Source organism: Oryctolagus cuniculus, chromosome 2 (genome assembly GCF_051225735.1).
Source record: "Oryctolagus cuniculus isolate XC-2025 breed Fujian yellow rabbit chromosome 2, ASM5122573v1, whole genome shotgun sequence".
Lineage (NCBI taxonomy): Eukaryota > Metazoa > Chordata > Mammalia > Lagomorpha > Leporidae > Oryctolagus > Oryctolagus cuniculus.
In genome coordinates, this window is record NC_142868.1 from 70245453 (window position 1) to 70389631 (window position 144179).

Below are 144179 nucleotides of genomic sequence, written 5' to 3' on the forward strand. Positions count from 1 at the left end.
TGGCTACCTGCACAGTAGCTGCAAGTAAGCAAACCCAATTAAGCTAAGCGGGAATCAGGGCGTTCCCAAGGCTATGTCCCTAAGACTGCTCTGAGGCATCGGCACAGTGGTTTAAAGTCTTGGTCTGCAGTGCCGGCATCCCATATGGGCACCAGTTCAAGTTCCGGATGCTTCACTTCCAATCCAGCTCTCTGCTATGGCCTGGGAAAGCAGTGGAGGATGGCCCAAGTCCTTGGGCCCCTGTACCGGCGTGGGAGACCCAGAAGAAGCTCCTGGCTCCTGGCTTCAGATCCGTGCATCTCCCGCCATTCTCTCTCTCTCTGTCTTTGCAGGCTGCTCTGCAGGATTTAGCTGCAGCAGCCAGGCCACAGCCCGCCCCGTCGGGGGCCGGTGCCAGGATGCACCACAACCTGGCAGGTTGCGCAAGGAGCTGTGAGGTTAGAGAATTCCAAGGCAGCTACCTCTTTATTTCAGTTTTACAGCCTACCGCTCACGCTAGTCTAACCCCTCACCCCTACCCGGGCCTAGCAGTGGGGTCCCCTAACCCAAAACTCAGCCCACCCTGGCTGGCCGCAGGCAGTCTTAACTTCCTCTCCACTCCGAAGGTGCCCTACATGTAAACCTTCCTTTTCCCCCGTTTCGCCCCAAGCGTCTTCACACAGTTCAAAACAGGAGCCCAGAAACCGTGTTCCGGTCTTCGGCTTTCGGCCGGCGCCCCTCGGAGGCCGGCGACCATCACGGAGTCTTGGCCGCTCTCTCAACCCCCAAGGCGGCGCTTTCTCCCCAGGCGGCGGAGCCTGGAAACCTCTGCCCTGGGGCCGGGGAGGGGCAGGGGCGATGCCGTGGGCGTGCGGCCAGCTCTGCTTCCTCCTCCTGGGCACGCAGACACCCCACCCCCGGCCGCCATTCCTGCCTCCAGGCCTCCTCCCGGGACCCGCGCACTTGAACTTGGAGCCGGACTTCGCCGGCAGCTCCGCCCCGGCCGTGGCCCCCGCGGTCCCCGAGCCGCCGGCCGCGAGCGCCCTGAGGGAGGATGTGGCTCTGGCTGGGGCTCGTCGGGCAGAAGCTGCTCTTCTGGGGCGCGGCGAGCGCCGTGTCCCTAGCCGGCGCCTCGCTGTTCCTGAACCTCCTGCAGATGGTGGCGAGCTACGCGCGGAAATGGCAGCAGATGAGGCCCATCCCCACCATCGGCCGCCCCTACCCCTTGGTGGGACATGCGCTGTATATGAAACCGAGCGGGAAAGGTAAGGCTGCGGGGTTGCGCGCGCGCGCTCCCGGCACATGCAGCTGGAGCGCATCCCGGAGCCACGCCCGGGGGTCCGAGCGGCTCCTCCCCCCGCACCTTCGCCGTGGCCGGGACCCCGGAGCCTGAGACCCGGACTGCCAGATGAGAGGAATCCCGGTTGTATCCAGTGTTCCCTTGCCCACCTGTTAGAGTTGCTAGTGCCACCCCCCAGCACTGCCACTTCATCCCGCAATACACATGTTCTGTGTCTAACGTAGAATGAAGTATTTCCAAACATCTGCTCTCTTTTCTCTTTTTTGCCCTCTTACTAGTTGCTCAGAACTCTCGCACTAGGGAAAACAAGAGACTGGAGCTTTGCATGCCCCCTCTCAACCCTCCTCCTGCATCACAAGTCTGGGCCGCTACTTCCATTCCTTCTTGACCTTCATATTTCTGAGGAGGTGACATGATCGCAGGCGTTTGCATGGCAAATTTCCCAAGTCTTGTTTATTGAAGGGTGAATTAAGTTAGAATGTTCTCAAAAGCACCTGGCGTTTGCAGTCTTCCATCAGCAAGTGTGAGTTAAGCCTTAGCACTTCATTTTCATGAGAGTGTACGTTGGAACACCCAGAGTTGAAAAGATTGTCCCTAAAGCTCATGTGTTAAAATCTGGGGCCGGTGCCATGGCGCAGGTTAATCCTCCATCTGTGGTGCTGGCATCCCAAGTGGGCGCTGGTTCTAGTCCCAGCTGTTCCTCTTCCAGTCCATCTCTCTGCTATGGCCTGGGAAAGCAGTAGAAGATGGCCCAAGTCCTTGGGCCCCTGCAACCTCGTGGGAGATCAGGAAGAAGCTCCTGGCTCCTGGCTTCAGATCTGCGCAGCTCTGGCCATTGCGGCCATTTGGGGAGTGAACCAATGGAAGGAAGACCTCTCTCTCTGTCTCTTCTCACTATCTGTAACCCTACCTCTCAAATAAATAAATTCTTTAAAAAAAATCAATCCCATTCCTCTGCAGGTTAGTTGTTAACATTTTTACAGGCTGGGCATTAACTGCAAAGCTTAACAGACAGTTTCACTTTCACTTCTGTTTCCCCAAATAAAAACAACACTGTCATTCCAACTTCATGGGAACTCTCATGAGAGAATCTTTACCAGAATATTGGACTTATTTTCTGGCAGAAGAAATTCAAGTAAAATGTTTTGCCAACCAAATATCAACATGACTAATTTTACAAGCACTTCAACAACACATATATGGAGATGAAAATCACATTGGTAAAAATCAGCTTGATTCTCACTAAAAGAAGAACCAACTTCCTCTTCCGAGATTTATGACATTAAAAAAACTGTGTAGAAATATAAGCCCCCCTCTACCCCTTAAAACTGACGTCCTTAAGAAGTCTCATGGGCCGGGCATTGTGGCATAGCACATCGCCTGCTGTGATGCCAGCATCCCATATGGGCCCTGGTTTGAGTCCTGACTGCTCCACCTCCTATCCAGCTCCTTGCTGATGTGCCTGGAACGGGAGTAGAGGATGCCCCAAGTACTTGGGCCCCTGCACCCACATAGGATACCTGGGTGAAGCTCCTGGCTCCTTGTGTTGGCCTGCCCCAGCCCTGGCTGTTGTAGCCATTTGAGGGGTAAATCAGTGTATTGAAGATCAATTGATCTCTCTCTCTCTGTAATTCTGCCTTTTAAACAAATAAATCTTTCAAAAAGGAAATCATACAATATTTTTATGGGCATCCCAAGAATTAAAATTTCTAGTAAGACTTGTTTCAAAACAAACTGTGAACTGATTGGACTATTTAAAGTAATTCTCTTTGGAGTTACTTTCTCAAAGAGAATGACAATATACTACTATTTATAAAGTGACTTTTCATTCCATCAATAAGTACTGGATTTTGGCACCAGGAGAACAGTTGCTCATTTTCTAGCTTTGTAACCAAGTTGTTTGAGCAGTTGTTTAGCGCTGTTAGAGGTATTTCTGTCTTTATTTGTTAAGGTGGTTATATATTAAAGTTATTTTAAAGGTTAAGTTTAATGCATGCAAAGTGTTCAGATCACTTTGTTAGAATAAGTTCTTTGTCAATCAAGCATTTACTCAGGGTTGAGGGCTCTGCTTTGCGCTCAGCATTCAGCTCAGCCAAGCTGAGGGTGCTGAGAACATTCTAAGATGTAATCTCTGATCTCAGTTACACTGTTTCTTTCTTAAGAGGCAATCTTTTCAGTGGCTATGTCCCAATTCTGACCTCAGGAATCTCGAGTATGCAGTTGGCTACCAGCTGGCCTCTGAACTCTAGCCTCAGTGTCTGTTTTGTTCATGTCTGCCTGCCCCAGCGATTGGGCCTGGTAACTTAAACCGAAGATTCAGACTTCCCTGGCCCGAAGGCAGGCACATCAGAATGGAGCAGGACATTTGGATGGTGGTGATTTGACCCAGCCTTCTTTACAGCAACTTTGATAGCTCTTGAGGCACTGTCGCAAGGTACTGGTTATGGTGGTATGCTTGGTGTCCTGATACAGAGTCAGATTCCACCATTCACTAGCTCTGTGGTATCAGGCAACAATGAAAAGGAATGCACATTTTGGTACATCAAATCTTAAAAGTAATTATTCCCTAATAACTAACATTCATTATGTTGTACTTACTTGCTATGAAAAATATTATTTTGAAATCATTTTAGGCCTACAGAAAAGTTGCAAAACTAGTACAGAGTTCACATCTGTCCTCTACCCAGCTTACTGTAATGATACCATATTATATAATTTGTCTGTTTTTCAAAATGAGGAAATACACATTTGCACGATACTATTAGCAACATTTTTTTTCTTCTTGAATTGAAAATTAATTTTTTTCTTCCAGAATTTTTCCAGCAGTTAATTCAGTACACAGAAGAATATCGACACCTGCCACTGCTGAAACTCTGGCTTGGGCCACTACCAATTGTGGCTCTTTATAATGCAGAAAATGTGGAGGTGGGTATGTGGTAAATAAGACCAGTATTGCACTGTATATCGGGCAGTAGGAGAATCTCATCAGAATAAATATAAGAAATGTGTTCTTGTATTTCATTTAGTACAAAGAGCATCTCATTAAATATTTTAGGCTTTTAAAAATATTTATTTTCTTTATTTGAAAGGCAGAGTAATAGAGAGAGAGGGGGAGAGATAAAGAAAGAGAGAGAGTGAGAGAGAGATCCTCCTTCTGCTGATTCACTCCCCAAATGACTGCAATGGCTGGGGCTGGGCCAGGCTGAATCCGGGAGTCAGGAGCTCCATCTGTGTCTCCCACGTGAGTGGCAGGGACCCAGGCACTTAGGGCATCTTTAGTTGCTTTCTCATGCACAGCATCATGGAGCTGGAGTGGAAGCAGAGCAGCCAGGACTGATGCTCTGATATGGGATGTATGGGATACCAGCATAGCGTAGCAGGAGGTGGCTTAACCTGCTGTGTTGTAGCATAGGCCTCATACTTGAGGCTTTGTATGTACCATCCATTGTCTCTCAGGTGAACACTGGGGAGACCAACATTACTAAATTATCTATGCACATGCTTTATCAGGTAACAAAATATTTGTTCTCTTTTAGAGTTTGCAGAAAGATATATATTTTTTCCAAGTGGCCCTTGAATATGCAGGTAGAGATGTGTCCATAGCAGGACACTTGTGCAAAAAGCCTGGGGAGCATCCTGTGCCCATCCTCGATGCTCATCATTTCTCCTACCTGACTTTGAGTCCAGGTGATCCAATCACACTCGTGCCTTCCGATGTGACTTGAATGCTGGAGATAGCCAAATGTGTATTTCTAGCTCCAGGCTTTGACCCAAGTTTCACAAGTGCTTTCAGATCATGACAACTTGAATGCCTCAAACTCATGTACCTGAAAATGAACCCCAAATGTCCATCTCCTCAGGTGTAGTCCTCCTGCAGACTCACCTGCTGCCCGTCCCCTCCTCCCCACTCAGTAAGTGAGTCCTCTTGGTTTCTAGTTCATAGCAGGAACTGGAGAATTACCTTGGGCATTTTTCTTTCCCCCAACTCTGTTTAGTCCCCTAAATTGAATGAGTTATACTCTAATTGAATTTCATTGAGGCACAGGAATGGAAGTGAATGAGAGAGGAAATAAAAGTTGTGAATATTGCCTTAAAAGCAGTTGTGTTCTAGCCAGGTATTCCTGAAATTAAACTTGCTCTGATGTCTATATATGTTTCAAATATTTTTTTCTCTCTTCCAAAGGTAATTTTAAATAGTTCAAAGCAAATTAACAAATCCTCTATGTACCAGTTCCTAGAGCCATGGCTTGGCCTAGGACTCCTTACAAGGTATGTCAGTGTACATGTAAAAAGCAGTCTGATAGAAACAGTTGCTTCTATGTATAACTTGTTATTTCAGAATGTGACACAAAGTCGGTTTTCAGCAGCAATGCAGTACTGTTAGGAAGCAGAAGGAAGGCTGGTGGGAAAGGTTCTGCTAACTGACGGACAGGCTTCCTGGGTGGGCAGTCATCTCCAGCCATGCTGTGACTATCACAAGGTGCCAAGGAGAACTAGTGGGTCCCGATGCATGAATGGAGTAAAGCAAATGAGTGTCTGGAGCAGGAGAATCTAGAGAAGCCAATCAAAAAGGCAGTCAGCCCCAGAAAAGTACATGGAGCACAGTGACCTCAATCCTTGAATGGCGTCTGAGGAACTGTGACCATGACGTCATCCTCTGAGGGAGGGCCAAGCAAGAGAAAAACAACGCTTCTGTGGGGACTTTGGAGAGTTGGATCACAGTAAGGTCAGGGAAGGATCGTGGACATGTGGACATCTGAGGACTAAGGGACTGATACAGTGGCAAAGACATTATTTTTAGAAACTTGGAGCTTAGAAATTATGAAAAATTCTTAAATTTTTCAATTTTATGAATACCACTTTAAATATTATTATTATGGAACAATACCCACGATATTCATATTTTATAATAATATATGAAAATTATATAACCATCTTTGTCATGATGACCGAAGCATTTGAAGATCTATAGATTAAACTGCTTCAGAATTTTGTTGATTTGGCTATGTTCATGCTTTATCTGTTTCGGATGTCACTCTCTTTGATTTGTAACCATATATTGCATTTCTAGTACTGGATACAAATGGCGCTCCAGGAGAAAAATGTTAACACCCACTTTCCATTTTACAATTCTGGAAGATTTCTTAGATATCATGAATGAACAAGCAAATATATTGGTTCATAAACTTGAAAAACACGTTGACCAAGAAGCATTTAACTGCTTTTTTTACATCACTCTTTGTGCCTTAGATATAATCTGTGGTAAGTCTCACGGGTTTGTTTACAAAGTTATGGTGGAATGGCCCAAATAGAAAATAGCATTCCACTGGGAAGACAAGAAGGGGTTGGAAAGGACACTGGAATCCTCGGGATGGTGCTGCTGACTCAGCCTCCTGAGAAGCAGCAGCCACTCCCAGGGAATAAAGAAAAGAACAGGGAGGAGGAGAAGCAGGAGGTACGAGAAAAGAGCAATGGGGAAAGAACAATTCTGAACTATATAAGAACAGAACAAGACTTGCAAAATAAAGACAAGATGTATGCATGAATTCAATGTTTGCTTCTCACTCATCTTTTATAGAAACAGCAATGGGCAAGAATATTGGTGCTCAGAGTAATGAAGATTCTGAGTATGTCCGTGCTGTCTATAGGTAAACACAGTCCTTTTAATTATTTTTAAATTATTAGTGATTGAGGCTTAACACATCGCTAATAACTTTGCTGTTTTGTATCTCTTGTTATTTCAAAATTTTTGTTATTTCAAAATTTTGTTATTTCAAAAATTTAACTTGGTCTACCACTGTTGCTTAGTAGGTTAAACAGCTGCTTGAAATGTCAACATCTCACCTTACTGTGCAAGTTGGAGACTGGCTACTTTGCCTTCAATCCAGATCCCTGTTAAAGTGCTTGGGAAGGCAGTGGAAGATTGAATAAGGAGTTAGGCCCCCTACTGCCCACGTGGGAGAACAGGATGGAGTTCCTGACTCCTGGCTTTGGCCTGCTCAGCCCCAGCTGTTGTGGGCATTTAGGGAGTGAACTGGTGGGTGGAAGAGTCTCTCTTTCTCTTCTCTCTCCCCCTTTCTGTCTGTCACTCTGCCTTTCAAATCAATCAATAAGTAAATCTTAAAGAATAATAAATAAAAAGTAATAAAAATTTACCTCATTGTTTATTTATTTATTTTATTTTTTTGACAGGCAGAGTTAGAGAGAGAGAGAGAGAGAGAGAGAGAGAGAAAGAGAAAGGTCTTCCTTCCATTGGTTCACTCCCCAAATGGCCGCTACAGCCAGCGCTGCACCAATCCGAAGCCAGGAGCCAGGTGCTTCTCCTGGTCTCCCATGTGGGTGCAGGGCCCAAGCACTTGGGTCATCCTCCACTGCCTTCCTGGGCCACAGCAGAGAGCTGGACTGGAAGAGGAACAACTGGAACAGAACCAGCGCCCCAACCAGGACTAGAATCCAGTGTGCTGGCGTCGCAGGCGGAGGATTAGCCTAGTGAGCTGTGGTGCCGGCCACCTCATTGTTTAAGCACGTATAAGGGAGCTTCAAAACTTCGTGGAAAACTGGAATTAAAAGATAATGCTAGGGGCCAGTGCTGTGATGCAGTGGGTTAAACCTCTGCCTGCAGTGTCAGTATCCCATATGAGCACTGGTTTGGGTGCTGGTTGCTCTACTTCTGATCCAGCTTCCTGCTAATGTGCCTGGAAAAACACTGGATGAAGGCCCAAATCTGTGGGCTTCTGCTTCCCACTTGGGATACCCAGGTGAAGCTCCTGACTCTGGCTTCTGTCTGGCCCAGCCTCAGCCAGTGTGGCCATTTGGGGAGTGAACCAGCAAATGGAAGATCTTTCTTTACCTCTCTCTCTCTATTACTCTGCCTTTAAAATGCAAAAATACGTTTTAAATATAAAAAGATAATGCAAATTTTCCATGAACTCTTTGAAATTTCTTCATATTTTAACAGTAAAGAAGTGGTTATACAAATTATGGCATATCCAGATTATGCAGTAATTTAAAATGATTATTTTAATATAATTGAGGTTCCATTATGATGTGATGTGATACTTAGTGACAACAGAAATATAAAAATTTTTGGTAGTTATGATAATCACTATAGTATAAAGATTCATAGAAAAGAAAACTTAAATACTATACCAAAATGTTAGTTGTGGTTTTCATTATTTTGTGTATGTGCTTTTCTTACTGTGTTTTGTTTTGGTTTTAATCTTATATATTCTTTTCTGAATAGGCATTCTTTTTAAACTGGAATTATCATTTTTACATTAAAATTGCTTGCAATTCTTCAGCTATTAAGAGACAGGACCAAGATTTGATTTGATGTATCCTAAGTCCATTGCACATTTAATTGCTTCTTTAGAAAAGGTTTATTTATTTATTTGAAAGACAGAGTTACAGAGAGAAAGGGAGAGGCGCATTGAGAGAGAGATAGGAAAAAAGAGAGAGAGAGAGAGAGAGATCTTCCATCCACTGTTTCACTCCCCCCAGTGGCTGTAACAGCCAGCTCTGGGCCAGGTTGAAGCCAGGAGCCAGGAGCTTCATCTAGGTCTCCCACATGGGTACAGGGTCCCAAACACTTGGGTCAACCTCTGTTGCTTTCTCAGGCACGTTAGCAGGGAGTTGTATTGGAAAAGGAGCAGCCAGGAATTGAACAGGTGCCCATTTGGGAAGTGGGTGCTGCAGGTAGAGGCCTAACTCAGTGTGCCACAGCGCTAGCCCCAACATTTCATTTTAACAAACATTTTTTGAGAATGTATCATCTGCCAGCCCTTGCACAGGCACTGATTGGCTTTATGGTGGTACATGAAAAAGTACAGCATGGGGGACAGGCATAAACTTATGAATTACTGTAATTATTGTAAAACAATAAACCTGGTGTTGGAGAGGGAAGCAAGCACACATCCTCTGAGAGGAACTCCAAGCTGGTCCTGAAGGGACAACCATGCTATGGTCTTTCTGCTCTGTCACTGGAGACAAAGCAGGTGTTGGGGGCAGCACGTGCTAAACATGAATTTAATGTGCACTTCTTATAGAAGAGGGCAGTCAATTTTTGTTTTATTCCAGGGGAGTGATCAAATAAATAAATAGACTTCAACATGAGGTAGATATCATATTAGCCTTTGATACAAAAACCCCAGCTGGCCTTGGGATATTGGGAACTCTCCTGAAAAAACAGAAGTAGAGACCAGAAACTATTTGGTAGAGCTGATTTACAGAAGATTCTTCATTCCTCTAAAGAACTTCTAAAGTTTTATTTTATTTACTTGAATGGTAGAGTTACAAAGAGAGGGAGAGACAGAGATAGAAAGAGATGTTCCATTCCCTATTTCACTCCCCAAATGGCCACAGCATACAGGGTTGGGCCAGGCCAAAGCCAGGAGCCAGAAACTCCATCCTGGTCTCCCATGTGGGTGGCAGAGGCCCAAGTACTCATCTTCTGTTACTTTTCCAGGCACATTATCAAGGTGCTGGATTGGAAATGGAGCAGCCATGACTCAAACTGGCAGTCAATGGGATGCTGGCTTCTCAAATGCTGGCTTAACACATTGTGTTGTTGTTGTTGTTGTTGTTTTTTTTTTTTTTTTTTTTTTTTATCTTTAGGAGATGTGTAATATTCCAAGTCTTTGTTGTTGATCGTAGAATGTGGAGCTCTTAGCACTCTCTAGGACTAGTCATCATCATTCCCACCATTAATAGTTTCATCGAAGCCAGACTGCAAACATGTGCCTAAGAAACAAATATTTCCAACGGAATCACTGGTGCTGCCTTTGCCTTCTTTGTAGGATGAGTGACGTGATATTCCGAAGAATGAAAATGCCGTGGCTTTGGCTTGACCTTTGGTACCTTATGTTTAAAGAGGGATGGGAACACAAAAGGTGCCTTAAGATCCTACATAGGTTTACCAACAATGTAAGTTCTTGATGGTTTTTATTGTGGTAAGGCAAACATAACATAAAACTCCCCATTATAACCATGTTATAACTCAGTAGCATTCGGTGCATTCACAATGCTGTACAATCACTGCAACTATCCATTTCTAGAACTTTTTGGAAGTTTGTGATTTTTGTGTTTTATATATATACCAATGTAGAGCCATTTGTCTGTGCTTCATGAAATAAAAGTTGAACTAAATGATCATGGAAATGACTGGTCAGCATAATTGCCTTTAAATTATGTACTCAGCAAATACTAATTAAGCATGTGCTAAGTGCCAAATAATATACAATTGTTGGAAATATAATAAGGAGTAAAACTTGTGTGTTCCCTACCCTAAAGGAAGATGGCTTAGTAGCAGAGGGTATCTACAAACAAATAATTGCAAAGTGTGCTTTGATCTATTTTAGTAGCAGAGGTTATCCATAGTAAGTAATTGCAAAGTATGATAAGGGATATTAATATATATTAATACATAGGATGCTGTGCTAAAGGAATAAAGAGACAAAGATCTATGTATGAGTCTACTGGAAAATTTTGGATTAGACAGTGGTTTTGTTTTTCTTTTCTTTTTTTTTTTTTTTATTTGACAGGTAGAGTTATAGACAGTGAGAGAGAGACAGAGAGAAAGGTCTTCCTTCCATTGATTCACTCCCCAAATGGCCATTACAGCCGGCGCTGCACCGATCTGAAGCCAGGAACCAGGTGCTTCTTCCTGGTCTCCTATGCACGTGCAGGGCCCCAAGCACTCGGCCATCCTCCACTGCCCTCCCCGGCCACAGCAGATAGCTGGACTGGAAGAGGAGCAACTGTCTCTAGAACCGGTGCCCATATGGGATGCCAGTGCCGCAGGCGGAGGATTAACCAAGTGAGCCACGGCGTCGGCCCCAGACAGTGGTTTTCAAAGGCAAAGGACTTTAAAGCTGTGACTTGAACTTGGAAAAGATTAACAAGTAGATGCTACTATTTTATTTCCAATTCAAAAATAATAAGGAAATAGAAATCTTGTGAATATAAGATATCAATCTTTGTGTTTAAAGATATGCTTATCACAAAGAAAGATTTCTTAGAAAATATACACCAAATTATAATTTAAATGTACTGAAAAAAGAAGCTATTTTTTTGTTTGCCATAAATTTTGGTTAAAGATATTGAAATCACTTCCTAAACTTGAGCTAGGCTCTACCACAAACAAATTAGATGGCTAATAATTCTATAGGTGCTAGATGAATGAGGTGCTGGCTTGAGTTCTCACAGTGGATTATATAGTAATCACCTGGTAGTAGAAAAAAAGCCAGTAGGTCCTACTTTACAATTCTATTTCCCTTAAATCGCATGCATTAATATCAATGTTTACTGAGATTCAGACTACATAGACAATATTACTCATTTAATAAATCTTGAAAATTACATTCACAACTGAGCACTTGACACCTGGAATTTCATAATGAATAAAAGAAGGAATGTTGTTTTGTCCTCAAAGAGCTTAGAATATATTCATGCCAGTCACTAGAAGCAGCTTATGTTAAATATAACCAGATTAAGTTTATGGGCTTTGATTCTTTTATTCATCCATTCTTAAAATGCCAGGAAGGACTCTAGAGGCTGAAAATACATCATTGAACAAAGACAGATTCATTGCCACATGGCTGGAAGTGTTAGAGGAGAAGGACACTAAATAATATGTCGGGGGAACATGAAAGAGGGTTTGGAAGATAGAGAATGTTGGGGACTAAGGTAGCAACGATCAGGAAACCTGATTCTGACAATGTGACAATGGCTGAGAACTGAAAGTGGAGAGGGAGTAAAGCAGGCAGGCATCTGAGGAAAAAGCATTGCAGACAGGACGAGCAAGCACCAGAGTGAACTGACCAGGTCAACGCACCGTTTCTTTTCTCTAGTGCAAAATGAAATTAAGAGTGATAAGTGATTAGTCTATTATATAATGATTGCATTCTCTCTGCCACTTGCTTGAAATCTCTAGGGCATTAGTTAGCAGACTATGATGCCATCCCCTTGTCGCAAAGATAACAAAAATAACACTTGAAAATGAGGGATTTGACCAACATGAAGTTTAAAAGTTTCACTAAATAATGCTGTAAATGTTAACAGGAGACTTTACTCTGTTTTCAGAAGAGACTAAGTTGTTGTTGGGATGGAAACAGAAGGACAGGTTTAGAAAAATATAAGTTAAACTAAGCATATTTCCATGGACAAAATGTGCTAGGAGGCTTTCTCAAAGTGCAAACAGAAGCATGGCTGGCATTTAAATCTTACAGGTCATCGCCGAGCGGGTCAGTGAGATGAAGACAGATGAAGAACACAGAGATGCTGACAGCAACTGTGCCCCCTCCACCATGAAGCGCAAGGCTTTTCTTGACTTGCTTTTGACTGTGACTGATGAAGAAGGGAACAAGCTCAGTCATGAAGATATTCGAGAAGAAGTCGACACCTTCATGTTTGAGGTATTTTATCACTGTCTTAGTATTTTCAGATATCATTAACAACTTCTAGTTGGTTTTAATAAATTGGTCAAATGATAAAGTAGTTTAATATAGCTAAAGAATATTCATGTATTATCATTGGAAAGTACAAAATTTAAGAACTTCATTAAGTACCAGTCAACTTCCTTCTTCAGAAAATGATTTGACCAATGATTAATATTTTTTTTAAGAAAACCCAAGGTTAGTCAGACTTTTTCCCAGCAAGAGAGCAACCAGAAATTGCTCTCAGTTCTTTTTATTTCTCCTGCTTCCTCTTAACCTCCCAATCCTACAAGTCCATTTTTACGACCTCCTTTGTAAAGTTCTAACAAGTGAGCCCTTAGTGCCATGAGCTGTGTTAGCGAAACATAATAACAGCCCTCCTATAAAGACTTTAACAGGGTTGTGATTCTAAAGGGATTTCTGGTCTCTAATTTTAAAGAAAAAGTGCATTTTACAATTATAGTTTTAAATATTATATTAAGTATTACAAAGAGTGGCGTTCTCTATGTGTGGAATGCAAAATGAAGATAACAAAAATGGGTTTTGAAATATGCATATACTAATATCCCCCAAGGAAAGTGAAAGGTGTCAAGTTTTCAATGGCTCATTGCATGCTAATCTTTGTGTTGGCTGCTGCTACTGAAGCCACCTAGATAGAATGCAAATGTGAATGCATTCTTATTTTTTTCAAAAGAATTCTGTACTTATTTGAAAATCAGAGGGGAGAGAGAGAAGGAGAGAGAGAAAGAGAGAATCTCTTCCATCTACTGGTTTACTTCCCATATGGCTGCAACAGCTTGTGCTGTACTGGGCCAAGACCAAGAACCAGGTGCTTCATCTGGGTCACCCACGTGGGTGGCAGGGGCCCAAACACTTGGGCCATCTTCTGCTGCTTTTCTCAGGCCACTAGCAGGGAGGTGGATCAAAAGTAGAGCAGGCGGAACACAAACTGGCACCCATATGAGATGCCCACATTGCAGGTGGAAGCTTTGCCTGCTATGCCACAATGGCAGTCTTTCAGGCATTCTTTTTTAAAAAAATATTTTACTTGGAAAGTAATGATTGTATATGTTTATGGGATACATATATACATTGTGGAATGACCAAATCAGATTGAAATGCCTATATCACCTCACATGCTTACATCTGTGGTGACCATTGAAAATTCATTCTTTCAGCAATTTTGAAGTATGCATAATTATTTGTCACCAAGCTATGCAGCAGAACACCAGAACTTATTACTACTATCTAAATGGAACACTTTTCTTTAAAGATCTATGAGAGAGAGAGATAGAGTGAGAGAGAGAAGCAGTGACATGACAGTGGCATGAAAACAGACACATACACCAATGGAACAGAGTAGAGAGCCCAGAAACAAGTCCACAGCTTCATAGCCAACTGATTTTTGACAAAGATGCCAACAACAAAGAGGAGAAAGACAGTCTCTGCAATAAATGCTGCCGGGAAAATGCTGGATATCTACACACAGAATAAAGACATTTTCTCTCATCCCATATACAAGAATCAAGTCAAAATAGATTAATGACTTATATGTAAGACCTGGCACTGTAAACCTATTGGAAGAAGCTGGCACCACAGCTCACTAGGCTAATCCTCCACCTGCAGCGCCGGCACACTGGGTTCTAGTCCCGGTCAAGGCGCCAGATTCTGTCCCGGTTGCCCCTCTTCCAGGCCAGCTCTCTGCTATGGCCCAGGAGTGCAGTGGAGGATGGCCCAAGTGCTTGGGCCCTGCACCCCATGGGAGACCAGGAGAAGCACCCGGCTCCTGGCTTCGCATCAGCATGATGTGCTGACCATGGCGGCCATTGGAGGGTGAACCAACGGCAAAGGAAGACCTTTCTCTCTCTCTCTCTCTCTCTCTCTCTCACTGTCCACTCTACCTGTCAAAAAAAAAAAAAAAACTATTAGAAGAAAATAGGGGAAAACCTCAATGATAATGGTCTAGGCACTACTTTTTTGGATATGAACCCAAAAGCACAGGCACAAAAGCAAAAAGAGACAAATAAGATTGTATTATCATTCTTTGTGGAGTAAGGTTGTCCAACACAGTAGAAGAAAGCTGTTACGATTCTGAAAAGCCTAGTTCTAGTTCTGGCTCTGTAGTAATTAGCCATATGAGATAATTCTGATCAATTCAAATCTGTCACAATTTCTTTTTGTGTTAAAGAGAAGAATGGAATAAATCATTTTAAACTTCTTTTTCAAGAGAGTACTTTATTGAAAAGAAATCTTAAGCAGAAAACGGAAATTTGAACATGCTAAAAAGTAAAGAGATGTTAAGTATGTGTGCTCTGGAATCAAATCCTGGCTCCAGCATGTTCTAGAAGTATGACTTTGCTCACCTCACCTGGCCTTTCTGGCCTCAGTATTTTTTTAAAGTCTATCTAATTTTTTTTTTTTTAATTTATTTGCGAGAGAGAGAGAGAGAGAGAGAGAGAAATCATCTGGTGGTTCATTCTCCAAATGCCTGAAACAGACAGTTGGCCCAGACCAAAGCCAGGAGTCAGGAACTCCATCTGAGTCTCTCAGATGGGTGGCCAGGGACCCAAGCACTTGAGCCATCACCTGCTGCCTCCCAGGGTGGACAGTAGCAAGATTCTGGATCAGAAGCTGAGGCAGGTCTCAACTCCAGGCACTCCAATATGGGATGTGTGTGTCCTAAGGGACATCTAAACCCACTTTTCCACAACTCTCACCCATCAGTGTTTTTATTTTAATAGCACAAGCCTTATTTAATAGTCACAATGACTAGACTTTGAAAAGTGTACCAAGAACTGTGCCTGACACATAGAAAGCATACAACAGGTGCTAACGCATAGTATTTGATGTTGAAGTGAAAATACCTCACTTCTCCTCCCCGCTCATGGACACACACCAGCAAACACACACACATACTCAAGCACACTCATACACACATGTACACATATGTGCACATGCACACATAGACATACACACGACTCCCACCAGTAATCTCTGACTTATGGAAACATTGAACTAATGATCTCCTATGTCCTTGGTCCTTGAAATTCTAGTTCTTTTCTTCTTTGCATTGAATAGGTGGTATCCCATGAGTTACTATAACACTGTGACCACCATGGGGTATGTGCAGCCCCAGACTCCTTCCATTTCATCGCCCAGGGCCCAGCCATTAGATACTAAAGTGCTTGTCCCTCTCCTCTTCCACCATGTGCTTCAATAAACTGTGCTTTATGTCTTGCTTCCTCTTGCTTGGGGATAGCAGAAAAATGAAAAAGTAAATTAAGTCCAGTAGATGTGTTTTTTTACAATTTGATTTGGCCTTCCACTCACAAACTCAGGAAAATATATTGAAAATTATTTAATGAAGGCAAGAGAGTATTTCCAAAAGTTGTGGCAAAATGGAATTAAAAGAAATGCATTTGGGTGCAGAAGTTTTTGAAATCCATGCATAGTTTTTTTCATAACATGCATTTATCACAAACATTTTGAAGACCCCTTGTGTCTTCAAAAAATATGTTGCTCCAAAAATAAATGTCTTTTAATTTCATTTTCTGAGTCTTTTGAGATACACTGATACTTTTCATGTAACTCAGTAAACAACTGAGTGAAATGGGTCAGATCTCGTCTGAGAGTTTCAGAATTTATAAAGGTACTGCCAGTAAAAGAAAATGCAGTGAGGCTACACTATCAGAGACTTGTAAAATACATACTTAAATAAATCACAGAGGAAGCTTCAAACAATCCAATTTCATAGCTGATTTATAAAACAAGAACCTCAGCTGTTTCTGTTCAGAGAATGAAATACTACAACAATCACATCGGGAAAAGTAGAAAAGTCAGATCATCATAGAAGACATAATTTCTCTCTCTTTTTATTCTAGAAGTCTTAGTCACAGAGCTCTGCTACAACTACTGATTTTCCCAGTACTTCTTTTGTCCCTAAAGGCCTCAGCATTTTGAAGGCGATCAGAGGCTAATGCTAAAAAATGGAATGGGTGGTGGCTAGGGATGCAGTGTAGTCAACATCAGGCTTAACCAGGCCACACCATAGTTGTCCAGGGGTACAGCCTGGGCTCTGCCTTGTCATGGGAATCAGTTCCTGTCTCTGCCTCCTACTACACTCTCTGGACCCGAGAAAGTGATGTAAAAACCTTTTAATACAATTTTTGCCTCAGTTTTTAATCTCTAAAATGTGAATATCAGTAATGAGCATTTCTTGGGAGTTATCCTGAAGATACGTTGAGTTAGTTTCGGCACAGTTCTTAGCATTTCGCCTAAAAAGGAGCAAGTATTGAATGAGGCTGTTGATCAGCTTCTGAATGTGGAGCATGTAAGTGTTACCCAGGACACATGGTTGCCTGTGGTGACCTCCGTCAACAGGAAAATCCTGCCTTTCAAGTGAGGGAAGGTAGAGAAGTACGGACCTGCCAGGTCAGCTCATGAGAGACATGTTTTCTCATTAAAAAGGTCTAACGCCTCATTTCCTTGGAATGCCCCCTCTCAGAACAGCCCACCGCTTCCCTCTGGGTGGGCGACACCGTGAGGCAGGGAAATGGCATCTCCAAGCACAAACCTCCACTCTAGAGAGACTGCTTTGCTTGCTTGTTTGCTTCTCAGTGAGATGAGATCCTGTATGGAGTGACGTTCTGATGGTCTGAAGCCACATTGCAGCTGTCAAACCCAGAGACCTTCAGAACAGTGACTAAAGCCACTCCTAATGTTCTCAATGTAAGTCTGCTTTTAAAGCTACTCTTGTTTCCTTACATTTGTAGGGCCACGACACAACTGCAGCAGCAATAAACTGGTCCTTATACCTACTCGGTTCCCATCCGGAAGTCCAGAGAAAAGTGGACGATGAACTAGATGAAGTGTTTGGTATGTGTGGCCCCTCTGCGAGTTCGGTTGTGGGTGATCCACCTAAGAGAGGAGCGCTGTTTGCTCATTACGTGAGCAGGATGTGCAGGAGGATGTGTTCCTAAGGCACTGGCATGGGCAGGAGGGCTGATACCTTCCAGTTCCTGTCTCGGTTGCAGAACCTCCTCCGTTCACTCACAGTCATTCGGCAGTTGCCCGCCCTGTGCCTGCACTGCGAGAGATGCCAGAGATGCACAGAGAAATGTGATTGCCCTCCAAAGTCCCCTGTCTCATGGGCTCCACAACCCATGTGCATAAAGCATGGAGTCGTGGGCTGAGTGCTTGAGTGAAGTGAAGAAGGCACACAGGAATCAGGTGATGCTAAACACAGGGGTAAAGTAAAGTTGTTTCATACTGAACTGCCTGACTCCAAATGAGAGAGAAACTGTGTGAAGCTGGTAGGAGATAAAATTCTATTCTACAATGAGCAAAGGGCCTGAGGCTGAAGCCATGGGGCTATCCCAGGCTCTCAAACCTGCCTTTTCCCTCTGCTGTCCTTATCATCCTGAATTTTGTTTGCCTGATTGTTGCTCCAGGCTACGTGTACATGTTCAAAACAAGAAAAAGGGGCCGGTGGGAATGAAGGATGTGTGTGTATTACTTTCCTGCTGCTGTAACAAATTCCACAAACCAGGAGGCTTAAAAACACAGACATTTATTCTCTCAAAGTTCTTAATACGAAGCATCCAAAATCTGTATCACTGAGCCTTAATCAACTGATTGGTAAGGCTACACTCTTGGAAAAATTTATTCTTTGCATATGAAGAAATACTGACTGCTAGTCTTCCTTGGGTTATGGCCACATGATTAAAATCTCTGCCTCTGTTTCACATTGCCTTCTCGTCCATGTGTGTGCCTTTTTATTGTAAGGGCAGTTATTGTAGCATTCAGGGCCTATTTGGATAGTCCAGTGTCATCTCCCCATTTTAAGACTCTTGATTTAATCAAATTTGCAAAGATCTCCCCTGCTTTTTAATTCAAATAAGGTAACCTTTACATATTCCAAGGACTTTGACCTGATATTTTGGGAGGGCTGATTGTTCTGCCTACCACAAAGGGGCTACCCTCAGTTTTATCCTTTCTTTTTTTAAAAAAAATATTTATTCATTTATTTGAAAGGCGCAGTTACAGAGAAAGAGAGAGGGAGATACAGAGGGAAAGAGACACAGAGAATCTTCCATCTGCTGTTTCACTTTAACTCACCAAATGGCTGCAAGGGCCTGAAGCCATGAGCCAGGAGCTTCTTCTGGGTCTCCCACATGGGTGCAGGGGCCCAACGACTTGAGCCATCTTCTGCTGCTTTGTCAGGCTCGTTAACAGGAAGCTGGATTGGAAGTGGAGAAGCCGGGGCTTGAACTGGCATCACCAATGTCAAAGTGGTGACTTTACCCACAGCACCATAACGCCAGCCTGTTTTATCCTTTTTTTAAAAAAATCATTGGAAGGTTCCCAATCGTTGGAAGGTGAGAAAGAAACAATTTGGGTCATCCAGCCATCAGCGTGGTATCTGATGTCCTTTCATGGAGTAAAAAAAAATGGAGAAGGAAAAACAGCTGGAGAAGTAAGGCGTTTTAGAAAGAGGAACCAGATACACAGCCACACAGAATGGAGAGTTTGTGGCATGGAGGGTAATTGTGATGAATGAGGGGCAGCTGGAACTCAGGGCATGCGGTAGAACGCATTCAGGAGTGAGGGTGGAAATGCAGTTTTGTGTTCAGATTGTATTGGAATTGAGATTTCATTTCAAGAGGTGAGAATGCAGACAATTTAAGCTTGTTTCTATTCATGTAGTAGTGTAACATCTCTCGGATTGCCTCAGGGAGGTAAATTTGGTCTTGCAAAAGCTCACAAATTCTTTTGGAATAGGTTCATATTTTTTTTTTTGTATTCCCTGCAATTTCTAGCTCATTGCTCATTTCACAAGTGTTTTTTACTCTCACATAATCACCAGCACAAGATTTATTCCTGGAATCTGTTTAGCTGTTCCTCAGATTTTTCTCTGTATTGTGCCTCACTTTTTCTTTTATCCCAATATTAGTTCTAAAATTTTTGAGCAAATAATCTTTGGGTGCCAAATTGCAAGTATTGATTCCTTTTGCTATTTTATTTAAATGTATTTATTAGAGAGAGAAACAGAAAGATAGCATGCTCTCCATCCACTGGCTCATACCCCAAACTCCTGTAATAGTGGGGACTGGTCCAGCTGAACCATTACCACTGCCTCCGATGGTCTAGGTTAGCAGAAAGCTGGAGTCAAATCCTGGCCACTCCATTATGGGATACGGACAACCTAACTGGCATCTTAACTGCTAGGCCAAATACCCGCTCCACACAGTGATGTTCAGTACTTGCTGTGTGATTCTCACTACTGTCCAATTCCAAAACATTTTACCTTCAAAACAAAACAAAACACTGCACCATTAAGCATCATCCCTCACTCTCCTTTTCCTTAGCCCCTGGAAACCACTAATTTACTTTCCGCCTCTGTGGATTGGCCTCTACTGCGTCCTTATTGGAAATGGGGTCATGTATGGCCTTTTGTGTTTGGTTTCTGTGTGCTCAGCATACTGTCTCATTTCATTATGGTTGTGCATTATATTAGGAGTTCTGCTTTATCTGTGGGGATTTAACATTCATTGTGTTGATTCATATATTCTTCTTTGATGCCCCCTTCCTCCCAGCCCCCATAGTTCCTTCACTGTCATCTTATACATTTGCTTTGATCAGGGAAGTCCGATCGTCCTGCTACCTCAGAAGACCTGAAGAAACTTAAGTATCTGGAATGTGTTATTAAGGAGACCCTTCGCCTGTTTCCTTCTGTTCCCTTATTTGCCCGTAGCCTCAGTGACGACTGTGAAGTGGGTAAGTTTTCCACAGCAGGACTAGGAGGGCCAGTGGGTTTGTCTGCGGCGCCTGTCTCGCTCCAGTCTCACGGCATATTGACCACTTCTCGACAGCGGGTTTCAGAGTCGTCAAAGGCACGCAAGCAGTCATCGTTCCCTATGCATTGCACAGAGATCCAAAATACTTCCCCAATCCTGAGGAATTCCGGCCCGAGCGGTTCTTTCCCGAAAACGCACAAGGACGCCATCCTTACGCATACGTGCCTTTTTCTGCGGGACCCAGGAACTGCATAGGTTTGTATTCTCCAGGCTGCACCTGCCCCTTCCGGCCCACAAGAGAGGGTTTCTCACTCTAATTTCTCAAGCATGGTGTACCATTGCCCTTGTGCAACAGTCTTAAACTCTGGTTTCCTTTCCCCTCCACTTTATTCTGGCATGCATTATAGCTTTAAAACATTACTGTCAGTGCCAGTGGTTCGGCGAATGCAGGTAAAGTCGCTTCCTGTTACTCCAGCGTCCTTTTTGAGTGCTGCTTTGAGCCCCAGCTGCTCCACTTCAGGTGAGCTCCCTGCTAATGGGCCTAGGCAAGCAGCAGAAGATGGCCCACATGCTTGGGCCCAGCGCCCATGTGGGAAACCCCTAAGAGCTCCTTGAGGCCATTTGGGGAGTGAACCAGGGGATGGTAGATTCCCTCTCTCTCTCTCTAACTCTGCCTTTCAAATGAATAAAATAAATCTTAAAAAAAAAATTACTGTTAGTTTGCTAGGGCTGCCATAACAAATTAGCACAGACTGGGTATGTTATAAAGCAGAAATGTATGCTCTCACAGTTCTAGGGTCTGGAAGTCCAAGATCAAGGTGTTGGCAGAACTGGTGTCTTCTGAGGGCTCTCTCCTTGGCTTGCAGATATCATCAAAGGAAGAGATGATAACACCACAGGCACCCGGCAAGCACCACAGCTGCCTTCCCCTGTGGCTGCACTTGGTCTTGTCTGTGTGTGCCTGTATTCAAACTTCTCATATCAGATTCTATTAGGGCCCACCTTAATGACCTCATCTAAGTAAGGTGGATCGATTAGCCTGAATGATCTTTTTAAAAATTTATTCATTTACTTGAAAGGCAGAGCCAGAGAGAGAGAGAGAGAGAGAGAGAGAGAGAGAGATAGGTCTTCCGTCTGCTGGTTCACTCCCCAAATAGCTGCAATGTCCGGAGCTGAGCCAATCTGAAGCCAGGAACCAGGAGCTTCTTCCGGGTCTCCCATAAGGGTGCAGAGACCCAAGGACTTGGTCCATCTTCTACTTCTTTCCCAGGCCATAATAGAGAGCTGGATTGGAAGTGGAACAGCCAGGACTCAAACTGGCACCCATATAGGATGCTGGCACTGTAGGATGCTGGCACTGCAGGCAGTGGTTTTCCTGCTACACCACAGTGCCGGCCCCCTTGAATGACCTTTTTAAAGATCCTATCCCTAACTATAGTCATAATCTGAAGTAGTGGGGTCCAGACTTTTACAACTGAATTTTGTGGGGGACACAATCCAGCCCATAATCAATTTCATGGTGGAGTCTAAAAATATTGTGGATTTTAGATGAAAGTATAATTTATTATAATAGAAAATTCATTTATATTGTTTTTTTTAAAAGATTTATTTGAAAGGCAGAGTTAGAGGGAGAGATAATCTTCTATCCACTGGTTCACTGCCCAAATGGCCCCAACAGGTGGTGCTAAAGCTCCATTTAGGTTTCCCACATGGGTGGCAAGGGCCCAAGCACTTGAGCCATCTTTGGCTTTTTTCCCAGGCACATTATCAGGGAGCTGTATCAGAAGTGGAGCAGCCAGGACTTGAACCAGCACTCATATGGGATGCTGGCATCACAGGCAGTGGGTTACCCTGCGCCACAGGCCAGTCCTATATATGATTAGTTATGTTTAAACTGATTTTTGTCTTTGTTGCTTTTAAGACTTGTATTTTGCAAAACAAAGAATACTTACCTTATGTTAGCTGAAGTACCTAAGAGAAATGAATGCACACCACCGTGTATTATAAAAACTTGATTTTCTCCTTCTATCATTTATATAAATGCAGGCATGAGAAAAAGGGGCCAGATTTAAATGAGTGAATCAGAATCATGGTTGGTGACTCTCTTGCAAAATGAAGACTCAGTTTGGACACAATCTGAAGTAGTGCTTCTCCAGTCATCCTGACTGAGTCCAGGATGCTTCCAGGATACTGCTGAAATGCAGAGTCCCTGGTTGACCCCAGCTATTCAGGTGTACTGGGTGGGAACAGGAAAAGACACTAAAAACTTTCATTTTTGACTCCAAGTGATTTTGATTCTCCTTGCTTACTATGAAAATATAAAATTGCTAAAGGGCCTATTACTTCCTATCTGTTTAACATGTACCTGAAATTAAAGTAATGGTTTACATTAATTTGAAGGTCAAAAGTTTGCCATTATGGAAGAAAAAACAATTCTTTCCTGCATCCTGAGGAAGCTTTGGGTAGAATCCAACCAGAAAATGGAAGAACTTGGTCTGGCAGGAGAGTTGATTCTTCGTCCAACGAATGGCATCTGGATCAAGTTGAAGAGAAGAAATGCAGATAAAGCCTAACTATATTATTGGGCTGTTCCCTTATCATGGAAAAAGTCTTTCTGTAACTGAAACTTGGCATTACAATTTATAGAACAGAAGTTCTCTACTCCGAATCCCTATACCAAATTTTTCTTGTCATCTTGGGGTCAGGTCCACCAAAGAGAGAGTCTTTGTATTTTAATCACCATCATAGATGCAGAGCTACCTGAATCAGTCAGTATCCAAATAAAGATATACACATTTCTCAACAGAGGGATCCACAGACCAATTCCATTTCAACCGATGGATCCAAAAGATAGACTTTAGTTGAAGTTTCAGGATTTTTAAAAGGTGTTTGTTGACTCATATTTACACATATATGTATGTATGTATCTACATAAAATATCATTTGAAAGGATGAGGAATTAAGTGGTTTGATTTAAGGAGATTAGTTATTTGAATTTTATCAGTGATTCAGCTATGGTAAGAAAAATTATTATAGTACTTTTCAGATTTTACACTTAGTGCAGATTATTTATAAATAACTTCCAGTTTTCCTTTTGACTGTGCCCATATGGCCTTTATTTCATTCATAGAATCACGGTTGTCTTTATATGTAATATATTATGGGAAGAAATTCCTTTTGGTAGCCTTCAGTCTCTCACTGTGCCTCAAAGGGTGGGTTAATGACTTTTGCAGCTGGATTGACCTTAGGATACACCTGGCTTATTCTCCTGTATATTAGAAGGGAATGGAATCAACAGGCAGATAAGCTTCTGCCAGAGGTTGAGACAGGGTTGGAACTAGATAGAGATCTGTCCTTTATCATCCCCACCCCTACTCTGATACAGTTTCTTCTACAGTATACTGGTGCTATGTGGAGCTCAGGTCCATGACTAGATGTACTGTGAGAACGTAAGATTTCTGCCTCTGATTCAATCATATTTGTTCTGAAATTCTTCCCCGTTTAAAGTCAAAAGGAAGTCATTCATCTATAGTTAGTAACCTAGAAATATCTCACTTGGTGTAGGGTTAGACTTCTAGTTAATTCAGTCCTCGCAAACATGACTCTCAAGCTGATGACTAACACCCATTCCCTGAATTTCCGTTCCACCTCTACTCCTTCACTGATTTTTGAAGATTTCTTTTAAGAACTAATTTAGCAAGTTTCTTTCTCAACTTCTCGAAGGCAATAACAGAAACAGCAAATTGCTTGGAAGAATATCTGTTCTTCATAGGAATCAAAGGAAGAGATGCTAAAATCACAGCCATCTGGCAAGCGCTGCAGCCTGTGACATTTAGGGCAGGGCCAGAGCTCAGTCATTGCCAACAGCCACAGTGCCTGCTGATGAGAAGTCAAGGAAATGGGAGATACAATTGGAGAAGATGCCCATCAAATGCTGTTATCTAGAAAATGGATATATGCAGGAAGTCTCCCTCACAGATGATTTTGTATCATTAAAGTTTTAATTGTCATCAGTATTGTCATTGTCTCAATTTTGTCCACTTTCATTTAATCCATGTTTTTGAAAATTTGTAGTGAACCTACATTAGACATTGAATTACATTTAAAGTAAGACATTGCTTCATATTACCTTTTCATACAAGATTTTCATTTAGCCCCAGAGTAATTGGTTAATCATATTTTAATTGGTAATTCATTTAAAGCATGTCAGAATTGGAACTTATAAATTATGCCAAATTCTGTAATATCAAAATATGGTTGCTACAGCTCCCTGCTAATGCACTTGGGAAAACAGCAGAAGAGGGAGATCAGGATAGAATTCCTGGCCCGTCTTCAGTCAGGCCCGGCCTTGGTTCTTGTCATTTGGGGATTGGATCAGAGGATAGAATATCATTCTATCTTTCTTTCTCTCCTTCCTTCTCTCCTTCTATCCTACCCTCCCTCTCTCCCTCCCTCCCTCCCTCCCTTCTTTCTGCAAAAATGTTGATGCAAAAATTTTATTAAGAAGGTGATCAAATATCTGTCTGTTTCCCTATTACCTGTCATATTCCTGATTGAAAGAGGTAGCTCAAGGAAAATAAACTACATTTTAGTCATGGTTGCTACATTTTATTCTAAGAATTGATGCTGGTTTTACTCCAAAAAGTGAGTCAGTGTACAGCCAATTCATAATGGGTGATAAAACAAATGCCACATTTGAGTGGATGTCTGCCCTAACAAAGTATTCCTGGTGCTGTTGTCAGAGAGTGACTGTGAATTTCTCTAATCTGAAGAATAAACTGGAGGGGAAGAAGAAATAGCAGAATATGTTGCTCTATTAATAGCAGGAAATGAAAAGGCTACCTATGAATCAGCAATCCACAGTATCACTGGGGCCATGGAGGCAGATGGTGCACTTTGGAATTGGGACTTTATCGGTTGTCAGCCAGCTGAGGAATGTCAGTATCTAGACCAGCTGACTTATCTCATAGTTAAGAAATGATGATCACAAAAAGATAATCTTTATTTTTTCCTTACCATGGAATGTAACTGAAAGATCAAAATGTCTTTCTTTCCATCATCTAATGAGATGCCAGATAGGTGCATTTAGAATTTTTTAGTTTGGCTGGAAACTCCCCTTTTTATGGCAACAGCATCCTCCTTGTTTGGGGAATTACCCTTCAATAAATGCTGCCCTTCTTTCCCCTTGTCCCTTTGCTTCCTGACACCCTATGCATGTGATTTTACTTGGAGCAGGTGGTGCACTGACACCCTATGTATGTGGTTTTACTTAGAACTGTCGAGTCTTAGTTGGCTCCACTTTCGCAGTCTGAGTGGACTGACCCAAGCAAATTCAAACCTCCATGGGTATTCCCAGTTGGAAGTGAAGAAATGGAATTGTCTGTCTCCTTTGGAAGGAACTTCAGGTTGTGAGGGTCAGTGTGAATCAACCATGGAACCTCAGGAGCAGCTGCTGGAAGATGGAGTGAAGGTGATATGGAGAGAAGCAGAACAGAGAAGACATGGAATCCTGAAGAAGTCCAGATGTATTCCCTGTGATGCTGAGGCCCAGCTGCAGGTTTTCCCCGACCACTGTTCAGTGATTCGGCTCCACTGCTTTGCTGAAGGTGATTGTCTTTTTTTTTTTTTTTTTTTTAATTGACAGGCAGAGTGGACAGTGAAAGAGAGAGACAGAGAGAAAGGTCTTCCTTTTCCGCTGGTTCACCCCACAATGGCCACTGCAGCCAGCGCACCGCGCTGATCCGAAGGCAGGAGCCAGGTGCTTCTCCTGGTCTTCCATGCACTTGGGCCATCCTCCACTGCCTTCCCAGGCCACAGCAGAGAGCTGGACTGGAAGAGGAGCAACCGGGACAGAATCCGGCGCCCCAACCGGGACTAGAACCTGGTGTGCCAGCGCCGCAAGGCGGAGGATTAGCCTAGTGAGGCGCGGCGCCGGCCAAGATGATTGTCTTTTACTAACAACCTAAAGCAACTTAGTGTTTATAAGGTCAGCCGCAGGATGAAGAAAGGGGCCCCATTCTTTGAACATGATTTTAGCTCTTTACTCTATTTTACTTATAGCACCCAATAATTCACCTCTAGGCTGGATTAGCAGCACATGACATACATTTATCTGTGAAACTTGAGAAAACAAAGGGCTTTTGTTTCTTCTATCCAGTAGAAAAATTAAGGGCCCAGTCTTCATTTTAGAACACAACATAACAGTCTTGTTTCTTAGTTCTACCCTAATGAATCTCCAGAGTAATTACTCATCTTTTTCTTTCTCTAGCTAAATTGGTTCTATTCTAGCTAAACTGGTTCAGATTTTCTTTCTGGCTGGCTGTATTCTAAATTTCAGGGACAAATTTCTTATCATTCAAGGTATTTACTAACATTGGACTCATGGATCTTGCCCCTCATTTTCTTATCCAGAAGTTCAAAATATGGATACTTTTTTGGGACTCTTGGGCCCAATTCAGTTTCTAAATTAACTCCAGCCTTTAACTTCCCATGCCTGTCTTTTTGATTCTAGGAGATATATTTTGGCACTTTCTCACTTCTTCCATCATATTTTCTCTTTGTCTCTCTTTCTCTCTCTCTTTCCCTCTCTGTTTCTGCCTTTCAAATAAATAAATGTTAAAAAGCTTTATTTTATTTATTTGAGACAGAGATAGGGGGAGAAAGACAAAGAGAAAGGAGATGTCTTTCATGTACTGGTTCACTCCCCAAATGCCTTCAAAGCCAGGACAAAAGCAAAAGCCAGGAACTCCATCTGGATCTCCCATGTAGGTGACAGGAACCCAATTCCATCTTCTGCTGGCTCCCAGGTGCATTATTAGCAGGAAGGTGGGTGAAAAGCAGAGTAGCTAGACTTGAACTCGCACTCTGTTATGGGATGCAGGTGTCTGAAGCAATGGTCTGCTGTAATAACAGTTTTAACAACAACATAAGAACATTCAGCAAAGTTAAGATCACACTGGTGACTGGTACAATAATCATTTTCAATTCATTTAAGACCAACAGCTAAACGTGGCCTACACGTATGACTGTGACTGTGATATGTAAATTAGATGGCGTACAACTGTGCATAAAGGGACCACACCATCTTGAGTCTTTTTTTTTAATGATTTAATTTTTTTGTTCATGTATTTCTTTATTCATCATTTTACTCTTTCATTCAAAAAATGTCTGCCAAATACTACTCATGGTAGTGGTGAAAGAGCAGACTGAGGTTCTAATCCCAACAGCAGGACATGGTGACAGCGGGCAGCAGAAACACAATAGAGAAATAAGCAAAGAGGTGATAGAATGCCAGGTAGTGATGACTGCTCTGAAGAAAAATAAAGCATCATAAAGAGGCAGGAGCGAGGGAAGATCCATTTTAGATGAGAGGATCCAGGATGGTGTCTACGAGGAGATGACGTTTGAACAGAGGTCTGGCTGAAGTGAGTCTCGCGCACCATCTCGGACAAGAGTGCTGAGGACAAGGGAGAAAGAGGACTTGGAGCAGAGAAGTCTGAGCTCTGGAGAATTCTCTCTCAAGCTCACTGAGTTTGCTGGAAACGTTCAGTTTGTTTGTTTGTGTTTGTGGTTGTGGGACTGAAAGCCTCATTTTCTTCGTGACTCGGCCAGAGGTCGCTCTCAGGTCCTTGCCCACAGCCTTCTCCATCCCAAAGCCAGCACCAGGGAGAGTCCTGCCGTCGGGTCTCTCTGAGCAGCGGATTGCAGAGAACTCTGCATTTACAGGGTTCTTGTGCTAACAATGCTGATTGGCCTGAAGTCAGCTGTTTAGTAATCTTAATTACATCTTCAAAATTGCTTTTGCCAAGTAATAAAATCACAACAGACCTGATAGCTCATTGCATTCAGTCTCTAGGATTAGGAAGTTTGGGAGAACAATTTAGAATTCTGTCTGCCATTTGTATCTTTTCCACTTAATTCTGATTTGCTTCTCCTGAATCCACAAACAAATTTTAGTTTTATATATTGTATTACTAGAAAATAGCTTATGTTTCAGCATGAGAAAAATTTAAACTAAACCCAGAAGAATACCTAAGTAGGTTAAAATTTATAATCTAGGGAAACAAACACCCTCTGAGGATTTCTGCTGTGATTTGAAGGCAGCTACTTTTGTCCCAGCCATCTTGTTTACTGTTGAGTCTGGTAACAGATGGGATCCAAAATTAAAAGTCTCTTCTGCTGCATAAAGCAGGGGTTCTCTTTTGTTGATTGCTGGTGTACCAGTTGATATCCTGAATTTAAAATCAGTGCTACATGCATATTTATAGATGCTATTTCATTACAGCCAGAAAATATTTTATTGGCACCATTATTCTACATTTTTAACAAATACAGTTCAGCATTCCAGTAATTTACATAAAATATTTATTTATGAATCAACTTGCACAAAATCTAATTCACTTGTTAGAATGATGTATTGTAATTTTGAATAAAAAAACAAAGAAGATTTAGTGGGCAAGTGATTAAGGTCTTTAAATATTTTAAAAAGCACAAAAAGAGAAGTAAATTATTCTGTGGGGGTATAGTAGTTGTAAGGAGGTGTATTTCAATATATAGGAAGGCTCTTTCTTAAAAATAAAATAGAGCTTCCTGAGCAGGATCCAGGCTGCCTGAAAAACCATAATGTTTCTTTCCAGTTGAATAATCCCAATAGGGAACGCTACACTCTATGACAAAATGCTATCATGCGGTTTCAGCCAACTTCATCTGTAAAGGGCCAGATACTAAATATTTTTTGTCTTTGTAGGTTATACTGTATCTGTCACAAGTTTTCACCTCTAGTTGTAAGATGAATGTAGGAGCCAGCGCCGCGGCTCACTAGGCTAATCCTCCACCTAGCGGCGCCGGCATACCGGGTTCTAGTCCCGGTCCGGGCGCTGGATTCTGTCCCGGTTGCCCCTCTTCCAGGCCAGCTCTCTGCTGTGGCCAGGGAGTACAGTGGAGGATGGCCCAAGTCCTTGGGCCCTGCACCCCATGGGAGACCAGGAGAAGCACCTGGCTCCTGCCATCGGATCAGCGCGGTGCGCCGGCCGCAGTGCGCCAGCGGCGGCGGCCATTGGAGGGTGAACCAATGGCAAAGGAAGACCTTTCTCTCTCTCTCTCTCTCTCTCTCTCTCTCTCACTGTCCACTCTGCCTGTAAAAATAAATAAATAAAGAGAATAGAAAATGAATCTTGATGTGAATGGAAGGGGAGAGGGAGTGGATAAGGGGAGGGTTGCGGGTTGGAGGGACGTTATGGGGGGGAAGCCATTGTAATCCATATTCTGTACTTTGGAAATTTATATTCATTAAATAAAAGTTAAAAAATAAATAAATAAATAAAAATTAAAAAATTAAAAAAAGATGAATGTAGGTATAGGCAATGCATGAATGAATGTGACTGTATTCCAAGAAAAGTTTATTTACAAAAGGAAGTGTTGAGCCAGATTTTTTTTGAACTATAGTTCCTCAACCGTGATGTATCACATTTCCTGGGTTGGGTTGGAGGAGGACCTAAACATCAACCAAGTTTTTTATATATCTAAAAGTTTAATATTTTAGGATTCATTGGTTGGGTTATAGGAAGACACAGACACCATTTGCTGAAGTAACCCCCCTGGGAGGAGTTGTCCCTATACAACCCCTGTTCAGGTGTGCCTGTAGGCAGATCTGATGGAAAAATCTATTAGATGGATGAGATTTAAGCTGACTAGCACTAAATAACTGGGAATGTTATGCACATTTTTAAAAATGGAAACATGTGCAGGCATTTTGTGATCCTAATGTGAAGCAGGATTTTTTCCTCCTGAGTTATGCATTGTAACATAGTTTTCTATTCTGATGATATTTGCATTTCATTGGTTGAGGTCAGATAAGAAGAGGAGTGACAATCAAGCCAATAATAGATAGTGACCAAAGGATTCCAGTTAAATAATACATTTGGATGAAGTTGGAATTTCTCTTAACAACCAGGTTGCAGGATTGTTATAAAAAAAACTTGGAGGGAGACATAAAGTCTCTTTGAAGAACAGCTCCCCTTTGTTTGGTCCCATGTTTTGTTTTGCTTTATTTCTGAAATTTTGAGAGAAAAGAACATTATAATTTGTTCAAATGAAATTATTCTTTAGAGCATGAGTGCTCGTTCCCATGGACTGGAACACAGGAAATGAGGGCCAGTCATTTTCACCCTCTCCTGATGTTCAGAGATTATTCCTGCATTGATTTATTCCTGAAGTCTACTGTATGTTTTTCTTAAAGGTTATCGTGAACCTTAAAAATATTTTATAATCATCATTTTATGTTATAATTTACATTTTGTATATAATGTATCCATTAATGGATTTTTATAGCTATGGTTATTTTTAATACTTTGGTAGTTTAACTTTTATACTAGAGTTAGAAGTGATTTTTGTACATTATGGTATTAGAGTACCCTGAATATGACTATATTCTTACAATGTTTTAACTTTTTCATGTGCTTTCATGTTGTTAGTTAGCATCCTTTCATTCCAACTTTGTGAACTTCTTTCAGCAGTTTTTGTAAGGCAGGTTTAGTGATGATGAACCCCCATAGTTTATATTTGTCTGGAAAAGTCATTATCTCTCCCTCCTTTCTGAAGGCAAATTCACCAAGTAAAATACTCCTGGTTGACAGTTTTTTATATCAACCCAAAAGATTTCTGCTAAGAAATCTGATAATCTTATTACAACTCCATTCCACACAACAAGTTGCCTTCCTCTTGCTACTTTCAAAATTTGCTCTAACTTTGGAGAAGGTGATGATAATGTGTCTTGGTAAAAGATCCCTTTCTATTTAATCTATACAGGGTTCTTTAGGCTTCATAAACCCGAATGTTCATTTCCCTCCCCAGATTTGGGAAGTTCACTGAAGTTATTTCTGTAATTACTTTGCTAAGCCTTTCTCTTTTCTCTAGTACTCTCATAAGGCATAAAGGCTTTCTTGATAGGGTTCTATAAGTCCTATAGGCTTGCTTGCTTCTTTTTGTTTCTCTAAGTGGGTTATTTCAAATGGCTTGTTTCAGATGTTCCTGATTGTTTCTTCTGTTGTATTGAATTTACTTGAAGCTCTATGTAATTTCTTGATTTGGTCCTGTGATCTTCAGTTCCAGAATTCCTATTTGGTTCTTTTTTAGGGGTTCCATCTCTTTATTGTCATTCTCATGTTGTCCATTTGTTATTTTCTTGTTTTTGTTTAGTTGTCTCTCTATATTCCCTTGTAACTCATTAATCTCCTTTAAAACAGTTATTTCAAATTCTTCGTCAGACAGTTTGTACATTGCATTTCTTCAGGGCCAGTTACTTTATTCTGTTCCTTCAGTGCTGTCATGCCCCTCTGTTGGTTTATGATTCTCGTGGCCTTGTGCTTGGCTTGTGAATTTGAAGAAGTAGGTATTCAGTCCACTCTTCACAGACTGCCTTCAGCAGAGGAAACCATTCATCATCCTGTCCATTAAGGGTTTTGGTGCCTGCCATCACATAGGACCCATGGGCAAAATTGTTGCTGGAGTCCTTGGGCATCCTGGTCTGGTTCCTGGGTCAGTGGATGGGTGCACCCGAGTTCACAGGGGCTGCTCTGTTGCCTGGGTCATCAGGGGTGAGTCTGGATCTTAGGTTTGTGTGCGTCAGCCTGGTGCCAGGGTTCATTAGGATGGGCTGGATCAGTGGAGCGAGAGGGGAAGGCCTGGGTTCAGTGGGGCCCCCTGGATCTTGCGTGTAAAGATTTGCTTGAAGCCTAAACCTTTGGGGAATAACTTGGTACTGGGACAGATTTTGAGCCTGAATGTACTGGGGTTAGCCTGACACTGGAGTTGCTTGGCACCTAAATTCACAGAAAGGAGGCATTTCCTGAATCCATGGAGGCTGTCCTGGCACTGGGGCCCGTCATGGTGGGCCTAGCACCTCTGCCCAAATGGGGCTGGCTAGAACACAGGACCATGGAATTTGGCATGGTCCTGGGAAGTCCTGGGGACCTGATTCTTCAGGTGCATCCTAGAGTTTAGAATTATGGGGGGCCAGTTTGGGGTTGGGGCAGGACTAAATTCTGGGTTTGTGGAGACCATCCTGGAGCCTAGAATCCCATAGGCAAGTCCAATCTGGAGGTGACCTGAACTTGGAGCCCCAGGGGCTGTTCTGGCACTAGTGTGGCCCTGGAGGCTGGATCTGCAGGAGACAACCTGGAGATTGGGTCAGCCCTGGTACTGGGGTCTGTGGTGAAGTTTGGTGCTCGTGTTACTCTCCTTTCCCTTTGCATAGGGTAATTCTCTCCAAACTGTGTTTTCCAGGCTCAGGGACAAGATGATGCAGGTAATGTGAAAATGTTCTTCCTATACTCTTTAATGTATCTTTTCACATTTTTATGCTCTAAGCAGGTACTATAACCTCTTGCCTGGATTCCTTAGCTTTTCTTTTTATTAAAGATTTTATTTATTTATTTTAGAGGCAGAGTTGCGGTCAGAGAGAGGAAAAGATAGAGACAATGGTCCTCCATCCACTGGTTCACTCCCCAGTTGGGCACAATGGCCAGAGCTGCACTGATCCAAAGCCAGGAGCCAGGAGCTTCCTCTGGGTCTCCCACATGGGTGCAGGGTCCAAGCGCTTGGACCATCTTCCACTGCTTTTCCAGGCCATGTGATAGTTGTTTGGCAAGAGGATGAATACTGAAAACTCCTATTCCATCACCTTACTGACTTCCCTTCATGAAATAGTTAATACATCAAACAGCTGAACCCAGGAATAGGATGATCGTGGAATATGTTGACAGGACAGAAAGCTGAAACTGTTGGCAGAAACCTAAAGTCAATATTGGAGACAAGTAAATAGTGCCTGCAATGCCACATTAGGAGGGCTTGAGAACTGCTCATTTTTAAGTGACAAGAGACTCCCTCTTCTCCAGAACCACAGAAGCAATTGTGCTTTCAGGTAGCAAATTTCTATCATTCTCAGCTTCCAAATAAAGTGGGGGTTTTTAAGGTATAGTTTTTACTTTAAGAAGAAGCTATCAGCTTATGCTCCATTTTCCTGGGTATTTAGAAAGTCTAGAAGGAAATGGTATTCTTGTACATGGGAATGTTTAAATGTGAAATATTTTTAGATCAAAGATAATATGTGATTGGTTTAAAATTTTTAAGTGGGCTTGAGTATTTTCAGAGGTTTGTGGGATTAGGGACAGGTGTGTGTGTGTGTGTGTGTGTGTGTGTGTGTGTGTTTGACAGGCAGAGTGGAGAGTGAGAGAGAGAGACAGAGAGAAAGGTCTTCCTTTTGCCGTTGGTTCACCCTCCAATGGCCCCCGTGGCCGGTGCGCTGTAGCCGGCGCACCGCACTGATCCGATGGCAGGAGCCAGGTACTTATCCTGGTCTCCCATGGGGTGCAGGGCCTAAGTACTTGGGCCATCCTCCACTGTACTCCCTGGCCACAGCAGAGAGCTGGCCTGGAAGAGGGGCAACCGGGACAGAATCTGGTGCCCCGACCGGGACTAGAACCTGGTGTGCCGGCGCCGCAAGGCGGAGGATTAGCCTAGTGAGCCGCGGCGCCGGCTGGGACAGGTGTGTTATTACCATTTACAATGATTTTCTTTTTCTTAAGTCAGGACGTTTCATAGCTGTTTAATTCTTCTCTCCCAATTACCCCTCCAAGATTACTAGCAATAGATGTGGCAAATAAACAATAAAAACCATAGTCCTCTAGTGGTCTTAATTTGTTTCTTGGAAATAATACATTTTCCAAGTCCCTAGATACACAAATGTACCAGCCCTCCCCCTTTTCTTTATAGTGGTGATCGTATGCTTTGATTTGTAATTCAGACATTTATGAGAAAAATCTATGTCACGGTAAATTAAGGGTCATGTTAAATACATTTTAAATATGTTCTAAAGTCAGCACAGTTACATATGCATTGTTTTCTTTTTTAGGATGATTCCATTCAGGCAGGCAGCTTATTTCGTTTGCCTGTTTACTACAGTTTCCTGTGGTAAGTGGATTATTTACAAGGCACAAAATGAAGGGATTGGGGAGGAGAAGCAAGACACACCACCCCTGGAGAAAGCTTCCAAGATTGTTCAGGACAAGTATCCTTTCAACGTCTGGTGGCAAGGACCACTTGCTAGATGTATTGCCCTGGAAACACACGGCAGAGTCGGGGGGAGCCCCGGAGTGATGAGGTCTCAGGGCACATGAAAACAGAAATGTCTGTTTGGACACAACTTTCTACAAAGCAGATTTCAAAATAATCAGCCCTCTATTTATATCATCAATGTTAAAAAGCAAACTTTGCCTGAAAATTCTAAAGAACGCCAGGCATTTGGTGGTGTCAGGATGCAATCGAAGTATCTGATAGGTACATGTTATGGATTTTTTCACTCTCCTAGGGAACCATTTCAGAAATCAAAGTACCTAGTTTAACTTTAACTTAGTAGACCATTTTTCTGAGTAGTTCAATGTGAATCATTTGCAATAGCAGGCTTTCATCTTGTTTCTTTCTCTATTCACTCCATTAATTTTCAGAGAATTAGAATGATTCACTGTTTTTCATTAGCCATTGTAGAGTGGAGTTTTCTCTGTGCTACTACTGGGGATGGATTTTTTAAAAACTTACTTATTTTTATTTGAAAGGCAGAGTTATAGAGATGGGGGTGGAAAGAACGAGCTTGATCTTCCATCTGCTAGTTCACATCCCAGATGGCTGTCACAGCCAGGGCTGGGCCAGGCAGATGCCAGGAGCCTGGAACATCATCAGGACCTCCCCTGCGGTGGCAGGGGCTCAAGCACTGACGCCATGTTCTGCTGCTTTCCCAGTGTGTTAGCAGGCAGCTGGATGGGAAGCGGCTGGGCCTCCAACTGGAGCCCACGTTGGGTGCCAGAATCACGGGCAGCAGCCGAATCTGCTGCACCACAGTGGCAGCCCTAGTGGTGGATTCTGAATCATGTCAACTTCAGATGTCTACACCACAATGGTTCTCTACTCACCTCTCAGATATATGACTAAGGAAAAACACAACACCTGTGTGTAAGGTTTACATTTGTAAAGAAATAAAATTCCTCCAGGAAAGAGCTTGTCTTCCACCCCACCCAAATCACTACGCCCCTCCATCTGTTCCCTCAAACCCAATTACCTATCTGAGCCACCATCAATACTATTGACAAATCCATTCAAGACTGGGAAAGAGATGCTATGGCCCATGGTCACTTCAGGTTTTTCCTCTTCTCTCCAAATAAATCATTCTAGGAAAATCAGAGGAGTAAATAAGAAGAAATGGAGAAGTATATATCACAGGCAGTCCTAAAATGTAGAAACAGACACTGTTAAAAGTCGTCTGTTTAGTAGGCTGGTGCTGTGGCATAGCAGATAAAGCCACTGCCTGAAATGCCAGCATCCCATATGGGCACTGGTCCATGTCCCGGCTGCTCTACTTCCTACCCAGCTCCCTGCTAATGGCCTGGGAAAGGTAGTGGAAGATGACCCAAGGATTTGGGTCCCTGCCACACAAGTGGGAGACCCAGATAAAGCTCCAGCTACTGGCCAAGCCCCTGCCACTGTGGCCATTTGGGGAAGTGAACTGACAGATGGAAGATGTCTCTGTCTCTCCCTCTCTCTTTGTCCTGTGGACTTTGAAATAAATAATTAAATCATCTGTTTAGTCCTTCAGATTTCTTTGGTCTTAGATATTTTTCTACATGGATTTATTTATAAATTTTACAAAGCTGTTAACTACAGATACTTAATTGGAAATGATTTCCATTTACAACCATCTTTTAATGTGAATAAATATGCATTATATTTTTTAGAGTTTTTGCTCTTACTTTTTAATGATAACTTGGTATGTGCATTTTTGCACACATATTCAATTATTTCTGTAGAATGATTTCAGAAGTGAAAATACTAAATACATAGATGTGAATGGTTTGGAAGGTTTTGTGACATACATAATGAAATTATTTTCCAGGAAGTTTTCCTACTTGAACTTTTCTGTCAGTCTATGAGAGTGCTCATTTATCCTACATGGGTCAGCTCTAAGAGCTAATGCTACTTCCTGGCCTTGCATATATTCACCTACCCAGAGATATGATCCTTACTTATTTTTGAGGATCTGCTGTCTCCCAGTTTTCATCCATGTAATTCTGGTGATGTGGCATCTGATGATGGAGCCTGTGACCCAGTCAGACTCAAAGCAGGAAGTTTACACATCATGCTGGTTTAAGGGCCCAATGAGAGCCAAAATCTTACAATCAGGCTTTTGCTTAGACTCCGGAAATAAGACTCAAGTTTTCTTCCCCACCCCCAAATTGACTTGAAATATAAGAGATTGCAAAGGCCTGACTGCTGGTACTATCTTGCTACTTTGTGGAACCTGATACCAATGGCAACACCAGGCAACAGAACAAACGGATGGAGAAAATTGTAAACTGATGCTATCGATTGATCACAATGTTCAGTTATTCCTGAAGCCAAAACCACTATCACATTTTTGGTTTCTGTATCAGTAAATTCCATTTGTACTAAAGCAATTCTGAATTGCATTTTCTATCATTTATAACCAAAGTCACTACATGATTTAGGCTTTTTTACTGATTTTGTGGAAAAAATGGCATTTAGTTGCATTAAATCACCTGTATTTTTGATTCTTTTTTTTTTAAAGATTTATTTATTTATTTGAAAGGCAGAGTTACAGAGAGGCAGAGGCTGAGGCAGCAAGAGAGGTCTTCCATCTGCTGGCTCACTCCCCAAATGGCTGCCATGGTCAGAGCTGGGCTCCAGTCTAGCTCTCCCATATGGGTGCAGGGGTCCAAGCACTTGCACCATCTTCTGCTGCTTCCCCAGACTGTAAGCAGAGAGGTGGATCAGAACTGGAGCAGCTGGGACTTGAACCAGCACCCGTGTGAGATGCAGGCACTGCAGATGATGGCTTTACCCACAACACCACAGTACTGGCTCCTGCATTTGTGATTCTTACTATATCTTATATACATACTAGTCACTTATATTTCTTTTATAATTTATCTCTTCATATTTGTTAACTAAGTTGTTTTGTTTCTAATTATTTACTTTCAACAAAGTTGGAAGAGACCTAATGTAGTATAGAGTTGACAGAACTCAGTATTAGATCATTATGTGATTTTTGACAGTTCAGAGAAAGAGTTTAAAAATTTAGTGTCACTATAATAACAAAGTTTCTTCTATACCTATTTGTGTATATAAGATTTCTCACTGCTTAGATTCTTTTTTCTTTAAAAATTATAGTGATTTTATTCTCCTTATTTTCTTAAAGATTAATTTTAATTAATTAATTTATTTATTTGAAAGAGTGACAGAGGTAGAAAGACAAACAGAAATAATCCATCTGCCATTTCACTCACCAACTGCCTGCAACGACCAGGCCTAGGCCAGGCCAAAACCAGGATCCAGGAATTCCATCCTAGTCTCCCACATGGGTGGCTGGAAACCATATAATTAGGCCATCTGCTACCTTCCCAGGCACATTAGCAGGAAGCTGGATTCAAAGTAGAGCAGCTGGGACTCAGGCTGGCACTCCGACATAGAATGCTGATGCAAATGGCAGCTTAACCCAGGACACTGCAATACCAGCCCTTGATTTTCTTCTCCTTACTGCTTGTGTAATTTTTACAAAGAAGGTTGAATAACTTGCCCAAAGTGCATGGGCATGGAGGCCCATGTGATAGCTTTGCAAGCTATGGGTTTTATGATTTAACATGTAACAGTGCTTTATGCACTCTCTAAAAATAACACAAACTAGACTATCACTGCCATTATTGACATTACCAACTTAGGAGGTCAAGTGAGAACATCTAATATAACTTTGCTTCCATTAAGCTAAGAAGCTGATGTACTTCCCTTTCACTGTCTGACTCACATGGCAGTTCACAAAGGCTGGATCACAGAATGACACTGGCATTCTTGTGTCCCTGCATGTGCACTGGCATGGGCAGGAAGAATCTTGATACTTATGAATGACAAAAAAAATCCATTGTCTAAAAATGGGCTCTTTATAACTAATGTTGCCACTGGACCAATTACTCACTGTTTTCTGCATCTATGAAATCTAGGTATAGACACTTGAGAGTTTGTATTCCCAGAAGTTTCCATCTGAAGAGATCTGTGCTCTTTCTAAATATAAATGCTACCTAAAGAGGTAGTCATTTTAGCTACACTTCTGGGCGAAAGAGTAGCAATCTTGCTGAGTTTTCATAATGGAGTTCAGGGTCAGAACCCCCAGAGAAGCAGAGAAAATGTTCATCTTCAGCGCTTAATGAAATACATATTGTCTAAGCTGCACAATCTCTGAAGGAAATTAAAAAATACATACTACTTAAATGAGTGCCTACTGTCCCAAGGGATAAACAAGTGTGTCACCGGAATACTTTGTGGTTAGCAGACCGTTGACTAAAACAAACATGCTACCTGAGCTGGAAGGCTTATTAAGTGGACTTTGGACTTTGAAATAATGTCTTTCATGGTAAACCTAAATTATCTACTAAAGCCAGACACTTAATTTTCTAATAATAGGTGGGTTTCAAGGGTTCTTTGGAGCTGTGATTAATTCCAATCAGCAAATAATTCTAAATTTATTTTCAATTTTGTCTATGCATGCATTTGCTTACACCATCTATACAAATGAGCTTGTAAAAAGAAGTAAATATGCAGTAACTGTCCATTTTCTTGACTTGAGCTGAGCTGAGGATCCATATTTAACACTACATCATAGAAAGGGGGAAATGACTGGAAATCAGAAGTGCTGGCTTTATGTCCCAGGTCATTCATCAGCTGTGCGGATCTCGGGCAAGTCAATCCATTCTGAGATTTAGTTACTTAACTTCTTTTTAAAATAAGAAACAGGGGTTGCCTCTGTGGTATAGCGGGTAAAGCCACCACCTGCAGTGCTGGCATCCTATATGGGTGCTGGTTCAAGTCCCAGCTGCTCCACTTCCCATCTAGCTCTCTGCTATCGCCTGGGAAAGCAGTGAAAGATGGCCCGAGTCCTTGGGCCCCTGCACCTGTGTGGGAGACTAAGAAGAAGCTCATGGCTCCTGGCTTCAGATAGGCACAGCTCTGGCTATTGTGGCCATTTGGGGAGTGAAGCAGCGGATGGAATATCTCTCTCTCTTTCTCTCTCTGCCTCTCTTTCTCTCTCTGTGTAACTCTGACTTCCAAATAAAATAAAATAAAAAATAAAACAAAATAAAAAACAATTAAATGTATGTAATAAACCTACCTCAAGCTTAAGTGGTGAGATACTAGAAATATTTTTGTTATGAAAATTTTCTGATAATAGACCAAATATCATTGTTTTTAAGGCATGATATTTTCATAGCACGTTAGGCAATGGGAGAAAATCAAGCGAGGTTTGCGTTTTTAATGTGGGTAATTCATGTGCAAATTATTGTATGACTTAATGAAAATGAACCAAGTGTTTTATACAGAAACACCAAAAGTATTCAATAATATTATACATTGTTCAAATAGTTTCCTCATTATATTTTATTCAGCCTCTATAATTGGAGTCACATTGTAAAGCTCTTTAAGTCATCAGCAGAAGAAATGAGAAGGTTAAGACTACAGATGCATTTCTATTAAGATTATTTGCACTCATTCCAAATTAATTTTTCAATGATTCCATCATAGGGTGTCTGACTCAACTATACAAGAATGCCTTCTTCAGAGGTGGGGATGTGACTTCCATGTACAGCCCGAATGCCCAACACTGTCAGATGATGTGCACCTTTCACCCCAGGTGTTTGTTCTTCAGTTTTCTTCCAGCAAGTTCAACCAATGATGCCCAGAAAAGGTAAAAGCTGATATTGGTGAAGCCAATAGTTTCTCATAATGGTGTCAGTTGTGTGCAAAAAGGTGTAGCAAATCACAGGGTTGTTTCTCAAATGGGGTTCAAGGATCAGTTTCATCAGAATCCCCTAGATTCTCACAAATGCAGGTTCCTAGGCCACAAGCCAGATCTACTGATCCATAGTCTCTTTGGCTTGCATACCTTCATCCAGGGTTGGGGAACCTTTGTTCTGCCAAAGACCATTTGGATACTTATAACATCATTCGTGGGCCATGTAAGATTATCAACCTAAAAGTTAGTCTGCCATAGATGTATTGAATTTTGAATCTCACCTGCAGTTGCCTAGGCAAGGCCAGACCAAATGATTGTGTGGGCCTTGTATAGCCTGCTGGCAGGACATTCCTCAGCCATGCTAAAGTGTAAGAGGCTAGTCATTTGCATTTTCCTTTTTTTTTTTGTTTTTTTGACAGGCAGAGTCAGACCATGAGAGAGAGAGAGACAGAGAGAAAGGTTTTCCTTTTTCCATTGGTATGGCTGGTGCTCTGTGGCCGGTGCTGTGCCGATCCGAAGCCAGGAGCAAGGTGCTTCTCCTGGTCTCCCATGGGGTGCAGGGTCCAAGCACTTGGGCCATCCTCCACTGCACTCCCGGGCCACAGCAGAGAGCTGGACTGGAAGAGGAGCAACTGGGACAGAATCTGGTGCCCCGACCGGGACTAGAACCTGGGGTGCTGGCGCCACAGGAAGAGGATTAGCCTAGTGAGCCGCGGCGCCGGATTTTCCTTTTTAAAAATTAATCGCTGTATTTGTTTTGAAAGGCAGAAAGAGAGAGTATCTTCTATCCACTGATTCACTACAGATGCCCACAGTGGCCAGGGCTGAGTTAGGCAGAAGCCAAGAATCTAGAACTCATTAGAGGTCTTGCACATGTGTGGCAGGGACCAAAGTACCTGGGCCATTATCTGCTGCTTCCCACGGGGTCCAATAGCATGAAGTTGGATTGGAAGTAGAATTGGGATTCAAACCTAAGAACTTGAATAGGAGATGCAGGTGTCAAAAGCAGTGTCTTAACTGCTAAACCAAACACCATCTCAGAAGCTAACCAACTTCTAAGTCTTCAAGAAAAATGGCTGAAAATCATCATTGTTTCAAGAAAGAGTCTAACAACAGATGAATATTTCACCTGAATAAGAAAATGCACTTAACTGTCCAGTGTATATTATCGTTATGGATGGTACAGCCTTAAGAAAATATAAATTTAGACAAGGATTTTGTTGTGAATAGAATTAGTAAGATACAGAAATTGCAGCCTTGGGATACGCTAATTCTGAATGGTGCCTAGGTAAGCCAGTTTGGGCACCCATAGTACTTGTGTTGTATGCATGTATCTATGGGAGTTTGTATGCTTGTGAATATGTACAGTTGGCTTGTCATTTGGAAAAGTATGAGTATTTTAAAAATAGCTGGCAATTAAAAATCTTGTTAGGTAATGAAGATGCAGCCACAATTCACCTTAATTTTCTTTCATTTTGATCAATATTCAGAATGAATTTTTTATTGTTCCCTTTCTGTATCCATAAATCAGGGTCACTCACTTTGTGTTTAAAAACTAGAAATTGGATGATTATTCTCTGATCTTACATATTAAACTTGTAGAGAAAACGCAGACTGTATATGAGTATCCTCATTAAAAGTTGAGTTAGAGTCTACACTTCTTATAAATAATGAAAATAACAGTAAGAATAACATTAAAAACAAAAATAAGCCTTCCATTAAGCATAGACTATAAGGAATTAATAAGCAAGGTGAACACCGTTCAAAGATTCAACTTTTATGACTGACATAATTTTTAAGCAAATATAAAGTATTTACTAAAACACTCACCTGTTGGGAACATAACTTCTCCAAAGTTTAGGAACACAAGAAGTATCACTGACTCTTTAATTAGCTTTTTGTACTTAAAAATCGATGAGTATGAAGAAAATCAATGCTCAGGTGAGCTATCACAGGGGCCATTAGATGTTATGGAATTTCCTTTAAAAATGGTCCCTCCAGCAAGTATCAGAGCAACGGTATATTTTCCTTATTCCCTGATTTGTATTAGTGTACAGAAAATGCTAGACATTTTCTTAATGCATGTTTATTATTCTACTTCCTAAGTGGAGCTACTTTTTAAAACAGGTTTGGCTGCTTCTTGAAAGACAGTGTTACAGGAACCTTGCCAAGAGTGCATCAGACAAATGCAATTTCTGGACATTCCTTAAAGCAATGTGGCCATCAAATAAATGGTAAGATATGGATTTCCTCCTGAATTTGAGTTCGTAATGGCTCCATCGGAGAACATCTTTCACTCAGAGCCTGAACTGCCATGGACTTTGGAAAGGAGCACTCAGAAAGACAACAGAGTTATGGCAGTAAAATGGACATCAAAGAGGGGACCTATTCATCCTGACAATCCTGGTGTCTTTATCAATAAGCACACACATGCTCAATGAACTTGTATTGTTAATGAGGTTACCACTACAGTGTAAGATTTGTAGAAAGTGAATAAATATCCAAGAAATAATCTCCCCTTTCATTCTAGGTAAGAATCTTTAAGGAAACAGAGAGAACATCTCTATCCCTCTCCCAGCTTCACTTCCAGTTTCATTTCACCATTGACAATTTTGACACCAGTCATTTTCAACCAGAAGTGAATTTGTCCTGACTTATCTCCCAGGGGCACATGGTAGAGTCTGGAGACACATTTGTTTGTCACAACTGGGGAGCTGCTACTGGCATCCTGTGGAGTGAGGCCAGAGATGCCTCAAACCTTCTTACAAGACACAGGGTAGAGTTCCATTGCAAAGAATGTTTGGCCCCAATTGTCAATTGTACTGTTGACAAAGGATTTAGGAAATTTTATTGTATGCCCTTAAGCCCAGGTTAAGAGACTAGATTCTGTACATCTTGCAAGGAATAATACTTCCTAGAAGAAATTTTCAGGATTAGGATGATGGAGAACTTTAATTTGATACTTGTTGCTATTGGTGCTTGGGAAACAATTTCTAATAGTATAGTAATAAATTTAAGATAGAGGAGCTATTTCTCTAACATGACTAGAACTTATCAGAATGTGAAAAGTGCTGAAAATATTTTCTCAACTGATAGGTTGGTGGAATCTTTTAAAAAATGCTGAAATTATATATCATTACTAAATTATCCATATTATATTAACTTTATAAGTTAATTTCAATTCCCTTTCCTTTCCCATTACCACCATCCCCTCAACACACACACACATAGTCATTGCACTTTGCGTGTGTTTTAAGATTTATTTATTTGAAAGGCAGAGTGACAGAGAGGGAGAGAGAAAGAGATCTTCCATCTGCTGGTTCCTCCCCAAATGGCTACAATGGCAGGGGCTGTGCCAGGAACAATCAGGAGTCAGGAGCCCCATCCTGATCTCCCACATGGATAGCAGGGACCCAAGAACTTGGACCATTTTCTGCTGCTTTTCCAGGCACATTAGCAGGGAGCTGGGATCAGAAGTGGAGCAGCTGGGACTTGAACTGGAGCTCTGATATGGGATGCTGGCACTGCAGGCAACCACATAACCCGCCGTGCCACAATGCCAGCCCCTGACATCTGTGTTTTAATCAGTTAACAAAAAGGTGCAAAGTCTTAATCATAATCCTGACCTAGCAAAGACAATACAATAGCTTACCTGAAATGGAATGCATTTTTCGTTTTATGAGCTCAAATTTATAGATTAATTTATTTTGTATAAATTATTCAATTAACTATTTTTTGCAATTATTCCTTCTGATAGAAAAATTAAGGGAAAAAGAGTAGTTGTGCCTTTCTCAGTACTCCATAGTTATTGTTAGTTTATTCCAAAACTGAGTCTTACTGTGTCTGGTTTTAATGTTCCTTTTTAACTCTCCCCAGATATCTTGAAGTGAAAAATTGCTCTCAGGTACATAAAGTGTTTAAACTCGGGATCAATTTTAATTAAAAAACATTTACAGGTAGATGTATGGCTTTCAGATAACCGTAAAGTAACCACAAAGAAAACTTTGTTTGTAAGTATTCTATCACAACTCTTAGCCTAGCTTTTCTTTTTTCGCATGTGCAACAAAATTAGATTTCATTACTATAACCAGCAAATCCCTCTGCACATGAATGACTGGGGATAATCCACCCCCATGATCACTTCAATATATTGTTTGCCTGATAATTGGTCTAATTTCTGTCTTTTTTTACCACTGAATTTAGTTTTATGACTTCAACCATATTTCCTAGGAGTAGGGAAACTTACATATATTAGGTTATTGGTTCATACTGCTGGTTATACTGTTTATTTAAGCAACAGTTTAGCTAATAAATCTGAGACTTTTAAAAATAAATCTAATTTTTCTCATTGTCTGTTAAAATATACTATTTACATAAATGTCTATGGGTGGGTGTTAGGTGCAGCAGTTAAGATGCCATTTGGGATGCCTGCGTCCTGTATTGGAGAGCTGTGGTTCAAGTCCTGGCTCTGCTTCTTGCTCCTTCTTCCTGCCAAGGTGCATTTTGGAAGGCAGTAGGTGATAGCTCAAGTACTTGGTTCCCTGCCATTCATGTGCAAGGCCAGGATGGAGTTTCCAGCTCATGGATTCAGCCTAGTCTAGCCCAGCAGGTATTTATGGAGTGAACCAGCAGATGGAATAACTATGTTCATCTGTCTCTATGCCTTCCAAATAAATAAAAATGAATAAGAAATTAAGAACTTTTTTCAATTAAAAGGAGCTTAAATGAAATTTAACAAAAATTCAATCAGAAATGGTAATGTTGGCCGGCGTCGCGGCTCACTAGGCTAATCCACCTAGCGGCGCCGGCATACCGGGTTCTAGTCCCGGTCGGGGCGCTGGATTCTGTCCCGGTTGCCCCTCTTCCAGGCCAGCTCTCTGCTGTGGCCAGGGAGTGCAGTGGAGGATGGCCCAGGTGCTTGGGCCCTGCACCCCATGGGAGACCAGGAAAAGCACCTGGCTCCTGGCTCCTGCCATCGGATCAGCGCGGTGCGCCGGCCGCGGCGGATATTGGAGGGTGAACCAACGGCAAAGGAAGACCTTTCTCTCTGTCTCTCTCTCTCACTGTCCACTCTGCCTGTCAAAAAAAAAAAAAAAAAGAAATGGTAATGTTTCATCATACATATATAAGAAGTCTCCACATACTATCATGATCCAACACAGAGCTCTCAATGGCAAGGATTACAGATGCAATTCACAATCAGGAATTCAAAACAGAAAAATAAGGAACAAAGATAAAGAAGCTCCTGCATTCAGTGTAAGAGGTTAAAGGGATATAACACAGGGCCCTGGCACACACTATCAGGGTCCTTGCTATTATTGCCTTGTTCACTTTCCAACACCCACTAACAATTTCAGTGTGAAGTATTACCCGTTTTGCTTCATGCACCTTGCCTTTCAGGAAGCAAAGTAACTCCGTTCAAATTCTGCTATTCCTGGGGGAAAATAAAATCACATTTGGCTTTGTTTATTTCAAGTAGAGTTTGATAATTAAGTAATATAATATTTAAATCTCCTGTTTAATAGAGTAGTTGTCAAATATGGGATGTTATCATTCAAAATTAGCCAACACTGGGGCCAGCGCTGTGGCGGTCAGCATCCCATGTGGGTGCAGGTTCGAGTCCCGCCTGCTCCACTTCCTGTCCAGCTCTCTGTTATGGCCTGGGAAAGCAGTAGAATATGGCCAATTCCTTGGGCCCCTGCACCTGTGTGGGAGACCTGGAAGAAGCTCCTGGCTCCTGGCTTCAGATTGGTTCAGCTATAGCCGTTGTGGCCAATTGAGTAGTGAACCAGTGGATGGAAGACCTCTCTCTCTCTCTCTGTCTCTGCCTCTCTGTAACTTCCTTTCAAATAAATAAATAAATCTTTAAAAAAAAATTAGCCAACTCAAATAGTAGTTGATCTACCTCCAGAAAAGAAATTAATTTTCTCTATGTCCTTCATTTGTACAGCTTGCCACCGAGCCACTTACGAAGGAATTGATATGAGAGGAACCAATTTTAATATATCTAAGGTTCAAAGTGTTGAGGAGTGTCAGAAACAATGCACTGACAATATTCACTGTCAATTTTTCACATATGCCACACAAACATTTTATAATGCAGAACACCTGTAAGTAAAATTCAGCGTTTGCTGTTTATGATGATGCTTTTAAGATTTAATTGTATTCTGCATGACTTCATTTATTTTTTCAGCTGAAGGCTTTTAATGACCACTTTCTTTATTTATTTCCTACTACTAGTGTCATTTTTTCTAAAGCGAGTAAGTTCCATTTGGTCTACAGATAGGCTGTTCTTGTGGAATGAGGTATTAGTGATGTAAAATAAGGTCTTCCACTCCATTCTCACCCTAATGTTCTCTGTGTGGAAGGCTGATATCTACTGGATTAAGAATGTAAATCCTTAACCCACTCTTTATCAATGACATTGTTCTGATTGCCTTGTTTGTTTTCTACTGCCCATGAATCATTTCTTTGCTAACTATTACCTGGACTGTTGCATGCATCCCAAAATTTAGGAAGCAAAGTAACCTCTTTTCTTCTCCTTCAGGAACAATTGCATTCTAAAGAAAAGCGCAACGGGAACGCCCAGCAGTATAAAGTTGCTGGAGAATGTGGTGTCTGGATTCTCACTGAAGCCCTGTGCGCTTTCGGAAAGTGGTAATTATGTGACTATTTTTCAATCTGCGATTACAGTGAGCAGAATAAGAGCCCCGAAGAGATGTCCAGATGCTAGTCACTGGGATCCGTGAATGTGCTACTTTACTTGGAAAATGGGTCTTCGCAGATGTGATTACATTAAGGACTTTCAGATGGGGCGACTGTCCTGGATTATCTGGACAGCCCAATGTAGTCACAGAGAATCTTATAAGAGAAAGAGGGAGGCGGAAGAGTCAGAGTCAGACACAGAGAGATTTGAAGATGTTGCACCACTGACCTGGAAGATGGGGAAAGGATCCGCAATCCAAGGAATGTAGGGGCCTCCAGCAGTTGAACAGAGCAAGGAGACAGGTTCTCCTTTACAGGCTCCCAAAGTAACAGATATCTGCTGACGTCTTCATTAGACCATTTGCAGGCTTGTGATTTCTAGAACTGTAAGACAGTAAATTTGTGTTGTTTATTTAAGTCACTAAGTTGGCAATCATACTCCTATTACAGCAGTAATCGGAAACTAATATAGTGATATTGTGGAGAAAACTATAAGGACATTTCATGATGGTGTCCATTTCTAGAGAATGATCCTGTGATGAATCAATAAAACCTTACGGTTTCAGATATACGAGTATAGGTCATTTCCATTGAATCATCCAGAAAACTGCTATAAAATTTCCCATTACTTAGCATATCAGGGTACAGCTGCTCCCCAACATAAGACAGGTTATATTCCAAAAAACCTGTTGTAAGTCAAAAACACTGTAGGTCAAAATTATGTTTAATACACCAACCTACTGAACACACTAGCCTAACACACAGCACCCTGTAGAGTGTTGGTGGTTTCCCATTGTGCTTGCAGGGCTGTCTGGGTGCTGTAGTTCATTGTGCTACCCAGTATAGTGGTAGAATATCATACCATCTATCACTAGCTCAGGGAAAGATCAAAATTTGAAGCATGGTTTCTATTGAATGCACATCACTTTTGTATCGTCATGAAGTTGAAAAATCATTAACAGAGTCATTGTAAGTCGGGGATCAGTTCTGCACAGGACTGAGTGCTGGCTCTGTGCCGAACCCTGTATTGGTTGCTGGGCCAGGGCCTCTCTGTGAAGACTCGGAAATTGGCAACAATGCATCTCTTCCTATTTGTCTTTCTTCCCTGGACCCCTCCACGGTGTGTGCCTGCTTTTTTGGTTCAGATTTACTGATAATTTAATTTTAATATTCATATTCTGCCTGGGAGAGCTTCGGAAGGTATGGTCTACAGGAGGAAGGACTCTGTTCACATGCTTTCCAGCCTGCATACAGCACTGTTGCGCTCTCCCTGAGGAATTGACAGCTTGCACTCTGCCTCAGGCCCTTCATAGCTGTTGTCCACAGTCTAATCTCCAACTGCTCTGTGCTTGCTTTCTTGTTGAAATGCAATGAATCCTCATATTGCTTCAATCTAATTAAACGGCCTTACAGAGTGATAAAAATGTTGGATATTTCAGGAAATGGCTAGCGATCCTAAGGGCATGGCTTTTCACTGGGTATGATTTCCATATTCCTCAGGGAACACCTAAAGGCCAAATGCCTCCTAAATCTATAGCAACTGTGTCTCTGATTCTAACTCGTCAGACAAAATTTCTAAGTTGGACATGATTTGTAGTCATCACCATTCATTGATGTTTTGTGCTTAGTACTTCTCAAAATTGAAAATCCTTTGTACTTTTTCAAAACGGATATGACATTGCTGGATTTTTTTTTTTTTTTTGCCTTTCCAGAAGAATTTTAGGAAGCATGTTTATTTCTGAAAAAAAAAAATGATAGCTGGTCTTTTAAGATATATATTTGAGAAGCAAAGAGACAGAGCAGTCACCTGCTGGTATACTCCCCAAATGTCCTTAATGGCCAGGACTGGGCCAGAACCCAGGAACTCAGTCCAGATTTCCCACACAGGTGGAGGAACCCAATCATTTGAATCATTGCTGCTGCCTCCCAGGCTTGCAGTAGCAGGATGCTGGCGTAAGAGCAGAGCCAGGGGTCAAATCCAAGCACTCCAATACGGCACACAAGCATCTTTACCACCAGGCCAAATGCCCACTCCTGACTAGGATTTTGATTAGGCAGGCACTGAATCTGGATCATTTGGGGGCGTTTGCCATAATAACAATATTAACTTTTCTAGTCCAAGAAGATGAGTCTTCTATTTATTTAGATCTTTTATAATTTTTTTCAGTGGTGCTTTATGGTTTTGAGAATGAGGTTTGTAATTTTATTGTTAAATATACTCCCATGAATTTTATACTTTTTGCTATGATTGTATATGGATTTATTTTATGATTTTAATTTTAGGATTGTTCATTTCTTGTGTGTGGATAAAAAATTTATATTTGTATGGATCTTGTAATCCTGCAGCTCTCTACTGAGCTCGTTTATTAGGGCTAATATTTTTTGTGTACAACTTTTCTATGTACAAGAGTATGCCATCTGTGACTAGAAATGATTTTACTTCTTCTATTCCAATCTGGATTTTTTTTTTTTTTTTTTGACAGGCAGAGTTAGACAGTGAGAGAGAGAGACAGAGAGAAAGGTCTTCCTTTTTCCGTGGGTTCTTCCCCAAGTGGCCGCCACAGCCCATGCGCCGCGGCCGGTGCGCTGCGCTGATCTGAATCCAGGATCCGGGTGCTTCCTCCTGGTCACCCATGGGGGTGCAGGGCCAAAGGACCTGGGCCATCCTCTACTGCACTCCTGGGCCACAGCAGAGAGCTGGACTGGAAGAGGAGCAACCAGGACAGAATCCAGCACCCCAACCAGAACTAGAATCCGGGATGCTATTTAGCCTAGTGAGCCGCGGCACCAGCCAATTTCTTTTTCTTCTATAATTGCCCTGTCTAGACTCTCCAGTATAATGTTTAAGTTTTGAGACATCTTGTCTTATTCCTGATCTTATGAAAAAGGCATCCAGTCCTCCACGATTATCTATGATAACTGTGGGTTTTCCATAGATTATTATTATTATATTTAGGATAGTCCCTTTTATTCTTTTATTATGAAAATATAGGGGGATTTTTCTCAATTTCTTTCTGCACCTATTACAATGATTGAGTGTTCTTCCCTCTTTATTTTAATGATATTACACTGATTTTTTTATGGTGATACAATTTTGCATTCGTTGCCTAGCCCCCACAAAGTCATGGTGTATGTTTCCTTAAGGTTCTGGCTTTCATTTGCTAGCATTTTCTTTAATGATATTGAGTCAATATCAAATAGTAGGAGATATTATATAGTTTCTTTGTAGTGTTTTTGTCTATATTTGTATTAAGGTGACACTGGCTTTATAGAGTAACTTGGGAAAAATTCTTTATTTTTGAGAGAGCTTATGAGTTACTGGAATTGAGTTTTTACATATTTAGTAGAATTCAGTAGCAAAGTTATCTGAACCTAGGTGTTTTTTTGTGGGAAGTTTTCTGATTAGTAATTCCATTCCTTTACCTTTAATGTGTCTATTCAGATTTTCTGCTTCATATTTTGTCAGTTTCAATCATTTGTGTTTCTAGGAATTTGTCCATTATTTAAGGTTATCTAAGTTGTTGGCATACTGTTGTTCATAGTATTTTCTTATAATCCATGTTATTTCTGTAAGGGTTGGTAGTAAACTTCTCTCTTCCAATACTCATTTTTATAATTGATTCCTTGTCTATTTTCTTCTTCGTCAGTTTAGGTAAGTTTGTCCATATTGTTGATCTTTTCAAATAAACAACTTTTGGTTTTGCAGATTTTTTTGCACTCTCTATCTCATTTCTTTTCACTATAATTTTTATTATTTCCTTCCTTCTGCTTACCTTTGTTTTTTTTTCCTTAAATAATTTCTAAGGTAAAGTATTATTTATGCATTTGAAATTTTTCTTCATTTTTTAATTTTTTTAAGATCTATTTAACTGAAAGTCACAGTCTCTCTCTCTCTTTCTCTCTCTCTCACACACACACACACACACAGAGAGAGAGAGAGAGAGAGAGAGAGACTCTTCCATCCACTGATTCACTTCCAATATGGTTGTAATGGCTAGTGCTGGGCTAGACTGATGCCAGGAACATGGAGTTTCTTCTGAGTCTCCAACATGGGTGCTGGGGCCCAAGGACTTGGGCCATCTTCCACTGTTTTCCTAGGCACATTAGCAGGGAGCTGGATTTGAAGTGGAGCAGTGGAGACTGGAACCAGTGTCCAGATAAGATGCCGGTGTCACAGGCTGTGGCTTAGTCCACTGTGCCACAGCACCAGCTCCATTTTCTTAAATGCCCAGAAACAGTGAGTTTCTCAGCCTTTCCAAGTTTCCAAAGGGCTCTGTGGGGGTGGTATGGCATGCCTTTGATAGGCAGCCTCTATATAAGTTTGCCTTAGCCTTTACTTCCTGCTGGTGAAGGTGCAATTGCAGGTTGGGGTAGATATAAGTTTTCTTCCAGCTTTAATAATCTATGATGTTTTCAACAGTTTACTTATTTATTTATTTTATTTGAGAGGCAGAGCGTGGGACAAGGGTATCCTATCTAATGGCTCACTTCCCAAAAATGCCTGCAGTTGCCAGGCGTAGGCCATGCTGAAGTTGGGAGCTGGGAACTCAATCCAGGCCTGACCTAAACCATCACTTGTGGGGAGCAATCCGGACTAGACTGAGTTACTCGAATTAGGACTTATTCTATGCATCTGCTCTCCCACAATATGGCGCTGGGAGAGAAGTAAACAGCTTTCGCACAGCTGCCTCCAGTTCAACCAATTAACTGTAGGACTTGCTCCTGATTGGAGAGCAGCGTACTCGGCGTGTGGGCAGCCGAGTTGGGATTGGCGGAGGAGGACTATAAAGGAGGAGAGAGACGGCATGCACCAGGAACATCTATGGGGAACATCTAAGGGAACCCGTGCAGCCCCCGAGAAAGCCGGCTGGCGGTGTGCCGCTCCCCTGCGGAAGTGGGGAATGCGGCCAGGGGGAACTGCCCTTCCACGGAGGTGGAAGGGATAGTAGCCAACCCGGGAAGAACCAGCAGCAAACCCGGGGAGGGCCGAGCAGACGAAAGAACAGCGCAGGGTCCTGTGTCGTTCCTCCACGAAGAGGGGGAGCGACATAATGGTGCCGTGACTCGGATAGGAAACCTGACTCGGATAGGAAACCTGACTCGGATAGGAAACCTAGCTCGGATAGGAAACCTAGGACGGATATGAAACTTAGGAGGGAAGAAACGGGAAGAACTAGGGAAAATATCGGAGAGAGAAACTAGCAAACAGCCTAGGGAAAAGCCGGACGAAAAAGGAGCCGGAAGAAGCTATTGAAAGCCTAGGCATAGACTCGAAACAGCCTAGGGAAAAGCCGGACGAAAAAGGGTGCCGGAAGAAGCTATTGAAAGCCTAGGCATAGACTCGGATACGGACTACGGGGGGAAGCTGGGAGAAATCTCAAGTCGAAAGCGAAAGTGAAAGCTAGAACAAACAGACTCGGATGCGGACTGTGGGGAGAGGCCAGGAGAAATGAGGGAGGAGTATTGTTGGAGGAAAGCTTGGGGAAATATACCGGGTAGAGAAAAATGTTAGGGAAAATGAAGCCGCGAGTGCAGGCCGAGGCGGATACGAAAGCCACTTTGGGATTCTCAAGTTAGCCCGGGAATAGGGGGCGAAAAGTTGAAACCAGAAGCTGAGACGTAAGCCAGATTGGGATCCGTCTGATTAGCCCGGGGAGCAAAGGACGGGAAGCCAAATCGTGGGGCGGAGACGTACGCTGGGTTGAATTCGCCAGGCTAGCCCGGGGAACTTAGATTGAATGCTAGTGGCGGACACGTGAGCTACGCTGTGTTACTCGCGGAAGCCGCCGCGTGCAGAGAGCACGGGGCGTGAATAGATAGGGAACGGGGCTGGCGTAGGCCGTGGTTCAGACGCGAAAGGGTTAAGCGTCGAGACCGCGGAGCGCGCGAAGCCGAGCTGCGCAAAGCCGGGAAGCTGCGCAGATGAGAGAGGCGCGTGGGCTGAAGCGGCGCAGAGCCGGGAACCCGCCGGCGGGGCGAGGTGCCGGAAAGCTGCGGGGATAAGAGAAACAGAAGTTTGGAAGTGAAGTAAAAGAGAAATGGGAATGCTGGAAGATAGAAGTGAAATGGGAGAGGTAGGAATGCCCGGAGATAGAGAAATAGAGAAAAATAAGGCCTCCCCTCAACATGCCAATTAGAAGGCTTGGATTCGGTCTGCCCGATTAGTGAGGCGATGAGCACCTGGGCGGCTAGCCGCAGGTCACCGGAGACAGGCACGAATTAACATCAGTAAAGCTTCCCCACAATGCAACAATTAGGAGGCTTGGATTCGGTCTGCCTGATTTAAGGCGGTAAGCGCCAGCAAAGCTCGACCAGAGTATGAGCTGCAGGTCACCGAAGATAGGCACAAACCAACACTAATAAGTCTCCCCCACAATACGGCAATGAGAAGGCTTGGATTCGGTTTGCCTGATAGGTTTTATAAACACCTGCAGGCAGTTCTAGCAGAGCAGAGCATGCGCTGCAGGGCACCGAACACAGGCACGCATCAGCGCCTAAAAACCTCCTCACAACATGGCGAAGAGAGGACCCGGATTCGGTTTGCCTGATAGGACTTGTAAGAGCCTGTGGCAACTCTAGCAAGTAGAGCAGAGTGTGTGCCGCGGGACACCGAAGACAGGCGCGTATCAACGCTAAAAAATAAAAAGAAAGGGGGATCTGTGGGGAGCAATCCGGACTAGACTGAGTTACTCGAATTAGGACTTATTCTATGCATCTGCTCCCCCACAATATGGCGCTGGGAGAGAAGTAAACAGCTTTCGCACAGCTGCCTCCAGTTCAACCAATTAACTGTAGGACTTGCTCCTGATTGGAGAGCAGCGTACTCGGCGTGTGGGCAGCCGAGTTGGGATTGGCGGAGGAGGACTATAAAGGAGGAGAGAGACGGCATGCACCAGGAACATCTATGGGGAACATCTAAGGGAACCCGTGCAGCCCCCGAGAAAGCCGGCCGGCGGTGTGCCGCTCCCCTGCGGAAGTGGGGAATGCGGCCAGGGGGAACTGCCCTTCCACGGAGGTGGAAGGGATAGTAGCCAACCCGGGAAGAACCAGCAGCAAACCCGGGGAGGGCCGAGCAGACGAAAGAACAGCGCAGGGTCCTGTGTCGTTCCTCCACGAAGAGGGGGAGCGACAATCACTGTTGTCTCTCAGGGTCTGCATTAGCAGGACCTGGACTCAGGGGCCAGAGCTGGGCATCAAAACTAGATTCTTAGATATGGGATGTGGACCCCCCAACCGGCACCCCAATAACTAAGCTAAAAGACAACCTCTGTGCTTTATTTTTTCCTTTAATTAGTTGAGGTCTAATTTCCTAGTCTACCATATTAAGGTATTATGAGATATGATATCTCTTGACTCAACTACATTTATTTAAATTATGATGGTTTTTTACTTCCCATAATTGCTGTCATCATTCTTTAAGGTTCCATAATTTTAATGAAATTTCTATTGTTAAATTGAGTAAACTGAGTACATAATAAAACTGAAGAAAAATAGGAAATATGCTTTTTTTATTTGTATGTATCTCATAAATACAACATTAGGTACATAGTAATTCTTCCCATCGCTCCCACCCTCTCACCTACTTTCCATCCCCATTCCTCCTCCCTTTTCTGTTTGGTCTGAGAAAAAAAAAACAGAAGCAGAATGAAAGAAAAAAAAAGCAAGAACAGAATAAAAAAATAAGATAATTGTTTCTCAACAGTCTAAACAAGAGAAATATGCTTATTTAAGGAGAAAAGTGGATTCTTTCCTATTCTTATTTCAGTGCATAAATGTGACTTTTGTTCAGCTGCCAAGTATTTTTGCTAATCTCTTTTTATTAAGATCTTTTTCATAATACTCAGGGAAATACAGCATAAAATCTCATGTTTCTTTGGCCCAATTTAGGGTCAGGATAAAATACATGACCCAATTTAGGGTCAGGATAAAATAAACAAGAATATATGCTGAGTAACAGAAACACTTTGCATTTGTGGAGAATATAGTTGACCAATACTATTTCTCTAGCCTAGGGATTTGATCTTATTGTTGAGATCTTATTAGTGAGGCCAATTGTGGTTTTTCCTAAATGGCAAACAGCAAGTTTGGGAATATTTGAAATGACATTGTTTCACTCAGAATGTCTAGTGCCGTGAGTAATCAATATTTCTGATTTCTTTAGTTGATGATGGCAAAGTATAAGCAACTTGAGCTTTCTGTCATTGAGGAACATCTTCCCTCTGTGAGTTCACAGGATGCCACATGAACCTTTTCCAGCATCTCGCATTCTCAGACGTGGATGTCGCCAGAGTTCTCACTCCAGACGCTTTTGTCTGTCGCACCATTTGCACCTATCATTCCAACTGCCTCTTCTTTACGTTCTACACAAATGAATGGGATACAGAATCGCAAAGGTGAGTATGAATGTGTGGTGTCTGCTGCTGTTCTTTTCTTTTTTTTAAGATTTATTTATTTATTTGAAAGGCAGAGTTACAGAGAGGCAGAGAGAGAGAGAGAGAGAGAGAGAGAGAGAGGTCTTTCATCTGCTGGTTCACTCCCCAGATGGCTGCAATGGCCAGACCTGCACCTATCCCAAGCCAGGAGCCAGGAGCTTCTTCTTAGTCTCCCACACAGGTGCAGGGGCCCAAGGACTTGGGCCATCTTCTACTGCTTTCCCAGGCCATAGCAGAGAGCTGGATGGGAAGTGGAGCAGCTGGGACTTGAACTGGTTTATATGGGATGCCGGCACTCAGGCAGCAGCTTTACCCACTAAGCCAGAGTGGCAGCCCCTGCTGCTGTTCTTTCAACACTTTTGTATCTCAAGTTTGAAAAAGGATTTTTTTTTCATTTCCCTCAAAACACACAATTCTCCAGTTTGAGTAGGTACTAATCTGCCAGGTGCAGATCAATTAGGAGATTAGCAGGCTTTTCTACCCACCTTCTCTTACAAACACATCAATGAAACAACCGCCATGAGGAAAAACAGATCTGATGCTTTTCTTACTGATCTCAATGTTTATTATTAGCTTGAAGTAAAACCCACTCGCTGGCAATACGTCCTCAGTGTGGGAGCTCTAATGGCTCCATATTTCAGAAATGAGAGCTCTGTTGAAAATGATCAAGGTTCTCATTCAACCTCTTTATCCACAGATAACCCACGCCTTTCTTTACACACAGTGTAGGGCTAAGAGAATAGGATATAGCTATATAATCACATCAGCAGCATAAATCCCCAGAATTCATTCTTTGATCTATTTTGTGTGCTGCATTTCTAATTAGAAGGCAGAATTTTACCACTGTCCTCCCTTCAGGTTATCTGTACATATTAATTTTCACCAGAAGGAGATGTGGCTTGATTTACATTTAATCCCTTTAATTTGTTAGAGTTCTGTAGTCAAATTACTTTGAAGAGAGTATCTCAGGAGAATAAACTTTGCAGAGTTGCTTTTTTTAAAATGGGAGCTGCTTTTCTATTTGCCTAGTGCCTGTAATTCAGTTTCTCTTCTGTTGTTTCTTTTTTTTTTTTTTTTAAATAGAAATGCGTGCTTCCTTAAGACTTCTGAAAGCGGTACACCGAGTTTCCCTACTCCTCAAGAAAACACGATATCTGGTTATAGCCTTTTAACCTGCAAAAAAACGTTGCCTGGTAAGGTGACTCAATAATATTACATTAAAGTGACAATTTTTATGATTTTTTAGGAAGTAACAGTGATGAAACAGTCCTCAAGGTACCAGCAACTTGAGTGACTAGGATTTATTGCTTTTCTCATTCTTTATCTTTTTACATTTATAACTGGCACAGAACCCTGCCATTTCAAAATTTACTCTGGAGTCGACTTTGGAGGAGAAGAATTGAATGTGACCTTTGTTAAAGGAGTGACCCTTTGCCAAGAGACTTGTACAAAGACAATCCGCTGTCAGTTCTTCACCTACTCTCTACTCCCAGAAGACTGTAAGGGAGAGAAGTAAGGGGATGTTTCCTTGACAATCGGCAGTTTTCTTGAGTGCCCTTCCCTTCCGTGAAGGCTTGACGTACATGCAGTCCATTTTTTCTAGGTGTAAGTGTTCCTTAAGACTGTCTTTGGATGGTTCACCAACTAGCATTACCCATGGGACACAAAAGAGCTCCGGTTACTCTTTGAGACTGTGTAAAACTGAGAATGGCTCTGGTAAGTAAACCGCACTTTTTCATTGAACTGTAACTGTCTGTGTTGCTTGGAGAGCTTGCTTAGTCTTTCATAGTGGACTCATATATTCTGTTTTCTTTGATGGAAGGGGATTCTGGTTGACTTCTAATTCCAACCATTAGCTTCAATGCTTTCTTTGTAGTTTGCACCACAAAAATAAACGCACGCATCGTGGGAGGAAGCAACTCTTCAAGGGGAGAGTGGCCCTGGCAGGTGAGCCTGCAGGTGAAGCTGGCGGCTCAGAGCCACGTGTGTGGAGGGTCCATCATCGGTCACCAGTGGGTCCTAACTGCAGCTCATTGCTTTGATGGGTGAGTTGTGGACGCAGCTTATTTTGCCTTTTCATTTTGAAGGAGTTTCTCCATCATCATGTGACTTTATTAATGGAGAGTTATTCTCTTCTCATACAAGACATTTTCAAGAAGGATGGTGTTTAAATTATTTAAAAGCTACAAGGATCAGGGAACTGACTAATTTGACCCATTAGAACAGAGTGAGGCCTTTTGGTGGGACTGACTCCAGGCGGATCATTTGTCTAAAGAGACTAACAAAATGCCCAGCTGCTGCTGCTTCTACTCACCTCTCCCTAAATGCATTTTTCACAGACTTGTTTTTCAGACCAAAAGAAATTTTATTTTCTGCTCTTTGATTCACAAATGTACTCAGTAATAATAATACAAAATAAAAGTGATAGCATATTGCTATGCACATTTCAATGTATATAATTTGATGTAATATTTCTTTTATCAAGCAAATAGTACATATAGAATTCTGAAGTTTTAAAACACTTAAACTTTATAGTTAGGACAGGGCATGAGTCACAGCTTTGCCACTTATTAGAAATACAACCCTGGATAATTGAGTAATAAAATAGTGGTCCCTTGATTAATAACATAGTAGTCCTTTAGAATCCAACATCCCTGAGGAAACCAAAATTTGAGGATGCTCAAGTCCCTTATAAAAGATGACACATTTCTATGGTGCCTATTTGTTAGGTTACTGAAAGGGTTAAATGACAAATTTAAAATGTATAGCACTATATCCAGAACATAAAAAGCATTCCAAAGTATACACCATGATTACTTCATTCAATAAGAAAAGTCAAAACGGACAAAAAATATGAATAAATACAAGAGATAGTGAAAGACATTTTAATCTCTCAAAAATAAATATGAATCAAGGTATTTTTGTTTGAGGAAAATTCATCCCTTCTTTATCAAAGGGGAGGGCTCAGGTTGCCAGGTACCAGGATTGAAGATATTGCCTCCCAAATACAGCAGAGTCAGAGGCACAGGTGGACAGAGCACGTTGCCACCTGGGAGTATATGGCTTTGCTAAGGGAATGAAGTTGTCTTGAAGGAAAAGGCCCAGAAATGGGAAATAATAAGTTTCTTTGTTACTAAATGCATCCCAATTTGGAACTAGGAATTTTTGCCCTTTCAGGCTTAGTGTTGTGATTTAGAAGACACAATAGACGTGGAAACACTGTGATTTAAATGCAAGAAGACCACCTTGCACTGATGGCTCCATTCTGCTCCTCTGTAACCTGGGCAAGCTTGACTTGCACACTCAGCTGAAACTAATGAACATTTCCGGATCTTTTCAAAGACTTTATTTTTAGATGATAATTTTAGGTTTGCTTTGTATATATTCTTTTGAATGTGAATTTAAATTTTTCATACTTTCTAAAATACAAATATATTTTAGACAACACAAAAGTCCTCCCAATTTGCTCTAGTTGAAGGGGTTGTGTAAGATCGGTCTGACTTGATAGCTCTGAATTCAGTGAAAGCAATTCCTTTCAGATTTTGTGAATTTAGGTTGACTTTCCCATTATAAATTGTCTGACTCTCTCCCCATTGCTGCTTTTCTCAGAGTTGGGCAACAGCAGTCTTGTATTTTTACCTGAAGCAAACATGATATAGTTGCAGAAATGCACATTGCTCAATATTTCAAGTCTTCAGAGATTTAGTATTGCTGCTGTTGGTGATGACAAATTGCCAGGAGGAGAAATTAACTAGGAAAATACATGGCATATGTAGTATTTCTTTGCCAGTGCTTTGTGGAAAGGAACGTGAAAGAGAAAAGGGACAGTACCAGAGGACAGTCCTTCCAGTTTCAAACAGGCATTGATTTTTCTTTCCTAGGCTTCCCTTTCCAGAGATTTGGCGCATTTATGGTGGAATTTTATATCTATCAGAAGTTACAAAAGAAACCGCTTTCTCACAAATAAAGGAGATTATTATTCACCCTAAATATAAAATCTCAGAGACTGGTCATGATATCGCCTTAATACAACTTCAGGCTCCTTTGAATGACACTGGTATGTAGCATATTTAAAGGGAAGCTGCACAGCTGTCTTGGATTAGTTCTTCCTGCCAGTTTGAATGAGAAGGGACATCTGGAGAGATTATCTTCATTTTCTGGCTGGTGCAGTTGAGGGAAATTGAGATTACTGGGGAAGTGAAGTTACTCAGGGATTTCACACAAAATCTTTTCTCTTTAAGGGGCAAGAAATTTTCAAAGAAGAATACAAATGCACATACAGGATTGAGATAATAGGCTTTGGAAATACCTATGCCCCCTGGACTTCATTAGACAAGAATAACAGAACCAGCGTTGCCTTGGGTTTAGGAATACAAGAAGTATATTAGGGCGAGTGAGACCAGGTTATGAACTTCTCGACGTAGTGTGGCTAGGGAAGAGCCTGATGCACAAGGCAGCCCAGGAAAACCCAGAGCATCATGGTTTGGGGGGCTGACTTGGAGGCGTGGGGCTCCACAGAGCTGCCTGCCTGCTATGTCTACTAATGACTGTGACCTTGGCAAGTTACTTTACTCTGCACCTTGAATTTCCTCACCTGTAAAATGGGGCTGATGATTACCTCATTGGTTTGATAACAATTCAGTTAATAAATGAAAGCACTTCTTGGAACAGTGCAGACTCCTGCTCCAACTATTAGCTATGGGGTAGCACACTTTGAATAAGGCACAAGAACTTCTAAATGCTTTGAACATTAAATTGGGGTTCTGGGTTTTTGATAAAATTCAGAAAATTTTAACGTCAAATATCATGTGAATCCTGATGGTGAGAAATTTTCTTGAATCATTGACCTTAGAAAGAAAGCAGAAGGGAGATTATTGGTGCTACTCTGTGGAAAAAGCACTACAGGAGAAGGAAAGCATGTCTTTTTATGACTAATATCCATAACTTTAGTTAACCAAACTCTAATTTAAAAATTACCTTTCAGATATCCAAAAACCAATATGCCTCCCTTCCAAAGATGATACGAATGCAATTTATACCAACTGCTGGGTAACTGGATGGGGCTTCACGAAGGAGAAAGGTACAGCCCAACATTTTCAGTGTTTGTCCCAGAGCGAGTCTTGAGTTGAACCAGTTTCTGTCTAAAGTCATGGTCTTTCCAATTTATTTATTGCCAAATATTTATTCAGTGATTCCTAAAGAAGATGTATTTTGACTTGGGCCTCGAAAAATCTGTAAGGTAACATCTTGAGCATTATACTTCATAATAAAGATCATCTGTTTGGCTTCACATCGAAGATTGGATCATTTAGGGCTGAAAAACCCACTCAGTTTCATCTTATGCTTAGTATTAGTAGTGTTCCTGTCTCCCAAAACCATGTTCTCCTTTGATGTTAACAACCAGGAGATGTGTCAACTCTTTTTGTGCCTAGTTCTTAATTTTCCTACAATCTGATAAAGCTTGTGAACCACTTCTCTAACAATGCTTTTGCATGCTTAAAGAAGATGCATAAGATTATAAATGAAGCCAGTTAAATTGTACTGCAGGTTATCAAATTACTTAAAAAGATGACATATGGTAATATGTGTGCTTGTTTATTCACATATATTATTTAATAGGTGTTCTAATATGTCATAATTTTGAAACCATAGTGAGCACAAATGATATTTTCAGTTATCTTCCATGAATGTATTGTGATATGAAGCTATCTGGATCTTGATTGATGGCAAAGTCATAGGTATTGCTAATACTAGTATGTTTGGTGCCAACATTAATAACTAGAGAGAATATTGGACTTCAGTTGGAGGTTAATGAAAACAAGAGTGTACTTTTTCCTATTCATGTTCATGGGCCATGTACATTTTTGTGATAGACCCTAGGTTAAGAAACCCAGTTGGAATATTTTAATTGTCCTTAAACTTTTCATGAAATGGACCATACTTCCTTTCCAAAATTCTGTCTCTGAGAGATACTATGGGGAGTAGCTCTCTAAACTCCCTCCATCTTTTCTGATTTAGTTCTTTATTTAACTAACAAAAATCTTCCCTTGGGATAGGAAGAAATTAAAAGTAACCTTAAATAAAATAAGCCTCTCACCAAATTTTCAGTGGGGCACCTGAACACTGGTGAAAATTAAGTTATTTCTAAATAAATTGATCTTCATGGAAATACTTGCATCTACGCAAAGAATAAAGTCACCCTCCACTGTCAAAGGGTTTTTTCCCCCAGAAATTTATAAATTTTAATTTGAATATATAGAATAAAAAAAGAGGTAAGAACTTCCAGAATTTTGAATTGTAGGCAATAAATATAAAAAGGGATTTCTGAGGGAACTTCTGTTAGGAAGAGAGAATTGTAGAAAATCTGGAAGCAAAGTGTGTGGTCAGCCTACATTGCTGGGATTGTCTTAACAATAGTAAGATACGAGGGACCAGCACAGGGTTATCTCTCTCTTTCTCTCTGTCTGTCTCTCTCTCTCTGTCTCTCTCCCTCTCCCTCTCCCTCTCCTTCTGTTTACCTCTAAACTTCCAGACCTCACTGCCTGATTTTCTCCAAAGACATAACCCCAGTAGTTTTAAGACTCCAGTCTTCTTTCCATATTTATTTTATTCCCTCCCTCTGAAGTTATATGCTGGTTATTTCACAGGTGAAATACAAAACATTCTACAGAAGGCAAATATTCCTTTGGTAACAAATGAAGAGTGCCAGAAAAGCTATAGAGATCATGCAATAACCAAACAGATGGTCTGTGCTGGCTATAAAGAAGGGGGGAAAGATGCCTGCAAGGTAATTATTATATAATACACAATAGGCTCCTTGAGATAATTTATTTCAAAATATTTTATGATAGTGTATTTCCTTTCAGTTGTTTTTAAAAAATTTAGAGATAAATGATCTAGTGATTTTATTTGTAACTTTACCAGTTTGATGTGTATATAATGTACATCTAGTAAGGTTTATGGTACATATGTCACAATCTGTGTGCATGTAGCATTTGTGCTAAAATATAAGAACATTACTTATTAGGACACTTACTTATTAGGACAATGATGTTAAAATTTCCTTGTAGAATTTACTTCCTAATCAAAAAGGGAATAAACTGAAAATACAAGCACACACTATTAAATCATTTTTATCACATTCAGCAGCTCAATGCATGAGATATATGAAGAACTTCAAGAAACGGCGTGTTTGTGTTGTGTGTGATGTGTGGAGTTTGATTATAGAATTTAAAGAATATTGCTATTTGAATGACATGTGTCATACAACATTCTATAATTTATTTTTCTGCCTATTGTGACACAGGGAGATTCAGGTGGTCCCTTGGTTTGTAAGCACAACAACATCTGGCTTTTGGTGGGCATTACCAGCTGGGGTGAAGGCTGTGCCCGCAGAGAACAGCCAGGTGTCTACACCAAAGTTGCTGAGTATGTGGACTGGATTTTGCAGAAGATGCAGGAAAAGGATTGAGACATTTAGGAGGCAGCTGGCTGTGTGGAGAGGCCGCACAGTGAAGGAGCGCCACTAGTTCCACAACCTGGGTTCAAGTCCAATTCTGAGTGTTGGAGCCCTTGTCTGCAAAACACGGAGAGCGCGTCTACCTCACAACCTTGTCATAGGATGGAAAAGACAATACACACACAGCTGCTGAGCACCCTGTCTTTCAAGGCATGCTTTCAGCTCCGACTCACTGGGAGCTAATAGCAGAGGATGATGGAAATCGCCACGACTGATTGTGAAATAAAAGGGCAGAAGAGCATGATGAGAAAGTGTGACACACACTGGAAATAGGTTAATCCAGATTCTAGCCCTGAGCCTGGGGTCTTTCTAATCTTAGTGCTTCTTCTGGAGCTCCATGTATCTCAGAGATGTAACTCTCTGTGTCTCACCTGCCTGCTCTTGGAAACCTGCCACTGGGGTGGGCACTGTGGCACAGGAAGATAAGTCGCCACTTGCAATACCCTCAGCCCATACTGGAGTGCCTCATTCCAGTCCCAGCTCCTCTGCTTCTGACATCCAGCTTCCTGCTAACCTCATGAGCAATCTAGATTCTGTTCCAGGCTCCTGGCTTCAGCCTGGCCCAGCCCTGGCTATTGAGGGCATTTGGAGAGCGAACCAGTAGGTGGAAGATTTTTCCCTTTCTTTGCTTTTAAAATAAAATGAAAATAAATATGAAAAACAAATCTGCCTGCTTCACTTGGGGTGAAGAGCCAGGAAGCTTGGGTTTTGCTCGGGCCTGTAGGGAGATGACCTTGCAATGTCCACTTCTACAAGGAAGAAGGATTACCTGATTCTGGGAGATTAAGCCACCTTTTCATCATGGCTGCATTGTTACCCAGACATTGCTAAAAGAAAGGGCATATGGAGGGGCCCCTGGGGCTACAAGTTTTTCTAGTTGCTGCTCTTGCAATATGACAGGGACTTTAGAACGTTTGTGGAAGATAGGATTAAAAGATACATTTATTTGGGTGCAAAATTTTGAGATCTATGCAATGTGTTTTTGTAATGTTCATTCTCTGTGAACTTTTCGAAAACCTCTCAAAGGTTCAGTGCACAACCTGCCCATGGGACAAGGAATCTGCCTTGCACAAAGGCACTGATTTTGAGGTTTCAGAGGATATTCGGTTCTACAATGGTGGTACAGGGAACATTGTTAAGTATAAAGTTAGGTAGAAGGCTCAGACTTGCAAAGGAATGGTGGTAGTAAATTATCATAAACTGCTGGTCTAAATCCTTAGGCAGCACAAATTCCAAACTTGATAGTGAACACCACAATTGAAACTAGGTGGCTTGATTCAGTTCGGTTATGCTGAGTATCATTTACACAGAATTGGTTGTTTACAAAATGCTGTGTAGGTCAAGTAAAAAAATAAAAGAGTAAAGATTTCTAAAAAAGGTTGAGTTTTTCCTTCCATACTCAAAGATACAGTGAGTGGGGGCAGGGATAAATATGGGAAGAGCTGCAGGAAATCATGAGGTCTGACTTATCCTTAGGCCACTGAGTAGGAAGCTAAAGAGTTAAGAATTAACGGCATCGTGGCTATAATCCTCCACCTGAGGCGCTGGATTCTGTCCTGGTTGCCCCTCTTCCAGGCCAGCTCTCTGCTGTGGCCTGGGAGTGCAGTGGAGGATGGCCCAGGTCCTTGGGCCCTGCACCCGCATGGGAGACCAGGAGAAGCACCTGACTCCTGGCTTCAGATCAGCGCAGTGCGCCGGCCGCAGCTTGCTGGCCGCAGCGGCCATTAGAGGGTGGACCAACAGAAAAAGGAAGACCTTTCTGTCTCTCTCACTGTCCACTCTGCCTGTCAAAAAAAAAAAAAAAAGAGTTAAGAATTTACTTCAGAAGCCAATGGCTTTTGTAAAATGTGGCTAGATCCGTGAGTTGATTAAAAAGTACAATTTCACATTTTACCCTTGAATGCAATAAAGGTTTTTGTTCTTGTCATTTGTGGATATTGTTTCATAGTTCAAAGGGAAAAATGATTTGCATTGAAATCTTGTATCTTGGGGTTTTGACATTGATAATTCTAGTGGGTGTTTAAACAGGATTTTGGAATGCTCACAGAGTAAACCTTTGGCTTTTGTTAGTCAGGGAATGAGCTAGTTTGGGCAAAACAGAGAATTGTGAAATGTGGACCTTTCCCCAGGCATCAGTTATCATTTTAAAGTTGCCAACTGGAATCCAGAATACTGGAATATTCTCTTTATTACTCACCATGTGTTCATGCACAGGGAAGAACAGAGAAGCCCTTCATATAATAAGTGCCTCAAGGGACTAAGAATCACATAAGAGGCTAAGCAAGTGAGGTTACAATGACTTCCCCCTCTCTGCTCCATTGCTCTGTGGGCAGCTTTGATGGGTGCTCTCTCTCTCTCTCTCTCTCTCTCTCTCTCTCTCACTCATATTGCATATACATGGGCATTCAGTAAACGTTCCACAAATGAATGCTCTTTACTACAAGGATGAGGCAATGGAGGCTTGAAGAAATAAAAAGAAACAAGTTCAAGGTCACTGGCAAAGAAAGGGCAAGGACGAGGTGTGGCATTCATATCCCAGATTATGCCTTATAGACCCACATTATATCACCTCAAACTGTGAGAAGAATGATAACAGAGGTATTTATAACCATTATTTGTTATTTTCATTACATCTAAATTAGTAGTTCTCAACCAGGGCTGATTTCGTTCCCACTGGGGCATCTGGCAATGTCTGAAGATATTTTTGGTTGTCACAATTTGGGGAGGGGGGTTGGCACCGGCTGTAGTGGGTAGAGGCCAGGGATACTACTCAACATCCTACAATAGGCCCTCACACCAAAGACTCATTGTGTCGCAATGTTAATAATTCCAGCACTGAGAAACTCCGATCCAAGTTCAGCAGTGAAGTGCAGGGACGGTAAGACAAAAGTTGCGGACGTGGGAGTCTGTGCCTTTTGTCAACGTGAATTTGGTGAGAAAAAGAAGGGGCTGCCAGAGAAAGTTGCTTGTGGTTGTGACTGAGGGGGCACCTTGTCCAGCACTGCGCTTTTGTGAGCCTCTCGTCCCAACCTGGATTTTAGATCACAATAAGCCCAACACATCCCTCACCTGTGATCCTAACTGCTGACTTGAACTTGGATCCCTGTGCACTACATTCTAGACTCTTCCTGAGATTTTTCCCTGTGTTTCCCAATTTTCTTCAGGTTTCAAAAATATTTTATTTCTTAACAAAGCAGTTTACCATTAAGAAAAAAAAGTAGTCAACATCACAATTTTGAACTGCAATGCTTACATTGAAAACTTTTAGAAGGCTCACTGTCAGTTTGAAAGAAAGGCCTATTTAATCTCAAAGAATCGCTGTGTAGTTAAGACACTTATTCTGTGTCTTTTCTAACATTTATTTCACAGGATTTAGAGATTCCACTAATTACATCAATCAAACTTAGGAACATATTATTTGGTTTCCAGTGAAGTTTGGAGTTCTGTTTCTCTCCAATGGGTTATTGCTTTCCTGTTTGGACTGGAGCTTTAGGAGAGAGATGAGACTTCAAAGAGTAAGCGATATAGGGAACTTAGGGAACTTCTATCATCTCTTGTAGCAGCTTTCCACAAAAACTTTTCTTGGTGTACATTTGTTACTCGATATTGGAGCCTCATAAAACACATTGCATCATAAAGATGTGCTTTTTAAAAATTTATTTGCATGCATTCATAAATACAACATCAGGAACATAGTAGTTCTTCCCACCATACTTACCCTCCCACTCCTCCTCCACTTCCCTCTCCTGTTCCCTGTCTTTACCAAGATCTATTTTCATTTGAAGATGTGCTTTCTTTTTAATGGAAATAGAATGTACTTAATTTTCAATGGGAAATTCAGGAAAGCAACTAAGACTCCTTATACCAAGGATGGGTTACAACACATTGGTAATAGATCAAATAGATCAAAATATCTGAGGAACTATCTTCCAGATGGAACATTACAATGGTGTCTTAGCACTTTATATAAAGATCCTTCCAAGTTCAAATCCTCCTTAATTTTATTCCTCATGGAATAACATGCTGGCTTCTTTCTTCAAAAGTTATGTAATGGGGACTGGCACTGTGGCGCAGCAGGTTAACACACTGTCCTGAAGCACCGGTATCCCATATGGGCGCTGGTTCGACACCTGGCTGTTCCACTTCCGATCCAGCTCTCTGCTGTGGCCTGGGAAAGCAGTAGAGGGTGGCCCAGGTCCTTGGCCCCCTGCACCTGCATGGGAGACCAGGAAGAAGCTCCTGGCTCCTGGCTCCTGGCTTCAGATAGGCGCAGCTCCAGCCATTGTGGCCAATAAAGGAGTGAACCATCGGATGGAAGACCCTCTCTTTCTCTCCCTCTCCTCTCTCTGTGTAACTCTGACTTTCAAATAAATAAATAAATCTTTAAAAAAAAAAAAAAAAACTTCTGTAATGAGTTTGTGTGGGGCTCCATTTCAAGTTTACCTTCATGTTGGTGTCTCTCACTGTCTTCCTTAGTAAGTTCTTTTTGTTCTCATGTTGCCTTTTCCACAGGAAGTTTTGAAAGGGCTGCCCAGTGTCCCTCATCTGGGGTCATCTTTCCTCTCAGGCATTGGGCCATGATGGACTCGACACTCTTTGACTACAGAAAGTGTTCAGATAAAGTCACTGGCAACCGAATTATGCTAGACGGGAAGTGAGATTATCAATGTCCCCAAATACTTAAATACTCAAAGCAAACTGGTGTTGTTTTCTAGGTTCAGAGGGTCACACTCACATTATTAGCACATTGTCCCTGAACAAAGTACAATGCTTCCTTTGGTACACACAACTTCAGCAAGATCTCTAAAGGGGATAAATGTTGTTTTGCTTCTCCTCTGCTCTTCAGAATATTGATTCTATTTATAAACCCAAGATCTAATTTTGCTTTTCTATGGAAAATTAGGAAATTTTTCTGAACCATAAAATTACATTTCTTAAGAATGTATTTAGGGGCAGGCATTCGTTTGGTACAGTGGTTAAGTCACTGCATTTCATATCAGAGTGCCTGGTTCAAGACTCAGCTACTCTACTTCCAGTCCAGCTTCCTGCTAAGGTGCATCCTGGGAGGCAGCAGAGGATGGCTCAAGTAGTTGAGTCCCTGCCATCCATCTTGGAGACCCGGATGGAGTTCCTGACTCCTAACTTTGGCCTGGCCCAACTCTGGCTGTTGTGGGAATTTGGGAAGTGAAACAGCAAATGGAAGATGGCTTGATTTTTATTTTCTTTCTTTTTTCCTCTCCTCTCCTTTCTTTTTTTTCTTTCCTTTTTTTCTTTTCTTTTCTTTTCTTTTCTCTTCTCTTCTCTTCTCTTCTCTTCTCTTCTCTTCTCTTCTCTTTTCTTTTCTTTCCCTCCCTCCCTTCCTCTTGTCTCTCCTTTAAATAAATGAAAAATAACTAACTAAATAAGAACTTTTTTAGAGTATCAGTTTTCAAAAGTGAGGTTTTTTTTTTAAAAAAAGGGGTTGATTCCTTAGAACAAATCATATCTGACTAGGTCCCTGAAGAGATAACATTATATGATGAATATCATGGGAAGATGGATTTACAAGAGCATGACACTTGCAGCTCACATGTTTTTTTTTTTTTTTATTTTTTAAAGATTTTATTTATTTACTTGAGAGGTAGAGTTACAGACAGTGAGAGGGAGAGACAGAGAGAGTCTTCCATCTTCTAGTTCATTCCTCAAATGGGCCCAATGGCTGGAGCTGAGCTGATCCAGAGCCAGGAGCTTCTTCTTGGATTCCCATGCAGGTGCAGGGGCCCAAGTGCTTGGGCCATCTTCCACTGCTTTCCCAGGTTATAGCAGAGAGCTGGATGGGAACAGGAGCAGCCAGGACTAGAACTGGCACCAACAGGGATGCAGGCACCCCAAGTGGAGTATTAACCTGCTGTGTCACAGCACTGGCACCTACAGGTCACATTTTACCTCCTGTCAATTCCTCTACCCACAGCAGCTGAAGTCTCCTCCTTCCACTGCACTGCAAATCAGAAAGTTCATCTGGCTTTCCATAGTTTATTTTCAGGCTCAAGTTAGGCTAACAGTTGATATCTGGAAGTGTGGTTAAGTGCAGCTTGGCTAGAAAGCATACTACAGATGAGTCTGCCTGTCTCCTGAAGCGCACAGGCAAATTCAAGTTGTTCAGCTGCCTGTGTGTGACACCTGCATGAACCCACAGTAAAAAGAAAAAGAAATTTAATGTATTAAAAAGCTAGCAACTCCACAGTACATTTCTGGCACACTTTTAGGACTTTCACAGACATACAAAGAAACAATGTTACATAACATTGGAAACTGGTAAAGTAAATATTCAAGTGAAGGGAACATTACCTACAGAGGCTCATTTAGCTCAGGATGAAGACAGTTTTGAAAGAAGAAAGGCGTTCTTACTAAAGATTGTAGCAAATAAGCACAAAGGTGTTTCCAGGTATGGTTTCAAAAATTATTATTTAATATTTCTCTCAATGCTTGAAACATCCTTTTTAACCATGGGTAATTTGAAAAAATTTTTACAGTAGAGAATGATTTTAAAGTGGGTCTAATTTAATGATTTAGTTAATATCCATAACCAATATGAGAGGAGATGCAGAATGAAAGAAGAGTAGAAATGTCTACTTAGTAAGTATTTTACTGATTAAAAAAGACATTCAAGAGCAATGCTTAAAAATCAGAAGTGTTGATTTGTCTCACTAATGAGTCAGTTTTCATAGGAAATTCTGTTCAATGCTAAGTGGAGATAAGTACATTGATAATCAACTACAACTATTTATCAAAAAATACATCTATAGCATATTCATTAAATACAAAATTCCATAAGTAGAAATTCATTCAGAGCTCTCAAAAGATACACAGACAAACCTCAAAGATGGAAATCAAGGGAATAAACTGAAAGAGGAAATGGAAATACAGATGGAAAACTGGAGTGGGGACAGCAGTCAGATAGTGACGATGAGAAGGACCTGATAGGTAGTGAGCTGGAGGCATAGAGAGGGAGGGAAGGAGGAGAGGGGGTCACTTTGCAGAACTGTGACAGTCTTGAACATTGCATAAAACCTCACTAAAGAATGTTCTGGAATTTTGAAGCAGTTTGATTAAATGTTACAATAGGAATTCTGTGAACATTATTGAATTAACTACTCCTCTCCCTCCTTATTTCTTATAAATCCTGATGTCAGTAAACTGCTTCTAAATTTACATTTTGTGTCCTAAAAATATGCACATTTTTTTCTTTTTGTAGGATGATTTTATCATATCAAATGTTACATTTCATTATACTTGCCTCAGTTTCTGGTGGTAAGTAGAACTTTTTCTTAAGTACAGAGTGAAACAAAAACATTGCTAACTTGTAGATGGCAAAACAAGGGCGCATAAGCCCAGAGAGGGAAATAACACCACTCTTCCCACACATGTGAGAGAATCCTACGCCATCTACTCCAGGGAAAGAAATGAAATACTTTGGTTGATTTTCCACCCATGACTCCAGGGATGTTTAAAGCAGGGAAGGAAATTGAGGTGAAGAATAATAGTGAGGGTCTATATGTATATCTTAAGCTATCTGTATCTTTACATCAAATATATATCCTTCTATATAACACATTTAAATAATATTTAAAAATATTAAAAAGAGAAGTCTGATTTGGCTCATTGATTAGTTTTCCATCAAACAGTTCAAAACAACACACATTCAAAAGCAATTTTGTGCTGAAAAATGTATGTAACTATTCATACATCATTTATGTATTTCAGTGATTTAGCTACTGTTGCAGCCTACATCATGCTCACTATACTTGTTTATCAATTACTTAACTAATATTTAGTAGGACAGATTAGTATTTCTTAATTCTTATGTTTATTCTTTATTCAAAATAAAAGTTCAAACATTCCTTTGAAAATAACTTATGTATGTTTTGTGTGATTTCTAGCATTGTTATTAGCATTTTAGCCACAATCGACCCTTTTTTCTGGCTTATATTAAAAATATAAAATCTTGGTAAAGATATTTAAAATAAAATAAATTCCACTTAATGTATTAAACTATTCAGTACTTTTCATTGTGACAAGATTGTTATCCAGGTTATTATATTCCTTCATGGTCATTGTTTTACAATTGTATTGATATTTTATTGAGAAAAACTTTCAGTATTAATTCTAATGATTTTTTTTAAAAATGGCTACAAAAACTTCACACGTTTATATACATTCTTTACACATGGATATGGAACATTAGCAAAACTTGACCACATCCAAGGTCTAAAACAAGTCTCAACAACTGTTAAAAGCTAAAAGTATACTGAGCATAGTATTTACATTAGGATTGAACTAGAAAAACGTAACAAAAAGGCAACCTGAAAATTCTAAATGTTTGAAAATGAACCACAATCTTTTTGTAAATATGGCTCAATGAAGAGAAAACATTATGGGTTTGGAAATACATTGAATTTAGTTATAATTAGAATATGGCATATTGAAATTATAGGATGTAGCTGAAACAGTCCTGAGATCAAAGGTCTAGACTTGCATATTTACTTTAGAATAGGGAAAAGGTACAATTTAATCACATGAGACTACAGCTCAAGAAGGTAGAAAGAGAATAACAAATTAGCTGTAAAGAACCAAGCAGGCAAAGATAAAGCAAACAGCAGATATTAGTTAAATGGGAAGCAAACCCTCTGTATATTAGAGAAGGTCAACACAGTCACACTTTCCAGTCCATTCTATAGCTGGTGTATTCTAGGCAAAATCTGAAAGGAACATTCTGAGAAAGAAAAAACTCACGGGCCTTTTTTTTCTCATGGATATACATGTAAATTTCATAAACAGAATGTTACCAAATTTAATCCAGCACTATGTTAAACACAATAAGGATGATTACATTGCAGCATTGCAACACAGTTGGGTTATTCCATGATTGAGAAGCTGTTTTAAAATTGAATAATCAATACATGCACTACTTTTGAGTATATACCAAGAAACGTGAAAGCAGGGACTCAAAGAGATATTTATATGCCCATATTCAGGTACCATTATTTGCAATAGATAGAAGCAATTCAAGTGTTCATAAGTGGATGAATGAAGAAAGAAAGTGTGGTATATATATATACACTGAAATATTATTCAGGCTAAAAAGGGAAGGAAATTCTGACACATGTACAACATGGATTAATTTTGAAACATTATACCAGTCACAGAAGCACAAATAGCATAAGTTGTACTTATATAAGGCACTTAGTCAACTTCACAGAAACAGAAAGTAGAACTAGAGAGGCTACCAGCAACTGAGAGGGGAATAAGGAGTTAGCATTCAATGGGTACAGAGTTTCCATTGGGGAAGTTGAAAAAATTCTGGAGATGAATGGTGTGATAGCTGCACAGCATTGTGAATAAACTTAATTCCATAGAACTAAACACTACAGATGATTAAAATAGCAAATTTTATGCTATGCATATTTTACCACAATATTAATAATTTAAAAAGTAAGTATACTGCAGAAAAATATTTGGAAAAATTCAATTCATAATAAAAAACTCTCAGTAAGCTCAAAATAGAAGAGGATTTTCCTCATTCATTAAAGTTTATCTTAAACAAAAACCCAAACCAAAATGCTTAAAGGTGAAATACTGAAAAACTTCTCAAGGTACTAAGAACAATCTAAGAATACCCACTGTTATTTCCATTAAGTATTACACTGAGTCAGTGTAGTTAGAAAAAAAATAAAGGGGAGGATTAGGTGAAAATTAACTATTCACAGATGAGAAAAATCTAAATTAACCCATCTAAAAACTATTTGAGTCAAATTACATTAACAAGAAGTTTATATACAAAGTCAATACACAAAAGTAAGCATTTGCTGGTCATGCACACATACACACACATGCAGAGACTAAACTAAATTAAACTTTTTACTGGCATTAGCTGCTGTGTTAGGAATTTGAAATTCTGCCTTCTGAAATTAAGAGATCTAATTACTAAGCAATATATTCTAAGATTAGCACATAAAATATAACTCATGACATCTGTTGAACTTATATATAATTTCTATATTAGCAATATGGAATTTACCAAATAATATTTAATCTCCCAAATAATATTCTTATTAAAAGTAATATTTTAGTGCAGTACAAATGCTTTACACCAAAAGGTAAGACTTCTGTGGTTAATGGGAATTTTTTAAGGCAGATGGGCTCTCCATTAATGAGAAGCTGCCATACAGTTCAGCTGGAAGTAGAGTGTTGGGAGAAGAGACACATTGCCAGGTAATTCTTGGGATGGTTGCGAATTCTGGGGAAAATCATGTGCTATACAGAGGTATATTTGTGCAATTTAGAAGGTGTTTATGATTGTTTTTGAGGAGGGTCTATCACAAGAACCTTGGCTCTCTTGTGCCATTGATCCCTTTGGCAGTTAATGAACAATGTAGACTCCATTCTTGGAGTAATGCTTCTAAGTACATAAAATAAAAAGAGAACAAGCAAGGGAGTCATTATACTTAAGTATGGCTAGTAAAAATATAAAACAATGTGATATAGAAATAGACAGGGTTTTTATGAACACATTATGTGACAGGATTTGGTGGTGAGTCAAAAACTGCACAGTAGTAATTACCACCAGGTTACTAAGGAGTCATAATGAGTTTTTTTTAAGTCTGTGATTAATATGATGAAGTCATAGATATAATGAATATTCATGTGGTTTACAGCTTCCATCAACAATAGGAGAATTTGCTACTGTTTCAGTTACATGCTAGTGAAAATACAAATATTTCCTTTCCCAAGTTTATAGGCTACAAACCTTTTGTGGTAGTTCTTGCTACCTTGCACCCACATACTTTCCTACATATCTGTCTGCATGATGATTGTTACAATAAATATTTGAGTTTTATTTAATTCTGTTCAAAGTGTTTTCATTTTTGTTCTCTATATTTGTTTTTAAATTTATTTGACAGGTAGAGTTATAGCCAGTGAGAGAGAGAGAGAGAGAGAGAGAGAGAGAAAGGTCTTCCTTCCATTGGATCACTCCCCAAATGGCCGCCACGGCCAGCGCTGCACCAATCCAAAGCCAGGAACCAGGTGCTTCCTCCTGGTCTCCCATGTGGGAGACCAGCACTTGGGCCATCCTCCACTGCCTTCCTGGGCCACAACAGAGAGCTGGACTGGAAGAGGAGCAACTGGGACTAGAACCCGGTGCTCATATGGGATGCCGGAGCTGCAGGTGGAGGATCAACCAAGTAAGCCATGGTGCTGGCCCCTCTCTCTATATATTTTTTGATATTAAGAAGACCAAGAGGTATATAGCAGTACCCTTCAACGCCAAGATTAAAAACTGCAAACTTTTATCCAATGACTAAGGAACAAATAGCCTAAACACTACACACAATCAGAAATATTAGATATTTCTTTTTCTTTTTTTTTTAAGATTTTTTTATTTGAAAGACAGAGTTGATAAAGAAAGAGAGAAACAGATCATCCATTTGCTGGCTCACTCCCCAAATGGAAACAGCTGGGTATAGGTCAGGCCAAAGCCAGGAGCTAGGAACTCCATTCGGGTCTCTCGCATGGGTGACATGAGTCCAAGAACTTGGGCCACTGTCTGATGCCTTCCCAGATGCATCAGCAAGATCAGAAGCAGAACAGCGTGGATTCCAGCCTTTGCTCTGACAGGGGTCATAAGCAGTGACTTGGCCCAGTGAGCCAAAATATCAGTCCCATATATCTCTTTCTTGAAACAGAAAAATCTAAATGTTATGCAACTTACTGTTTCAAAAAACACACTTATTTATAGTTTCAGCTAAAAAGGATTCAATTATGTTTTGAGGGTCTAAAGTTCTTTTAGTACATTAGCTCATTTTAAATGGTGAAACAGTGTGGTCTGCTATCATATCCAGTGCCATCAGACACTACTGGAAAATGACCACTCCGGAAGGGGCCTTTGTGTCACATAAGCACAGAATTTGGAAGAACAGTGATGAAGAAAGGGAGAAGCATGGGGCCATTCCAGGCCTGGATGGGATCCTAAAGACCATCTTTTGCCAATAAAAAGCTGTGAATGATTCAATTATCCACAAAGCACTCTGTGTGTCTAAGACAATCACTCACAGGCACAGTTCCAGTGAGGGAAATGTGTTATTCTGTGAGTTTCTTTTCCATCCAAAGCTAAAATTCAAGAAACCAATATAAAGCTGTTACTGTCTTGATTTCCAAGGTCAACTACAATCTTGTTGAGTGGACCTACTTGCCTGGCCTCTGTGAAGTTATTACCTGACTCAATACGTGTACACTAAACTCCAAAGTAACCTGTCTTGTACATTGCTTCACAGAATGTGTGATTAAGCTGTTCAGTGACATCTACTTCCAAGGAGGAGACATTACTACTGTTTATACACCAAATGCTAAGCACTGCCAAGTGGTTTGCACCTATCACCCAAGATGTTTGCTCTTCACTTTTATGGCGGAGTCATCTGTAGATTCTACTAAGTGGTAAATGGTTAAGTTTCTAAATGGAGGAAAGAGATTTGAGAATCCAATTATCCATTACAAAATTTCCATTATTTTATAAAATTTAATGCTAACAAGGGGAAAACAAATAGTACTTCAACTAAAATGTTAAATATCACAGGGAAAAAAGGGTGGTGTTTAGCAGGTTAGAGAAGAACAAAAATGCTTATCACTGTAGATTTTTCAGACTCTGTTGCAGTCACAATATTAATACTATAATTTCTTTCTTGTTCTTTTCCATTTATTATTGATATTTTGTATTACTTAAACTAGAACTTTATCCTGCTATTAGAAAAAATTAAATATTTATAAACATAAGTTGAAATATTGTGTACAGTGTTCCCATCATCACCAAGACTTACACTTTTCTTTATCTAACTATATATGTATACATATTTAACCATTGGAAGTAATTTTAAAACATCATGACATTTTGAGCCGGCGCCGTGGCTCAATAGGCTAATCCTCCACCTTGCGGCGCCGGCACACCGGGTTCTAGTCCCGGTTGGGGCGCCGGATTCTGTCCCGGTTGCCCCTCTTCCAGGCCAGCTCTCTGCTATGGCCAGGGAGTGCAGTGGAGGATGGCCCAGGTGCTTGGGCCCTGCACCCCATGGGAGACCAGGAAAAGCACCTGGTTCCTGGCTCCTGCCAGGATCAGCGCGGTGCGCCGGCTGCAGCGGCGGCCATTGGAGGGTGAACCAGCGGCAAAGGAAGACCTTTCTCTCTCTCTCTCTCACTGTCCACTCTGCCTGTCAAAAAAAAAAAAAAAAAAAAAAAAAAAAAAAAAAAAAAAAACATCATGACATTTTAACCCACAAATGCTTTAATATTCATAAATCTATGCAAATGACATAAGAAATTTTTTTAAAATTCCCTCTTCTGGTTGCTTTTGTACCCCAAATATACTTTATTGCTACTAATCAAACTGTGTCAAGATTCACAAATTACATTTGGTTGTTTTGTCTCCATAGTGATGTTTTTAAAATTCTAGAATAGTCTCCTACCACTTTTGTGTCCATGTTGATCCTGAAAATTCAATGATATAGTCTTTCCACCAATATTAAGTTTAAGACATTTTTGTGTATTATGGCTACATTCACAGATATTTATAGAGCACTCTGAAATTATAAAATTTATTATTCTGTCATTTAGAACTGGGATCATAATATTAACAAGGCAGTGAGTAAATACATTAGGCTTTGTGGGTCAAAAGGCAAAATTGAGGTTGCTATGCAAATACGTATACCATTTAAATTGTGACCAATTAAAAATATAAGAATCATATTTAGCTTATGGGTTGTACAAAAACATGGTGATTTTAAGCTACATTCCACCAACAGGCCATAGTTCATCTATGCTTGTTTGTTTCCTGTTAAAGAGGAGTGTCATGTGTGGTCTCCTCAATGCAGGAATGTTGAAATGAAATGCAAACTCAAAATCTTGCTAAGAAAATATTTGCTTTGGCATGAGCTGGAGGAGTTTGTTCCTTTCTCTTTGAATTTCTGCTGAATTTTAAAATCCACTATTTTAAAACATAAATTCTCACTCAGTAATTTTTTTTTTAAATAGGTTTTCTTGCATCCTGAAAGACAGTGTTACAGAATCACTGCCCAAGGTGAATATGACAGGAGCCATTTCTGGGTATTCTTTCAAGCAATGCCCACACCAACTAAGTGGTAAGATGTCCTGTTAGAATTAATAAATAGTAGTCATTGTGATATATACATATTGTCACATCAGATATAGCTTAATGGCTTTAAAATAAAATGCTGCTATGTGGAAATAAACTCTCTTTAATATAGAGTAACTATTGCAAATGCAAGCCTGCCTCCTCTTTCCCCTGTCCCACCCTATAGTTCATCAAAATTTCTTTGCTTGGTGGTAAGACATCTTAGTACTTAGCTATCATCATTCCTTATTTTCTTTTTATTTGCCAGGCTAAAATTTTATGTGGAAGTCTTTATCAAACCTATTAAATCAAATGTTGCAAATATAAAGATTGAAGTGACCCTTGTCTTCACAGAGAAATAGCACTTGAATAGGTTAATGAATGAATCAGTCAGGAGTTAAGGAGACAGGAGAGGCTAGGTCAGAATATCAGATGTGAATCTACAAGTTTAAAACCTTTGTGAGATAAGACCTTTGGAATTCTTGTAGTGCTTCCATGTGAATACAGCAATTTAGTAGGTTAAAATAAAAGCAGAACAGGCCTTTGGCTTAGCAGTTAAGACACCTATGCTCACATCCCCCCACCCCCCAACCCCTGGTCAGGGAGCCTGGTTTCCAGTCCTACTCAGCTCTCCATTCTGGCTTCCTGCTAATGTACACACCTTGAAGGCAGCAGGTGATGGCCCAAGTGGTTGGGTTACTGACACCTACATGGGAAACCTGGATTGAATTCCTAGCTCCCGGCTTCCCCTGGCCCAGTCCTGGCCACTGAGGACATTTGAAGAATGAACCAGCTGATGAGATCACTGTCTTAAAAAGTTAAAAAGAAAAAGGGTATCTGAGGAAAAGTGGATGAAAAGTGTAACAAGTCAGGAGGAAACAACTGCTAATATGGAAATATTGCAGTGGCCCCTGGAATCTGTTGGATACTGTTATTTTCCATTTTTATTTCCAGCCTGCAACAAAGATATTTATGTGGATCTAGACATGCAAGGTATGAACTATAATGGCTCTGTAACAAAGAATGCCCAGGAATGCCAAGAGAGATGCACGAATGATGCCCACTGTCACTTTTTCACGTATGCGACACGGCAGTTTCCCAGTGCGGAGCATCGGTGAGTGAGTGTAACTTAAGCCCAAGGACGTTGGAGTGTCCAGTGAAAAACAAAATGGTGATTTATTACAATTTTTTCAGCAACTTAATGCCAAAATTTATTTTCAGCTTCTAAAAGACACTTCTATTACTCATAGTTTTCTTCATGAAAAGTGCACTGAAAGCCTCATTTGGATGCATTTCATGGCAAGGAGTCTTTTAATGACTTTGTTATATAAAATACATATGCTTAACTTCTATCAGCTAATTTTAGTGGTGCTGTGTCTTACATTTGATAACTTTGAAATAGCTACAATTGATCTGATGGGAAAAGCCCTTCCCAGGATAAAAGATGTCACAACCTAGCCCTACAGAATAAAAAATAAAAACACACTCATCTGTCTCTGTAATGATAGTTGCATATCAAGACAAAATAACTGAAGTCAAGGTGAAAAGTTTTATCTTGCTCCACTCAGGATTTCTGAAAAATTTCAGGGATAAATCTATTGTATATGAATATAAAAATGTCTCTAATGACTAAATCAGTGTTCACGTTTTAAAAAATTTATGAAGAAAATGTATTAATTTTTTTAAACTTAGAAATATTTGAGATGATCTCTATTTGCGCAGTGAACTGCATTTATCCAGAATCCAATGAAGAAAGTGAAATAAGTTCAAATGACTAATATTTGGATTTTAACATAGGACTTTAATATTCTGCTTTCCACAGATATAGAAAGGAGAAAAGTGAGAAGGAAGCAAAGTATCAAAGATTTATTTTAAAACAACAATGATTTTTTAAAATTAGGAATTAGTTTTCCATGGCTTGTCTGAAGCTCATATCGAGAAATATCTTTGTCAAAGAATTCACACAAGGTGAACTGCAAGCCAAGAAATTGGGATTTCCTTATCAGTACTTTAACAAAAATGTTCAAGTGTTAAACTTGAGAAGGGCTTGAGAAATCAGTCATTCATTCACTCCTACTCTTTGTGTCATGACCCTTCTTCAAGCTGTCATTTTACTGATGAAGAAATCAAGTTCACAAAATTCTCAGGACTACTGGGAGCCTAGGAGCAGTGCTGGGACTCAAGTCCAGCTGTCTAACCTTCCCTATGGCTGATCTTCAAAGTCATTCCTGTGTTCTCAGGTCCAAGTCATCTCTCCAAATGGAACTTCTTATCATCTCATAGTTTTCCTTGCACTTAGAAAAATAAGAATTTTTTCCACTTTTGTTTTTATTCAGGAATATTTGTCTATTGAAGTACACCCAAACAGGGGCACCAACTGGAATAAGGAAGCTCAAAAAAGTGGTGTCTGGATTTTCCTTGAAATCCTGTGCACTTTCTAACCTTGGTAACTATTGTTTTCTTAATGAGGTAGTCTAACCATTCAGAATGTACAAGGCTGATGATATGTACAGTAGCTCTCACTTAGGATGCAAGTTTATACTCACTGATACAATGGACCCAGTGATCTCTTACCTGCTTCTTGTGATAGGTTTTCATTGTGTGCTATAAAGTCACAGCTCAATTTTGTTCCATTTTTATTTTTTAATATATAGAAAATGGATTTCATGAATTTCATAGGTAGGATTCCAAGAATCCAACAATAGAGCTCATTTTTAAATTTCAAGTTTAAAATAATTGCAACATTGTTCTTAATTTAAACAAATTTAAAGATCTTGGGATAAACTTAAGATTTTAATATGGAATTTACAAGTAGTATGACTGCAATTTCCATGATAATGCTGGTGAATTGATTTCCTAATGTGCTTTCTTCTGTCACACAGCTTGTATCAGGGACATTTTCCCTAGCACGGTGTTTGCTGACAATAACATTGACAGTGTTGTCGCTCCAGATGCTCTTGTCTGTCGCCGCATTTGTACTCATCATCCCAATTGTTTATTTTTTACCTTCTTTTCCCAAGAATGGCCCAAAGAATCTCACAGGTGAGGAATTAGGGTGAAGGGTAACTTGTATTTCTTTAAAAACAGCTGATCACTGTTCATCATAAAATTATTCTTAGTAACTAAAAAGTTAATCTAAGTGTACTGTGAAGAGAAAGTATTGGAAAGGGAAGTATTGTAGATTAGAGAAAATTAAAAGATTAGACAATCAAATGAAATGCATAATCGTTAAGTGGATCCTTGTTTTTAACAAATATGTAAAAGAAGTTTTGGGGAGAATTGGGCAAATTTGTGGACTGGCTATTAAATGATGTTGAGGAGCTGGCATTAACTTTGTTAGGTGGAAAATAATATTGTGATTATGTAGAAAAAACCCCCCTTTTTAAAAAAAAATGCATTCCAAAGTATTTGGGAGTTAATTATCATAATATTTATCATTTAAATACCTGAGCAAAATAAATAGAAAACACAGGAAATATATTTTTTTCCAAAAGGCAGTTCAATCTATTGCCCTGTTTAAGATCATTGAACCAGAAGCAGAAATGGCAGGAAATGTCAGTGAAATGTCAAACTCAGTGTGGAAAGGGAGAAATGGAAATGAAGACTGACATCAAGAAGGTTGAGTGATAGTAGAGGGGAGCCAAAGAATTGAGGCCATTTCTCTCCTGATGGGAATTAACATAGGAAACACAATGGCAGAGAAAATGTCTTTGATCATCAAAGGGACACTTGCTGGGGTTGCTGACCCTCATTACCAAAAATATTTAGAAATCATAAAGTTAAGTTGGCTCCAAAACCCAGATCCAATATTGAGTCAGCTCTCCATATTTGTGAATTCTGTATTCATGAATTCAATCAACTTTAGAAAATATTTTTATAAAATTGTGTCTGACTGAAAATGCACAGACTTTTTCTTGTCCTTATTCCATAACAACTATTTACATAGAATTCACACTGCATTTGGTATTATAACATAAAGATGATTTCAAGTATGTGAAAGGATATGCACAGGTTACAGGCAAATACACCATTTTATATAAAGGATTTGAGAATACACAGATTTTAGTATCCTTGGGGTCATGATATTGAGTGACAACTGCATTATCAGATTCAGAACTCTCAGGGATCTTGATATTTGCTTGACTTGGCTGTGTCATTGTTGCGAGTGCCCCCAAGGCCAATGCAGCAAAGGTTAAGTCCTTGAGTTCCTCGCCTATTAGGCAAGTCTTATTTTCCATTGAGTATGGCTGTAATTTTAGAAACACCTGGCCTATTAACAAATATGTATCTATTACTTTCACTTACTAAACACATTTAATACAATTTAGTTGGTGCCTACTGTGTTTCAGGTATTGTTCTAGATACTGGGGATATTGTTAGTGAATTATAAAGATAAAAATCTTGCCTAGTTGGCCCAGAGTGGAGGTGACAGAAAAGCAGTTAGATTAGGACATACTGTCAATAAATTTGGTGATAGATTGGATGCAAGTTTTGAAGGAAAGACAGTGAGTGATGTCACCAAAATCCTTGGGTAAAGGAATTGGAAAGATGGAAATGCCAATGACAGTGATGTGGAAGACTTCACGAGGAGCAGATATCATGGGGAAGAGATATCTTTCAGACATCTAGGGAAAACCATTGAATTGGCAATTAGAAATGGAAGTCAAGTTCATAAGAAAGATTTATACTAGATACCAACACTGTACAGTCAGCAATTGAAGCCATGAGGTTGGTGAGATTATTGAAGAATTAAATGAAACATAGAAGAAAATAGATTCAAGGATTGAAATTGGCAAATTCAGAAATCAGAAAAATGCCTTTGTAATTTATTATTATGTTAATCGCTACTCTTTTTTCTTTGTCTTACTCTCATCTTTTATAAAATTACCAATCACACTTGTAAGAGGAGTATGACACATAGTCCTTAACACAGAATATGATAGGAACATGGCTGATATAAACCAAGACTTGGCTATCCAAATTTAAATTAAGTAAATCAATCTAAAACATTCACTTCCTCATATAGATTAGCCACATTTCAAGTGCTCAATAGCTACATGTGACTAGTAGCCATTGTATTGGATGGAATAATGAATAATTCATAGATCATTGTTCTATTGGACAGCTCTGCTCTGGACTGTGATTTTGTGTTATTCAGAAACAGGTACCTCCAAGAAGATGCAGCCATGTTGTGGAGTCGCTGATGACTTTCACTTGCCCCCTAAAAATCCTGTAACAACAGCAGATAGGAGATTTCTAGTTTATGTGAAAATTCTTAAATCTTTTAGAGGAATGGAAGAAAATAAAGAAAGAAGATACTAAGAATAGTGAAACAGAATAAGCTCAGAAAAATTTTACAGAACCAAGTGGTCATTTTGAAACTCTGTCTACAATCAATGGGTCATAGAGTGAAACTCAATGATTCATGGCACATTCTTTCAAAATAGGAAAAGTTTTGCTAATAAATGCCAGCAGAAGCTGATCTTACCTTCCATAGGTGCTGTAAAAATGTTTTTTCTTTGATATGTTTTATGTGTTGTGTTTTTATTTCAATTTTCTTTTTGGTTAGAAATCTTTGTCTCCTTAAGACATCTGAAAGTGGATTACCAAGTACACGCATTCACAAGAACCAAGCTCTTTCTGGTTTCAGTCTACAAAACTGCAGGCATAGCATCCCAGGTAAGCAATGAAAGTACTTCCGATTGATATCAGCAAGTCTTTAGGAGACTGATGAATGTCAAGGTTCTGAGTCTTATATCTGATATGTGATTTGTTGTCTAGTGTTCTGCCATTCTTCATTTTACTACGACACTGATTTCTTGGGAGAAGAACTAGACATTGTTGACGTGAAAGGGCACGAAGCCTGCCAGAAAATGTGTACCAGTGCCATCCGATGCCAATTTTTTACCTATTCTTCATCTCAAGAATCTCACAACAAAGGAAAGTAAGGCATATTTATGTTACCTAGATGCCCATGTCCCATTTCTTTGAGAGGTACATTACATTCATACCACTTTGTTTTTAACTGTAGGGGCACATGTTACTTGAAACTTTCTTCAAATGGATCTCCTACTAAAATACTTCATGGGAGAGGTGGCATCTCTGGATATACATTAAGATTATGTAAAATGGATAATGGTGAGTGCAATATCACTCAAAAAACATATGAATGTGTTATTCTGCACTGAATAAATCATAACAGAGTCAAAAATAGAGAAAGGAGAAAATTAGAAAAATAGCTAATTTAGCAATTTTCTGTTATCTTCACTCCTATCACCCAAGCTAATCATGTTTTGAAGGTAAATACTGGGTCTTGACCAAATTATTAAATTTCTAATATTAATTGAATATGTGTTTAAATTTGATGCATTTATTCAACTGGTAACACTCAAACTCAGCTAATGCTCTTATGTCTGGCCGTTATCAAGACCAAGGATGTTTCTTATTATACCTGATAATTGAATTAATCAGTACTTTGGCTAATCAAATTTTTTTTCTTATAATCTTTGTATGAAACCTAAATAACCATCAACTGTTCTCAAAATTATGTATCTATTCATGAAACACTAGAGTGACTCATTTTCAGGGGGCTTCATTCTTCCATATTCCCTGCAAGAGTTCTGCAGATATGAAAATTGGCCAAAGTTAACCTTGATTTGTAACAATGAATATGGTTAGGCACAAATACAAAGGTTATCTGTATACAAGACTTACAATTAACAATAATTATGATGAAAATCAGATCAGCAGTGTTTCCATCTCAGTGGCCAGTTTCTAAGCACAGAACCAAGGGATAATTTATGTACAAGTAGAGTTGTTTTAAGGGACAGAATCCCAACAGGAAAGAACAAACTACAAACACTTCCCCCTAAATCACTGTGGTAATATATTATGGCTTTGCTATTTTAGGATTATTTTTAAAAATGTATTTAATTTATTTCAGAGGCAGAGAGACAGATTCAGAGAGCTCCCAACCACTGGCTAACCCTCCAAATGCCCAGAATGGCCAAGGCTGGGCCAGGCCTAAGCCAGCAGCCAAGAACTCAGTTGGGGTCACTCATGTCGGTGTCAGGGACCCAAGTCCTTGATCCATTACCTTCTGCCTCCCAGGGTGCTCATTAGCATCAAGTTGGCACAAGGAGTGGAGCTGGTCAAACCGGGCACACACTCGATCCTGGGATGCAGATGCCCTGCGTGATCTCAACCACTGAGGCCAACATCTGCTCCATCTTACTATTTACTAATTTACATAAAGCTACATATTTTTGACTTTATTGTTTAATGTCCAATGTTATAATGCATTATGAATTAAGGTGCAACTGAGATTTAATGGATAAAGTGAAAGTGATAACCATGCTTTAGAAGTTTACAGTTTTAGATGTATAAAAATTGGGGCAGTGAGAATGCTTGCTGTACTGGATGAATCAATCTTTAATGTCTGTGAACTTATCTCATGGAAAGTACAGAAGAATATTTCGCTCAATGCTAACGTCCTAACTAGTAAATTTTGCCTGCCTAGAGTTTATAGGTGCTCTCATGAAAATCTCTGGATGGCTTCAGCATCTTATAAAAACCAATCAAGTTGTATTTCCTACTTTCTCTATTTTCCTCACAGTAAATTTGCCCAAGACAAGAAGAAGCACTCAAAATAATTCAGTCATTTTGATTCCACTTCTTTTTTCAATTTTTAAAAATTTATATAAAGGGAATAAATTTTATGTATTTCATATTTACAGATTTAAGAGTATAGTGATACTTCCTACACTATCCTTCCTCTCCCCCATGTTCCCACACTCTCTTCTCCTTTATTTCTTATTTTCTTTTAATTTTTACTATGACATACTTTAAATATACTTTATAACCACAAGTTTAATTCTCCACTAAATAAAGAATTCTACACAAGTAGTAAGTAGAAAAACCACTGTTCCTCAAGAGTATAGACAAGGACTTTAAACAATAGTCAATGGAGGGACACTTAGAAAATTCTGTTTTGTACTCAACATCTTTCATTATATTCTCTGCTGAAATTATAGACTCTTGCCTGTAGGATATACAGAATATATATCAGGTGGAGATTGATAATTGTGGGAGAAAACATTAGAGAAAAGAAAAGAGAAAACTTTGGGTTTTTTAGTGCATTTTCTGAAGTAAGAAAATTAGATCACAAGTTTTACTGTACATTAGTAGATGAAATAACACCCTGAAAGGACAGGATATGTCTGTCTGTGATGTTTATCATGTCCTAGACTATTATTGGTTTAGAACATAAATTCATTTTCTGAAGATAAGTAACAATGCTATTAAAATAAACATTTCTTAATAAATTTGAACATTCTATTTTCAGAATTTTGTTTAAACTGAGAAACCAAATAGTGAACATAAAGAACTATGACCTGTACCTCATTAGGTCTTACATTGAGCTATTTATAAGCAGTTATAGCTTTCCTTCGTAATTTTCCTAAAATTTGTTTTATGCTCTTTATGTCAGAAGTTTCAGAATAGAGTTAAAATATTTTAGAATGTCCCTTCAAAAGAAATATCCCCACTCTTTTTTTAAGATATATTTTTAATTTATTTAAAAGGCAAAGTTACAAAGGGAGAGGGAGAGGGATAGACTCACTCCCCAAATGTCTGCAACAGCAAGGGAAGGGCCAGGAGGAAGCCAGGAGCCAGGAACTTCATCTGAGTCTCCCACATGTATGCAGGGACCCAAGCACTTGGGCCATCTTTTGCTGCTTTCCCAGGTGCATTAACAGGGAGCTGCACTGAAAGTGGAGCAGCTAGGTCTTGAGCCAGCACCCATATGGGATGCCAGTGTTGCAGGGGAGTGGCCCAACCAGCTATACTACAACGCTGACCCCCCTCCTCTTCATACATAAGTGAGAACACCATCCTGGCTCCCACAAACACATCACATTCATTTTTACCTCAGCTTGCTGGTAGCTTGTGTTGCCTTCTGAACTCCTTTTCCTGTTCTGTCCTTCTATTTGAAATCTCCTCCAGTATTGTATGTTCATTTTCCTATTGAGGGAAAATAAAGGCTTGGAAATATTGCGTACTCGTACAAAACTAGTAGACATCTAGGACCTGATGTTTCATGGGGGGCTCTTCTGCTAACTGCACAGTCCTCCTGTAGCTCAGGACATGAAGCTGCTCTCACCCTCTGAGCTCTGCCATTGGAAGTAGTCTGGCCCCAGCATGTTGGCATCAGATGGGAGTTTGGTAAAGCAAATTTCAGCATTCCCCACAGACCTACTGAATCAAAATCTGTGTTTTAAAAGATACTCAGGTGATCTGCAAGCACTTGAAGTTTGAGATGCGCTGCTCTAGAATACCGCCACCTGTGAACATCTCCCTCCTGCACCGTCTGGGTTTTGCAGCCAATTTGGCCAAAACACCAGTCAGGAGCTTGCATTAGTGTGTTATGCAACGCAGAAAGTAGATAGGAGATGGACTATCCTGTCCAGGGCAGCAGCCAGGAGGGGAAAGAAAAAGGGGATGAGTCAGTTAAATCATTAGAGAGGGCCAAGGTGGTCCCAGGAGAACCTCAAACTGTCAACAAGGCCAAAAAGTGGAAGAAATTCATGGAAAGAAACTCAGTCCTGTTTTGGATGTGGATAAAGCAGGAGTGTGGGTAGGAGCCAAAGTCTGCCCCCTGAGAAGGGGAGGCATCAGGCAAAGGCTGCAAACTGAATGGAAGGTTCTCAAGTTTTGTTCATAAAATTAATTCTCAAACTTCCCTTGGGCTGATTCAAAACCCAGATTTCTGGGCTCCACAGCTGGAGTTTCTGATTCACTAGATCTGGGGCGGGACTCAGGCATTTGGATTTCTAGCAAGTTCTCAGGGGGTTCTGTTGGTCTGGGAACTGCTCCTGGGGAACTTAAAAACCGTCAGTATCATCATTTGAAGGATAGACTGCCTTGTGGCAGCAGATGGAGATGGCAGCGTTTTGTGTGGCCTGCGATTACAAGATGACTTGGTCAACTTTCATGTGCATGGTTTGCTTTATCAATTTGATGATAAAGTCTTCAACTCAATGTCATGGTGAACTATGGAACTGAAGGAATATTTCTTCTTTTTTTAATTTTTTTTTTACTTGAAGGAGCATAACTACTGATGGGAAGTTAACAGTGGGAAGCTACTCACTGCAATCTTTCTGTTGTAGTGTGCACAACCAAGATCAAGCCCAGGATTGTTGGAGGATCTGCCTCTCTTCCCGGCGAGTGGCCTTGGCAGGTAACCCTGCACACTGTGTCACCCACCCAGAGACACCTGTGTGGAGGCTCCATCATTGGAAACCAGTGGATATTAACAGCTGCTCATTGCTTCTATGGGTCAGTGCCATTGCTATTTTCATTAGCTCACTAACTACACACACACACACACATATGCAAACTATTAGTTGAGTATCAGTAAACACATATTTAAAGGTAGATTTTCTTATTTATTAAGTTAATTTCCTATCTTTAGAGGGAAAAAAAGCAAAAAAAAAAAAATCAAGAAATACTCATGATCTACCAGTAGTTGAATAGGTGCAGGAACACCGCTGTTTGACTGCATGTTATCTCATTTTCCTAATTAAATGCACACATACTTTCCGAGGCTTTCTTGCTTTCTGTAAGAGCTTATCACCCCCTGTGCATTGTGCCCAGAACTAAACTCACATTGAAACTCCTGTTCTCTGAACCAAGTCTCATTCATATTCATCCTCTCTTTCTCTCCTTCCCTTCTTTCCAAATACAGAGAGTTCATTATGCATCCTTGAATTGGGTTCCTTGTTTATGTCATTTTCAATATTGGCCAAACCTAAATCTCCATCTGAGGAAACAATGCAACCCAGAAAATTACAGTATGCCAAACTTCCTCCTTGCTCGTTACTGTCCTCTGAGTTGTTTCCAGGCACAGCTTTGTGTGCTGTTTTTTTTGTGTGTTTGTTTTCTGCTCAGTGTGCAGGTTCATACTATAACCCAAGGATACATCTGAGCTCTGGAGTTCCCTTTACCTTTAACATTTGGGGAAATGCAGTCAAGCAAGTCCACAGGAATTTCTCAGGGTCACAGACTGTCACGAGCAGCATAGAGACTAGCACCCAGGACGTGTGTATGTGTGTGTGTGTATGTGTGTGTATTGGCAAGTAGGAAAAGCATTTGTTCATTCTATATGCACAATATACGGTTAATGCTACCTCAGTACATTAATTTTAAGCAGGATAGATGAAAAAAATTTAGGATGAAATCACTTTTTTCTACCTAAAAGCCTGTCATTGGCAGAAAATATTAATAATATTAGTAATAGTTAAAATGCTATGAAGTTCAACATGTTTGTGAATTATTTAGTAAAGTTAATTTCTTTCCTCCTATTGCTTGCTCCTTAGGATAGAATCTCCTAAAATTTTGCGTGTCTATGGTGGAATTTTAAACCAATCTGAAATAAAAGAGGATACGGCTTTCTTTGGGGTACAAGAAATAATAATTCATGATCAATACAAAACTGCAGAAAGTGGGTATGATATTGCCCTGTTGAAACTAGAAACAACAATGAATTATACAGGTAGGTGTAATTTTGACTGGAGAGTTAACCTCAATGGAGACCTAGCTAAAACAGTTATCACTACTAGGTTCATGGCCTGTGCCTGCCATGCTCTCTGTGTGTTATTATCACATCAGGGGTTCTGTAGAGCTAGTCTCTCAATTTGTTGAGAATGAAATTCCATTACATTTTATTTTGGGATTATTGTGAAGATATGTTTCCTCCAGGCTTCTTTAGGTGCCTAGAATGACATGAACATGGGATATAGAAATGTATAACCAACCAAAAAATGAATATAGAAAATGGAGAAGATATAAATAATGTAAAAGAAGAGAATCTCTAAGAGAAGCGAGATACATTTTGCTTCAGACAACTAACCTATGATTTTAAAAATTTAGATTCACAACGACCCATTTGCCTACCTTCCAAAGGAGACAGAAATGTAATATACACTGATTGCTGGGTGACTGGATGGGGGTACAGGAAACTAAGAGGTAAGACATGATGCCTTTAAATATGCATCATCCTAAAAAGAAAGAACACAGTTTAATCATCACCTTTTCTGCTCTATCAAGCCACACAGCTGAAATGTGAGTGAGACAACACTATTCCAATGTAAGAAGTATATTAATCCATGTGGAAAGACAAAGCCACCCACATGAGGATAATGTCATGTTTGATTGGGAATTTTTCACATGACTAACTCTCTGTAAAGACTAAAGACTAATTATGTTTTAATGAAATTTAATGTGAAACAGCCCTTTTTAATAAATGTTCTAAGTTGGTTATCCAATTGTTTTCCCTAGGACATAATTCCAGTTAGAGTCATAGTTAATTTTTAAACTTAACTAACAGTAACAAAATACCACTTCTAATAGTGGGAATAGCATCTCCTTTACACTCTGCAATGACAAAAGGCCTAGAGTAAACCTATTTTTTCCTTCTAGATTGTTATGTAGATATGACATTGACTGTAAATGTGTCTAAATATTTACATAAATTGTATCTATGATTATTCTACCAAACAAAACCAATATTTTTTTCAGACAAAATACAAAACACTCTCCAGAAAGCCAAGATACCCTTGTTGTCAAATGAAGAATGCCAGAAAAGATACCAAAGACATGAAATAACCAGTGGGATGATCTGTGCTGGCTATAAAGAGGGGGGGAAGGATGCATGCAAGGTAAGAGATGTTCTCAACCAATCGCGTATATCCAACCTGCAATGTTTAAAGCATTTTAAGAGTTTAAGAGTATCTTCGGGCTATGAGCAGACACCACAGGATTTGTCTTTCTTAGGCTGAAACGTAAAATGCTCAGACTGGGTGAGAGCCAGCAGTTGGGTTCTTTGAGTTTATGAAAGGACCAGAACAGAACTTGAGGCAAAGTCACTCAGAGCAAAATCTGTTTAAGATGGGAAGTTCTGAACCAATCTCTTTGTGTGTGTGTGTGTGTTTTTCTTTTTTTCATTTTCTTGTCATAGGGAGATTCCGGAGGCCCCCTATCCTGTAAACACAACGAGGTCTGGCACCTGGTGGGCATCACGAGCTGGGGGGAAGGTTGTGCACAGCGGGAACGGCCAGGCATTTACACCAATGTGGTCAAGTACCTGGACTGGATTTTGGAGAAAACTCAAGCACCGTGAGGGAGCTCCAGGCACCATCTGACTCCCTGAAGTGCAAACCAGATCATTCCTGGGAAGAGGGCTTTGAATTCACTGACAAAGGCACCAGGCTACCATGTTGCCTCCACAGTAACGAATGGAAAGTGCTTCATGGATGTAAAAAAATACCAGTGAAAATGCCACTTTCACAACTCCCATCCTGTGACATTCATCATAGGTTTTCAGCATCTAGTCTTCTTTATTCTACTGGGCCAATGAATGATATGTTTGATTTGTTTGAATATGATGATATGTTTGAAGATTAACACAGGAGACATAGGCAGGTATCCCAGAGAAAGAATCTAGCAGAGGCAGCAAGGGATCAGATAGAACTGCTGAAAGAGACTACCATAAAAAGATTTGTTAAATAAAAAATGGGAACTGGAAGATAAGGGAACAAGAAAAATAATCATCAGCTTTCAGGAATCTATACTCTGCCTCTATGAACACATGTCTTTTGTACAGGAATTCAATAGCAGCTTTGCAGAATAGTCAGGAATTTATGTCATTTCAATTTTTAATATACCTCTTTTTCAAATCAGTGTTGCTAGACACAAGGTTAGAGGGACTAGAAATGAAGACTCCAGAATTCCTGTGTGGCAGAGCATTATGAATAGTATTTTTCCTGAAACAGTACCTTAGGGAACAAATCTTGAAGATCTACTTGCCTAAGAAACTATTTGGGGATAATGGTGTATTTATTTGGAGTGGTTTGGGAGAGAGAGGCTGGAATAGATAAGGGAAGAAAGCTAAACTCCCCTAAGACAAGCTGTTGTCCTGAGTGTGGGCTGCATAATAAATGTATTGAACAATGATCAGTCTAAAGTGTATCAGCAATACAGGGAAAACTGATTTGGAACCAAATGGATAGCTAGAGTCTTGAGCCTCTGCAAACGGCTCCCTGTTTCCAAGGTCTGGATTTTTCCCTTTAGCACAAATATTTACACAGTTATTGTTCTAATAAAGTGCAATAACCTAGAATTTGAACTGTCTCCAAATAGTTTTCAACCCTTGTCAATAACTGTGGGAAGCAACTGAGACTAGACTAAATTACTGGAACTAGGACTAATTCTATGCATCTGATCTCCCACAATATGGCGCTGAGAGCAAGCAAACAACTTCTACACAGCTGCCTCACCAGTTTGACTGATAAACTGCAGGAGCTGATCCTGCTCCTGATTGGAGGAGAGCAGCGTGCTCGGCGTGTGGGCAGCAGGGTTGGGATTGGTGGAAGAGGACTATAAAGGAAGAGAGGGACAATATGCACTGGGGAACATCTGAGGAACATCTGAGCAACCCCTGATAGAGCCGGCCGGTGGTGTGCCGCTCCTCCGCGGAAGCGGGGAAAGTGGCGGGGGTGCCGCCCTTCCACGGAGGGGGGGGGAGGGCGGCAGCTAACCCGGGATGGCGTCGTTCCTCCGCGGGTGAGGGAATGGCAGCTAACCTGGGAAGGGCCGGGCAAAAAGAACAACGCAGGGTCCAGTGTCGTTCTTCCGCGAATGGGGGAGCGACAATAACTATACAGTTAGTCCAATATGAAAATATTTATTGAATACAATTAATAACATGCCATTGAGCACTGGGGGTACAATGGTTTGCAAATAAATGCATCCCCAGCATCATGAAGTTTACAGTCTATTTAGTATAACAAAATAAAATGATTACACAAAATCCTTAATTTCAAACTGAAACGAGTGGGAAACATAGGATCCTGTGAGAAAGAAAGGTAGGTAGATGTGTGAGGTTGCCTCAAAGGTTGGACTAAAAAGTTCTTTGGGGAAGACCAAATTGACTGTATGGCATAAAGGAGCCAAAATACTTGTAGATTTAAGCAAACCTGGAATGGAAAATTGGAGTGCCTCTCAAGATTAGCAAATAATATTATGTCATTATCTCTTTATTACTTTAACAGTCTTGAGACAACAACTGACATAGAAAAAGGCTAGGGTGTAATTTCTGAAAATATGAGAACTCTCTGTAAAGTTTTTCTTGTGAAGTGTTGGAGAAGAACATGGCTGTGGTTGGATCTGGTTGGTCTCCCCAAGCTCATGTGCTGGAAGTTTGGACCCAGTGTGGCTGTGTGGAACATTTAAGAAATGGAGCCCTGGGTAGAGGTTGGGGTGCTGACCTTGGAAGGGATTAATATAGCTCTTTTGGTACCCTGGTTAGCTCTCACAAGAGCAGGTTACTGTAAAGTGAGGATACCCATGTGCTTGGCCCCTCTGCTCACGGCCATTTCCTGTCCCACTTCTTTGCCACGTTGCAAAGCAGCCAAAAGGGCTCTCACCAGAGGCCAAATAGATGAGGCCACCTGATCTTGGACTTTCAGCTTCCAAAACTAACTAAATAAACCTTTTTTTTTTTTTCACGAAACACCCAGTCTCCAGTATTTTGTTATAGTAACAGAAAACAGACTAATACTAACACACATTTTTTTTAAAGATTTTTTATTTATTTATTTGACAGGGAGAGTTATAGACAGTGAGAGAGAGAGACAGAGAGAAAGGTCTTCCTTCCTTTGGTTCACTCCCCAAATGGCCGCAACAGCTGGAGCTGCGCTGATCGGAAGCCAGGAGCCAGGTGCTTCTTCCCAGTCTCCCATGTGGGTGCAGGGGCCCAAGGACTTGGGCCATCTTTTACTGCTATCCCAGGCCACAGCAGAGATCTGGACCGGAAGAGCAGCAACCGAGACTAGAACCGGCACCCATATGGAATGCCAGCACCGCAGATGGAGGATTAACCTTATGCGCCACGGCGCTGACCCCACAAACACACATTTTAACTTTTTAATATGTAGCTTTGTAGTGTCTTAATTTTTGAACAGTTAGAACATAGCCGAGATTTCTAAGTGAAAACACTATAAAAAGATATAAAACATGCAGAAAAAAGATCTCCTCTCTCATACCAAAAGATTGCACATTTGCACACCATTTAGCTCTTTTCTCCTCAACATTCTGTCTTGGAGATTTTCTGATTTGCACAGAGAGGGCTTCCTTGGTCTGATACAGAAGCCTGGTCTCCATTACAGGGGTTGCAAAGGGAATGCCCTTTAGCCAGTCCTCTGTTCAAGCAGACTTAAGTTGCTTGCAATTTTTCCCTCTTTCAAAAATAGATAAATCTGCAGAAAATATTCTAGAAGTGAAATTCTTGAAAACGAAGCAAAAAAAGTGTAAATGCACTTACAGTTTTGATGAATATTGCCCAAATTTTCTTCAAGAAATTGCAACCATTTTCCTTCCTGTTAATGATGTGAGAAAGGGCCACACTTTGGCTGATGCTATGAAATCAAACTCAGGAATCTGAAAGGTGGGAAAAACATACGTCAACTTCGGCTCATTTTGCAATTCTTTTAATATAAATATGTGATATGAATGTGGTAAGATCCTTGAAAGATAACTGCCTCAGTTTTTACTTAAATATTAATTTGGTAGTTATCACATAGACAAAAATAGAGTATGCTCTCCGCAGTCATACAAACATGGTACGAAGACTGGCCTGAAGAGACAACCCATGTCTCAAAGCTTGTATGGGGCCAACGCCGCGGCTCACTAGGCTAATCCTCCGCCTTGCGGCGCCGGCACACCGGGTTCTCGTCCCGGTGGGGGCACTGGATTCTGTCCTGGTTGCCCCTCTTCCAGGCCAGCTCTCTGCTGTGGCCAGGGAGTGCAGTGGAGGATGGCCCAAGTGCTTGGGCCCTGCACCCCATGGGAGACCAGGAGAAGCGCCTGGCTCCTGCATGGTGCGCCGGCCGTGGCGGCCATTGGAGGGTGAACCAACGGCAAAGGAGGACCTTTCTCCCTGTCTCTTTCTCTCTCTGTCCACTCTGCCTGTCAAAAAAAAAAAAAAAAAAAAAAAAAAAAAAAAAAAAAAAAAACTTGTATGGGTCACACGCTGGCCAGTGGTGGATCAGTGCCCTGCGTACCCGTGCTGTGCTCCTTCCTCCCTGTGTGTCAAGACATGAATGTGAGGTGGAAGCGACCTCATCCCCAGTCCCAGGGGTGGGTTTCAACTGGTGCATGTTCACTGCTGTGATCCCATCTTTCCTGCCCTGGGGATCAGTTGATGGTGGGCAGACCTAGGTCCCTGGCACATGGCCTTTCCAGCCACAGCGACTCGCTCAGAGGGGACAATTTGAGCAAACTTCAAGTCCTTGGGTTACTTGCTGAGGCAGCGGTTTCTCTTTCCCCTCTAAGTGAAGGAGGAATCATGGCCTTTGCTGTGACAGCAGCAGTGTGGAGAAACCAATCTGGGAGCACAATACAGTGGGGACACAGGGCCTGCGCCCAGAACAAACTCTGGGCTCCCCTGTTGCACAGCAAGAAGTTCCCTGTTGTGTTCAAGCCAGTTTGCGTTGGGGATTCTATGACTTGAAGTGGAGACATCTGGATGACCGGGGCTTAATCACTCTGTTAGTAGTAACCTGATTCCTTCCCATTTAACCTAGGCTGTCAGGCAGTTACTGGGTACTATTCTATAGCATACAAGGTTTTCTTTTTTTAAGTTTTTTCTGATTTTAAAAGTTTTGTTTCCTTGCATAATTGTGTTCTTTTTTTTTTTTTTTAAAGATTTATTTATTTATTTGAAAGAGTTACAGAGAGAGAGGAGAGGTAGAGAGAGAGAGAGAGAGAGAGGCTTCCATCCGATGGTTCACTCCCCAAGTGGCCACAATAGCTGGAGCTGTGCTGATCTGAAGGCAGGAGCCAGGAGTTCTTCCAGGTCTCCCACACGGGTGCAGGGGCCCAAGGACTTGGGCCATGTTCTACTTCTATCCCAGGACATAGCAGAAAGCTAGATCGGAAGAGGAGCAGCCAGGACTAGAACCAGTGCCCATATGGGATGCCAGCACTTCAGGCCAGGTCGTTAACCCGCTGCGCCACAGCGCTGACCCCACATAATTGTGTTCTAAGCCTTCAAAGAAACAGGGTAGATTATGACCCTTCCTAGAACTGCCCCTGTTTCTGAAATGCGTGGCACTTTTGGCCACCCTGCTGATGATACCAGGGTTCTCACACTAGGAGGCTGCCACCATCACAGACCCTAAGCAGGGACTCCAAACTTTGGTACCGAATCATATAAAAGACTAAAGGTATGGGTATGTGACTCAGTCATTGAGTTGCTGCTTGGGATGCCTGCATCCTGGACCAGAGTCCCTAGTTTGAGTCCCAGCTACTTTGCCTCTGATTCAGCTTCCTGCAATGTACACCCTAGGAGGCAGTGGGGAATGGCTCAAGCATTTGGGTCCTTGCTAGACATGTGGGAGGCCCAGGTCAAGTTCCTGGCTCCTGGCTTTGACCTGGCCCAGCCTTGGCTGTTGTGGGAATTCAGGAAGTGAATCAGCAGATGGATGATCAGTCTCTCTTTCTCTGTCTCAAAAATAAAATGAAATATAAATTAAAAGACTGAAGTGTAGGCCGGCGCCGTGGCTCACTTGGCTAATCCTCCACCTGCAGCACCGGCACTCCGGGTTCTAGTCCTAGTTGGGGTGCCGGATCCTGTCCCGGTTGCTCCTCTTCCAGTCTAGCTCTCTGCTGCGGCCCAGGAAGGCAGTGGAGGATGGCCCAAGTGCTTGGGCCCTGCACCTGCATGGGAGACCAGGAGGAAGCACCTGGCTCCTGGCTTCGGATCGATGCAGCACCGGCTGTAGCGGCCATTTGGGGGTGAACCAACAGAAAGGAAGACCTTTATCTCTGTCTCTCTCTCACTGTCTAAATCTGCCTGTCAAAAAAAAAAAAAAAAAAAAAAGACTGAAGTGTATGTTAAAGAAAGCTTTAAAAGTAGTAACTTCTACACTATACATGTTCCACATATAGCCTTAGCCTTAGCTATTGTCCTGTCCCTTAGCTATTGTCCTGTCTCATTAAAGCATTCGAGATGTGTACCCATCTTGTTAAGGTGCCTGGCTCCTCGCGGGCCTGTTCCAATTCTCTGTTCTCCCTCTGTGCTTTCTCCACTGCTCATTATGCCCCTGTGTCTGGTGCTTTTCCACATCCTTCCCGGGCTCTGTGAGAGTGGGGCCTTCCCTTTCCCCCTGGGAGAGCATTGCCTGCACACTGCTTGGAAGCCTTCCAGAGTTTACAATGTGAGAGTGCACTGGCAGCTGGAATGCTGCAGCAGCGGGGAGCCTGGGGCCTTTGTGCTCACCATAGGCTTCTCTGTTCTCCAATAGGGGCTTCTCTTGGTGCCAGGTGGGGGGTCTGTGAGCTCCAGCCCAGCCCACAGGCCCCTTAGCTGTTGTGCACCGGCTCATCCATGAATCAGGGCAGGGACCACTTCTCTCTCTCTCTCCATAAGTCAGGCTTTCAGAGAAGCCACTTATCCAAAATACCTCATGTAGTAACTGGCAAAAATAGCACTCAACAGATTAGTTCTGTCTCTTGCCCTTGGATACCAAGCAATTTTATTACACATGTAGGAGTACCCAGTGGGACTCCCAGATGGAGATAATTGTGTGCCTGTATGTGTTTGTTTTACCTGTTCTTCCTAGAGAGATGTCTACATTTATCTTTTCTCTACTGATGCAATTTTTTCCCTTCACACAGAACCCCTGGTGGTGGTCACACCTTGTTATCACCACAACTTTCAAAGGACTCTGGGCTGTGCATAGGCAGCAATTCATAAACCCTATGGTGGTTACACAGACTCTGCCAATTCTGGATTTTGTCAAAAGAACAGTAAAGATGGCATCCGTGAGCTTGGTGGGGAAGGCAGCTTAGCAAAGTCATTGCAAGGAAAAGAGCATCAGCCAGGGGATGCATTTTTTTTTGTAAGACTTATTTATTTATTATGGAAAGTCAGAGAGAGAGAAAGAGATCTTTCACCTGCTGGTTCATTCCTCAAATGGCTGCAACTGCCAGGTTTGGGCCAGAAAAAAACCAGGAGCCAGGAACTCCATCCTGATCTCCCATGTGGGTGGTAGGGGCTTAAGTACGTGGGCCATCCTCTTCTAACTTCCCAGGTGCACTAGCAGGGAGCTGAGTGGAAAGTGGAGCAGCGGAGACTTGAACCAGTGCTTTGACATGGTATTCTGGCAACACAGGCCATGGCTTAACCCACTACACCACAACATCAGCCCCTCTTTTATTTGTAAATAGCCATCATTTGAAATCATTATCACCACTGTAAGAATGGGAGAGCAGTGAAGAAAAATTAAGCCAAAAACTCACCTCTCAAATATCTATATAATTAAGCAAATCGACATTTGATTTGGGTGTCTCTGAATGTATTTCTCAAGTCATTTTTTTCACCGTAGTTAAGGGAAACGTTAACCAAGTGTTTAAAAATTATTTTTCTGCATCATATCTACTTCATGATGTTTTTAATATGGTTAGGAAAATCGAAGTAGATCTCTTTTTTCAGACTTGAAAGTTACTCTTTATTCAGGTTCTACATTGTTAACAAGAACTAAAATGAGGACTCTGAGCTCTGATGGGCAGCCCATAATATTCAATCTGATATCCACATAGGGGGTTGGTGATATATTTATGAATGTGCTCGAATTCATAAAAATAATTTCCAGCTAAATTAAAGCTCAGCCTCCCAATTTTCTCACTGTTTCCATTCAGCCAGGTTCTGAGCATTGGGCATTTGTGCCTGTGGTTCCACTTTATTCTCTGCTGTAACTCGGGGTGTTAGAACACACGTGGAGAATAGTACACAGCTGTCCTGGAGAATCAGAATAACAAGCTGTCTGATCAGTTCTCTCCTTCTGATTTGCTGCCTTGACCAGAGTGTTATTGGCAAAGAAGCGATGAGACCAGTGTAAAGTGATATTGCATGTGAATGACTGGGAACCTTTCATCTGTTAGAGGTGAAAGACATATCAGTGATGTCAGTGATCATAACCAGAGAGGGGGAGCCAACAGTGGTGAAGTTCTCTCTCCCAGCTCCCGTGCCTGAAGGCCACGTGCTGAGCCACAGGTCAAGGGGAGCAGAGCATGGGACACAGCTCTTCAGGGTCCACTTATTATTATTTATCGTTTACTGTTTATGTATTGTCACCCCATGCCAAAGTTCAACTGTCAGAAAGGAAACCAACAGAAAGACAAATTGTTTCCAAGGATGTTTGAGGGATGGGAAAAGACAGGAAATGTTTAAATTGCATACAATGCAGTTGCACTTTAAATTTAAAAAAAAAATTAAAATTTGTTTGCAAGGCCGAATGACAGAGACATCCACTTCCATACACTCACTCACTCTCCAAAGACCAGCTGCAGCTATGGCAGGACCAGGCTGAAGTCAAGGTCCCACAACCCAATCTGGGTCTCCCACAGAGGTGGCAGAAGCCCAAGTCCTTGGGCCATCACCTGCTGCCTCCCAGGAGGCACTTCAGCAGGACGCTGAAATTGGGAGCAGAGCCAGGACTGGACCTAGGGCCACTCTGGCATGGGATACGGTTGTCCTAAGTGGCAGCTTGAGCACTGTGCCAAATGCTTGCCCCACAGGATGGTTATTTTGAACAGGTCTGTTCTGTGACCTTAACTTTTAGGTTTCTTTAGGGCAATGCAATTTAGTAAATGCTTGTACACATTAAGCGATCATTAATTTAAGTGTCAATTTAAATGGAAAGAGCAGCTGGGCAGCAGAGGGTGATGGGAAGGCAGCCCGTTTGCCAGGCACGTATTTCTCTCTGCTGCTACACACGTACTAGCAACAGGTCTCTCAGATGCTGCATGCATCGTAAAAAGGCATTTTATACTCCCTAGCTACTCAGTCTTCCCTGGTGGTGTGAACCGAAGGTAGGATATGGTTCTCAGGGCAGGGTATGCATGTTCTCTGCTCTATCTCCCCTGAACTCCCCCAGCTTCTCCTACAGGGTAGGGGAACAGTCTGTGTTGAAATCAATGAGGAGCCTTTAACTTTTTGTTTGATTTATTTGAGTGGCAAAAAGACAGCAATGGCGGGGGGGGAGAGAGAAAGAGAGAGATGGAGAGACTGAGAATGTGTCCATATGAGATTTCTCCCTGTCCAAATGCCCACAAAGGCCAGAGCTGGGCCAGATGGCGGTCAGGAGCTGGGAATGCAGGTCTGCCACGTGGGTAGCAGGAACCCCATCACCTGAGCCATCACTGCTGCCTCCTTGCTGCCTTCTGTCTCAGCAGGAAGCTGGAGTCAGGAGCTGGAGTTGGGAATTGAACCCTGGCACACTGAAATGAGATGCAGATGTCTCAACTGGTGTCTTGGCTGCTGTGACAAATGCCCAGTGGGCAGCGTTTTTAACAATTCTCACAGAAGATGTGATCACAGGAATATCACTTATATCATTAACCCTGAATTCTACAAAAAAATGAGTTAAAATAAACATTCTTGTGTTAAGTGAACAGTTTTTTAAATGGACACCATAGAGCTTTCTGTATTACCTGGCGAGTGGTCCACATGGTGTTCTTCTTGATCCCCAAAACTTACAGGAAAGCTGTCACAATGTCCGAGCCCTTGACGTCCCACAAATGAAGGATGAGGATGTCCTCAGATTCCTTGCAGCAGGAACCCAAGGTGGCACCAACCTTGACTTTCAAATGGAACAGCACATCTACAAAAGGCAAAGTGGTGGCATCTACATCACACATCTGAAGAGGACCTGGGAGAAACTTCTGTAGGCATCTTGTGCCATTGTGGCCATTGAAGACCCTGCTGATGTCAGGATGATATCCCTCAGAAACGCTGGCCAGAGGGCTGTGCTGAAGTTTTCTGCTGCTACCGGAGCTACTGCTACTGCTGGCTGTGGCACACCTGGAACCCTCAATAACCAGATCCAGGCAGCCTTCCAGGAACCAGAGCTTCCGGTGGTTCCTGATCCCAGGTCTGACCATCAGCCTCTCACGGAGGCGTCTCATGTGAACCTGCCTACCACTGCTCTGTGTCTCACAGACTCTCCTCTGTGCTCTGTGGACATTGCCATCCCATACAACAAGGGAGCCCACTCAGTGGGTCTGATGTGGTGGATGCTGGCCTGGGAGGATCTGCGCATGCATGGTACCATCTCCTGTGAACACCCCTGGGAGGTCATGCCTGATCTCTACTTCTGCAGAGATCCTGAAGAGAATGAAAAAGAAGAGCAGGCTGCCGCTGAAAAAGCTGTGACCAAGGAGGAGTTTCAGGGTGAATGGATGGCCCCAGCACCCGAGTTCACAGCTACTCAGCTTGAGGTTGCAGACTGGTGTGAAGGCAGCAGGTGCCCTCTGTGCCTATTCAGCAATTCCCTAATGAAGACTGGCGCACTCAGCCTGACCCTGGCATCCGGGCTGCAGCACCCACTGCTCAGGCCACCGAGTGGGTGGGAGCAACCCCCGAGTGGTCTCAAGCTGCTCTTCATAGTCTCTGAAGCAAAAACAGAAATGAGGCTGATGGAAGATAAACATGTTTCTAGAGAAAAAAAAAAAAAGGTCATCATGGAGACATAAAGGTTCAGTGGATCCAACAATCACTCATTAACAAAACTCATAATGTTTTGTTAATATCTTGATTAACACGAATAAGAAAAAAAACACCAGTAAGAATATTACGACACCCAACTCCTACAGGATGCCTGCTGTGTGCTAGGCACTGAACCACATACTCTACTGCTGGCCACCATGGAAGACAGAGCTTTATTTATTTTTATTTGAAAAGCACAGTGACACACCCACACCCACACCCACACCCACATTTGGTTTTCCATCTGCTGGTTTACTCCCTCAATGGCCATAAAAGCCAGGACTGGGCCAGCATGAAGCAAGGTGCCCATGTCCGTGGCAGGAACCTGAGTGCTTGAGCCATCGCCTGCTGCCTCCCAGGGTGCACATTATCAGGAAACTGGACTCAGAATAGGAGTGGGGACGCAAATCTAGGCCTGCTGCACCAACCATCCATCCTAAGGTAAAGGTTATGTTACTGTCTTTCTCAGGGGGAAAAAAAAATCAGTTTGTAAATATTTTCAAGGAATTCTCCATTGTGCCACTAGATGGCACTTTTGCACCTGTCTTTGTTCCATCTTAAGGTGCGTGGGTAGAATGCACTTAGAGGCTTAAACAAATGCTGTGTTTGTCTTATCTGGGAACATTCAATCAAATCAACTGCTTCCATTCAAACACACTTGACTTTTTCAAATACAATTGCACATATGCAGGCTCAGGACAGCACTTTCTTCTTCCCTTCCTTTCCTTTCCCTTTGCTGGCTGGTCTGAGCCCCAGTGGCCTGCCCGCAGTGGGCCAGTGTGAACACTGCTGTCCTTCTGGGACAACTCCAGGGCTCAGTGGGAGAGCGGACCTGTGTCCCACCTTTCCCTGCTGGCACTCAGCTCAGCGCCAGCTCCTGCCATTTCTTCAGTTTCCTTTCAGCTATGCCTCTCCCCCTAGGTTCATGGCCCCAGCTTTCTCTCCCTCTCCATGTCTTCTGTGCTGAATGTGGGAGCTTAATTCCCATCTTGGTTATACAAAGTATAAGATAACACTGTGTATTTTTTAAAAATATTTTTAAAATTTATTTGAAAGGCAGAGTTACACAGAGGAGGAGAGATCATCCATCTGCTGGCTCACTCCCCAAATGGCCTCAACAGTGAAGCCAGAAGCTTCTTCTGGGACTCCCACATAGGTGGCAGGGGCCCAACAACTTGGGCCATCCTCCCCTGATTTCCCAGGAGCATTAACAGGGAGCGAGATTAGAAGTGGAGCTGCAGGAACCCAAACTGGGGTCCTTATGAGATGCTGGCACTGCAGGCAGAGGCATAATGTCACTGATATTGTATTTTTATTTTATTTTTAAAAGGTTTATTTGAAAGGCAGAGTTACAGAGAGGCAGAGAAAGAAAGAGAGGGAGAGAGAGAGAGAGAGAGAGAGAGGTCTTCCATCTGCTGGTTCACTCCCCAGATGGCTGCAATGGCAGAAGCTTTGCTGATCCAAAGCCAGGAGCCTCCCCAGGTCTCCCATGTGAGTGCAGTGGCCCAAGCACGTGGGCCATCCTCCACTGCTTTTCCGCGGCCACAGCAGAGAGCAGGATCAGAAATGGAGCAGCCGGGACTAGAACTGGCGTGCATATGAGATGCTGGCACTGCAGGTGCAGCTTTACTCCCTAAGCCACAGTGCGGGCCCTGACATTGTATTTTTAAATCCAAAGAAAACCCTTTGAATACTGAAGGCTTAGTGACCATAGAAAACATCCTTCCCCTTCCCCCGATACACCCATTAGAACACACACACACAATCACTCCAAGCCTTCATAGCTAGATTCCTCCGCAGAGGTTGTCCCGTTGTCCCTGCAGCTCTGAGTTTCCTTTGCCCCTCTATGTCAGGCCCTGCCTAAGCATACTCCAGCCCTAGGCGCAAAATCAGATTCTGTGTGGCTGCAGCTTCCACTATTTGTGAAGAGGTTTTAGAACTCCTTCTAGGTGCACAGCGTCAATCCGGATTTGTTCGTGCGGTCAGTGAACAAGTCTGAGGAACAGTCCGGACCTCCCTCGTGGATGGTGTCGCCTAAGTGGGTCTGCTAGTTAGAGATTTGGTGACAAGAATTTCTGGGGAACTGGGATGTAGGCGCGACTATTCAAAGGGAGCCAGGGGAATCCTTCGTCGCTCCCACATATGTTCACCAGAGGGCGCCGTTACCCCGTGAACATACCTGGACTCCCCTCTAAATCCCATTTACCCGGTCTTCAACTTCGAGCCCTCAGGTTTCCTACAGGTGCCACGGTCCAGCCTCAGCTTGAGTGCCCTCTACCAAAACTATAATTCAGTCCACAAGGTGGAGAGATTTAGGCATTGTGGGGGATCAAACCTGCAGAGCCTCTGAAAAGTTGCAGTTAGGATCATTCGTGCCTGGCTCCCTGGAAGGTCAGAGACCTGTACCACCCAGCCCTGCTTGGCAACCGAGGACTGGGCCTGAACCACCCCAAGGCTTACTCACTGCACTGTTCCGCTAAGTTTACCTCCAGGCAATAGAGTTCCCTTCTGAAAAGGAGTTTATATGACACACCTCTGGCAAGCTGACACTTATTTGAGTGCCAGGTACTTTGGAGGGTAGGGATGAGGACTTAAGTATTTTATGCAGATGGAAGCCCTCACACTATTCATTAAAGGAAGACACTGAATATTAGAAAATATACAGCAAAGCCTTCACATTTAAGTACGATTTGGGAATGAATTTGAGTTCCAGAATTCTTCAAACTTACCCTAAGTAATGACTGTTATAACACATAAGACTCAAAAATTCAAATATGAAAAATATTCGGAACTCTCACACTCAAACTAATGACACTGATTGTCATACCTATTATCCAATTCATCAAAGAAAAGTCAATTGGAGGCCGGCGCCACGGCTCAATAGGCTAATCCTCCACCTGCGGCGCCGGCACACCGGGTTCTAGTCCCGGTCGGGGCACTGGATTCTGTCCCTGTTGCCCCTCTTCCAGGCCAGCTCTCTGCTGTGACCCAGGAGTGCAGTGGAGGATGGCCCAAGTGCTTGGGCCCTGCACCTGCATGGGAGACCAGGAGAAGCACCTGGCTCTTGGTTTCGGATCAGCAAAGTGCGCTGGCCGCAACGCGCTGGCTGTAGCGGCCACTTGAGGGGTGAACCAACGGAAAAAGGAAGACCTTTCTCTCTGTCTCTCTCTCACTGTCTAACTCTGCCAGTCAAAAAAAAAAAAAATCAATTGGGTTTTTGAGGCTTGTAACTGTAATTTTTAAATACTTTTAAAAACACCACAGATAATTAAATGAAGATTGATAATTTATTTTTTATTAGGAACACACATTGAAATCTTTAAAATTATATTTAGATGATTTTTTTCTTTAAACAATTGTGGTGAATCTAAAATATAACTAATTGATAAATATTCAAGAAATGTCCTAAAATTCTTTCAAGATTTTATGTGGGTGCTACACATCTAGTTGTAATTATCTTGTTGTCCATGCTTCTAAGCATATAAAATTTCTGTTAAATGTTTTATTATGTGATTATCTGCTGAAAGTCAGAGTTACAGAGAGAGACGGAGAGACAGCTAGAGAGAGAGAGATCTTCCATTCACTGGTTTACTCCCCAAATGGCCACATCAGCCAGAGCTGGGCCAGGCCCAAGCCAGGAGTCCGGAACTCCATCCAGGTCTCCACATGGGTGGGGCGCTTTCTGATGCTTTTCCCAGGCACATAAGCCGGGAGCTGGGTTAGAAGCAGAGGAAGCAGGACTCAAACTCGCACTTGGCTCTGGGATGCCGGCACTGCAGCAGCAACCTAGCCTGGTGCACCACAATGCCAGCCCACACGTTTTTAGAAACTTTTGCCTGCATTTTTACGAATACAAACACAAGGCATGTTTCTTGTTTTTATGAATGCTTGTTCATGAAAACATCAAAATTCAGAGATGTGTATAAAAATTACCCATGATCCCAATGTGCTGCTCATAGTTTGACTTAATTTTTTCTGGTGATTTCTATATTTACAGACTCTGGCAATAATGGAATTAAAAAGTTTATTTTGGTGCAAAAAAATTTTGAAATCCATGCATAATTTTTTCATAATATGCCTTTTCTGTGAATATTTTTGAAAACTTCTCATATTTGAATACAGATTAACAAAAAGTTCAGCACAGAACACAGGCGGATTTGGATAAAAATGAGATAAATCACATTTGATGTGAGTAGATTTAGGCTGATTTGATCTCTGGGTAAATGTGAGGTTCCTTCCATGACCGTTTCTCATGAATAGAGGAACGCATCAGCTCTAATGCTAATCCCCATAAGCTCACTGTGGATACATCTTTTTCTGATTTCTGCCAAATCTGCAAATGTTTACCAACAAGCAGGTGCAGAGGCAACTGTAGAAGCTGCTGTGTAGCTTAGCCTGTCTTGCCCACTGCCTTGATATCCCGCCTCACACCTGGTTTAAAAGGTTACTGAGAGGGGGAAACAGCACCTGGGGGGAAGGACCAGCTAGCCTGGAGGTTGGGCTCCATGGGCAAAATCTCAGCCATAGCCAGTGGGGCTAGAGCCGTGGCCGTCAGACTCAGCACTGTGGGCACAACTGTGGGATGAACGGGCTTCTTACACTCTACTCGCCCAAGGGTCTTGGGATCCATAGAATGTTTCTAACACCAAAATTTTGCTCCTTTATTAATTAATAAACTCCCTGGCACAGATTTCAATATCACCATCTGAAATACAGGTTAAACATTCGTAATCAACAATGCTCCAATTTCCAAAACCTCTGAGCACTAATGACATGCCACAAGTGGAAAACTCCGAACCATAAAATGTTGTTTCATGCCCCAAATTATTTAATAACATCCTTTTTAACCTATGTGTGTACAATGTATATGAAACACAAATTTCATGTTTAGGGTTGGCTTCCCTCCCTAAAATACTTCTTTATAATAAAAAAAAATTAGAAATCTGAAACACTTCTGACTCTAAGCATTACAGATATGGGACATCCAACTTGTAATACCTAACCACAACTGGATTAGTTTTTTTTGTTGGTTTCCTTTTTAATTTTTAAATTTTTATATATTTAAAAATTATTTATTTTATTGAAAAGCAGAGATTGAGAGAGAGATAGAGAACGAGAGATATCATCTATTGATTCACTATCCAAATACCATAGCAGTTGGGGCTGGGACAGGCCAAAGCCAGGATCTAGGAATTCAATCCAGGTCTGTTATGTGGGTGGCAGGGATACAAGCCATCACCTGCTGCACCCCATGGTGTGTATTAGCAGAAAGCTGCAGTTGGAAGGAGAGCTGGGGCTTGAGCTCAGACACCCCTATGTGAAATGTGGGTGTCCAAAGCAGCACCTTAAATACTGCACCAAATGCCCACCCCACTCTCTGCCTAGACTGTTGATTAGGGTGTGCTGGACAGTAACTAACCATTCCTTTCAGAGTAGCCTGCTCCACACATGCACCACACAGTTTATATTCGTCTGCTCACTTTCATTCTGCCTTCCTTCCATCTGTTTTCAACACTGAAGTCAGTGACCCCGACCACACGTGCCACTCTCTCCCTCTCTGAACTCGCAAAGCTCCCCGTCAGTCACATCCAGAGCAAAAGGCATCATCCTTCTGGTGGGTCACGAGGCCCTCCCAAACCCTGCTGGGCATGCACAGATTAGACATTTGATATTTTTGCATAAATAAATGAATGAAATGACTACTGAAATATTTTAAAAATAAATTACTATACTGGCAACATAATAGATTTCTCATTATAGTTCAAGTGTGTTTTTGAAAATTCCTCCTTTAATATTTTAAATCTCTAGCTATTATGCACTAGCAGAATGAAAAGTTGTTCTACTGTTGTAGGGAGTTCCCAAATTTAATCTAAAGACAACTTAACTATTGGAAGGAGCTTATTTATCATGAATTTAATTTTTAGTACCATTGTATCCTATAGTGAAACTTCATAGCATGGTACCATCTGATAGTGACATGTTTATTTTTCATTAGCATTTACATCCAATACTTTATTTTATGTCATCACAGATAACTATTATCTGCTTCTTCTTACTGATCATCCATTTTTTTTAGCTTTAAAGACAAAATTTTTAAGAAATAAAAAATATGTTCAATTGTACAGTACTCAAGGCTGCCATGATCAAATAGATGCCATGGATATTTTACTAATTTAATATAATTTCTGAAAATTTCTTACTTTTCTTTTTTTCAAGTTTTATTTATTTTTATCTACTTGAAAAGTAGAGTTGCAGAGAGGAAGGGAAGGAGGAAGGAAGGGAGAAAAAGAGAGTGAGAGAGTGAGAGAGAGAGAGAGAGAGAACTATTATATCTTCTGTTTCCTTCTCCAAATGCCCAGTACAGCAAGGGTTGAGCCAGGCTTAAGCCAGGAGCCCAGAACCCCATCCAGGTCTCCCATATGGGTGGCTGGGGTATAAGCACTAGAGACATCATCTATTGCCTCCCAGGATGCATAGCAGGAAGCTGCACTGGAAGCAGAGTCACCAGGACTTGAACTGGTGCTCTGCTAGGGGATGTAGGTGTCCCAGGCAGCAGCCTAACCTGCTGAGCCACACACTTTATCCTTCTACTGAGTGGTTATTCTGTCTGACTGAAGCTACAGCTGTGTCCTCTGCTCTCTGGGTGTGTGGGTATATTCACATGGAATGGGGTGTGGTCAGACCCACATGGAATGGGGTGTGGTCAGAGTGTGGACGGAGACAGTGTGGTAGAGGGAGTAATGTCCTCCCCATCCATGTGGTGTCCACATCCGGGTCCCTAGAGCCTGTGACTAAAGTACCTGACACAGAAAACAAGGGGTCTGACTAATGTGATTAAGTTAATAATCTGGACGAGAGAGAGTTCTGCATTGTCCTAGTGGTCTAAAAGGATCTCAGGGTCCTCTGAGTTAGGAGGCTCAGAGTCAGGAGAAGAGGTGACCCAAAAGCAACATGGTGGAATAGTGTGAGGAAAAATCCAGAAGCCAAGGCACACACGTGGCCTCTAGAAGCTAAAAATGGTGTGGAAATGAGTTTGCTCTCAGAGCCTTCAGAAGGAACCAGCCCTGCATACACTTCGACTTTAGCCCAGTGAGATGAGATGGAATTGGACTTCTGCCTTCTAGAAGGGAAGAAATTTGTGTTGTTCCCAGCCACTAGGTTTCTGGGGATTTGATATGGTTGTGGCGGGAAATGACGCACATGGCTTTAAGAGCTTCCTTCTAGGTGGACATCACTGATTTATTACATGACAGGATCAAAGGGCCAATGACTACACTCAATGATTCGTTTTATAGGGGCAGTCACTGCTCAGTCTCTCCTGAATGTAAACCCTTCTTATTCCAGATGGCCATTTGTATTTGTAAGATTTGCACCATGGGTCCCAAGGCCCCAGTGATTTTGTCATAATTGTCGGAAACTCCATACCTGTGCAAGATAAGCAACAGGAGATAAGGCAGAGAGTAAATCTTGAAGAAGCTGCCTCCACTTAGAACTGTCCTGTGGTCAAATGCCAGGGTGCAGGTTAGCCACACTGTCAGTCCATTGCTCCTGACCACATACAAACTTAGGGGCTTTGTCAGCACACACAGGGAGGTGGACGGCTGATTTCATTTGTGCAATGCACCATGAGGCCAAGGCCTACTTGGCTTTGCTCTAGCCCAGTTCACCTTCTTCATAAAGTCATAGCTTCTGAGGAAAACTAACTTCTTTAAAATAAAGCATGTCCCTTTCCTGTAAGAAAAATGGACATGTAGCAAAGCAAAACTCAACTGCCTAGAGAGCCAGGGACCTGCTCTTAGGTGCCCCGTGCAGCCACTCTGTGACACTCTTGTAGTCTGTGTTAAACAGATTGTAACTTTACATTGTCAATTCCTTCCAGTCAGGAACCCTGAAATTGTTTTCTTCTCTGATCCATCACCAAGGCCTTTGCATTGATACCCCTGTATACGTATGCTTCTCTTCATCTTTTCTGCTGCCAACCAAAACCAAGTCACCATCACCACCACCTCCTTGCTGCTGAACTTATGTGGCAGTCTCCTAACGGGTGTCTGAGCCTTCACTTTTTGTTTTCTTGCAACTCATTTTCTGTGATTAAGCCCTACCAATATTACCCTAGGTCTTTGATTTCTATCAAGATTCCTACCTATTGCTCTACGATTCTTAAGGCCCAAAGTTATCTGGATCCTGAGTCTCTGTTCAATTCTATCCTAGTAATATTCGTCCTCATGCATCATTTTCCACTGCAGAGGACTGAGTGACTAAATCCCAGCAATATTCTTTTTTTAATTTTTTATTTATTTATTTTTTGACAGGCAGAGTGGACAGTGAGAGAGAGAGACAGAGAGAAAGGTCTTCCTTTGCTGTTGGTCCACCCTCCAATGGCCGCCGCAGCTGGAGCGCCTCAGCCGGCGCACCACGCTGATCCGATGGCAGGAGCCAGGTGCTTCTCCTGGTCTCCCATGGGGTGCAGGGCCCAAGCACTTGGGCCATCCTCCACTGCACATCAACAACTGCTGTCACTGTGCACTTTCTCCCCATGTAGGACCTCTTTTTTATTTTATTTTATTTTTTAATTTTTTGACAGGCAGAGTGGACAGTGAGAGAGAGAGACAGAGAGAAAGGTCTTCCTTTGCCGTTGGTTCACCCTCCTATGGCCGCCGTGGCCGGCGCACTGCGGCTGGCGCACCGCACTGATCTGATGGCAGGAGCCACGTATTTCTCCTGGTCTCCCATGGGGTGCAGGGCCCAAGTACTTGGGCCATTCTCCACTGTACTCCCTGGCCACAGCAGAGAGCTGGCCTGGAAGAGGGGCAACCGGGATGCAATATTCTTATGTTGAAACACTAACCCTCAAATAGATAGCATTAGAAAGTAGGACCTTTTGGGAGGGTAAGGTCTCAAGGAGATCAGTATCCTTTATAAAAGAGAATCTAGACAACTAACTAATCTCTTCCACTATTTGAGGACACACTGAGAAGGAGCCTTCTGTGAGCAGATGGGCTCTCTCTGGACACTGGATCTGCTGATGCTTTGATTTTGGACTTCCAATTTCCAAGACTGTGATTACTTTTATAAGCAACTGAGTTTACAATATTTTGCTATAGCAACTGGATCAGTCTAAGACAGCTGCTGATATATTTTCTAGATTTTTTTTTTGCTTTCTTCTGCCTGGAAAATACCATCTTCAGCTCGTCATTTGATGACTCTTAACTCATTTTTAGATCTTAGCTCAAATGCCACATCCATGGAAAAGATTTCTCCCTCACATTAACTAAATTAGACCCTCCCCACAGCCAACACTCGCACAATACCCTTTTTATGTCCTTATCACAATTAAAAATACCTTATTTTTCTTCCATTTATTTTCTATCATTGATCTGAATAGATGTTTAAATAGCTTCTAAAATATAATTTGCTTTCAATAACTATTCAATAACCATGTGAATGAAAATAACTAAATGCATGAATGAGTTAATGAATCAGCAGAAAGTCCATTGCTTCTTATTGGCTATCATGAAAATCTATTCACAAAACCAAAGCAACATAGAATTTTAATTCACAATGTTTTTCTGTTATCCCATGATTGCTACTAAAATTCAAGTTTCTGTGCAGTTTTCCACAGTATGAAATAATTGCTCTGAAATATATGTACCCAGGAACAGACATCTGCCACGAAGGAAAGTACTACCATCAATACAGCAAGCAGATAGCTGAATAGAGCCTTCTATTCACTGACGGGACTCCATTAAAGGTCAACAAAATGTTGAGATGGGTTACCACTCTAAAAAGTTGCTGTTTAGCACTCTGGCCTCAGAATCAGCCCTTAAGGCATTCGGATCTGGCTGAAGAGCCCATGAGAGTATTTTAGGCATGGAAAGCCAAGACACTCTGGCAAAAAAAAAAAAACCCAAACAAACAAACAAAAAACACAACAACAACAACAAAAACCACAACCTAAATGGAAGATCTCTGCTAGTGAGATCCCAGTAAAAAGAATGGGCCATCAAAGAAGGAGGTACCTTTCTCTGAAGGGAGGAGAGAACTTCCACTTTGACTTTGACCTTGTCTAAATATGATCAGAGTTGGCAAACTCAAAAGGCTTCCATAGCCTTGGCAACTCATGACTAGAGCCTAGGGTGATTACTGAGGCCATAAACAAGAGTGTCAATTTGTTAAGTCAACAACAGGAGTCACTGTGCACTTACTCCTCATGTAGAATCTCTGTCCTTAATGTGCTGTACATTGTGATTTAATGCTATAACTAGTACTCAAACAGTATTTTTCACTTTATGTTCTGTGTGGGTGCAAACTGTTGAAATCTTTACTTAATATATACTAAATTGATCTCCTGTATATAAAGAGAATTGAAAATGAATCTTGATGTGAATGAAATGGGAGAGGGAGCAAGAGAGGGGAGGGTTGCAGGTGGGAGGGAAGTTATGGGGTAAAAAAGCCACTGTAATCCAAAAGCTGTACTTTGGAAATTTATATTCATTAAATAAAAGTTAAAAAAGGTTTACTTTTTATTGTAAGAAGTAAATAATTATATAAGCCCTGAAATGAAATATAGCTCAGTGACCAAAGTTGGAATAATTCAAGCAATATAATGAATAATGTGGTATGAGTTGAATATCCCTTATCCAAAATGCTTGGGATGAGAAGTGTTAGAGATTTCATAATTTTTTAAAATTTTGATATTTATCTATAGATAATGACATATCTTGTGGATAGAACCCAAGTCTAAATGGGAAATTCCTTTATGTTTCATATATACCTCATTAATATAGCCTGAAGTTTTTTTTTTACAATATTTTTAGTGTGTCTGCATTTTGTCTTTAATTTATCCATCACATGAGGTCAGGTTTGGAATTTTACACTTGTGGCATCACATTGGCACTCAGAAAATTTCAGAATTTGGAGTAATTCAGGTTAGATTTCCAGATTAGAGATACTTAACCCATATTGAATTATATTCTGAAGTAAAAAAAAATCATGAGTTCATGCTGATACAGAAATTATTGAATGAATAAAAGATGAAAGAGAGAGAGGAGAAATCTCTCATACAGATGAAGTCCAACTACCTTACACAGATTACTCCTCTCAAGGAGGCAGGACTTTATTCTCTACCCCCTGCTTAGTGACTTGCATCCAAAGAATCAGGTACAGGTGGGCACAAAAAGGTAAGTTTATGGAGGAGAAACTGGTTAGATAATCAAAGTTAACATAATCAGTATTATGTCATGTTGATAACATGCATTCTTTTAAAATAGAGTTATTGATATAGTATTTGCATAACACATCATTCACTCGGAGTTCGCAGTTCAGTTACTTTCAGCATATTCACAGAATTTTGTCACTATCAGTCTAATCTTAGAACATCTTCATCTCTCCCCAAAAGAAATGGCTTTCCTATGAGTTTCTCTTACATAGGCAATCACCAATCTACATTTGGCCCCTCTAGGTTTCCCAACTTTGGACATTTCATATAAATGGAATCAGATAATACATAATATCACATCATACTATATGATTCTTTGTGAATGATTTCTTCCACTTTGTTTTAAAAGTTCAACCATGTTGTATCAGATATCAGTACTTCATTCCTTTTCATCACCAAACAATATTCCTTTGTATATTGGATATACCCATTCTATCCATCTACTCATTCTGTAGAGATTCGGATTTTCTAACTTTTTTGGATATCGTGAATAATACTGCTATATATATTCTTGGACAAATGTTTGGGTAGACATATGTTTATCTTTTTTCTTTGGCATGTATATGTATGTGTGTATGTAGAATTTCTGGTCATATGCTTAACATTTTAAAGACCAAACTATGTTTGAAAGCACTGATATCATTTTACATTCTTAGTGGCAAAAGTCAATTTTTCTATACCTTTGCTAACACTTGTTATTGTCTTTTTGATTCCATAGCCTTCCTAGAGGGTATCTCATTGTGGTTTGATTCACATTTCCCCAATGACTAATGACATTGAGACTCTCTTTATGTGCTTGTTGGCTATTTGTGTATCTTCTTTGGAGAAATATCTTTTTAAATACTTTATCCACTTATAATTGGGTTATTTCTACTTATTATGAAGTTATAAGAGTTGCTGAGATATTCTGGATACTAGTCCTTTGAGGACAAGTGATTTGAAAATTCTTTTAGCCATATGGTTGGCTATCTTTTTCACGCTCTTGATGATGTCCTATGAAGCACAAGGTTTTGCTTTGGGGACTGGCTTTTCACCTAAAGGTTGACATTGCTTAGGATACCTGAATTACATCTTGGCATGGTTGGGTTCAAGTCCAGCTCTGCTCACAACTCCAGCTTTTGCTGATGTGCACTCTAATAGGCAGCAGGTAATGGCACAGCTAGCTGGGACACTGCCACTCATGTGGGAGACTTGGAGGGAGAGTTTGGCTCGCAGCTTCAGCCTGGTCCAGCCCAGGCTGTCTGTGGCACATATTTGGGGAGTACATGGGAATTCTCTCTCTATCTCTCTAATAAATAAAATAAATAAATGATGTTTCAAAGCTTTTATTTTTGATGGAATTCAATATACCTATTGCTTTTCTGTTGTTGTTTATCATTTTGATTTTATATCCAAAAAACCATGGCTTAACCCAAGGACACAGATTCAATCCTATGGTTTATTCTAGGAGAATTATAGATTTAGTACATACCTATGGTATATGATCCACTTTGAGTTAACTTTTGTATATGGAGTGACTTAGGAGTCCAAATCTATATTTTCCATGTGGATTCCACTTGACCTAACACCATTCATTGGAAAGATTATGCTTTCCCTGTGCAATGGTCTTGGAACCCTTGTAAAAATCAGTTGACCTTAAAAGTGGAGGGTTATTTCTGGACCCTCAGTGCTATTCCATTGATTTGTGTGTCTAGACTTAAGCTAGTTTCACACATTGTGCATTCCCATAGCAAATTCATTAGTAAATTTTTGAAATTGGGTAATGTGAGTTCTGAAACTTAATTATTCCTTTTAAAGATTATATTAGATATTTTATATCATTTGCATTACATCATTAATTTTTTGATCAGCTAGTCTATTTTTGCAGTAGAAACATCTGATATTCTCCTAGTGAACCAAATCTATAGATCACTTTGTAGAGCATTGCTGTCTCAATAATATTGAGTCTTCTGATTCATGGATGTGGATTATCTTTATATTTATTTAGATCTCTACTTCATTTTATAGTTTTAGTATGTGGTTATTTTGTTAAATGCCTCTTTTTAAAATGTATCCTTTATAATGCTATTGTAAATGGAATTTTCTTAGTATAATTTCTGAATTGGTCATTTCCAGTGTGTAAATTTGATTTTTAAAAAAAAGGATTTACTTAATTTATTTGAAAGACAGAGTTACATAGAGAGCTAGAGACCGTGAGAAAGAGGTGCTTCTTCCAGGTCTTCCAAGTGGGTGCAGGGGCCCAAGGACTTGGGCCATCCTCTGCTGCTTTCCCAAGTATATTAGCAGGAAGCTGGACTGGAAGTGGAGCAGTTAGGACTTGAACCAGCATCCATATGGGATGCCAGTGCTGCAGGCTGGGGCTTTAACCTGCTGCACCACAGAGCTAGCCCCAATAAAATTAATTTTTGTGTATTAATCTTGCATCCTGACTCATTACTAAATTGGTTTATTAGCACTAGTAGTTATGCGTGTGTGTTTATGTGTATGAATCCCTTAGGATTTTTAAAAAATACATATAAAAATGTGTTGAGAGAAGATATTTAATTTTTTTTTCTCAAAATAGGAACTCCTTTTTTCTTTTATAATTATCATTGAGGGCAGTGTTGAATGAAAGTGGTGAGAGCCGGCATTCTTACCTGGTTCTTGATCTCAGGGATAAATCATTGAGTGTTGCTCCATTAAATATGATCTTAAGTCTGAGTTTTCCATATAGGCTTTATCATGCTGAGAATGTTTTCTTCTATTCCCTACTTTGTTAAGTTCTTATGAAGGTTCTCCCTAGACAAAGCTTATTAAACATTTTTTTTTTATCATGAAAGGGGTTTGGATTTTGTCAATAGCATTTTTTGTATCTATAGAGATGATCAGCATGATTTGTCCTTTTTTCTGTTAATATGATGCATTTGATGTATTTTTGAATGTTAAAGTGAACTTTTATCATGATGATAAATCATACTTGGTTGTGTGTCTATTTTTTATATGCTGCTAGCTTAAGTCTGCTAATATTTTATAGTGTGATGTTGAGTATATAGGGATATCAGTTTGTAATTTTATTTCTTTACAGAATCTTTAGTTATAGCATCAGGATGATACTGGCTTTATAGAAGGAGTTGGGAAATATTCTATGGTTCTATGTTTTGCTGGCATTTGTGAATAATTAGTATTAATTACTTTCAGTGTTTTATAGTACTCACTAGTAAAGCCCTGTGGGCCAAAGGTTTTATTTCCTTGTCAAACTTTTTGAGTTGCCAATTTAATCTCTTTCTTGTTACAGGTCTTTTTAGATTATCTATTCTTTCTTGGGTAAGTTTCAGTAGTTTATGTCTGTCCAGGAATTTGTTCATTTCATTTGAGTTATTTATCTATGGCATACAGTTGTTCACAGTGTTGCATAATATATACCTTTTTATTTCTGTAAGCCAATAACGATATTGCCTCTTTTGGTCCAGATTTGAGTCTTGTCTCTTTTCTTGGTGAATCTCACTAAAGGTTTGTTTATTCCATAAATATTTTCCAAAAATAATCAGATATTTTACTAGGTTTTTCCTTTTGTTTTATATTCTCTTTCATTTATTTCCACTAAAACTTTCATTATTTCCTTTTTCTTCCCTCTTTGGGTTAGTCTGACAAAATAAGGATGATGCATACCGATGGCCCTCAATTTAACAATGGTTCAACTTTGTGGTTTTTTTTTTTTTTTTGGCTTTGCAGTAGTATTAAAGTTGTATGCATTCAGTAGGAACCAGACTTTGATTTCTGACTTTTGATCTTTCCCTAAGCTACTGATATGTAGTATGATATTCTCTCCTGAAGCTTGGCAGCACCAGTCAGTAGCAACTTCCAGCCAGCCACGTGATCATGAGCATAAACAACCTACACTCACAGCAGTGCTGTGTGGGTACCATATTATATATAGATGCTCTTCAACTTATGTTGACAAATTCTAGTTGAAAATATGTCAGAAATCCATTTAACACACAGAACCTACTAGCTTATCTGCTTTTTCTTTTAATGGACTTTATGACTACCCAACTTGAAGTTCTAACACCACATGATGTTACTGTCAAGTGCTTGAAAAATGATTTGTTTTTCCTCTCAAAACATTTGTATAACTTTATGACAGGCATTTCCTGTTTTGATTAATATTCTGCATCCACAATACAAAAGATTTTACTAGATTTGTATTAAGCTGAAGCCAGGAGCCAGAAACTCTATCCAGGTGACTAATGTGGGTGGCAGGGTCCCAAGTACTTGGGTCATCTTCCATTGCCTTTTGAAATGCATTAACAGGGAGCGAGATTGGAATCAGAACAGCAGGGACTGAAACTGGTGCTCTAATGTGGGATGTCAGCAGTCAGTGGCTTTACCTGTCGCAACACAACATTGGCCCTGGTGGGCTGATTTCTACTTGGAAATAGAGCATGAAATACTGACAATGCACTCAGTACATGCCCCAGGAGGAGGTGTTATTCTCATTTTTATTTCACATATGAGAAAACTGAGGCAAGTAGAGGTTAAAAATGAGAGGAGCTGGTAAAAGACAGCCACAAAACCAAAGCTCTTGATGTATGTTTTTCTCTACTCCACGAGGGACCAATGAATGTGACTTCAGAACCAGGTTTAGCCTTTTGTCTGTTTGGGCAAGCACAATTTTATTGGAACATAGCCATAATCATTTACTTGCATACTATCTATGTCTACTTTTGTGTTATAACTTTAGAGCTAAGTAGCTGAAACAGAGACACTGTGGTTCCCACAGCCTGGAATATTTACTATCTTGTGTTTAATCAGAAATTGTGCTGATTCCAGCTCAGTTCTGCACTGCTTCTCATCATAACACCACCTGTTTCCTGAATACTGTGAAAAGCAAGGGTACACTATATACTCATCAAAAGTACCTAGAAGAATGCATGGCACATTCAAGAAACTGCTACAAATTATTGTTGTTTTCGGTGCTGTATTATAAACAAAAAATGAATTTCTTTTTCTCATCCATCTGTCTCTCAGTAATTAGTAGTACCCTAAATTATTTCTGTTTTAATCTTAGGGATGAGATTAACTTACCAGGCTGCTTTATGTTCTTGCTTGATGCCTTGTTTGAGCACTGTTTCCATCAGTCACATTCACGGAACGTCTGTGAAAGCTGTGGACACTTGTCACGAGAAGAGGCTGTGTTTCTTTGGTGGTAAAGGATGCTGAGATGATCCACACTGTAAGAAGAAGAAAAGAGAAGTTCATTTGCAGAGAAAGACATTCTGATTTTTGGCAGTGCCAAAATGAGATTATCCTGTAATTCCCATGCAAAGGAGAGAGAAAAATCCAGGTTTTTTTTTTTTTTTTTTTTTTTTTGACAGGCAGAATGGACAGTGAAAAAGAGAGAAATGTCTTCCTTTTCCGTTGGTTCATCCCCCAATGGCTGCTGCGGCCAGTGCGTTGCGTCGATCCAAAGCCAGGAGCCAGGTGCTTCCTCCTGGTCTCCCATGGGATGCAGGGCCCAAGGACCCGGGCCATCCTCCATTGCCTTCCTGGGCCACAGCAGAGAGCTGTGGAAGAGGAGCAACTGGGACAGAATCTGGCACCCTGACCGGGGCTAGAACCTGGGGTGCCGGTGTCGTAGGCAGAGGATTAGCCAAGTGAGCCACGGCGCTGGCCCAGAGCTGGTTTTAAACTGGATTCTTGGCCGACACCTCTCGCTGTCTAACTCTGCCTGTCCAAAAACAAAACAAACAAACAAAAACAAAAAAACCCAGCTCTGACTAGATTTTCCTGCAAAGCAGAAGATGATACTGAGCTGAGTAATTCACACTTCTCTTTGGAACCCAGGGTCTATGTGGGGCATTCATGCTCTGCTGACAGGAACCAGTGATGTGGCTGCAGCCACTCTAGGATCCAGCGACTTCTGCGTCTCACTTGGCTGCTCTAGAAAACCCGAGGTACCTCTAGATGTCACCCAGGGACCACCTGGTGGGGAACAGGAGCTGCTTTGGGAAGGCAGAGTCTCTCCCCAATACCTCACATGTGGTTCATAAGAAACAGAACATTGGAAAAGATTCAGTACTGTTCAAGATAGAACAAAGAAGGTAGCTATTTTTTTTTAATGGAAGAGTGGTTGTCTAACTCACTGGAAGTTTGTCAGAGGCACACAGGAAAACCTCTATTTCATTTGCAGAGGTCATACTTTGTCTGAGTTCCCTTTCATGGAGTTTTCTACAGCCCTCCTCTGTGGGGAGCAATCCGGACTAGACTAAGTTGCTCGAATTAGGACTTATTCTATGCATCTGCTCTCCCACAATATGGCGCTGGGAGAGAAGTAAACAGCTTCCGCACAGCTGCCTCCAGTTCAACCAATTAACTGTAGGACTTGCTCCTGATTGGAGAGCAGCGTACTCAGCCGAGTTGGGATTGGCGGAGGAGGACTATAAAGGAGGAGAGAGACGGCATGCACCAGGAACATCTATGGGGAACATCTAAGGGAACCCGTGCAGCCCCCCAGAGAGCCGGCCGGCGGTGTGCCGCTCCCCTGCGGAAGTGGGGAATGCGGCCAGGGGGAACTGCCCTTCCACGGAGGTGGAAGGGATAGTAGCCAACCCGGGAAGAACCAGCAGCAAACCCGGGGAGGGCCGAGCAGACGAAAGAACAGCGCAGGGTCCTGTGTCGTTCCTCCACGAAGAGGGGGAGCGACATAATGGTGCCGTGACTCGGATATGAAGCCTAGGCAGGGTTTTGTGTTGCTCCTCCACGAAGAGGGGGAGCGACATAATGGTGCCGTGACTCGGATAGGAAACCTAGCTTGGATAGGAAACCTAGGACGGAATAGCAAACTTAGGAGGGAAGAAACGGGAAGAACTGGGAAAATATCGGAGAGAGAAACTAGCAAACAGCCTAGGGAAAAGCCGGACGAAAAAGGAGCCGGAAGAAGCTATTGAAAGCCTAGGCATAGACTCGGATACGGACTACGGGGGGAAGCTGGGAGAAATCTCTAAGGTCGAAAGCGAAAGTGAAAGCTAGAACAAACAGACTCGGACGCAGACTGTGGGGAGAGGCCAGGAGAAATGAGGGAGGAATATTGTTGGAAGAAAACTTAGGGAAACATACCAGGTAGAGAAAAGTGTTAGGGAAATTGAAGCCGCGGGGGGCAGGCCGAGGCGGAAACGAAAGCCACTTTGGGGTTCTCAAGTTAGCCCGGGAATAGGGGGCGAAAAGTTAAAACCAGAAGCTGAGACGTAAGCCAGATTGGGATCCGTCTGATTAGCCCGGGGAGCAAAGGACGGGAAGCCAGATCGTGGGGCGGAGACGTACGCTGGGTTGAATTCGCCAGGCTAGCCCGGGGAACTTAGATTGAATCCTAGTGGCGGAGACGCAAGCTACGCTGTGTTACTCGCGGAAGCCGCCGCGTGCAGAGAGAGCACGGGGCGTGAATAGATAGGGAACGCTGGCGTAGGCCGTGGTTCAGACGCGAAAGGGTTAAGCGTGGAGACCGCGGACCGCGCAAAGCCGGGAAGCCGCGCAGATGAGGCGCGGGCTGAAGCGGCTCAGAGCCGGCGAGGCGCGGAGAAGCAGCCTCGGGGCGGAGCCCGCTGGCGGGGCGAGGCGCCGGGAAGCTGCGCGGAGCCGTGAAGCTGCCGGCAGGGCGAGGCGCCGGGAAGCCGCGGGGATAAGAGAAAACAGAAGTTTAGAAATGGAATGAGAGCGGGAAGCTGCGGGGATAAGAGAAACAGAAGTTTGGAAGTGAAGTAAAAGAGAAATGGGAATGCTGGAAGATAGAAGTGAAATGGGAGAGGTAGGAATGCCCGGAGATAGAGAAATAGAGAAAAATAAGGCCTCCCCTCAACATGCCAATTAGAAGGCTTGGATTCGGTCTGCCCGATTAGTGAGGCGGTGAGCACCTGGGCGGCTAGCCGCAGGTCACCGAAGACAGGCACGAATTAACATCAGTAAAGCTTCCCCACAATGCAACAATTAGGAGGCTTGGATTCGGTCTGCCTGATTTAAGGCGGTAAGCGCCAGCAAAGCTCGACCAGAGTATGAGCTGCAGGTCACCGAAGATAGGCACGAACCAACACTAATAAGTCTCCCCCACAATACGGCAATGAGAAGGCTTGGATTCGGTTTGCCTGATAGGTTTTGTAAACACCTGCAGGCAGTTCTAGCAGAGCAGAGTATGCGCTGCAGGGCACCGAACACAGGCACGCATCAGCGCCTAAAAACCTCCTCACAATGGCGAAGAGAGGACCCGGATTCGGTTTTCCTGATTGATAGGACTTGTAAGAGCCTGTGGCAACTCTAGCAAGTACAGCAGAGTGTGTGCTGCGGGACACCGAAGACAGGCGCGTATCAACGCCAAAAAATAAAAAGAAAGGGGGATCTGTGGGGAGCAATCCGGACTAGACTAAGTTGCTCGAATTAGGACTTATTCTATGCATCTGCTCTCCCACAATATGGCGCTGGGAGAGAAGTAAACAGCTTCCGCACAGCTGCCTCCAGTTCAACCAATTAACTGTAGGACTTGCTCCTGATTGGAGAGCAGCGTACTCAGCCGAGTTGGGATTGGCGGAGGAGGACTATAAAGGAGGAGAGAGACGGCATGCACCAGGAACATCTATGGGGAACATCTAAGGGAACCCGTGCAGCCCCCCAGAGAGCCGGCCGGCGGTGTGCCGCTCCCCTGCGGAAGTGGGGAATGCGGCCAGGGGGAACTGCCCTTCCACGGAGGTGGAAGGGATAGTAGCCAACCCGGGAAGAACCAGCAGCAAACCCGGGGAGGGCCGAGCAGACGAAAGAACAGCGCAGGGTCCTGTGTTGCTCCTCCACGAAGAGGGGGAGCGACACTCCTCTGCGTAGCCTGCTCTTCCCTCCCTGGCTGGTATCCCCCTTGCTCCTGGGGTATAGGTGGTCCTGAAAGCTTTTGCAACCACACAGGGTCTCTGATATCCTTGTGGGATATCAGCCACATCCTTCTCCCAGCAATTGGTCAAATGAAGTAAAAATAAAGCATTTCAGTATTTATTTAATTACCCTAATTATTAGCCTGCCCTTTCATTTTCAATTTATTTTTACACTTTTTTTTAATGAGTCATGGTGTTTATTAGCTGCCTTTAAATGCTTATTAAGCTGACCAAAGACTGAATCTCCCCTCAATTACAATTAATGTCCTCTAAAAACAAATCTATTTGTACAACATAGCATTATATATATTTGAGATCCCTGGATAAGTCAGGGATGTGGTGCATGAGCAAACATAAGCAAGAAAAGAGAAAATGTGTATCTATTAATTCAGCAAGTTTAGATATGCAAGTTCACGACAACAGGGTTTGCTGTTTGGTACCATTGCGGGGTGAAAATTAGCACCAAACTCTAGGTTTTTTTTTTTTTTTTTTTATCTCGTCTCAGCTAATGTTGCTTTAATTACTTCTTGAGGACACTGTCTAGTGGAACTATCTGGAATGATGGAAATATTCTTTACTATGCTGCCCAGTGGAGTAATCATGAACCTCACATGGCAACTGAACACTTGTAATACAACCAAGGAACCAAAGAATTGAATTTTTTATTTAATTAAATTTAAATGGTCCTATGCATCTTGTGGCAGTCCTACTGAACTTAACAACTCTGGAGACTTGTGAATATTTTGCCATCCATTCTATGCACACTACACTTTGTTGACTGCAGATACTTGTAATGAGCTTAATCCCACAAATTCACATTATGCTTGACCTAGAAGAAGCATATGATCACACGCATTGATTGTAGCTATGGCCACGCTGGACTCTTAGAAGCATTGAAAACCTTCGTGATGCCAATATCCTGCCACTCCTTGCCTTCATGCTGTGTGTAATTAAATGCAGTTTTATATAAATACACTGTATTTTATATACAGACACACAAACATCAAATACATTTAACAACATCATACAAAGTATAACAAAGTCCTATAAAGTTCTATTTGTTCCCTATGTTTTAGCTTTTTCACTTCAATGTATTTTTAAGTCATCACATATAAAATTCTTTAGACAGCAAAATGCCCCCACTTTGCTAGTGCTCAAAGCACCTGTGCCTACTTAGTTAAGCCAGCACTGATATTGCACTGAGTAGTACAGAAAGCTATGGGATGGGAGTTGAGCGATGAGGAAAATTTCCCATCTCAAAATTCCTCAAGAGAGGGGAGAAGGGTTATAGAATGCCAAGGTTCTGATGAAAAGCTAAGTGATTTCTAGAGAGGCTAACATACACATTCATTTATCATCTCACAGATGCACAAAACTCCGAGGAACTGTAGCTGTTGTCTCAAGTGGGCTGTTTTTGTCTGCAAAAATATTTCTTTTGGAAAAATTATACATAGAAACCTGCCATAAAAATGAGAAGGAACCATTAAGCAGGAATGTAGAGAGGCTCTAGCACCATGCAGGGTCCCTGGAAAAGGGGCCGTCTGAGATTCCCGGGACACTTCAGGAAATGAGTTCAAAACAAATGATATCACTAGATGGAAGAAAATAAATACAGAAAAACCCCTAAGTCAGCTATAGAAGCAGTTCTTGGCTTAAACCTATTCATTCATGGCTTAGTGCTAAGAGGTGTTTCCCTATACTCAAGTCTTCAGCACTGTGGCATTTCAGCTGGAGACTGGCTGGCCAATCTCAGCAGGGCCCTGATAGGCCAGTTAAGAGTTATTGAGAGGAAGGAAATAAGGATTCATTGGCCATTACAGCAAGACATAACCATAACCTTTGTTCTGGTGAGATACTTCTGGGATCAGAGCCTCCTGTTCAAACATGAGTCTGTTGAGGGTTGAGGAGGGAGTAGTGAGGAAGCAAGATAAAGAAGGGAGAATGAGATGAATGAAACCTTTCATTACATAATCTCTGTTCTTTGAAAATATCCAAAAAACTAGTTAAAATATTAAACCTGTTATAAATATCTTAGTTATTCATCATAGTTAATGAAAGATCAGGTTGACAACACTTGTTCTATGGACTCCAGTTTAAGCTGGTCTTAAGTACTTCCCCACCTCAGCCCAGCCCCAGTATATCAGATATGCATATAATAATAGTTCAGACTTTTCTTGGTTTTGATTACCATGGCATATTTGAGGTGCACTGGTCAGGAATTTTGTAGAAAATCTTAGCCTGGGTGTGTGCTGTTTTTCTTAGGATTAGGCTGGGCTATGAGGTTTTGGGAGGACAAGAGAACACTGTTCCCATCTCAGCATACCAAGGGTACATCCTACTACCATGACTTATATCCATTGATGCTGACCTTCATCAGCTGGCTGAGACAGAGCAGGTCAAGTTTCTCCAGAGTAAAGTGACTCTTTCTCCCTATTTCCATACCCTGAACTTTGGAAGGTGGTAACTATGTGAAGCCCACATTTAAGGAGTTGAGAGATTTTTCTACTTCCTTGATGGTTGGGTATTTACAAAATTATCTGGCATTCTTCTGTACAGAGATTTGTCTAGACTCCTGCATATATTTACTAGACTAATTATATAAAAATTGATTTTGTATTTTGGCTTGTAATCTGATAATACATTATGGATTTTGTTGAAATTGTTCCAACTTTGGTCATTGAGAGCTCTTTCAACTGGCCCTCAGGCATCATCTTGGGCAACTCACTGATGTACTTTGACATCAGTGCACTGTTATATTTTGAAATCATATACACAAGTGGTCTTAAAAAATTCATGGAAAATATATATTATGGAAAAAATGTGTGAAAGTCAATTTTTCACCAAAATAAACTTATCCTTTGATTCCACTTTTCATGAACTTTTTGAGGTAACTTCATATATCATAGATTACTGTAGACTATAGTAGGCTAAAAAACACTAGGACTAATTCCACCTTTTCAACCGCCTCTCATCTAATCTCTGTCTCACTTATCTCTGCTCATTCTTTTTATCACTAGATAAGATTCCATTATATAATATACCAGTGCAAAAGGTTCTCAAAATCACCACTGTCTTAACAACCAGAAAGAATCTGAACAGAATTAAAATCAGCAATTTTTGTTAGATCCACCAGAGAAAACTGAGATCAAAGGGAAATGACTACCTCCAAGTTGGAGAGATTGACACGTACATAGAGAAAATTATAGCTTATCAGAATTAGGGCAGACAAAGCCACTGCAGCCGGTACTGGAGTAGGAAAACTTAAAATGTAATTGACAAATATCCAGGAGATCAATATACATAAGCTTGAGAGCTTAAGATGCCAGGAGCAGCGAGGGCCCTGTCCTGTGGGGGACTGTTTATGAGTTTTACCTGCAGGATCTCTAGACGGTTCTCAAAGTGAAAACCAGAGAAAAATCCTGCAATGCTTCCTACGGTGAAGGGCACTCTGGCAAAATGCCCAGAACATTCTGTTCTCCTTATCAAGGTCTGTCTTCTGAATTTCCTGGAAAGGCAAAGGATCCAGATTAGCCAAGAGAATGTTGAAGAAGAAGAGCAAAGCTAGAGACCGACATTACCCAAATTCAAAACTTATTACAGAGCTATGATAGGACAGCAGAGGTATGGGTAAAAAATTAGACAAATAGACCACTGGAATAGAATGGAGAGCCCAGAAATAGACCCACAAAAATGCGGTCCACTGGTTTTTGACAAAGAAGCAAAAGCAGTTCAATGGAGAATGGAAAATCTCTTCAAAAATGACTCTGAAACAACTATATTCACACATAAAAGAAGGCATCTGGATAGATATCTCACATATTTTATAAATAATAAATTCAAATCAGGTACATGTAAAATGCAGAACTAAAAAATTTTTGTAAGATAACTTCAGAAAAACATAGGTGATTTTGGGTATGTCAATGACTTAAAATACAACACCAAAAGCATAATGATTGGTAAGTTGAATTTCCTTAAAATTAACAACTTCAGCTCTGCAAAAGCTACCATTAAGAGAATGAACACACATGTCACAGATTAAGAGAATCTTTTAAAAAGGCTTGAATCCAAAATATATAGGAATCTTTAAAACTCAGTAATAAGAAAATAAACAATCCAATTAAGAAATGAGCAGAAGCTCTGAACAGACAGCCCATCAAAGATACACAGATACAGAACAGGCATATGAAAAGATGTTCAACACTATGTGCCACTAGAGAAATGCAAATTAAAATGAGACACCACTACATATCTATTAAAAATCCAAAGCACTGACAAGGCAAAATGCTGTGTTGATACAGAATAACAACTCAAGAATACAAAGCTGGATAGCCATTATGGGAGATATCTTGTCAGTTTCTTGCAAAATTAAATATAATCTTAGACATATAGTTCAGATAACATGTATCTTGGTATTTACCCAGATGAACTAAAAATTTGTGCCCACAATTAAAACCTGCACACGAATTTTATAGCAGCTCTTTGTAATTGCCATAACATGGAAATAATCAACTGCCATTTAACAGGCTACTAGATAAACAAACAGTGGTATAACCATATAATGAAATAACTGAACAACAGAAGGAAACAAACTATCAAATCATCAAAATATATGGTGGAATCTTAAAAGCATATTAGTAAGACAAAGAAGCCAGCCTGAAAAGTCTATTGTGAGATTGTGATATTTTGAAACGCTAAAAAAGTCAAAACTAATGAGACCTTAGGAAAAACAATGATTGCCAGGGTTTCGGGGATGAAAGAGGGGGAAAAAATAGATGATGTATGAAATTTTTAGGGCAGTGAAAGTCTTCTGAATTATACTGTAATGATGGTTACATGTCTTCATGCATTTGTCACAATCTGTAACACACACTCTACCACAAGTAAACCCTGTTGTAAACTACAGAACTGATTTAAGAATAATTTTATAAATATGATTTATCAATTGTAATATATGCAGTATAATAATACCAGATGTTAATGGGGGAAATTATGAGTGAGGGACATGGGAAATATATAGGAACTCTACTTTCTGCTTAATGTTACATACATCTCAAGCTTCCTATAAAATATAGTCCATTAACCTTTAACAGAGGTACTCTGGTCTGGAAATGAGCTCAACAATGTAGAACATGATGGATGTGAGATAGCTCTGAGTACAGCTGTCCAAGTGACCTTGAACAAGTACAGAGTGGAAAAAAAACATCAACATTGGCTGGGTCACATGGCTAGTGTGAGGATCAGATGAGAATCTAAGGGGAGCACAAGACCAGCTCTCTGGATGACTGTAACATCACCATTAGAGTTCTTGTGGAGAAAATTTGTAATAACCGAATTGCTCAGAATGGCACTGGGCTCCATTGTGAATAGTTTGCTTTCATGTCACTGGAGTTTTTGAGCATAGATTGCTTAACCATAGAGTCAGCATTGATTTCGAAAAGAAACACACTATCACAGAAATGAGCAGACAATGTATCATCTAATGTCCCTTCCAATACTGAAACTGTAGCGTGCTGAGAAAGGAGATGAAGCATATAAAACCACTTAGGAAACTGCAAAAGTCAAACACTACCAGCATTATCTTGTGATATCTCCTGTCTCTACAGTGTGTTTCAGCTCACTGCTAAGGACGTTTCTCCACAGCCTTAATTATGCAGTGACAGAGAAAACATTGGTGCTTATAAATTCAAACACATTTTACATATGCAGTTTATGAAATAAGAAGAGACTGATTTCTCATGGTTATAAAGCTAGTCAGTGATAAGGATGAGTTGAAACACTGGGCCGAAGTCTCATTTCAGGTCTTATTTTAGTTTCCAGTTACAGCAACAGCTTCAAAAGCCTACAGATTCTATATTTGCCCTTGAACAAAGATTACATCCTTTTCTCATTTTAAGCTCCATAGGCATTGGCTTTTGGGTGAGAACATTTCCACCTGCTGCCCTTTGTAGGTGTTACTACAACTGGCAGTTCTTTCTGCATCTACTGACTGCAAATCAACTATTACCACTACACATGGGCCATGACATCTCCTTACTAACATCATAATAATAATCACACTAAACAATCTTCAAGTCATTATTATACTACCACTTGGTAATAGGCTTATGAAATCGAGAAGATGGGATTTTATTTTAATCTTCGTTTCATAGATAGGAACCCAGAGAAGTTTTAATTCACAGAGTTAATCGTGGATGAAATGGGTTTTGACATAAGTCTTCTGACTCTATTTGCTATTGCTATTTGGGAACAAAGTATGGCAGTAAATACAAAATATATACCTTGCTTTAAGCCACTTATTGGACTGCAGAAATTATGTGTTCACACTTACTCTTTAAAAAATGATTGTGCCACATTTGATATACACAAAAGAATACAGGTAAGCTACATATTATTATGCTGAAGCATGGTAATAAGAGGAACACCTATGAACTCTATCCCCAAATGACTTGAATCTACCTGTGTGAGACTTCATCCTATTAATTTCTCTTACTCTGGAGGTAATGCCCATCATTATTTCTTTTAAAAAACTTTTAAAAAAGCTTGATCACAAAATCATATGTATTTTTAAAAGATTTACCTATTTATCTGAAATGCAGAATTACAGAGATGCATAGGCAGATAGAGAGAGAGGTCTTCCATCAGCTGGTTGACTCCCCAAATGGTTGCAACAGTTGTAGTGAGCCAGTCTGAAACCAGGATCCAGGAACTTCTTCCAGGTCTCCTACACAGTTGCAGGGGCCCAAGCCCTTGGGCCACCCTCTGCTGCTTTCCCATGCATTGCAGAGAGCTGAATCAGAAGTGGAGCGGCCAGGTCTTAAACTGGTACTCATATGTGATACTGCCACTGCAGGTGGTGGCTTTACTCACTACACATGGCACCAGCCCCAATCATAGGAATTTCTAATGCAACATTTGTTAGTTTGTTTTTGTTACGTAAAACATTTTTTTCTGGGCCCTATGCTGCCTACAGCAAATTATTCTATTTATTGAAGACTACATTTCTTTCTTTTTTTAAAAAAAATATTTTATTTATTTATTTGACAGGTAGAGTTATAGATAGTGAGAGAGACAGACAGAGAGAAAGGTCTTCCTTCCATTGGTTCACTCCCCAAATGGCGCAATGGCTGGAGCTGTGCTGATATTCATATCAGCAAGGGCCTTCTTCCTGGTCTCTCATGTGGGTGCAGGGAGGCCATCTTCTACTGCTATCCCAGGCCATAGCAGAGAGCTGGACTGGAAGAGGAGCAACCAGGACTAGAACTGGCACCCATATGGGATGTTGGCACCACAGGCAGAGGATTAACCCAGTGTGCCATGGTGCTGGCCCTGAAGACTACATTTCTAAGATTCAAGTTATCTTGTGTAACTGGTATTTATTCATTTTCTACCAAATGAAATTTCACTATGTAAAACATTTGGACATACATTTTCATCTCTACATATGTGGACATATGGATTATTGATAACTTTTAGCTGTTATAAACAACGATATCACAGCATTTTTGTGTTTATCTGCTACATTTGAAAGCGTTTTACATCTAGGAGTGAAACTGTTGGTTTAAGTGACAAGCAATATTTAAATTTATGAGATACTACCATATAGGCTTCCAAAACTGTTATAACAATTTGAATGATCATGAATCTTTTTTTAATCTAGTGTTTATAAACTGCTATTTCATTGAAAGCTCAAGCAGAGTAAATTTTCTGTATGGTGTTTTCATTTGGCTTCCTTCTCTTTGAAGTAACTCTTCATGTCTTTTACACATTATTCTACTTGGTGTTTCTTTTTCTTTTTGATAGGTAGCAGTGTAGAATACCACTGTTGTGGGCAGGGCAAGATGGCAGTACAGCAGTGGGACATTCTGAGTTGCACAGGGAAAATTGGATAATTAATGAGTAGAGGGGATACAAGCAGATGGTGTAATCACAAAAAGCTCACGCAGAGTGGCCCAGGAGTCCACCAGAGACTGTGCAGGTCCACACCAGGGGAAGTAGAGAGGTAGCTGATATGCAGAGAAGGAGTGGGGCAGGGACCCAGTGAGGAGACAGGCAATGCTTCCTCAGTGAACCAGGTGAGAGGTTGCCAGCCCACAGAGATGCAGACAGTGTTGAGATGTGAAGTTTTTGTGAACAGCGCTTAGAACTCTAAGTGGGAAGAAGGAGAAATTCTAGGGGTTGGGCAGAGAGGTTGAACATGGCACAATCCATCGGTTTCTTTCCTCTCCCCCCAACCAGAGCTACAGCTGGTGGGGATTGTTTACATTTTTGAGTGTAGGCAGCAGGCAGCTGCTTTCACATCCTGCACACAAACCCATCAGTTGTGGGGTCCACCACACAACACACCCAACTTGGGAACAAGGATCACAACAATTCAGAGTAACTCCCTTCCCCCCATCATTCAAGTTGTACAACAATGAATAATACTAAACAGTGAAAACCCAAGCTCATTTTAGGAACAATCGAGCAGGGAGCTCAGCCCCAGTAGGTGGGGCTTGGTATACCAAAGCCCTGGTGCTTGTCTCCATAAGTACCCAGAAATAAACAAAGCTCCAGGAGGTGGAGTTGCGTGCTTCCAGTTGCAACAGGCACAGACATGTAGCAGCTCATAGTGGAGGGAAATCAATTTGAAAACAACACCAATCAGAAACCAGACAGAAATGCCAAAGAATAAAGGAAAAATCCTGAATACGAATAAGGAAGAATTTAGGAACTTGCAATGGAGCAATCTAAATCTTCAATAATGGAGGCAAATAGGAAAAATTGAGACCATGCCAGAATAGGAATTGATAAAATTAATACTCATATTACATGGAAGCAATCAGAAAAAGACTCAAGATCTGAATGAAAAGCACTCCCAAGAAATTGAGATTTTAAATAGAAGCCAAAATTAAATACTGTAAATGTTAAATTCTATTAACCAGATAAAAAATGCAGTGGAATCTCTTAGAAATAGAACAGATGAGGCTGGCGCCGTGGCTCACTTGGCTAATCCTCCACCTGTGGCTACTACCCCGGGTTCTAGTCCTGGTTGGGGTGCCAGATTCTGTGCTGGTTGCTCCTCTTCCAGTCCAGCTCTTTGCTGTGGCCTGGGAGTGCAGTGGAGGATGGCCCAAGTGCTTGGGCCCTGCACCCCGCATGGGAGACCAGGAGGAAGCACCTGGCTCCTGGCTTTGGATTGGTGCAGTGCACCAGCTGTAGCTGCCACTTAGGGGGTGAACCAACGGAAAAGGAATACCTTTCTCTCTGTCTCTCTCTCTCTAACTCTGCCTGTCAAAAAAAAAAAAAAAAGAAAGAAATAGAACAGATGATATAGAAGAGTGACTATCAGAACTAGAAGACACATTTCAAGAAATAATAGTCAGGCCAAACACAAGAAGAAATTAGAAAATTAAAAATCACGGTTGGAAATTTACAAGATTCTATCAAGCAATCCAACATACAGATCATAGGAGTTCTGGGAGGTGTGGAAAGAGAGAACAGGGACTGGTGCTGTGGCTCACTTGGCTAATCCTCTGCCTGCGGTGTCAGCACCCTGGGTTCTAGTCCCAATTGCTCCTCTTCCAGTCAAGCTCTCTGCTGTGGCCCAGGAAGGCAATGGAGGATGGCCCAAGTGCTTGGGTCCCTGCACCCGCATGGGAGACTGGGAGGAAGTACCCAGCTCCTGGCTTCAGATCAGCTAAGTGCTGGCCATCGCGGCCATTAGGGGAGTGAACCAACGGAAGGAAGACCTTTCTCTCTGTCTCTCTCTCTCTCACTGTCTGCAACTCTGCCTGTCAAATAAAAAAATAAATGTACATGCACCTAATTACAGGGTGCTTGGCTATTTTAAAGAATAATTAAGGGAGTTAAAGGGAGATATAGACTCAAATACAAAATAACAGGGGACTTCAATACCTCACTTTCAGCAATGGACATAGCAATCAGACAGACGATCAACAAGGAAACAACAGAGCTAAGTGACACTATAAACCAAATAGACCTAGCAGATACGTACAGAGCCTTCCACCCTACAGCAAATGAGTACACATATTTCTCCCCAGTGCATGGAAATTTCTCTAGGATAGATCTATGCTACGCCATAAAGTGAGTCTCAGCAAATTCAAAAAAAATTAAAAATCATACCATGCATCTTCTCAGACCACAATGGAATGAAGCTGGAAATCAACAACTCAAGAACTCTACATTATATGCAAACACATGGAGAATGAACAACATGTTTCTGAATGAGCAGTGGGTCACAGAGGAAATTAAAAGAGAAATCAAAAAATTTCTGGAAACAAATGAAATGACAATACAACTTACCAAAATTTGTGGGATACAGCAAAAGCAGTGTTAAGAGGAAAGTTTACAGCAATTGGTGACTACATCAATAAACTGGAAAGGCACCAAATAAATGGACTATCTATGAACCTTAATGAATTAGAAACACAGCAGCAAACTGAACCCTAAACCAGTAGAAGAAAAGAAATAATTAAAATTAGAGGAGAAATCAATAAAATCGAAACAAAAAACATTACACAAGATCAGCAAAATGAAGAGCTGTTTTTTTTAAATAAACAAAAAAAGGAGAAAGAAGACTCAAATCAATACAAGTAGAGATGGTAGAGAAAATGTAATAACAGACACCACAGAAATAAAAAGAATCATCAGAAACTACTACAAAGAGCTGTATGCCAACAAATTGGGAAGCCTAGAAGAAATGGATAGATTCCTGGACACATACAACCTACCTAAATTGAGCTATGAAGACAAAGAAAACCTAAACAGACCCATAAGCAAGAAAGAAATTGAATCAGTAATAAATGCCCTTCAAACAAAGAAGAGCCCAGGACTGGATGGCTTCACTGCTAAATTCTACCAGACATTTACAGAAGAACTAACCCCAGTTCTTCTCAAATCATTCAACACAATTGAAAGGGAGGTATTTCTCCCAGATTCTTTCTATGAAGCCAATATCACCTTAATTCCTAAACATGGAAAAGACACAACAGAGAAAGAAAACTATAGACCAATTCTCCCTGATGAACATAAAAGCAAAAATCTGCAATGAAATCCTGGACAATCGAATCCAACTAAACATCAGAAAGATCATTCACCAGGACCAAGTGGGATTTATCCCTGGTATGCAGGGATGGTTCAACATTCGAAAATAATCAATGTGATAAACCACACTAACAAACTGAGGAAAAAAAACCATATGATTATCTCAATAGATGAAGAGAAAGCATTTGATAAAATAAAACACCCTTTCATGATGAAAACTCTAAGAAAATTGGGTATAGAAGGAACATTCCTAAAAACAATCAAGGCAATTTGTGAAAAACCCACAGATGGCATCATTTTGAATAGGGAAAAGTTGGAAGCATTTCCACTGAAATCTGGTACCAGATATGGATGCCCACTCTCACCGTTGCTATTCAATATAGTACTGGAAATTTTAGCCAGAGACATTAGGCAAGAAAAAGAAATCAAAGGGATACAAACTGGGAAGGAGAAAGTCAAACTATCCCTCTTTGCAGATGATATGATTCTATATATAGGGGAACCAAAAGACTCCACTAAGAGACTATTGAAACTCATAAAAGAGTTTGGCAAAGTAGCAGGATACAAAGTCAATACACAAAAATCAACAGCCTTTGTATACACATACAATACCATGGCTGAGAAAGAACTTCTAAGATCAATCCCACTCACAATAGCCACAAAAACAATCAAGTACCTGGAATAAATTCAACCAAGGATGTCAAAGATCTCTACAATGAGAATTATAAAACATTTAAAAAAGAATAGAAGAAGATAAAGAAAAATGGAAAACTCTGCCATGTTCATGTATTGGAAGAATCAGTATCATCAAAATGTCCATTCTTTCAAAAGCAATTTATAGATTAATGCTATACCAATCAAAATACCAAAGACATTCTTCTCAGATCTAGAAAAAATGTTGCTGAAATTCATATGGAGGCACAGGAGACCTGGAATAATTAAAGCAATCTTATATAACAAAAACAAAGCTGGAGACATCACAATACCAGATTTCAAGACATATGACAGGGCAGTTGTAATCCAAAAAGCCTGATACTGATACAGAAACAGAGTGATAGACCAATGGGACAGAATAGAAATGCCAGAAATCAACACAAACATTTACAACCAACTTATATTTGACAAAGGATTGAAAACCAAACACTGGAGCAGGGACAGTGTATTCAATAAATGGTACTGAGAACATTGGATTTCCACGTGCAGAATCATGAAGCAAGACCCCTACCTTACACCTTACACAAAAATCCACCCAACATGGATTGAAGATCTAAATCTATGACCTGACACCATCAAATTAATCAAGGACATTGGGGAAACCCTGCAAACATTGCACAGGCAAAGAATTCCTGGAAAAGACCCAGAGGCACAGGCAGCAAAGCCAAAATGAAGAATGGCATTACCCAAATTGAGATGCTTCTGAACAGCAAAAGAAACAGTCAAGAAAGTGAAGAGACTACTGACAGAATGGGAGAAATTATTTGCAAACTACACAGCTGATAAAGGATTAATAACCAGAATCTACAAAGATATCAAGAAACTCCACAACAACAAAACAAACAACCCAGTTAAGAGATGTGCAAAGGACTTAAACAGACATTTTTCAAGAGGAAATCCAAATGGCCACAGACACATGAAAAAATGTTCAGGATCACTAGCAATTAGGGAAATGCAAATCAAAGCTGCAATGATTTTTCACCTCACCCCAGTTAGAATGGCCCTCATACAGAAATCAACAAACCATAAATGCTGGAAAGGATGTGGTGAAAATGGCACCCTAACCCACTGTTGGTGGGAATGTAAACTGGTAAAGCCACTATGGAAGGCAGTGTGGGGATACCTTAAAAATCTGAATATTGACCTACTATATGACCCATCCATCCCACCCCTGGGAATTATCCAAGGGAAATGAAATCAGTACATGAAAGTGCTTTCAGCACCTCCATATTTATTGCAGCTCAATTCACAATAGCTAAGACATGGAAGCAACCTAAATGCCCATCACCTGAAGACTGGATAAAGAAATTGTGGGATATGTACACTATGGAATACTAAACAGCCATAAAAATGGATGAAATCTGGAAATTTGCATCAAAATGGAGCAAGCTGGAAAATGTCATACTTAGTGAAATAACGCAGTCCCAAAGAGAAAAATACCATATGTTCTCCCTGATCTGTGAGAATTAATAGTGCTCCTAAAATGAAAACTATATAAGTAAAATTGGTACTTTTAGAAACAATGACTAGTTCTTGTCCTGACTGCTGAGGGACAGTTTTTTATTATTACTTTTTATTCTGTATTTCCTTTTTTTCCTTTGTTTTCTTTCTTTTCTTTTCTCCATACTATATGTTGAACTCTTTATGTAACATAGAGTTAATCATATGTATATAAAGTCAATTGAAAAAAGATCTCAGTAAAAAATAAGAGGGGGAATATGAGAGGGAGGAGGTAGTCTATAACTGTTAAGCTGTATAGTTCTGCATACAGTCCTACAGACTTACTTCTAAGGCCACAGCCTAAAAACTTGTTGTGGGACTCCAAACCCATTAAAATCAGTGGTATAAATTCCATCTTAATTGTTGAAATAATCATATTAAATTTTAAAGCCAATATATAGATAGGATTAAGTATAAAAGTGATTATATAAATAATATCAAGTGCCTGGTAATAATAATAGACAGAATAAAAAGGAAGAGATGTCCAATATGGGAAGCAGTCCACACAGCAGACTCCTAGAATGACATTCACTGTAAATAACACTCTGACCTCAGAATCAATCCTTGAGGCTTCCTGGTCTGGCTGAAAGGCCTATGAGACCATTTCAGGCACTGAAAGCCAAGACTCTGTGGCAAAAAATATCTTACATGAAGGATTTCTATGAGATCTCAGTGGAAAGAAGGGGCCATCAAAGGACATATTTTTCTTTCAAGGGAGGAGAGAACTTCCAATTTGCCTATGGCAGTGTCCAAATACTGATGGAGTCTATGGTCACAAAAGGCCCCCATAGCCTTGGCAACCCATGGGAAGAGCCTTGGGTGATCACTGATGCCATAAATAAGAGTGTTAATTGTTAAAGGAACAACAGAAGTCACTGTGTACTTCCTCCCCATGTAGGACCTCTGTCCTTAATGAGTTATACTATGAGAATTAATTGCAAATCCTGTTCTCAAACTGTACTTTATATGTTGTGTGGGTGTGTGGGTGTAAACTGTTGAAATCTATACTTAATATAGAGTTGGTCCTCTGTATGTAAAATCAAACTAAAAATGAACCATAATGAAGAAGGGGATGGGAGAGGAAGAAGGAGGTGGGATGGGAGTCGGAGTGAGAGGGTGGATGTGGGGGAAAGAACCACTATATACCTAAAGTTGTACCTATGAAAAATACATTAGTTAAATAAAAGCTTTTAAAAAAGAATACCACTGTTTTGTCCATTATATATTTTGTATGCATATTCTCCCAGTTTATAGCTTGTCTTTTGAAAGGATTTATATTATCTTATGTACTCAAGTAAATAATTTGATATAATTATAATTACCAGTCTTGTCTTTCATTATTGATATATTTAAATCACATTAAAATTCTTCTCCTTCATTAAGTTCATACAATTGTTTTCCTGAAGTGGGCATTTGGCACAGTGGTTAAGTCAGTGCTTGGGATACCTGCATCTCATATGGAAGTTCCTAGTTGGAATCTGGGTTCTGCTTCCGATCAACTTCCTGGGAGGCAGCAGGTGATGGCTCAAGTACTTAGGTCAGCCATCCATGTGAGAGACCTAGACTGAGTTCCAGATTCCTGGTTTCAATCTGGCCCAGCCCCAGCTGTTTCAGGCATTTGGAGTGCAACATCTCTTTTCCTCTGTCTCTCCTACTTTGCCTTTCAAACAAATAAAAGAGTTGCTATAAAACTATTTTCTCAAAATTTTTTCCTAAACTATTTTAAGATTTTAGTTTTCAGCTAAGTCTAATCTATCAAAATTAATTTTGGTACAAGTTATGTAGTGGTGATTCAATGTTTTACCATATGCATTAACAATTATCTGAGCATTATCTTGAAAATTTTAGTCTTTCTTCAGTTATCAGAAAGGAATTTTCTTTCCTTTTTTTTTTTTTTTTTTTGACAGGCAGAGTGAACAGTGAGAGAGAGAGACAGAGAGAAAGGTCTTCCTTTTGCCATTGGTTCACCCTCCAATGGCTGCCGCAGCAGGTACGCTGCGGCTGGCGTACCGTGCTGATCTGAAGCCAGGAGCCAGGTGCTTCTCCTGGTCTCCCATGAGGGTGCAGGGCACAAGCACTTGGGCCATCTTCCACTGCACTCCCGGGCCATAGCAGAGAGCTGGCCTGGACGAGGGGCAACCGGGACAGAATCCAGCGCCCTGACTGGGACTAGAACCCCGTGTGCCGGTGCCACAGGCAGAGGATTAGCCTATTAAGCCGCGGCGCCAGCCAGGAAGGAATTTTCTTATTTAAATTTTTATTCATGTTTTGGTCTATTCCTAGGCTCTTTAATCTATCCTTATTGTCAGTTTGTTGATTCCAGTGCCAGTACTACACTGGTTTAATTAACCATTGATTTATAGTATATCTTTATCTCCGGAAAGGAAGGCTGTCTCCAATTGTTTTTCATAAGTCTCACTTATGTGATTGCTGGTCAATATTAAATTTAGAATTATAATGTCATCTCCCCCCCAAAAAAAAGGAATAAAGAACCTGTAGGACTTTGAAAGTGGATTGAACCTAAATTAATGAGGAGAGTGAATACTATTGTGTATATTATTCAGAGCTTGATGATAGTGAGTCTGCCTATTATTAATTAATGGAAGTTCTACTGCCCTATGTGCACAAAGAACAATCTCTGATACTGACTATATTTTATGATTTATTTATTTATTTGAAAGACAGAGTTATATATAGAGAAAGAGAGACACACACACAGAGAGAGAGAAAGAGAGAGAGAGAGAGAGAGAGAGAGAGAGAGTCTTCCATCTGCTGGATGGCCACTCCCCAAATGGCCACCAAAACCAGGATTAAGGACTTTCTTCCGGGTTTTCCATGTGGGTTCAGGGGCACAAGCCAGGACTCAAAGTGGTGCCCATATGGAATGCTAGCATTGTAGATAGCAGGTTAACTTGTGCCACAGCACTGGCTCCTGATACTGGTCTTTTGAGAAAAGAAAGGCTTTGTTTTATGCAGGATGAAGGTATTTTCCAGTGAAAGGCCCCTTCATGCTGAGTGAAATAAGCCAGTCCCAAAGGGACAAATACCATATGTTCTCCCTGATTGGTGACAACTGACTGAACACCAAAAAGGAAACCTGTTGAAGTGAAATGGACACTATGGGAAACGGTGACTTGATCAGCATAGCCCTGACTGTTAATGAACAACTTAATACATTATCCCTCTTAGCAGCTTTTTGTCTGTTCTACTTAATATGACTGGTTTAATTCTGTAATTAATACACAGTTATTCTTAAGTGTTGAAAATTAACTGAAATGTGATCCCTGTTAAACATAAGAGTGGGAATAAGAGAGGGAAGAGATGTATAATTTGGGACATGCTCAAGCTGACTTGCCCCAAATGGTAGAGTTAGAAACATACCAGGGGATTCCAATTCAATCCCATCAAGGTGTCATGTACCAATGCCATTTCACTATTCCAAGTGACCAATTTCAGTTCATAATTGATCATAATGAAAGGACTAAGAGTCAAAGGGAGCACATAAACAAGTCTAGTACCTGCTAACACTAACCGATAGAATAAATAAAGGGGAGAGTGATCCAACATGGGAAGTGAGATACTCAGCAGACTCATAGAATGGCAGATGTCCTAAACAGCACTCTGGCCTCAGAATCAACCCTAAAGGCATTCGGATCTGGCTGAAAAGCCCATGAGAGTATTACAGGCATGGAAAGCCAAGACACTCTGGCAAAATATCTCTGTGAGTGAGATCCCAGTGGAAAGAACAGGTCTTCAAAGAAGGAGGTACCTTTCTCTGAAGGGAGGAGAGAACCTCCACTTTGACTACGACCTTGTCTAAACAAGATAAGAGTCGGAGAACTCAGAGGGCTTCCATAGCCTTGGAAACTCATGACTGGAGCATAGGGAGATTACTGATGCCATAGACAGGAGTGTCAATTGGTAAAGTCAACAACAGGAGTCACTGTGCACTTACTCCTCATGTAGGATCTCTGTCCTTAATGTGCTGTGCATTGAGATTTAATGCTATAATGAGTACTCAAACAATATATTTCACTTTGTGTTTCTATGGGGGTGCAAACTGTTGAAATCTTTACTTAATGCATACTAAACTGATCTTCTGTAAAAAAAAAAAAAAGAAATTATCAATTCCCAACTTGACTCTCACTGGGATTAAACATGACAATAGGTCTGATCTGATTTCATCATCATTTAAAAAAAATCATCTATTATTTTTCACTTTATGTTTCTGTGTGGGAGCAAACTGTTGAAATCCTTACTTAATATATACTAAGCTGATCTTCGGTATATTAAGATAATCGAAAATGAATCTTGATGTGAATGGAAGGGGAGAGGGAGTGGGAAAGGGGAGGGTTGCGGGTGGGAGGGACGGTATGGGGGGGAAGCCATTGTAATCCATAAGTCGTACTTTGGAAATTTATATTCATTAAATAAAAGGTAAAAAAAAAGAAAGGTCCCTTCAGAATATCTAATCTCACACATTCTGTCACAAATAAACACATCTCACATTTAGCAGCTTTTCTGGTTCTCAATTTCTTAAACAAAACAGAAATACCCTAAACAACAACAACAAAAAATGAGGGATGTTAAGGTTGATGATTAAGAAGCATTCTCTTAGTGTGCTTACGTGAGGTGCGTAGTGATCAGACTCTGACATGGCCACAGATCCCCTGGTTTTCCACACACCTACCAGTCAGGATGGTCAAAGGAAAATATCTCAGTCCAGCAATGCTGCTCTTGTGAATGCTCACCACAAGTAGGCAGCACATGCAGTCATATGATTCCTCCTATTTATTTATTTACCTTTGCTGAAATAATTAGCTAATCTATCATTATTGAATTCTAGTGAAATCTTCAGGTGGCAAGTGTGAGCCAGGAGTGGCCAACTAAACTATCATTTGTGATCATGCTCCAACCTTTCCAACCTGTCTGTTCATTTGTGTTTATGCAGTCCTGAACACTTGGACATTGCTCTCAAGGTTTTTCCTAGGAATACCTTCCATTCATTATCTTTGAAAGTGAGAGTTGTGCCTTATTCATTCCTATGTCTACCACCTAGCCTGGTACTTGTTGACGGTATTGCACTCTTCAAATGGGGTAAGAATAAATAAACTTATCCCATTTTTGCGTGGAGTTGGTTATATATGACACTTTAATATAAATATAGCATGATTCTACCTACTAGTTTATATGAATATATATATTTATATATATATTTAGAGAACTCTGAACATACCAAATAAATTGAAATATACAATGACTATTTTGGAGAGTATAATTCACAGAAAATATATAGACTTGGCAAGTAGAGGTTTAATTGCATCTCATTCTAAATGCCAGAAACACAGCTAGAAAATCACTCATCAGACTCATTACAGTTGAGCTCCACTTAAACGATGTGCCCAATCTGTGTTCTCATTGATTTTAAACCCCATATGTGTACTGTCTAGATTCTAACCTATCCTGTTAAATCATTTTCACCATTTGTTTTTTCAAATAGCAAATATATGTGATTTTATTATTTCATATACTTAGGAATACAATAAAATTAAAGAGGAAAAAAATGGGTGTCTGCCCTATTGGAACTCTGATTCTCCAGGAAGAGACCGATGAACAGTTGTAAGAGTGTCAAAAGTATTTTGGAAGAGGTATATACAAAGTATCTGGACAATCTGAATAATTACTTCTGCCTAACAGGAAAAAATTAATATAAGTAATTATATTTGTAGCAGATGGCAAAAAAATGAGTAGGAGTTTTCCAGGAGGAGCACAGCATGAACATTTCACTCAAAGGGAACACCATGAGATAGTGGTATTACAGAAGACCATGAGTTATCTCTGGAATCACTACTTCCCAAATTTTCATTAACAATCACTTTGCTCTTCATAAATCTTTCCTTCTTTGCAAAATACGCATAATTATCTGAGAGATAACACAGGGCAGTCACAGGATTGATGGAGATAAATTATAAATGGCATGGTACAGCACTTGGCTCAGAAAGATTAGACAAAAAGTGGTAGCTGTAGCTCCCAAAGGCAAATAAGTCAGGGTCAGGAAAGCAAAAGCAGGGCAATAATTAAAAAAACAAGAGTGTCAATTTGTTAAGTCAACAACAGGAGTCACTGTGCACTTACTCCTCATGTAGGATCTTTGTCCTTAATGTGCTGTACATTGAGATTTAATGCTACAACTAGTACTCAAACAGTATTTTTCACTTTATGTTTCTGTGTGGGAGCAAACTGTTGAAATCTTTACTTAATGTATGCTAAACTGATCTTCTGTATATAAAGAGAAACGAAAATGAATCTTGATGTGAATGGAAGGGGAGAGGGAGTGGGAAAGGGGAGGGTTGTGGGTGGGAGGACGTTATGGGGGGGAAGCCATTGTAATCCATATTCTGTACTTTGGAAATTTATATTCATTAAATAAAAGTTTGAAAGCAAAAAAAAAAAAAATAAAAAAAAAATTTCCAGTGAAGTCCAACATATCTAGAGAACAATCTGTCATTATTTATTTGTCACTTGTATTTGATCTGACTCTGTAAAGACCTTTGAATAAACTGAAGAGATTGAAGAAGGTAAAGAGGAAAGAGACTGAAGATGGGGAAAGTGAAAAATGTTTACTTCATCTTTACTTTTTTAAAAGAATAAACTTGCTCTTTAAATCAAACATTGTGTTTGGAGATAATGGTAGATTAATATGCAGTTTTAAGGAAAGATAAAGGAGGATCCTATGTACTCCTAACCCAGTTTCCCCCAGCGAAAACAACTTGAAAAACTATAGTATAATATCAAAACTAGATATTGGAATTGGAACAATTAAGATACAGAGAATATTTCCATCATCAAAGGTATCACTCCTATGTTTTTTTTAAATTATTTTCTATCATTTTGTTATTTGAAGAATACACTTTAAATGGAATCCTATAGTAAATTACCTTTTGGGATTGACCATTTTTAAACTCATAATTCCCAAAAGATATGTCCAGGCCTTTTCATATGTCAATAGTTCATTCCCTTTATTACTGATTAGTAATTCTAGGAAATAGACGTACCATAATACTCACCATTTAAGAATACATGTATTATTTCCAATTTTTGGCTATTATGAATAAAACTGACATAAATAGCAGCTTATATTTATTTCTAGTTTGTATGATAGGGAAGATGCACACATACATACCCACACACATACACAAATAGAGAACAAAAATTTGTGTGTATTTATTTGAAAGAAACTACCAAAGTGTCCACAAAGTCACTGTGCCATTTTTACATTCATACCAGTGATGGATGCAGGTCAAGTTTCTCTGCATCCTCTGCCAGCATTTGTCAAGCCACTCTAACAGGTATGCAGTCATATCTCATTATTATCTTAGCCTGCATTTCCCTTGGAACTGATTTGGTTTTTTTATATTCTTATTTTCCATTTGAATAGCCTTTTTAATAAACTGTTTCTTAATGCCATTTTCCCCTTTTTAATTAGTCTTTTTAAATTGAGTTTTGAGAGTTCTTTATATTTTGTAGATACTATTCCTTTGTCACATATATTGGTTCCAAGGATTTCCACTACTTCGTAACTTGTTGTTAATCCTCTCAACAGCAGCATTTACAAAGCTAAGGTTTATTAATTTTAATGAAATATTTGCCAATTTTTCCTCTTGTAGATTGTGCCTCAGTATCTTCTATTCCTCTCTCCATTTCTTGCTCTCTTCCTTTATGATTTAATGATTTTCTATGGTAGTATGTTTTAAAACCTTTCTTCTGAGTGTCTATTATATATTTTTGTACTTTGTGGTTTCTGGGAGGTTCACATAAAGCATCTATACTCATAACACACTATTTTAGGCTGATCACAACTTAATTTCAACCACTTCCATAAACTCTATACTTTTTTTTTTTGCCAGGCAGAGTTAGTGTGAGAGAGAGACAGAGAGAGAGAGTTATAGACAGTGAGAGAGCGAGAGAGAGAAAGGTCTTCCTTCCATTGGTTCACTCCCCTAATGGCCTCTACGGCTGGCATTGCGCCAACCCAAAGCCAGGAGCCAGGTACTTCCTCCTGGTCTCCCATGCGGTGTGCAGGGACCCAAGAATTTGGGCCATCCTCCGCTGCCCTCCTGGGCCACAGCAGAGAGTTGGACTGGAAGAGGAGCAACTGGGACTAGTACCCAGTGCCCCAACTGGGACTAGAACCTGGGGTGCCAGCGCTGCAAGTGGAGGATTAGCCAAGTGAGCCACAACACCGGCCAAAACTCTACACTTTTATGCTCTCTGGTCCCACAATTTGTTTTTGATGAATGTTTTGTATGTCTTATAGTTTATGCCCGCTAACTGATTATTATAGTGATAGTTGCTTTTATTATTTTAACCCTGATGCTGAAAATATAGTTGATGCCACAATTACAAGATGAGTGTTGACTTTGACGATATGTTTCAAACTACCAATGAGTTTTATATGTTCATATTTCTACTTAGCAACCTCTTCCTTCAGCTTGAAGGACTCCTTTCAACATTTCTTGTAAGGCAGATTCAGCAGTAATAAATCCACTCAGCTTCTAGTGGTCTGAGAAAGTTTATATTTTTCATTCATCTTTTTTTAACTTTTATATAATGAATATAAATTTCCAAAGTACAGAATATGGATTACAATGGCTTCCCCCTCCCCATAACTTCCCTCCCACCCGCAACCCTCCCCTTTCCCTCTCCCTCCCCCCTTCCATTCACATCAAGATTCATTTTCAATTCTCTTTATATACAGAAGATCAGTTTAGCATATATTAAGTAAAGATTTCAACAGTTTGCACACACATAGAAACACAAAGTGAAAAAGACTGTTTGAGTACTAGTTATAGCATTAAATCACAATGTACAGCACATTAAGGACAGAGATCCTTCATGAGGAGTAAGTGCACAGTGACTCCTGTTGTTGACTTAACAAATTGACACTCTTGTTTATGGCATCAGTAATCACCCTAGGCTCTTGTCATGAGTCGCCAAGGCTATGGAAGCATTTTGAGTTCACCAACTCTGATCATATTTAGACAAGGTCGTAGTCAAAGTGGAGGTTCTCTCCTCCCTTCAGAGAAAGGTACCTCCTTCTTCGATGACCTGTTCTTTTCACTGGGATCTCACTTGTGGAGATCTTACATGTAGGTTTTTTTTTTTTTTGTCAGAGTCTCTTGGCTTTTCATGCCTGTAATACTCTCATGGGCTTTTCAGCCAGATCCGAATGAATTTAGGGCTGGTGCTGAGGCCAGAGTGCTGTTTAGGACATCTGCCATTCTATGGGTCTGCTGTGTATCTCGCTTCCCATGTTGGATTGTTCTCTCCCTTTTTTATTCTATCAGCTAGTATTTGCAGACACTAGTCTTGTTTATGTGCTCCCTTTGGCTCTTAGTCCTATCATTATGATCAATTGTGAACAGAAATTGATCACTTGGAATAGTGAGATGGCATTGGTACATGCCACCTTGATGGGATTGAATTGGAATCCCCTGGTATGTTTCTAACTCTACCATTTGAGGTAAGTCAGCTTGAGCATGTCCCAGATTGCACATCTCTTCCCTCTCTTATTCCCACTCTTATATTTAACAGCGATCACTTTTCAGTTAATTTTCAACACTTGAGAATAACTGTGTATTGATTACAGTATTCAACCAAAAGTATTAATTAGAACAAATAAACAAAAAAATACTAAGAGGGATAACGTATTAAGTTGTTCATCAACAGTCAGGGCAAGGGCTGATCAAGTCACCGTTTCTCATAGTGTTCATTTCACTTTAACAGGTTTCCTTTTTGGTGCTCAGTTAGTTATCACCGATCAGGGAGAACATATGGTATTTGTCCCTTTGGGATTGGCTTATTTCATTCAACCTAATGCTTTCCAGATTCCTAACAGGGATCTCTTTTCAGTTAAAATTTAAACACCTAAGAATAATTGTGTGTTAATTACAGAGTTCAACCAATAGTACCAGAACAAAAAAAATACTAAAATGGATAAAGTATTACATTGTACATCAACCGTCAGGACAAGAGCTGATCAAGTCA

At 40.9% G+C, this 144179-nt stretch overlaps 3 protein-coding genes and 1 pseudogene across 4 annotated transcripts; all 4 read left to right on the forward strand.

Moving 5' to 3' along the window:
• The first annotated feature begins 691 nt into the window (after window positions 1–691).
• Window positions 692–24520, forward strand: CYP4V2 (cytochrome P450 family 4 subfamily V member 2). The gene is made up of 11 exons (XM_002709333.6): window positions 692–1244; window positions 4092–4204; window positions 5463–5548; window positions 6351–6541; window positions 6858–6927; window positions 10075–10201; window positions 12505–12690; window positions 17484–17586; window positions 20353–20487; window positions 20583–20762; window positions 22908–24520. The coding sequence occupies exons 1-11, from the start codon at window positions 1034–1036 to the stop codon at window positions 23078–23080; spliced, it is 1575 nt and encodes a 524-aa protein (XP_002709379.3). The 5' UTR covers window positions 692–1033; the 3' UTR covers window positions 23081–24520.
• An 8827-nt stretch (window positions 24521–33347) lies between these two features.
• KLKB1 (kallikrein B1) lies at window positions 33348–63674 on the forward strand. The gene is made up of 15 exons (XM_002709334.6): window positions 33348–33426; window positions 34417–34475; window positions 40143–40305; window positions 42481–42587; window positions 46304–46463; window positions 46901–47010; window positions 55292–55451; window positions 56574–56683; window positions 56840–57002; window positions 57094–57206; window positions 57367–57535; window positions 59372–59547; window positions 60475–60570; window positions 62138–62277; window positions 62797–63674. Exons 2-15 carry the CDS (start codon window positions 34418–34420, stop codon window positions 62959–62961), a joined length of 1890 nt encoding a protein of 629 aa, XP_002709380.2. The 5' UTR covers window positions 33348–33426; window position 34417; the 3' UTR covers window positions 62962–63674.
• A 5554-nt stretch (window positions 63675–69228) lies between these two features.
• On the forward strand, window positions 69229–91349 carry F11 (coagulation factor XI). 2 transcript variants are annotated; one of them, NM_001082792.1, is given in 15 exon segments: window positions 69339–69433; window positions 70244–70299; window positions 75321–75480; window positions 77068–77174; window positions 78122–78281; window positions 79504–79613; window positions 80050–80209; window positions 82737–82846; window positions 82949–83111; window positions 83199–83305; window positions 87334–87502; window positions 88543–88718; window positions 89096–89191; window positions 89744–89883; window positions 90183–90710. In NM_001082792.1, coding segments are annotated over 14 exon segments (1875 nt in total). In that variant the 5' UTR covers window positions 69339–69433; window position 70244; the 3' UTR covers window positions 90345–90710.
• An 8375-nt stretch (window positions 91350–99724) lies between these two features.
• LOC149127828 (small ribosomal subunit protein uS2 pseudogene) lies at window positions 99725–100680 on the forward strand (annotated as a pseudogene).
• The last annotated feature ends 43499 nt before the right edge of the window (window positions 100681–144179 follow it).

Excerpts from the sequence above, each read along its gene's own strand:
- CYP4V2 (XM_002709333.6), top strand. The coding sequence starts at position 1,034 with ATGTGGCTCTGGCTGGGGCTCGTCGGGCAGAAGCTGCTCTTCTGGGGC. Across the intron at positions 5,549-6,350 it reads GGCCTAGGACTCCTTACAAG|TACTGGATACAAATGGCGCT; the intron begins GTATGTCAGTGT and ends TTGCATTTCTAG. Across the intron at positions 6,928-10,074 it reads TATGTCCGTGCTGTCTATAG|GATGAGTGACGTGATATTCC; the intron begins GTAAACACAGTC and ends CCTTCTTTGTAG.
- KLKB1 (XM_002709334.6), top strand. The coding sequence starts at position 34,418 with ATGATTCCATTCAGGCAGGCAGCTTATTTCGTTTGCCTGTTTACTACA. Across the intron at positions 40,306-42,480 it reads ACCAATGATGCCCAGAAAAG|GTTTGGCTGCTTCTTGAAAG; the intron begins GTAAAAGCTGAT and ends TTTTTAAAACAG. Across the intron at positions 47,011-55,291 it reads CTGTGCGCTTTCGGAAAGTG|GATGCCACATGAACCTTTTC; the intron begins GTAATTATGTGA and ends GTGAGTTCACAG.
- F11 (XM_051828889.3), top strand. The coding sequence starts at position 77,120 with ATGACAGGAGCCATTTCTGGGTATTCTTTCAAGCAATGCCCACACCAA. Across the intron at positions 79,614-80,049 it reads CTGTGCACTTTCTAACCTTG|CTTGTATCAGGGACATTTTC; the intron begins GTAACTATTGTT and ends TCTGTCACACAG. Across the intron at positions 82,847-82,948 it reads CTGCAGGCATAGCATCCCAG|TGTTCTGCCATTCTTCATTT; the intron begins GTAAGCAATGAA and ends TTTGTTGTCTAG.